This window comes from Danio aesculapii, chromosome 1, assembly GCF_903798145.1.
Source record: "Danio aesculapii chromosome 1, fDanAes4.1, whole genome shotgun sequence".
NCBI classification, from domain to species: Eukaryota; Metazoa; Chordata; class Actinopteri; order Cypriniformes; family Danionidae; genus Danio; species Danio aesculapii.
In genome coordinates, this window is record NC_079435.1 from 16,531,667 (window position 1) to 16,675,845 (window position 144,179).

At 35.7% G+C, this 144,179-nt stretch overlaps 5 protein-coding genes across 7 annotated transcripts; 1 reads left to right on the forward strand and 4 right to left on the reverse strand.

Annotated features, from left to right (window-relative positions):
- Positions 1 to 26,153: 26,153 nt before the first annotated feature.
- On the reverse strand, positions 26,154 to 46,520 carry crybb1l2 (crystallin, beta B1, like 2). Its single transcript, XM_056469647.1, has 6 exons — positions 46,277 to 46,520; positions 30,454 to 30,557; positions 30,186 to 30,304; positions 29,976 to 30,108; positions 28,749 to 28,891; positions 26,154 to 26,333 (listed from the first exon to the last, which is right to left on the reverse strand). Exons 2-6 carry the CDS (start codon positions 30,550 to 30,552, stop codon positions 26,162 to 26,164), a joined length of 666 nt encoding a protein of 221 aa, XP_056325622.1. The 5' UTR covers positions 30,553 to 30,557; positions 46,277 to 46,520; the 3' UTR covers positions 26,154 to 26,161.
- On the forward strand, positions 40,270 to 48,902 carry cryba1l2 (crystallin, beta A1, like 2). The gene is made up of 5 exons (XM_056469763.1): positions 40,270 to 40,387; positions 40,718 to 40,836; positions 43,029 to 43,170; positions 46,328 to 46,470; positions 48,502 to 48,902. Exons 1-5 carry the CDS (start codon positions 40,319 to 40,321, stop codon positions 48,647 to 48,649), a joined length of 621 nt encoding a protein of 206 aa, XP_056325738.1. The 5' UTR covers positions 40,270 to 40,318; the 3' UTR covers positions 48,650 to 48,902.
- A 3,053-nt stretch (positions 48,903 to 51,955) lies between these two features.
- On the reverse strand, positions 51,956 to 78,154 carry unc93b1 (unc-93 homolog B1, TLR signaling regulator). Its single transcript, XM_056456740.1, has 13 exons — positions 77,945 to 78,154; positions 77,544 to 77,711; positions 73,859 to 74,000; positions 72,151 to 72,304; positions 71,728 to 71,889; positions 68,827 to 68,956; positions 68,506 to 68,599; positions 65,182 to 65,306; positions 63,265 to 63,447; positions 61,553 to 61,826; positions 60,470 to 60,588; positions 57,127 to 57,249; positions 51,956 to 53,760 (listed from the first exon to the last, which is right to left on the reverse strand). Exons 2-13 carry the CDS (start codon positions 77,661 to 77,663, stop codon positions 53,515 to 53,517), a joined length of 1,872 nt encoding a protein of 623 aa, XP_056312715.1. The 5' UTR covers positions 77,664 to 77,711; positions 77,945 to 78,154; the 3' UTR covers positions 51,956 to 53,514.
- A 1,236-nt stretch (positions 78,155 to 79,390) lies between these two features.
- On the reverse strand, positions 79,391 to 83,469 carry timm10 (translocase of inner mitochondrial membrane 10 homolog (yeast)). The gene is made up of 2 exons (XM_056469874.1): positions 83,231 to 83,469; positions 79,391 to 79,981 (listed from the first exon to the last, which is right to left on the reverse strand). Exons 1-2 carry the CDS (start codon positions 83,299 to 83,301, stop codon positions 79,786 to 79,788), a joined length of 267 nt encoding a protein of 88 aa, XP_056325849.1. The 5' UTR covers positions 83,302 to 83,469; the 3' UTR covers positions 79,391 to 79,785.
- Positions 83,470 to 104,149: 20,680 nt separating this feature from the next.
- ctnnd1 (catenin (cadherin-associated protein), delta 1) lies at positions 104,150 to 135,308 on the reverse strand. Of its 3 annotated transcripts, XM_056456741.1 has the most exons (20): positions 135,148 to 135,308; positions 131,438 to 131,509; positions 129,400 to 129,525; positions 129,030 to 129,313; positions 126,815 to 127,090; positions 123,787 to 124,042; positions 122,467 to 122,689; positions 121,188 to 121,380; positions 118,973 to 119,090; positions 115,947 to 116,100; positions 115,510 to 115,527; positions 114,550 to 114,615; positions 114,316 to 114,443; positions 112,582 to 112,732; positions 111,088 to 111,283; positions 110,026 to 110,216; positions 109,847 to 109,900; positions 109,131 to 109,213; positions 108,084 to 108,178; positions 104,150 to 106,130 (listed from the first exon to the last, which is right to left on the reverse strand). In XM_056456741.1, the coding sequence occupies exons 1-19, from the start codon at positions 135,292 to 135,294 to the stop codon at positions 108,119 to 108,121; spliced, it is 2,796 nt and encodes a 931-aa protein (XP_056312716.1). In that variant the 5' UTR covers positions 135,295 to 135,308; the 3' UTR covers positions 104,150 to 106,130; positions 108,084 to 108,118. The 3 variants fall into 3 exon arrangements, with proteins under 3 accessions (XP_056312716.1, XP_056312717.1, XP_056312718.1); XM_056456742.1 differs by lacking the exon at positions 115,510 to 115,527; XM_056456743.1 differs by lacking the exon at positions 108,084 to 108,178.
- Positions 135,309 to 144,179: the final 8,871 nt, after the last annotated feature.

Sequence of the window (144,179 nt, forward strand, 5' to 3'; positions counted from 1 at the left end):
GTACTGTCATCATGGCAAAGACAAAAGAAATGAGTTATTAGAAATTAATAACTATTACAATTAAAATAGTTAACAGCTACAGTTTGCACAACAGCAAAGTGCAGTCGTACAATAAGCTGACTGTAAAAATAATGCACAGTCAGTCACAATGCTCAAAACACAAGACAGGCGTATGTGATGACATCAATGAAGAAGAGAAAAAACAGAGAGAGAGAGAGAGAGAGAGAGAAAAGGCTGCCTAGTGGTGCGCTCAGCCCCTTTGTGTTCAAATGCCTGATGTGACTTTGATTCATTTGAAAAGCATTTTTTTCTCTCTCTCCACACAGCATACTGTGGCTTGTGTCACCGTCGAACGCTACGCTGAGAATAATGCGAGCATGAAAAGACCTCCATGAGATTCTCTGGGAATAAAAGAGGCTGTGATGTGTTCATCCAACTCTCTCAGATCTTTCGAGACGGTTTATTAATTATGTATTGCAAAGTGCAAAGTGTGTCTCTGGTACAAGTAAGCTGGACGTCACTAGAGTTTTAATAAAGCAAATCCAGTCAAAGGCTGCGTCACTGTGCTGTGCTTTTCCTCCAATTTCACCGTATAACATTATTTATTTATTAAGCCGTTCTCTCTGAAATGCAAAAATGCAGCTTTAAGTCATTACTGCACAGGGGCTTTTTAAGTTAAGTACACTGCAATTGAGTGTGAAAGAGAATTGTTGTATCTTATGATATAAAGATGTTCTGCATGTACATGAATCTATATCTATGCCTTTAGCCATATACTTACTGGCCATTTTATTAGGTACACCTTACTAGGAGCCCCTTTTGCCTTCAGAACTGCCTTAATCCTTCGTGGCACAGATTCAACAAGGTACTGGAAATATTCCTTAGAGATTTTAGTCCATATTGACATGATAGCCTTACGCAGTTGCTGCAGATTTATGGGCTGCACATCCATGATGCGAATCTCCTGTTCCACCACATCCCAAAGGTGCTCTGTTGGATTGAGAACTGGTGACTGTGGAGGTCATTTGAGTACAGTGAACTCATTGTCATGTTCAAGAAACCAGTCTGAGAGTATTCACGCTTCAGCCATCAGAAGATACACTGTGGTCATAAAGGGATGGACATGGTCAGCAACAATACTCAGGTGGGCTGTGGCATTGAGATGATGCTTAATAGGTACTAATGGGCCCAGAGATTGGCAAGAAAATATCCCCCACACCATTACACCACCACCACAGGCCTGAACCGTTAATACAAGGCAGAATGGTTCCATGCTTTCATGTTGCTGATGCCAAATTCTGACCCTACCATCCAAAGGCAGCAGAAACTGAGACTCATCAGACCAGGCAACGTATTTCCGATCTTTTATTTAGTGAGTCTGTGTAAATTGTAGCCTCAGTTTCCTGTTCTTAGCTGACAAGAGAGGCATCCGTTGTAGTCTTCTGCTGCTGTACCCTCAAGGTTGGATGTGTCGCGCATTCAGAGATGCTCTTCTGCATACCTCGGTTGGTTATTTGAGTTACTGTTGCCTTTCTATCAGCTTAAACCAGTCTGGCTATTCTCCTCTGACCTCTGGCATCAACAAGGCATTTGTTCCCACAGAACTGCCACTCACTAGATATTTTTTATTTTTCAGACCATTCTCTATAAACCCAGTAGAAAAGTAGTAAAGTAGTAAAATTCCAGTAGATTCTGAAATACTCAGATCAGCCCGTCTGGCACCAACAATCATGTCACTTAAATTACCCTTCTTCCCCATTCTGATGCACGGTTTAAACTGCAGCAGATCGTCTTTACCATGTCTACATGCCTAAATGCATGAGAGGGGTCTGGATGCAGACCTGTTGCAGTGCAATCTAACCTGCATCCAATGCTTTTTAATGCGCTCACCTAACCCCACTTCTACCCATCACAGTGACGTCACTCACTACATTGAGTGCATTGTTGAGTGATGCAATCTCAGCTTGCATCATAAAGGCTGCATCCAGATACTATTAAAATGCATTGAGCTGCTGCCATGTGATTGGCTGATTAGAAATTTGCATTAACAAGCAGTTGGACAGGTGTACCTAATAAAGTGGCCAGTGAGAGTATATGTGCAGATTTAAAATTATGACTTATCTTATCTCTATCTCTATAGGGTATGCACAGTGTATACTTATATGTAGCTATGGACACATATATAAGCTCATTTTTATATTATTCCTATATGTACCTGCTTAAGAATTAACAATTTGATCTCAAATAAATGCCTGTGAATTATATTCATTCATTTTCCTTCAGCTTAGTCTCTATTTCAGAGGTCGCCACAGTGGAATGAACCACCAACTATTTCAGCATATTTTACGCAGCGGATGCCCTTCCAGCTGCAATCCAGTACTTTGAAACACCCATACAGACTCATTCAAACACGCACTCAAACACTACGGACCATTTAGTTTATTCAATTCACCTGTAGCGCATGTCTTTGGACTGTGGGGGAAACCGGAGCGCCAACACGGGGAGAACATGCAAACTCCATACAGAAATGCCAACTGGTCCAGCCAGGACTCGAAACCAGCGACCTTCTTGCTGTGAGACGACAGTGCTAACCACTGAGCCATTGTGTCGTCATGTGCATTATATATGTATATTAAAATTTACAGTTGAAGTCAGAATTATTAACCTGTGGGTTATGCAAGGATTGTAGGCTAAATGTCAGTTTTGTTTGCCCCTTTGTGATGAGACGAGTGCCGCCTATAATGTCGAGTTCAGACTGCAAGATTTTGGCCCTGATTTTGACTCGCCGACAGGTTTTGAGAAATCAACGACAAATGCCTGAAATCACAGACAAATCGATGCTTGTTCATGTGAGTAACAATCACACAATGTGAACTATCAAGGACACGATATGAGAGAATCGCTGACACCCGTGAGATATTTGGCATGCTGGAGCTATCAAAATCATGCTTATGATATATATAAGATATATATGATATTATGATATGCTTAAGATATATTACGTTACCTCGCGTTGTTTCCATGTCACTTCTCGCATTTGTTTGGTTGTGAGACGTAGTTTGGACAAAGTTGTCTGCGATTCTTCCTATTTTAAAGTCATGCCGTGTGAACTCTCCTGTCGCCGATCCATTCACGTCCAGAAAGCACTGGTCGTGCGTTTACATGTGTAACAGCCGTGAGCACTGGCTGTAACGGTGCTTAATAAGAATAAGGTAATCACACATATGCTGTTCCAAAATAACATTGGGACTCAGGAACGCTATCTTGTTAGCCTGCCCACTCTCGTTCAAATAACACCAGAGTAACCAACCAACACCGTGTTTTTTCTGAAATGGATTCCCGCGCCGCAAGAAATCTAGTCGGGTCTTCAACTTGAAATGCTTGCCTTCTTCTGATTGGTCCACTGCTTTGAAACTGACATTGAGTGCCACTCATGAGTGGACCCACAAGGAATCTGCACACACACAAATCCACAGATTTCCAGCCCATCATTGAGTTTATTAATTTACTTGTGTAAATTTGTATTTATTCAGCTTTTAAATTAATTTCAGTAATATTATTGACTAATATGAATATGTTACTATGATTTATTTACAATACAATTCATTAATTAATATTGTCACTCTTTCAGTAGATTTATTATATCATACACTTGCTTTGTTTACCAAATAAGTGGATCTAATTGGATTTTCATTGTAAACATTAAATAAGTTTTTAGTTACGATACTCCCAAAATCATCCAACATAAAACTGCAGATTTTTTACAAAGTTCTGTGCAGAAATAGTAAAAATATCCGCAGATTCTGTCTGCCTCTACACATGAGTGGAAAGTCAGTCACAGATGTCTGGCAAGCACGTTTAAATAGAAAAGCAATTTAAAAGTAGCACATTGGAATGTAAAACCCCCCCTAAAGCCCGGATCACACTGCGATCTTTAATAATACGAAAAGATTGTATCAATATCAGACTACACGAACACAGCTCCCATGTCACTCTGTAAGGTCTCTGACACGACAATGTAGACGCGCCAAACACAGTTGAAAACTCTTTCTGACGTCATCCATCTGTGATACTTTCACCATCCCATGTTCTGAAATGATTCCAAACATAAACAATCTGTAGCCGCAATTTTACACACAGCATCCCTCAATAATAAAACCAGGAAGAAAAGAACAAATTTGACATTTCCCCGCGGTAGGTTAAAGGTGTTGCGCGGATTGCGGCATTAGGTTTGGTGCCCCTAATGGTTCTTGGTTTGACGTAGGTCGCAGCTGTTGTCAAACTACAGGAAAGTGACTGAAATCTTCTGACTCTGCCAGAACTTCATCGGAGGGAAAATCTGAACGCAACAGCCATTAAACGGTTGATGGTGAACATGTCAAATCAACGACCAGGATTTAAGGAGTCTTTTAGGATTTTACAAATTTATCTCAGATGACTAAATTGTGGCTAAAATCCCACAGTGTGAGCAGGGCTTTAGATCCTTATTTTCCTGTGGAGTTTTCTTTTGCTTTATGTATGGCCAGGTGTATGTTTAAAAAAAAGGTGGAAAGGCTATACCTGTACTTTTGAAAATCATGTCTCCTGTATTTACTGGAAAAAAATCCTGACATGCAGACAGAATTTGTCATCAGTGTATTCATGTACTCTGTGCAGACAGAGTGAGAATGGCAGGCAAATATCAACAACCTTCATTCACAACCACCAACATCAAGTTTGAATGATGCATGAAGTGTTGTAATAATGTTGTCTCTGGCTGTCTTGTCTTAGGGATATGTGGCTCTGTGTAGCAATTTGCAAGGGTGGTTGATTTGCAACACTTTCAGTGCTATCAGAATAACATTTTTCAAGATGTCCTAATGCACCTTTAGCTAACACATTTTTTTAATTCACAAATATCCATTGATATCATCAACTATATACAAAATAAAAATATTAGTCCTATAGTGATTTTTTTTTTAAATATATTTTTTCAAATTTTTCCCAAGTGCTGTTTAATGGAGAGCAATTCCATTTTTAAATGTAATAGTTTTAATAACTAATGTCTAATTTCTTTTGTCTGTCAAATTATTTTGCAACATATTAGTATTCAGCTTACAAGTATTCAACTTGGTTTAATCAGGTTTATCAGTTAATCAGAGCCATTGTCGTTGGACAGATTTTTTCAAGAAACTTTCTCGAGAAGGAAAAATAAAATAGAAAATACTGTGAAAGATTTCCCTGCTTTAATGAAAATCGCTTGAAAAAAACAGTATAAGTTGTATAGTAGCCTATATACACTTTATTAGGTACACCTGTCCAACTGCTCGTTAATGCAAATTTCTAATCAGCCAATCACATGGCAGCAACTCAATGCTGCAGTTCAAACCGAGCATCAGAATGAGGAAGAAAGGTGATTTAAATGACTTTAAACATGGCATGGATGTTGGTGCCAGACGGGCTGGTCTGAGTATTTTAGAAACTGCTGATCTACTGGCATTTTCACGCACAACCATCTCTAGGGTTTACAGAGAATGGTCTGATAAAGAGAAAATATCCAGTGAGCAGCAGTTCTGTGGGAACAAATGCCTTGTTGATGCCAGAGGTCAGAGGAGAATGGCCAGACTGAATCGAGCTGATAGAAAGGCAACAGTAACTCAAATAACCACTCGCTATAACTGAGGTATGCAGAAGAGCAACACATCCAACCTTGAGGCAGATGGGCTACAGCAGCAGAAGACCACACCGGGTGCCACTCCTGTCAGCTAAGAACAGGATGCTGAGTCTATAATTCACACAGGCTCACCAAAATTGGACAATAAAGATTGGAAAAACGTTGCCTGGTCTCGATTTCTGCTGTGACATTCGGATGGTAGGGTCAGAATTTGGCATCAACATGAAAGCATGGATCCATCCTGCCTTGTATCAACGGTTCAGGCTGGTAATGGGGATGTAATGGTGTGAGGGATATTTTCTTGGCACACTTTGGGCCCATTAATACCAATTGAGCATCGTGTCAATGTCACAGCCTACCTGAGTATTGTTGCTACCATGTCCATCCCTTTACAACCACAGTGTATCCATCTTCTGGCTACTTCCAGCAGGATAACGGGACATGTCGTAAATCGCAAATCATCTCAGACTTGTTTCTCGAACATGACAATAAGTTTACTGTACTCAAATGGCCTCCACAGTCACCAGTTCTCAATCCAATAGAGCACTCTGCACTCTTGCAATCTGCAGCAACTGCGTGATGCTGTCATGTCAATATGGACCAAAATTTCTGAGGAATATTTCCAGTATCTTGTTGAATCTACACCACGAAGGATTAAGGCAGTCCTGAAGCCAAAAGGGGGTCCAACCCGGTACTACTAAGGTGTACCAAGTAAAGTGGCCACTGAGTGTATAAGTAGGGCAATATGTTTGTCTTCAACTGCACATGGCTTTTTAAACCACATCTACAGTATCTCTCAGTATCTACTGTAAGTGTTTTCTCAGGTCTTTTTTTTGTTGCAGTTGTTACATAACCATGACCCACATCTTTCACTTTTATTTTCTCACTCATCTCTTTCTTCTGTCATTGATGATCCACAGTGACTGCTGAGTGTCTGCCTTCACTTTCCTCTTAATAAAACTCTCAATGCACAGCGGACTCTCACTCTCTGCCATTGCCTCTTTCTGCTTTTCTGCTCTCTTTTTCACATATCCTTTCCGTGATTGCAGTTCTTCCCAACTCCCTCGTCCTCTCTCTTGTTCTGTTTTTTCGGTGACATATTCAGTCTCCATGCTGTTTTCCACTTCTTTTCTTCCTCAGCCTCTCTTCTGCACTGACTTTTTGTCAGACTCAAAGAGAGATACAAGTGTTAGTTTGCTCACTGCCTTCTGTGTGTGTGTGATCGGTGTGTGGGCAAGTGTTCTGAGGGCAAAGTGTGTGATGTTTGTGTGTTTGTGTACAGTCACAGCTAGAACTCCACGACCCTGTGTGTGTGTGTGTGTGTGTGTGTGTGTAGGAACAGCTAGTATTGTGGGATTGTGCTTGTGTGTCACTCAGCTTGAACCGTTACACTGTGTTTATGTGTCTCTGTGAATGTGACAATGTGATCATAGCACTGTCAAAATGAGGTGTCATTTCCTGTTTTTTATACATCAGTCATTTTCTGTCCTTGAATTCAGTGGTTTCCAACCTTTTTTTAAACTCGAGGCCCACTAAAACAAGCGTGTATGTTCCCACAGCCCACTGCAATGTTTTAATTAACCTGGTATTTGTGGCAGGTTGGTAACTTAGACAAATTACTGTTGACTGTCTCTACTGAATGAACTGCCAATGATTTGAATAAACATAAAATATATATAACAGGTCTCCAAGCTAGGCATTGGCCGGTATAAGATTCTGATGGCATGATAACCTTGGATAAAAATATCACGGTTTCTCTGTATCATGGTATTGCGATTACTACTAAATTAAGTTCCTTTTAAATGTCTGGGTAAAAAAACAACATTTTTCCCCTTTGAACACAAAATATTTTATTTTGTGAAAGATTTATGATATTTTGAAACAGTAAACATGTCAGGCTGAATAATTCAAATGAATCACTGACTTCTGCTGTCCTAATTAGTTTCAAAAACACAGGTTTCTTTACAGTTTAAAAACAGCATCTTTGGAGATCTTTTCTGCTGGAAATTCTGTTGTCCTAAAAAATTAAATAAATGTAAAAAAATCGTACACATATCTTAGCAACGGTATTACAGAAAATTTTGGTGGTTTTAAAACCTTGACTTTTCCAAACTGCGGTTTACCTTGAAAACGGTTATTGTCCCATGCTTACTCCAAGCGCAGAGAGACACTTTTTAAATAAAACTGGAAAACTAATTTCAATAAGTTTCTTATCAAATCTTGTACTGGGATCTGCGAGTACATTTTTCAGGTCAGACAAGCAGTCAAAACTGGAGCACTGTTGGTGCCAGACGGGCCGGTCTGAGTATTTCAGAAACTGCTGATCTAATGGCATTTCCACGCACAACCATCTCTAGGTTTTACAGAGAATGGTCTGAAAAAGAGAAAATATCCAGTGAGCGGCAGTTCTGTGGGCGCAAGTGCCTTGTTGATGCCAGAGGTGACAAGAGAATGGCCAAACCAAACAGATTCGAGCTGATAGACAGGCAATAGTAACTCAAATAACCACTCGTTACAACCGAGGTATGCAGAAGAGCATCTCTGAATCCACAACATGTCCAACCTTGTGGATGAGCTACAGCAGCAAGAAGAACACACCGGGTGCCACTCCTGTCAGCTAAGAACAGGATGCTGAGTCTATAATTCACACAGGCTCATCAAAATTGGACAATAGAAGATTGGAAAAACGTTGCCTGGTCTGATGAGTCTGAATTTCTGCTGCAACATTCAAATGGTAGGGTCAGAATTTGGTGTCAACAACATGAAAGCATGGATCCATCCTGCATTGTATCAATAGTTCACGCTGGTGGTGGTGGTATAATGGTGTGGGGGATATTTTTTTTTGGCAAACTTTGCGCACATTAGTACCAATTGAGCATCGTGTCAATGCCACACCCCACCTGAGGATTGTTGCTGATCATGTCCATCCCTTTATAACCACAGAGTACCCTTCTTCTGGTGGCTACTTCCAGCAGGATAACGCACCATGTCATAAAGTGTGAATATTCTCAGACTGGTTTCTTGAACATGACAATAAGATCACTGTACTCAAATGACCTCCACAGTCACCAGTTCTAAATCCAATACAGCACCTTTGGGATGTGGTGGAACGGGCGATTCGCTTCATGGATGCACAGCCAACAAATTTGCAGCAACTACGTGATGCTTTCATGTCAATATGGACTAAAATCTCTGAGGAATATTTCCAGTACCTTGTTGAATCTATTGAAGCAGTTCTGAAGGCAAAATGGGGTCCAACCTGGTACTAGTAAGGTGCACCTAATAAAGTGGCCACTGAGTGTATATTACCAATGTTATTTCTATTATTACACTGAATGGGGGTGTTGCCCACAGGCTGAAAACCACTGCTCTAATTCAATTGGCTGAGCGATGTTCTAATAGTGATATGAGAGACCTATAACCTATAACCATTTTTGCAGCAATGCTGGTTCCGGATGTATTTTTCTCATTCATTTCACCTATTGAGAGAAGTCTGCATTAGGTAAAAGAATATGAAGCACGTTGTTAAAAGAATAAAGCCTGACAGGATTTTTTGCATAACACTTTAAGTTGTATAAGACTGGAGGACATTATTGTGCAAAAAAGGCAGATCTGAGATGTAATAATTTGCTAGCTCTTTATTTAAACATAAAGATTGCAGAAAGAAAAGTTGTGACCCTGTACCACAAAACCAGACATAAAGGTCAATTTTCTGAAATTGAGATCCAGTCAAATATTATTATATTAATTTTTATTTATTCAAATTGTAATTTTTTACATTTATATTATTATTAAACATTGATGGCTTTGTTTTAGAACTATAAAAATGGACTAATTATTTCATTTCAGTCTGGTTTTTGACTATTGTGCAATACACAATTCATTTTTTCACCTTGCTAAACTCCATAGTGAGTAGAAAAAAAATTAAGAATCTATAAAAATGTGAAAATCTAAAGTACCAATGGAACGCAAAAACACATTCTTAATAAACAGCTGTTATGCAGCTGTTAACCAACAACAGAAAGCTTTGAACATGCAAATGTGCTTTTACATTGAATATTTAATTCAAGGAGGTTGAAAAACAGGTTTGGGAATTCTTCTGTATTTATCCCTCATGCACATTGAAAAAGATTCTAAAGCGTTTCTGGGATTTTAAAAGAAGATTAATTTGGCTGAAATATTTGCAGGTTGACTGGTTCATAATCCCCCAGGCTTTACTTGGGGGATTACAAAAATCGAATATTAATCAAAATATTAAATTTAGTTACACATACCACAATATTTCACTGTTTGTAGCACATTTTGCAGTCACAATTTATAAAAATGTCAAACTAGAAGCTAAGAACCTACTAGCTCCTTTTTAATTGTGTATTAAGGTCATTTTTATGCAGACGACACTCAGATTTACATTAATTCTAGGCTTGGTCCCAATGTTAAGGCCAGGATCATGAAATAGAAAAGAGCTAATAAAGAAATGGATAAAAATAATGTTCTCTATCTAAAAATGAAAACAAGAGTAGGTGTCAATATTATCATACAGATATTCAACATTTTCATTTAAAGGTCTGTCAGCTAAAGCCAGAGCTTTCTGATGCAATACAGTCATTCTGTTATTTTATTCCAAGTGCTACCCTTGGTCAGAGGCTTATAAATATTTAGCAAGCTATGAGTGCTGTACTATGCCCCAGGACTGTAATGAAACAGAAAACCACAGAGTAGAGTTACTCGTTCATCACTTTGTGGCATGCAAACTTTAACGCACTGGCTTATTTTGAAACTATTTGTTTTTTAAAAGAAAGAAAAGATGTTATCTGGCCAACAAAAGATAATCAATATTAATTTTGTTCTTTTGGACTGTTGTATAGTGAAAAAAGAAAAGAAAAGCAGCTGCCTCCACAGCGAGCTGGAAAGGCAACAAGACATGTCTGAGTTTAGAGATCGTGTCACATTCTGTCTACTGAGATACCTTCATCTGATGATTTTTGAAGATAGCATATATATGTTGTTCACAGTGTGACATCTGCTGTCCTGTGAGTGTGCGATGCCATGATGTGCAAATAAAACAACAGTTAAACTTGTGGATTCGCAACTTCAGTTTAGTTCAGCATTTGGGTCTCTTTTTTTTCAACCTTTGACATTTTTTGACTAGTGAGCAATTGCTGGTTATTAAATACTTGCTTCACCAAAGCTCTCTCTACTCATTTTTATAATTAGGTTGTTATGGTGCCTCAGAAACCTGCCTAAAATCTCTAACACAATAAGCTAGCTAGCATTTTTGCACAAAGGTATGCATATTTCAGTTCACATTGATGATCGGGGTATTTGGTAATACATGCTTCAGTGTATCAAATTATGAATGTATTTAAATTACTTCTAATTTATTAATAAAATGTATGTTTTCAGTGATTTGAGGGATATTTAGTGACTATTTTAGAGGTTACTGAAGGCCAAACTATAGACTATTTTGAAGGATGTAAACAAAAACAACGGTCATTGTAAATACATTGGAATGTAGACATGGTCAAACATATTTCCTGTTTTACATTTTTAATTTTTATAGCTTCGGAGAATCCAAAGAGAGCCACATATTGAGAAATAATGTTCTGAAAGCTGTTTTCACTATAAGTTATGATTGAATTGCCTCTTATGAAATAGTTTGAAAACAAGCAGGAAATGTTCATGGGCCAATGACATGACCACACTGAAATGGTCTATACAAATTTACAAATTACGTGTCTAATTTTTCTTTGTTTAGGCTACATGCAGATATAAACACCGATTTTACAAATTACATATTTTGTGAATACATAAAATGTCTATCAGTGCTCTTGAACTGCCAGTTTGAGATTGTTGAATGATACTTTTCCTTTTATTGATTTGCGCCATTGAACGCATCACAGTGGTATGAACCATTATGTGGGCAGGGGTGGGGGTGGGGAGGATAAATGTATATTTACGTAAATTATACATTTTTAATTATTAATATTTAAGAAAGCTAATATTGAAGAAGGCTATGTCTTACTATTAAGGAGTACATCTTGTTTTGATGTGCTTCAGGGGGAATCAAGCGTTAATTAAGGGGGGTTAACCCCTTTCAAACCCCCCTGTAATTCGCACCCTGCATATTTCTACAACTTTGGTGCATCAGTTGGTTCAATTAGCATTATTACTTTTATTTAGTTACCTTCTTTATTTTATTTTTGTATATAGTTTAATATACTTTATTTCTTTTTGTATATAAGTCCTCTGCAGATTTATATATCTCTTTGAACAAAAGCATCTGCTAAATGAGTAAATGTAAAACCAACATAACACTCGCAACCATGCTATATTACACTAAACAAAATCCACTTTTTTGTAAGTCGCTTTTATCCAAAGCGACTTACAAATAAGGACAAGGAAGCAATTTACACAACTATAAGAGCAGCAGTGAACAAGTGCTATAGACAAGTTTCAGGTGTGTAAAGTCTAAGAAGCTAAGCATTAGTAATTTTATTTTATTTATTTTTTTGTTTTTTGAGAGAGAGAGTACAGTTAGTGGTATAGCCAGAGAGGCAGTTAAGATTAGGAAGGAAAGTTGAGACTAAACAGTTGAGGGTTAGGGTTAGGGTTAGGGTTAAAGCTAAAACCATAAAAACGACTTGAAATAAAACTAATATAAGCGTTATATGAATTAAAACATACAATAAATTATTCCAAAGACCACATTTCTCACTTTAAAATAGCTTAACTAGAGATTAAACAATTATCACATTTAAATATGATTAAATGGTTGATTATTTATGATTAAAGTGAAACTAAATAGTCTAATTCAAAATACTGAAGTTATCAAAATGAGCAATTGTTTATTATAAATTGTGTATGTGTGCACTAGATGGATGGATGGATGGATGGATGGATGGATGGATGGATGGATGGATGGATGGATGGATGGATGGATGGATGGATGGATGGATGGATGGATGGATGGATAGATAGATAGATAGATAGATAGATAGATAGATAGATAGATAGATAGATGTGTTCCACTAATCTTTACATTACACTTATAAATTCATAAAGAGCTTCAATTTCATGCTGACTTTAATGGAAACTATAACAGCATACTCAAATACTAATATAAGCACATCTGCCGTCTGTGCTTATATTCAATACCTTTCAGAATCTTTTATCCTCTTGATATAGAAGTTGTTTCCTACATAGATATCAGGAATAACATCTATCTTCCTGTTTCCACTTTTACACTCATACAACACCAAGTCATTTTCTCCTGCTAAAAATACCCTGTATGGTTCTTCCCTCAGATTCCTCAGACTTGCCCCAGCATCCCAATGCGGTTTGTAGCCTCTCAGCCTCATGAACACACACACACACACACACACACACACACACACGCACACACACACACACACACACACACACACACACACGCGCACACACACACACACACACACACACACACACACACACACACACACACACACACACACACACACACACACACGCACACACACACACCCCTCTCTGCTCTTTATTTTTAACCCAGTCAATCAGACAGTGCTCACCGATGACGCAGATCCACATGCAGCACTGACACCATCAGCCACACACACAGAGGGGGGGGGGGGGGGGGGGGTAGAGGGAGGAGAGAGAGGCTGGCAAAACAGAGACAAGCTGTGGCAAAGAAAAAAGCAGATCAAAGATGGTGACTGATGATGAAAATCCTCAAAAGTTACTTTTGAACACATCAGATTTGTGACTGACATCTTGGTAAAGAGTGCACAGTTGAACTATTTTGTCAGATAAACTGCAAAAAATGCTTTTCTTACTTTGATTTTTTTTGCTTCTAGTCCTTAAATCAAGAAGCAGTTTCTAAACACGCAAATAAATATTGTCTTTAAGAAATAATAAGCTAAAATGAAGTCAGTTTTTCCTTAAAACAAGCTAAATATTCTACCAATGGCGTAAGCATAATAATCTAGTTTTTCCTTTTGACGTAAGATTATGTTTCTGACCTTATTGGCAGTATATTTAGGTTGTTTTAAAGAAAAACTCACTTCATTTAGGTCTAGAAAATGCTTTTCTTGATTTAAAGATTTTTAGATATTTGGAGTAGAAACAAAAAAATCAAAAACAATTTTGTAGTGTAGAATCCATCCGACTTCATGCATTTTCAAATTGAGTCAAATCGAGTAGAAATGGCTTTCAGGCAAGACTTGAAACTTTATAAGACTCGAAAATTAATATTAACTGAAATAAAAAAATTCGAAGTAAAATTTGGTTTAAAGTAAAACTATTATCACATTTAAAATGACAAAATTATCGATCATTGATTAAAGTGTAGCTAAATAGTCTATTTGGAAATAGTGAAGTCACCATGACATCATAGTAAACTATTCCTTATTTTATATGGACTTCTTGCTGTGTTTATTATAAATAATGGATGTGTGCACAATATAATTTAATATTATAATTCTATAATATATATATATATATATATATATATATATGTAATATTATAAGTCTATAATCTACACTGTAAAAAAAACTGCTGGAAAATTTACAGTATTACTGGTAATTTTGGTAGACGGTATTACTGTAAAACTTACAAGCACATTGTAAATTAAGAACTACCATTGTGCTGTAGTTTTACAGCACAATTGTAATTAATAATTTACTGTGTTCTCGTAAATTTTACAGCATTACTTGCAATTTTTAAAGTATTCCTGGCAAAATTTACAAGCGCACTGTAAATTAACAATTATAACTATGCTGTAGTTGCACTTGTAAATTGTACTAGAGTGGCTGAGAGAGGTTCACGTGCTGCAACTTAAGAAAACACATGCAATTACAAAAAAACGCCAGCAAATTGAGAAAAGATCTTCATTCGTTTGACATCATATGTGCTGCATATCTTCACAATGCAAACAAATGAATAAAATGCACTGCATTTTCTCACAACACAAACAATTTACATAAACCCACTGCATTTTTACACAGCACGAACAATTTACAAAAATGCCTGAATTTTCTCACAACACAATTTACATAAATGTGCTGCAATTTCACACAACGCAAACAATTTACGAACATGCGCTGCATATTCTCACAATCCAAACACTTTACGAAAACATGCTGCATTTTCTCACAATACATTTACAAAACACACTACATTCTCACACAACGCAAACAATTTGCGAAAACATGGTACATTTTCACACAATGCAAACAATTTGCGAAAACACGCTACATTTTCACGCTATGTAAACAATTTACCAAAACATCTGCATTATCTCACAACACAAACAATTTTGAAAACACGCTGCATTTTCACACAACACAAACAATTTATGAACACACGTTGCATTTTCTCACAGCACAAACAATTTTAAAAAACACACTGCATTTTCTCACAGTGCAAACAATTTACGAAAATGTGTTGCATTTTCTCACAACACAAACAATTTACGAAAATGGCCTCATTTTCACACAATGCAAACAATTTAAAAAACCATGCTGCATTTTCTCACAACACTCTCAAATGGCACTGAACACAACGAAAATGTTTCAAGGGGACCCTAAAACGTGAAAAAAAACATTTGTTCGTAAATTGTTTGCATTGTGTGAAAATGCAGAGCGTTTTCCTAAATTGTTTGCATTGTGAGAAAACGAGAGTGTTTTTGTAAATTGTTTGCGCTGTGAAAAAATTAGGGTGTTTTCGGAAATTGTTTGTGTTGTGAGAAAATGCAGCAGGTTTTCTTAAATTGTTCGCACTGTGAGAAATTGCAGTGTGTTTTTGTAAATTGTTTGTGTTGTGAGAAAATACAGGCGTTTTCGTAAATTGTTTGCATTGTGTGAAAATAAGGGGTGTTTTTGTAAATTGTTTTTGCTGTGTGAAAATGCAGCACGTGTTCATAAATTGTTTGCGTTGTGTGAAAATGTAGGTGTTTTCGTAAATTGTTTGTGCTGTAAGAAAATGCAGCGCGTTTTCGTAAATTGTTTGTGCTGTGAGAAAATGCAGCGCGTTTTCGTAAATTGTGCTGTGAGAAAATGCAGCGCGTTTTCGTAACTTTGCACTGTGAGAAAATGCAGTGTGTGTTTGTAAATTGTTTGTGCTGTGTGTAAATGTAGCGCGTTTTTAAATGTGTTTGCGTTGTGAGGATGCTAGTGTTTTTTGTAATTGCATGTGTTTTCTTAAATTACAGCACGTTAAGCTCTCTTGGCCACCGTATTTTACAGTATTACTAGCAACCAAAATTTCCAGTAATACTATAAATTTTACAGTGTATTACAATCTGAACACATCAGATTTGTGGTTGACAACTTGGTAAAAAAGTGCACCGTTGACCTATTTTGTCAGATAGAATCTAAATGTACTGTAAATGTGACTCACTACATGTGTGTTCGAAGAGTTAAATGGAGAAGAAACATCTCTTTCAGGCAACACCTGCACATTTTCACCTTTCTTCACGGCGTATGTCTGATAAATATGCTGCTTTGTAGGTGTCTTCACTCTTTTGCCTGCTCTCCACTATCTCTCTCTCTCTCTCTGTCACTTTCTCTCTAACTCTCTCTATCTGGCTGATAGGTTGACGCCCACTCGTTTGTTAAACACTGAGACAAATAGCTTACATCACTCTCGGCGGAAAGACTTTTTAGGAAGTTCCAGAAAAAGATGCGCTTCTCCCCCGGCTAACTCACAACACAGCCGTGACGCAAGAAAGAGACCCACTGCGCACATACACATACACACAATCGTTTGCAGGCTTTCTGTATGCTTGTGGTTAAGGAGAGAGATGAAACAGAAAAGGACGTGTCTATAGATTTTCTGTGTGTGTGTGTGTGTGTGTTTGAATTGAATAATCCATTGGTTAGAGAGGCTGTGCTAGCCTGATCATACAGTAAATATCAGTTTAATAAATTACTGAATCAACCTAAGATTATGCTTATTTAAATATTTTAAACAGGCATATGAGGTAGAAATACTTTTCATACATGTATTCATTTTCTTTTCTGCTTAGTCCCTTTATTAATGAGGGGTCTCCCCAGCGGAATGAACCGCCAACTAATCCAGCATATGTTTTACACAGCGGATGCCCTTCCAGGAGCAACCCAACACTGGGAAACACCCATACACTCTTGCACTCACACACAAACACTACAGACAATTTAGTTTATTCACCTACAGTGCATGCCATTGGACTGTGGGGGAAACCGGAGCACCCAGAGGAAACCCACGCGAACTTGGGGGGAACATTCAAACTCCACACAGAAATGCCAACTGGCACAGCCGGGGCTTGAACCAGCGACCTTCATGCTGTGTGGCGATCGTGCTACCCACTGCGCCACCATGACACCCTAGAAATCATCTCTTAGATAAATAGTATAATGATAAAGAAGCAAGGAAGAATCAATAAGAGTTTTTCACAGTGGTGCTATAAAATAATCTTTATCTCGTCTTGTCTTAAACCGCTATGAGTTTCTTTTCTCCGTTGAATACAAAAGAAAATATTTTGAAGAATGCTGGTTGATAAAAAATACTACTATGGATATCAATGGGTCCCAGCGAACAATCATTTTTCGAAATATCTTCTTTTTTCTTCAACAAAAGAAAGGGTTTGAAGCAATTTATGGCAGAAGTTAATTTTTTGGGTGAACTATCCCTTTATAGAACCTTTTAGTGAAAGTTTATTCAAAGAACTTTCATTTTTATATTGTAAACAAACTAAAGATTTTTCATGGTATCATCAATGCCAATCAGTAAAGTTACTTCACATGGTAAAAATGTATGTGATGTTTGTGAAGCATGCTGCGTCCCAATTCGCATAATATCCGTCCTAAATAGTATTTGAAAATAGAATTAGAATGTCCCAAATCGTAGTATGTTGAAACGACTATGGCAAAGGTTCCCGAATGGTTTAGTGTAGAACCATCCATAATCTAACCGCTGATATCGTCCACAGTACATTATTATCGCTTATCGAGTTATTGATTAGAACTACAAACGCTGGTAAAGTGTAAATAAACTACAAACATGATGGACACGCGAGACCAACCATCAAGTAGAGAGGCTTTGGTAAAGATGTTTGTATGACTGTTAATTAAAATCTAGCCAACTAGAAAATATTTAAATCGTGTTTTCTGTGTTATATTTCATCTACAACAATAATACTAAACGTATAACTCGTGTTTGGATATTAACGTCTGAATTACCTGAGATTTCTCTGCATGAAAGACTCGTGAATGGGAGAATGCTGCTGCTTCTCCAGGAAGGTAGGAAATTAAATATGCTAGAAATGTGGATGATGTGTTGATGTCAGGGCTCAGCAGCACAGCGATCTGTTAATAAGGAAGTAGTATGTCCCAAAGCTTGCATACTCTTCTGTTACACACTCGAAAGTATATACTTTTCACTTCACAAAAAGTACATACTTTTAGAGCGTACGTATAAGTATGCGAATTGGGACGCAGCAGCAGTGTTTTGTTGTCGTCATCTTGACGTATTATCTACTAAGCAGTGGAAAAGGTCAGAAATACGTGAAAACTGAGCAAAAGAATAAGTAAAAAGGTGAACTGTCACAATGCGTCCCTCTTTGTTGTTTTAGTACCTTCTAGTGGTGTTTGTGTGGTACTACAAGAGAGCGATTCAATTACCTCAGAATCCCACTGAGCTATCTGATAACTATCTTCCCTCTAAATCATCCTGCCTTGGTCCCAAACCATCCTCCATCTTCTCCTCATTACCTCTCTCGGAGCGTGAGGATCAAAAAAAGTGTGAGAGAAAGGCTGGTCTCACACTTAGGGTGTTGACTTACTAGATTTCCCCAGGTGCCGAGTATGTGTGTGTGTGTATGTGTTTACGTCGTAGGGCTGTGGGGCCTCTGACGTCAATGAAAGGGCTGGATTTTGTGCGGAGCTGAGGTGAATCTTAATTGAGCTTGTGTATTTGTTTTCGGCCTTGTGTGGGAAGCATGACATCAATTATTAATTCATTCAGGAAGGTTTTAGGGATTCTTCATGTATGATGATATGAACTGGTTAAATGAACCCACAAGCATTCTGTTCATGATGACAGAAGCCTATATCAGTCTTAATTTGTATTTACATGCCGGCAGCAGACAAAATAACACAGATTTTTATTCAGCGCACACACAGCGCTGCATTAAAAATGCTAATAATCAGCCTGTGTGTAATTATAGCGCAATCGTGGATTATTTAGGCCTGACGGCTGACCGAGAATCCTCATTTTAAAGGATTAATACTGCTGAAATTAAACTGTTCAAAAGGGATCATTGGATAACTGTATAATTTAGTTATCGGTTAAGATCACATTTTCCATTTAGAGGTGTCATTAATTCAATATATTAAATTGTTCTCTGATATCTAAGCCTACATAGTAGGTGTGTTCAATTCAATTCACCTTAATTTGTATGGCGTTTTTACAATGTAGATTGTGTCAAAGCAGCTTCACATAGAAGATCATAGTAAATTGAAACAGTGTAGTTCAGTTTTAAGTGTTTAAGTTCAGTTCAGTTTAGCTCAGTTCAGTGTGGTTTAATAATCACTACTGAGAGTCCAAACACTGAAGAGCAAATCCATCGATGCGCAGCTCTACAGATCCTGAACCATGCAAGCCAGTGGTGACAGCGGCGAGGTAAAAACTTCACCAATTGGCAAAAGTGAAGAATTAAAAAACCTCGAGAAAAAACAGGCTCAGTTTGGCACAACCATTTCTCCTATGGCCAAACGTCTTGTGCAGAGCTGCAGTCTACGCACTGAAGGCTGGAGAATGCTGGTCTTCAGCAAAGACTCGTCTGTCCCTGAAGCATCACAGGAATCAGTCTCATGTTCTCCACTCCTCCAAGACCACCACAGCAGCTGCTCAGGATATGGCCTGGTCCAGGATTATGGAAACCTTGGGATCATCTCTTCGCTGGTCTTGGATCGAATCAGAGGCACTGCATTATCTGAGGGCCTCAGGACGAGTATCCCCAGGTGGAAATGGAGAATAAAGAGCATAGTTAGCATAGCTGCGGTTCATAGTGTATATAAATGAGATGAAGAAACCAGTGTGGAGCACATTCATGTATCATACCGCTAAGTGATGCATTGAGTGTATGCTTTACTAAAAAGATAGGTTTTTAATCTAGTTTTGAACTGCGAGAGTGTGTCTGAGCCTTGGACATTATCAGGAAGGCTATTCCAGAGTTTAGGAGCCATAAATGAGAAGGCTCGACCTCCTTTACTCGACTTTGCTATTCTAGGTACTACCAGAAAGAATTGGATTGTAGCGAGACAGGAGGTTGGTTAGATATACAGGAGCTAGATTATTTAAAGCTTTATAGGTAAGAAGCAATATTTTAAGATAAATACGAAACTTAACAGGCAGCCAGTGTAAGGAGGATAAAATTGGGGTGATATGATCATATTTTCGAGACCTGCTAAGAACTCTGGCAGCTGCGTTTCGTATTAGCTGAAGTTTATTTATAGAGGATGCTGGGCAGCCAGCAAACAGAGCATTGCAGTAATCCAGGCTAGAAGTCATAAAAGCATGGACTAGCTTTTCTGCATCTGAGATGGCTAGCATACTTTGTAACTTAACGATATTTCTCAGATAAAAGAAGACGGTTTTTGTGACATGGGATATATGATTTTCAAAAGTTAAGTTGCTGTCTAGTATGACACCCAGATCTTTTATAGTAGAGCTAACGCTAACTTTGTATCCCTCTAATTGTAGGTCGAGTTGTGAGATCTGCTGTGTACAGGATTTAGGCCCAATGAGTAATAATTCTGTTTTGTCTGAGTTTAAGAGAAGAAAACCGTCAGTCATCCAGTCATTAACATCTTTAATACACTCAGTTAGCTTGGACAGTTTAGACGTTTCGTCAGGTTTAGTTGAAATATATAATTGAGTATCATCTGCATAGCAGTGAAAGCTGATCTCATGTCTTCTAATAATGTCTCCCAGGGGTAGCATGTATATTGTAAACAGCAAAGGGCCTAAAACTGATCCTTGAGGCACCTCATACTTTACTGGGCTAACTTTTGAAAGCTGCCCATTAATATTCACAAACTGGTAACGGTCAGTATGACTTAAACCAATGGAGAGCGTGTCCCTGGGCACCTGTAGATATTTAAGCGATTTATGAGAATATTGTGGTCGATAGTGTCAAATGCGTCACTAAGATCGAGTAAAACTAATGCACCCTTGGTCAGCAGCTAAGAGTAAATCGTTGGTTATTTTTATCGTTGGTTATTTTCGTTATTTGGTTAAAATGTCCAAAATGCGCATAAAAATAGGTGAATGGAAACATAGCTAGTGCCTGCTCTCACACACAGCATGGTGTACTCTGAAATACACACATGCAAAATAAAACTACTTCATTTGACAAAAAATATATTAATAAATTGAGAAGGTGTGTTTGTTGCCTCATTACAAACATACACAGCAAATTTCACAATATACACATGAATCTGAAACCTGATACGGTCAACAGACCTTATTATGACTCTTGGCTGGTGCTGAATACATTTATTATCCACTTATCCCACATTTTGCATTCTGACGTGTTGTAAACGTGTTTATGAAGGGTTGCCTGCAAAACTGATTACTCTCTTTAAAGCCTGTCCTGTTTTCAAAATGAGATTCCCACATACATAGTATGTTAAACACAATCTTCGATCAACTTAAAAATAAGGAAATAAATATCGTTTTAATTTCACTGGGAAAAATTGTGGCAAACATAGTCTGGGACATGCAAATTACTGATACAGTATGGATTGTAAGAGTCTGTGTTTTGTTTTGATTGGCCTTTTGTTCACTGTGATTTTATGGGATTCATGGGATTTACATGAGAATGGAGATATAATAGGTGTCACGGTGGCTCAGTGGTTAGCACTCACAGGAAGAAGGTTGTTGGTTCGAGCCCCGGCTGGGTCTGTTGGTATTTCTGTGTGGAGTTTGCATGTTCCCCCCATTTTTCGCATGGGTTTTCTCTGGGTGCTCCGGTTTCCCCCACAAGTCCAAAGACATGCACTATTGGTGAATTGGGTAAACTAAATTGTCAGTAGTGTATGTATGTGAATGAGTGTGTATGGATGTTTTCCAGTAATAGGTTGCAGCTGGAAGGGCATTCGCTATGTAAAACATATGCTGGATAAGTTGGCGGTTCATTCCGCTGTGGCCATCACAGATTAATAAAGGGACTAAGCCGAAAATAATTGTTGTTGTCCATTTCAATGATATTAAAAAACTTTGTGGCCAATCAAGCGTAGTCTGGAGCGTGCATGTTAATGATTTGGTATGGATCGTCAGAATCTGTGTTTTGTTCTGATTCGCCTTTTGTTCACCGTGATTTTATATGATTCATGGGATTTACATGAGAATGAGGATATAATGATGCTTGAGACTCATTTTTAGGTCATTTCCATTCACCAATGATTAATTATATCAAGATGTTCATTTTATGGCACATTTAAGTTATGTTTTGTGTGTGTGTGTGTTCACGTGTAATCAAATGTAATTAACCGTTGTAGTCTATTTATTATCATCAGGCATACAATTTTAAAAGTGTTAATATGAATAGAGTTTTGTTCTTAAACCATATCAATAATCAATCAATAATATTCTGTCAAATTTTCATTTTTCCATTACATCGAGTAACACAATGCTTGATAAAATGAACTATTGTCTGATAATATATTATTATCTTGAGTTTGCACAATGGCAGAATCCTGAACATAATTAGGCATCATTGTTATATCAGTGTGCTCAGATCAGCGCTCAGAATGTGCTTGCATCTTTTCCATATTTGACCCAAAATTGGGTTAAAACAGACCTACATTTTTATAATAATAATAATAATAATAATAATAATAATGTTAGTTTTCCTGCATATTTTATTGTACAATTGAGGCTATTAATAAACTATTAACTAAGACTATTAACTCAATAAACTACTAATTAGCTTCTTATTAACTGTTAGACAACTAGTGGGTATATTTATTTAATTCAAATTTTAACCCAATAATTGTCTTTGCCCATTTTGACCCAAAATTGGGTTAAAACTACCTCACGTTTTAATAATTTTAATTTTGTTAATTTCCCTAATTATTTTAATGTACAATTCAGGATTTTAACAAACCACTAAGACTAATATGTCAATAAACTACTACTTAGCTGCTTATTGATAGTTATACAACTGGTTGGAGTTAATTATATATTTTATCTGTATTTTATCTTATCAGAAATCAATCAACAATGCTGGGTTGTATTGTTTTTATTCATTGTTTTGTCATATATGGACAAAACCAATGTGGGTTTATTTATTCAACTAAATTTATAAACAAAATAATTGTTTTTGTCCATATTTGACCCAAAATTGGGTTAAAACTCCCCACATTTTTATCATTATAATACTATTGGTTTTCCTGCATATTTTAAGGAACAATTTATGCAATTAACAAACCATTAACTAAGACTATTACTCAATAAACTACTAATTAGCTGCTTATTAATAGTTGCAGTCTATTTATTATCAGCAGGCATACAATTTCAAAAGTGTTAATATGAATAGAGTTTTGTTCTTACATCATATCAATAATCAATCAATAACATTCTGTCTAATTTTCATTTTTCCATTACATTGAGTAACACAATGCTTGATAAAATGAACTATTGTCTGATAATATATTATTATCTTTAGTTTGCACAATGGCAGTATCCTGAACATAATTAGGCATCATTGTTATATCAGTGTGCTCAGATCAGCGCTCAGAATGTGCTTGTATCTTTTCCATATTTGACCCAAAATTGGGTTAAAACAGACCTACATTTTTATAATAATAATAATAATAATAATAATGTTAGTTTTCCTGCATATTTTATTGTACAATTGAGGCTATTAATAAACCATTAACTAAGACTATTAACTCAACAAACTACTAATTAGCTTCTTATTAACTGTTAGACAACTAGTGGGTATATTTATTTAATTCAAATTTTAACCCAATAATTGTCTTTGCCCATTTTGACCCAAAATTGGGTTAAAACTACCTCACGTTTTAATAATTTTAATTTTGTTAATTTCCCTAATTATTTTAATGTACAATTCAGGATTTTAACAAACCACTAAGACTAATATGTCAATAAACTACTACTTAGCTGCTTATTGATAGTTATACAACTGGTTGGAGTTAATTATATATTTTATCTGTATTTTATCTTATCAGAAATCAATCAATAATGCTGGGTTGTATTGTTTTTATTCATTATTTTGTCATATATGGACAAAACCAATGTGGGTTTATTTATTCAACTAAATTTATAAACAAAATAATTGTTTTTGTCCATATTTGACCCAAAATTGGGTTAAAACTCCCCACATTTTTATCATTATAATACTATTGGTTTTCCTGCATATTTTAAGGAACAATTTATGCAATTAACAAACCATTAACTAAGACTATTACTCAATAAACTACTAATTAGCTGCTTTTTAATAGTTGCAGTCTATTTATTATCATCAGGCATACAATTTTAAAAGTGTTAATATGAATAGAGTTTTGTTCTTACATCATATCAATAATCAATCAATAACATTCTGTCTAATTTTCATTTTTCCATTACATCGAGTAACACAATGCTTGATAAAATGAACTTTTGTCTGATAATATATTATTATCTTTAGTTTGCACAATGGCAGTATCCTGAACATAATTAGGCATCATTGTTATATCAGTGTGCTCAGATCAGCGCTCAGAATGTGCTTGCATCTTTTCCATATTTGACCCAAAATTGGGTTAAAACAGACCTACATTTTTATAATAATAATAATAATAATAATAATAATAATAATAATAATAATAATAATAAAAAAAAAAAATAATAATAATAATAATAATAATGTTAGTTTTCCTGCATATTTTATTGTACAATTGAGGCTATTAATAAACTATTAACTAAGACTATTAACTCAATAAACTACTAATTAGCTTCTTATTAACTGTTATAGAACTAGTGGGTATATTTATTTAATTCAAATTTTAACCCAATAATTGTCTTTGTCCATTTTGACCCAAAATTGGGTTAAAACTACCTCACGTTTTAATAATTTTAATTTTGTTAATTTCCCTAATTATTTTAATGTACAATTCAGGATTTTAACAAACCACTAAGACTAATATGTCAATAAACTACTACTTAGCTGCTTATTAATAGTTATACAACTGGTTGGAGTTAATTATATATTTTATCTGTATTTTATCTTATCAGAAATCAATCAACAATGCTGGGTTGTATTGTTTTTATTCATTATTTTGTCATATATGGACAAAACCAATGTGGGTTTATTTATTCAACTAAATTTATAAACAAAATAATTGTTTTTGTCCATATTTGACCCAAAATTGGGTTAAAACTCCCCACATTTTTATCATTATAATACTATTGGTTTTCCTGCATATTTTAAGGAACAATTCATGCAATTAACAAACCATTAACTAAGACTATTACTCAATAAACTACTAATTAGCTGCTTATTAATAGTTGTAGTCTATTTATAATCATCAGGCATACAATTTCAAAAGTGTTAATATGAATAGAGTTTTGTTCTTACATCATATCAATAATCAATCAATAACATTCTGTCTAATTTTCATTTTTCCATTACATTGAGTAACACAATGCTTGATAAAATGAACTATTGTCTGATAATATATTATTATCTTTAGTTTGCACAATGGCAGTATCCTGAACATAATTAGGCATCATTGTTATATCAGTGCGCTCAGATCAGCGCTCAGAAGGTGCTTGCATCTATTTAGGATGTATATTTAGGATCTTGGTTTCATTAAGTTGTAGTATAACAAATGATTAATGTTTGTTTTTGACATTGTGCTTTTGCCTTCATTGAAAGAAATTCTAGCTTTAAAATGTGTTGATTTGAGAAACTTGATATATTCACAGTGTATGGTGAATGCATGAATGGACACAGAGGGACAGCGGGGATAACAGTAGTCACAAGAGTCGCTTTTATTACCGTTCAAAAAGGATGTGGAGGTTTTACACGGCCTATTGGCCAAAACCACCCATTCCTCTGCCACCCACAGCCCTGTCCCCAACCCACCCCTGTCAATCAATCAATCATCCCTGACCCAGACGAGTCAGCCATCAGTTAAGGCTCATTGTGATGGACTGATTTCCTCAGGGGAAAAGTGCATGGAGGATGAGGAAGAGGAGGAAGAGGGAAGAAAGAAGAAGATGGGAGAAAAGGTGAAGTGTTAGAGAGAGAGAAAAAAAAGAGGTGGGAAAGAAAAAGCCATACAGTCATCTGATATACACGCTGCCCGCGCCAGACTGACCTCCATCCGTTTCTCGTCCAGGATGACTCATACGGGCGGTGCGCTCCTCCTCTCCTTCTTGGCCCTCCCCCCTCCCCCTGCTTCATCTTCTCCCCCTCCTCTTTTTCTCTCTCCCCTGTTCCCTCTCTTTCTCGTCCTCCCCAGCCCTCACTTGGTGGCCATGGTGTAGCAGCCGTCTGGGTGCCACTGCATGTCTCGGATGCGCCTGACGGACTGGAACTGGGGATGACGAGCGCCGTACTCGTTAAAGTGACGGTAGTCGCCCTTCTCCAGCAGGTACTGGCTACCACGGTAACCAGGATATTGGTAGCCCACCCAACTGTGGCAAAAGGTGAGAGAAACAAAAGACAAGAGCTTCTTCACTTATTTACCACAATAGAATTAATGATAGATTTTATCTTATGTATCTTCAACTATATATTTAACCCAATAATGGTCTTTTCCATATTTGACCCAAAATTGGGTTAAAACAGACCTACATTTTTATAATAATAATAATAATAATAATATAATAATAATAATAATAATAATAATAATAATAATGTTAGTTTTCCTGAATATTTTATTGTACAATTGAGGCTATTAACAAACCATTAACTAAGACTATTAACTCAATAAACTACTAATTAGCTTCTTATTAACTGTTATACAACTGGTAGGTATATTTATTCAATTAAAATTTTAACCCAATAATTCTCTTTGTTCATTTTGACCCAAAATTGGGTTAAAACTGCCTCATTTTAATAATTTAAATTTTCCTAATTGTTGTATTGTACAATTCAGGATTTTAACAAACCATTAACTAAGACTAATATCTCAATAAACTGCTTTATTAACATAAACTTTATTAATAAATTAGCTGCTTATTAATAGTTATACAACTGGTTGGAGTTAATTATATATTTTATCTGTATTCTATCTTATCAGAAATCAATCAATAATGCTGGGTTGTATTGTTTTTATTTATTATTTTGTCATATATGGACAAAGCCAATGTGGGTTTATTTATTCAACAATTTTTTTTTTTTTACAAAATTATTGTCTTTGTTCATATTTGAGCCAAAATTGGGTTAAAACTGACCCACATTTTATCATTTTAATACTATTGGTTTTCCTGCATATTGTAATGTACATTTCTTGCTATTAATAAACCATTAACTAAGAGTATTAACTCAATAAACTACTGATTAGCTGCTTATTAATAGTTGTACAATTAGTAGGTTTATTTATTCAACTACATTTATAATCCAATAACTGTCTTTGTCCATATTTGACCCAAAATTGGGTTAAAGCTACCCCACATTTTTATCATTATAATATTGTTAGTTTTCCTGCATTTTCTAACGTACAACTGAAGCTATTAATAAACCAATAACTAAGACTAATATCTCAATCAACTACTAATTAGCTGCTTATTAATAGTTATACAACTGGTGGGTTTATTTATTAAACAAAATAATAGAATAATAATCAATTTTATTGTGTAGATCAAATTAGAAATCAATCAATAATGCTGGGTTGTATTGTTCTTATTTTTTATTTTGTTATATATGGACAAAACCAATGTGGGTTTATTTATTCAACTAATTTTTTTTTACAAAATGAATGTCTTTGTTCATATTTGAGCCAAAATTGGGTTAAAACTGACCCACATTTTTATCATTATAATACTATTAGTTTTCCTGCATATTGTATACAATTCACGCTATTAATAAACCATTAACTAAGAGTATTAACTCAATAAACTACTAATTAGCTGCTTATTAATAGTTTTAAAGGTAGTAGTTGGATTTAAGTATTGAGTAAGATTAGGATCATACTTTATAAGTAATAATAAATAGTTAATATTTTAATAATAGGCAGGTAATAAGCCAGTGGTAATAGTGGGAATTGTTACTTAAACTAAATAGTTACCATTAAATTTAATGTGAATAAAAGATGAATGTGTAATGCAAGGTATCGCTGTGTGTCCACCAACGGATGTTCAAATTTAGATAAAACGCAACACTCATTACATCTTATGAGGCAGATGTCCAATCACAGTGGAGGAGGGATGGGACAAAATATGAAACTGACTATTAATTGGCGTATTTGAGCTGACATTTTTAAGCATGGGCAAATTATTTGTGAAATCAGTTACTAGTACAAGGTTACTGTGAATATTGCTTGTCAAAGCAATCAAATCATCTCACTCTCAACTTAGCTAATAAGGATTTGGTGAATTAGCTTGGAGTGACTGTAATGGGAATTAAATCAAATGTAATGACTGTTTTCAAACAGGTTTCTCAAACAGGCTGCTATAAGGTGGACAAACAGATTAATCACAATATCAGGAAAACTATTTTACATTTCGTAAATTCGTATCAGTTTTAAATGTCGCCAGATTGCTGGCTAATTTCTCACCAATCCGTGCATTTTCATTTGTATGTTTTTGATCTGTTTGTGGTCCAATAACTGCTATGTTAAATTAATTTGTACAAAATCACAACCTCATAAAATAATGACATTTTCCTGTGAGGTCAAGTTTGTCTGACCAAAAACAAGCTAATTTTTCATACTTTAAAACCGCATAGAAGTAAGTGTTTAAGTGCACACTTCTGCATTCAGCTCAGTGGGTCAGAGTGTATGACTAATAGATCACACACTTCAAATCCCTCTCTTGTCGAATCTATTTTTTATGCTCAGATATCACAGTCTACTTGCACTCTGATTTCTTGGGTGTGATATTACTTACGTGCCACAGCTGACCATGATGCTGCCAACACGGTCGGTGAAGCCGAAGGTGTACATGCTGGGCACATCATCATCGATGATCTCCATCTTGCGGCCCTTGAAATCACCAACTTCGTACAGACAGATCTTATGCTTTTCTGGGTCCTGTGAGAAGCGAAACAAGAGGGAATTGAGGTATAGTAAAAAAAATAATGATTTTCTCAGTTTTTATTCATCATTTAGCCACTTTTATGAATATAGTAAGTGATACAGGGCAGGAAATGATGGAAGGAGAGTTCATAGATATTGGGAGACTTGCATTACTTGTCATTGACATTTTAGTTTTTAGTTTATCTTTTCGACTTTTTTATGAATTTAGTAAGCATGAGATACACTGTAAAAATTTCTGGGTTTCACTCAATCGATTTGTGTTGAGAAAACATGAAGAAATTATATTATCTTATTATTTTTTACAAATTTTAGTAGATTGAAAATAAAACACTTAAGTTGTCTCTATAAAACCTCAAGAATTGTGTTGTTTCAGCTCATTATCAATAAGTAGTTTGAACAAACATCAAACATCATTTTTTGAATGTAGGAAAGGAACTTAGGAAATCTTAGGAACCAGATTTATCGCACTGAATTCATCCATGCAAATGTTTTTACTATTATTTTTGACACTTCTATGGATAGGGGAGAGGCTGGGTTTCAAATTGACCCAATGATCCAACCTGAAGTATTACTCTTGTTTTATTTTATAGTGTTTTCTATAAGTCTACTTAAAATGTTATCAAAATTTGACATCAAAAAACATCATAATATAGAAGTTATTGACTATTTGTGTGTTGTTTTTGACTCCTTCATTAGAATGCACTCTGTGAATGGGCATGGCCAATTGTAGACTGATAAGTAAACACCCACTGCTCTGATTGGCTAACAGTTTTGCATAGAAATACAACAAAACAGGTAGTGAGTTAGAAATAAGCATAGATCTTCTTCAGAGGCGGAGCTTATCCAAGCTATTACATCATAAATTAGAACATTCCAGAACCTGTTGTTTCATTAGACTGCATCAGTATAAGCTGATTTTAGAGGAACCATAAAGTGTTGAGATCTGAAACTTACAGGAAGTTTTTATAATATTATAAGCTCAAATATATCTAATGATCAAGGGAATTTTGGTTTCTCACATTATGACCCCTTTAAAACAATACCAGAACTGTGTATTCTGAATATATGAAATGAATACCATTCTGATAGGTCTGAAGGACAGCAGGTAGTCATTTCTGTGGCAGTTGCTCCAGCAGTCCCAGCGGGGATATTCACCCTTCTCCAGGATGTACATCTCTCCACAGAAGTTCATCTGCTCCCAGCCAACCCAACTAAATAAGAGAAGAGCGTGTTGAAATGCAGAGCAATTGGTACGTCGCTTATTGGTAAGTACGATCTGAACACTCACGGGCCGCACTCCACGCGGAGGGAACGCACTCTATCCATGCCCATTTCACACACGTTCATGCACTCGTTGGAGATCTCGATCATGCGGCCCTGGAAGTTCTCCTGATCAAACACGTACATCTGAAAAAACAGAGAAGCTACTATTAATTAAAGTGGTCAGTTTATAGTTTAGCTTAGTTTAGAAATACTGCACAAACACAACACCCACATCTATTTCTATGGTTACTGACATGCTTATCTGTAACTTTATGCATCTGTAAATACTCTACCTTGTAGTTTCCCATGCCCATCTCGGTTTTCTTCTGGGTCTGAGCAGCCTTCCCATCAGGCTGGGAGGCAGGCTTGGACTTCTCTCCACCAGTGGACATGATGACTACAAAAAAAAAAAAAAAGAGCACACGCATGAGTTGGAGAAACGTGAATAATTAGCAGCCTCCTTGCTGGAAATATCTATTGTTGCACATGAAGTGATGTCAAGAGCTAAATATTGCTCAAAGCAGTTATTGAGTCCCATTCTCACAAATCATTGAGTATATTTATAGCCCTTGGATGAATTCTTCACCCACATTACTTGGCGAAACACTCATACATAAGCGTTTAGATGTGAAATGGCCATAATGCAATGACTAATTTACACATAAATGACAATGTAGTCCATTAGGGGGAAACATGTGGGACCTTTAAAGTATCTGAGGAAAATTGGCATAATTGCTTGATATAATTATGATGTCTTCTACCAAAAATATTTGGTTATATACAGTTGAAGTCGATATTTTCAGCCCCCCTTTGAATGTTTTCTTTTATAAATATTTCCTAAATGATGTTTAACAGAGCAAGGCAATTTTTACAGTATGTCTGATAATATTTTTTCTTCTGGAGAAAGTTTTTGTTTTATTTCGGCTAGAATAAAAGCAGTTATGGTCAATATTATTAGCCCCTTTAAGCTTTATTTCTTTTTATATCGTCAGAACAAGCCATCATACAATAACTTGCCTAATTACTCTAACCTGCCTAGTTAAGCCTTAAAATGTCACTTTAAACTGAATACTAGTATCTTGAAAAATATCTAGTCAAATATTGTTTACTGTCATCATGGCAAAGATAAAATAAATCCGTTATTAGAGATGAGTTATTAAAACTATTATGTTTAGAAATGTGTTGAAAAAATAAACAGGGAGGCTAATAATTCAGGGAAGCTAATAATTCGGACTTCAACTGTGTATTGGGGCTCAAAATGAAGAGTTCAGACGCAAAAGCCTCTATGCGCCATATAAAATATTCTTCTAAAATGAGCATTTTTCTCCGCCTCCTATGTTTTTGTTCAGTTATTTCAATTTAAAGGCAATTAAATTCCATATTCATCACCATAAAAGTGAAATAACAGATCATAAACACAGCATCCTGAAAAAAATTGTCATTTTCAAAGAATATTTCAGATGGCACTTAGAGGCTTTTGCATCTAGACTCTTCAAATATTCTTCCTTATGAGTTTTTTTTTCTTGTTCTTGTCCAAATATATAAAAAAACACTTAATAAAAAATTAAAAAGCATTTTCTAGACGAGTAAAAAATGCTTCCATAAAATGAGCTGAATAATCAGCCAGTGAGGTAAGTAAAATAATCCCGTTTCAAACCTAAAGCAAGATTATTTTACTACCAAAGCCATTGGAAGATTATTAAAAAAAGTGAGAGGGAAGAGAACTTTACTTCAACCTATAAGGTTAGAAACCTACACTGTAAAACCCAACAGTTACTTTATCAAATGAAATGAGTGTAGTTAACTCAAAATTGACTGAAAGTTAATTCTACTCATTTGAAAAGAGTTTTGAACTCAGTGTTGAAGGTAATGAGTTAATTAAATACCTCATTACTTCAACTTAAGCTGAGTAAGTTCACAGTACTCATATGGATTTTTTTTAACTTAAATGGTTTGTAGCAATCGGTTTCCTCAAGCGGTTTGAGTTGCATTAACTTATTGGGTTTTACAGAACTCAGTTGGTTTGAGTTCTCTTCATTTATCGTGTTTTATTGTGCTCAAATTGCTTCGTTTACTCAAATAGATAAGTTTACAGTACTAATTAGGATTCATTTTTTAACTTAAAATGGTTTGTTGCAATCGGTTTCCTCAAATGGTTTGAGTTACCTTAACTTTTTGGGTTTTACAGTGTACTTAATTTCTTAAAACAAAACAATATTTTTTACTTATCTATAAAATGCTTCTTGATTTAAGAATTTTAGACTAAAAACTTGACCAAGAAAATCATTTTTGCAGTAGAAGATATTAAATGAGCCCAAAATGTAATTTTCTTTCCAATAATGCATACATGGCTTCTGTGTTTTTATATTTAATAAACTCATATCTTTTCATTCTCTCGCTCTTTATATTAACATCAGTTTCTTACTCTGGATTTTTTTTTTACTGTTATGACTAAAAGGTTACAGTACATCTTGATCATAAATAAAAGGATTACATTTTAATTGCTTTCTACTTGATGACTAATGTCAAAGCTGTTAAGAGATTTTCTTACACAACCCATGTTGTTTTTTTCCCATCTATAGCCTATGCAACTAGATCGATGAAATGTGGATTAGTTTTTGCTCACAGACCCCCAGTCTCTTACCTGTGTGTTAGTCAGTAGCCGCTGTCTGTCTCAATCAGCGTGTCAGCGTGTGTATTGAAAGCAAACATGTGTCCCTTTTATAGGCTGGCGCCCAGCATGGGGGGATTAGGCCCACAGAAACAAACTCGCTGAGCTCACCAACCCACACACAGAAAAGAAATCACCCCATCATCAAACACACAGACACAGAGAAAGACACACAGGACACTATACTTGGTTCTAAAACCTAAAAAGTCTTTTTTTAGATGTATAAACGTCCGGTTTTGAAACTTTACAACATTATAAAATGACAAACTGCAAACCTAACATGATTATGAGATGTTTATTAAAGTCAAACTCTTAAACCGAAGGCTGGAATATATGCCACTCTCATATTAGGCGTTTTTGGTAAGAGCCTAATGCATTTGTTGCCAGCAGCTCATTATGAGTTTGTATCATGTTCAAACTACATTATCCTGTTTCCCTGGCACTTACTGTAAAACTGACATTTGACATTTGTCAGTGTAATGGAGCATCAAAGCCAAACCCTAGTCAACTAAATTGAAAACGTGGCAAATTTCCAAACTAATTCTGAATTTATATGTTTCATAAAATGAAAGCTGCCAATAAAAGTTTGTATTTGTTTATTTTACAAAGTACACTAACCTGCTTATGCAGCCCATATGTTGTGTTAAAACTCTGGCAACTCTTGCTAACTGCGGGAGTTGATGGCAGCAAAAGCACACCAATTAAAACTTCATCTTCATGGGTGAGCGTTACTGTTGGCTTTATAAATGTCGATTTAAAATAGGTTATAGAAGCATATCCCCTGTGTGAAATGCACATTTTTACACCCAGCCACAAAATATGTAGATAGAAGGTGAATTTGTTGTTGCACGTTCAAAACGGCAATGCAAACCTCATCTCACATGAGGATATTAAAATTTAGTCATTATTTTCTTCCAAGAATAAGGTTGAAGATTTAGAAAAAAAGTTCCTTTTAAAATGTTTTCTCTATTTAACAACAATACAGTAGCAAACGTTGACTTCACTTTCATCACATTCAGCTTTTGATGGGTTATTTTCCCAATTTATGATGTGTTAGCAGTCAAAATAGGACAAAAGAGCTTAAGTTTGGGACAAATTCTGGTCTTTTGTTGGTGGGATCTAGTCTTCCGAACCCCATTTACTTAATTTTTTACTCCCTTCGTCAGCATGGCTGCTCCTCACTTTATTTGACTCTAGATGATAGTTAGTGTTAGTGTACTATTTACTGCATAATCTTATAAGACATAATAAAATTAAGGAATTCACCATGTTGCATAGTTCATACAGATTTGTTGAAAATGAGTTAATCTACAGTTGAATTATTAGCCCCCGTTTAAGTAGAGACGATTTTTTTCAACACATTATAGCTTAAAGCGGCTAATAATTTTGACCTCAAAATGTTTTTAAAAAAATGAAAAACTGCTTTTATTCTAGCCGAAATAAAACAAATAAGACTTTCTCCAGAAGAAAAAATATTATAAGACATATTGTGAAAATTTCCTTGCTCTGTTACACATCATTTGGGAAATATTTAAAAAGTAAAAAAAAAATGCAAAGGGGGTTTAATAATTCTGATTTTAACTATACATATACTGTGTCAATTTCAACAGGAAAAGTACACACAGAGCTGTCCTTAAAGCTTAACCATCATTAGTGCTGATTCCATAAAAACATTTCGAAGTTTCCGAATTTTAAAACCAAAAGAGTAAAAAGTAATCTAAAAGTATACAAAAGTCAGAATATATTACCTAAAACAAGTATTAAGATTGTTATTGACTACAATAAAAAATATATAAATATAAACTTTATATAGATTAACTCATTTTCAACACATCTGTATGAATTATGCAACATGGTGAAGTCCTTAATTTTATTATGTCTTATATTATAAGATTATGCAGAAAATCGTACACTAACACTCTCACTAACATCATCTTGGCTCAAATAAAGTGAGAAGCAGCCATGGTAATGATGGCAGTATATAAAAAATTAAATAGGTGTCCTTAATTATAACAAAATAGATATGTGCTATTACAGAAAAATATAATTCCTGTCATAAAGATTTAAAAATATGTCCTATTTATGTCAGATTTTAATGGTTTCATAGTAAACACACTATAAAAATGCTGGGTTATCTATTACACCCAAAACTGGGTTGAATTAACCCATCATTTTTTAGAATGCAGATACAGACAAGCACTCACTGAAGGCATGTGTGATTTAAACATAAGCCTAGGCAAACCTAACCGTAAATTATTCCCAAAATCAGGGCAATATTAGTTGGATAAAAATGATTTAGAAGCACATAACCCTGACTGTAAGCCTATAAACTTAACATAAACTCTAAACTCATCCCTTAAATGTGACTGGCTGATAGAAAAGCTGCTCCAGAATCAACATGGATGTTGAAACAGGCCCTTAGCCAGGGGAGGTTTGAGTGGTTCGAAAGACTCATTCCCAATTTGTCCCAAACTTGAGCTTATTTGTCTTATTTTGACGGCTGAGACATCATAAATAGGGAAAATAACCCATCAAAAGCTGAACATGATGAAGTGAAGTGAAGTCACATTTGGCTGCTGTATTGTTGTTAAATAGAGAAAAATCTTATATTATTGAAAGAAAAAAAGACCAAATTTGAATACTAATTAGGCTATTTGTTATAATCCACGAATTTTCAAATGTACTTTTTACAAGAGAGGCTAGAAAAATCGTCAAGCTCTACATTATTATTATTATGTTTTAATTGTTCAATATTCATATGGACAAATTCTGACTGAGGAAAGTTGAATGTGCTGCTCAGTTTGTTATTTGCCTAATACCTGACAAGAGGTTACAGTTTTTAATTTTATTTAAAATTTCATCAAATTTATAATATATTTTGATATTATATTCTATTGTAGAATCTGCAGTAACTTACAGGAAGCAGTTTTCCAGTAACTTCCTGTAAATCAATTACAGCAAAAATACTGTATTTACATTTACAGCACCATTTATCTTGCTGTATATGTATTTACAGTATTTTATATCTTTACTGTAGAATATACAGTAATTTTCACAGTGCAGCTTTAAAATACAGTAAAATATCGCATCACTGTCCCACAGTAAATTTCAGTTCATATTACAGTTAAATTACGTGTAAATTACAAAAATGTTTACAGTGTAAACCCAACTTGTGCATTACTAACTATTAATAAACAGCTAATTAGTAGTTTATTAAGCTAGTAATGTTAGTTAATGGTTTGCTAAAACCATGAATTGTGACTCAAACTAAAGTGTTACTAATAATTTGGGAACACTTTACAATAACAATACTTGAATAATGATTTGTTAATATGTAAACTAAACATTACTTTATTATGAATTAATGATGAGTTAATGCATGCGCTAATCATGATCTAACTTTACTACAGCGTGACTCACATGAATTCATGTGTGAATAACTACTTGTTAGTACATGATTGTTTGTCAATTAATGTATTAATTACCACATTGTATGCTTATGTATATTAATTAAGCATATGTAGTGTATGCTTAATTTAACCATCATGATCTCATGAGCTGTTAATGTACATTGTAAAAAAAATCTGCTATTAAAATTTTTTTAATAACAGCCGGTACATTACAGACATTTACTGTAAAATAACAGAAGGTAAATTACAGAAATTGATCAGAAATTTATGTAATTTAAAGTCTGTTATTTTACAGTAAATGTCTGTAATTTAACAGCCATTATTTTACTTTTTTTTAATCCTACACCTTAGCTGCCAGAAAAAAAACTTAAAATAATGGATTTTTTTACAGTGTAAAATTATGCCATGACTTTACTTGAGGGGGCACATCATCATTAACCCATTTTTTACTACTTATGAACTCCTTATGCACGACCAACTAGTGTGTTTACACTGAATAACAATAGAAAAGTGTTCCGTCAACATCAACAATAACAGTCTAAACACAGGAGTTCATGAATAGTTAAGGATGAGTTAATGGTGATCTGCCCCTCCAAGTAAAGTCATGACATAATTATACACTAACATCTCATGAGTTCATGTTGGTTACATTTAGCTGACACTTAAATGTTAATTAATATATTCAATAATAACATGTACTAACAAATAATTAGGGTAGCCATTATTCACAGCATGAATTCGCGTCAGTCATGTTGTAGTTATTAGCGCACGCATTTACTCATCATTAATTTATTATAAAGTAATGTTTAGTTTACATATTAACACATCATGACTCATGTACTGTTATTGTAAAGTGTTAACAATAATTTTAGTACATAAAGTGTGGTTACGATGACCATCCGACATGCTAATCCAGCTAAAAATAATGCTTAAAATTTCACTAATGTAGTAACCTCAGAATTATAGTAGTAGTAGTAACCTCAGGAATTAAACAGAAACTGAAGTGAATAACTGCATAAAGGTTTACTTTTTGAGAAAAAAGAACCACCCCTTACATGTCCTACTTGTAAAAAAAAATCACACTAACCATTCCTAAAGTGCGAGGCCAACAAACATATTCTTTTAAAACATTGTTTCCTCACACACATTGTGTTACATCTGTCATGGCTGCCGTCCAAACCTTAAAACAGCAGACAAACCACAGACATGTTTCTGGGATGTTGAAAGAGAGGACGTCCACTGTATGCAGTGGGTCAAATCCCTGTATTCTCCACCTATAGGCCGCTCATTGTGTACCATACGATGCACAGTGCTGACCGATAGGAATACAGCCATTCATTGTGCAGCTCAACGGGTCTGCATTCACACGCACACACGCGGCCGCGGCTCCATCAAATCCAACGCGCTGACTGGGCAAAATGCTCAGCTACTCTGGACACACAATGAAGAGAATGATCTCACAAACATGCCCAAACACACACACACACCCTCACAAGGCCTTTCCATCAATTTCAGCTCCGCGACGCGCAACCAGCTGTGATTGTCGCTATAAAATAGAAGCGCCAAATAAACATAAAACTTCTGGACAAACGGGACTGACCGAGGGCATCACTGTAAAGTAGGACAAGATTCAGGTAAGATCACGAAAGACTGATTCATCTAATCAATTCATTTTTTTATCCATTTTTAGGATTATTTAGATTAATTTCGATTAATTATTACAATTTATTTAAAACGATAATTTGACCAATAAACTGTCAGATGCACTCTTAAATGAATAAATTGAAAGTTATTCATTGGCTTGCATGGTTGAAAATTAATTGCACTCCGCAAAAAGTTCATTATGTTGGAAAAAAACTTTAGATTTCTTCGAATGTCATTCACACTAAATTACATTACATTTCATTACAATAAACAAAACTATTTATATACTAAGACCTAACATCACTAAAATCACTAAATGAAATAAGTTAGTTTAACTTATAGTTGTTTTGTAAAAGTTACTTTGACTCGACAATAGAGTTATGGTAACTCATAAACTTATTAAATTAAGCCGAACTCAAATTGAATGAGATATTATGAATTAAATTCTTTGTGTTAACTTAACTCTAATGCTAGAAGCAATACTAAACCATTTGAGTCGCTGCATAGTTGTTTGGACTTAATGCGTTTAAGTAAACTGAACTCAAAGGGATTTAATATCCTGAACTCAAAATGTTTCAGTTAGTAATACTCTAAATGTTTGACGATATATATGTTTTGACAAATAATATATGTGTATATGACTTAATGTATATATATATATATATATATATATATATATATATATATATATATATATATATATATATATATATATATATCTACAGTGCTCAGCATAATTGAGTACAGCACATTTTTTAAAATGAATCGTTTTATCCATGTCTCAGTGAATATAGGCAACGTATTTTGGTGCTTTTAAACTACACAGATTTTATAGATATATTTAGAAATTGAAAGAGAAAACAATTAAATTCAAGCAAAATACTGCAAAAACAAATTACAACCTACAAAATTTCAACTAAATTTTTCAATGTTTTTAGCTTCTCTTGAATTTTCCTCTTTTTTAAAATTGTATTTAATATTTTTCTATTACATAAAAATTTGGCTGTACTAGTTTTTGGATCGTTATCGTAAGTTATTTTAGATTAGCTTAGATAAGCTCCAAATTTGGCTCCAGTACTGACTAATCTAATGTATATGTACAAATATAATATTGTAGAGCTTCCTATTAAAAATATGAATTTAAAAGAGAGATTTGTAAGGGGTGTACTTATATATGCTGAGTACTATATATATATATATATATATATATATATATATATATATATATATATATATATATATATATATATATATATATAAACACACATATATATACACACACACACTGTGTTGGGGTAACTCATTACAAATAACACGAGTTACGTAATAATATTACTTTTCTAAGTAACGAGTAAAGTTACTTTAAAAAAGTAAGTAATAATGTTTGAGTTACTTTTTAGATTAATTTATTTATTTTTAATTCAGCGATTTTTTTTTTACAAGTGGTGTAATTAGGTTGAATCACACTCAATTAGAGAACGCAGAAACAGACAGAAACCAAGATGACAGAGCCTTACATTTCTGTAATGGAAGTATTCTCATTATTTTGAACACATGGAAGAAAAGGGGATAGTCTCAATGGATAGGGATTTTACTAAACTAATAAGACAAAAATACAAATGTAGCAAACACTTTCAACTTTCATTCATCTGTATACAATATATGACGTGTGGCATCAGGAAGTTCTCAGAAGGTAACATTACTCTAAATTAGTTTGTTTATAAAGGTAAATAAATGTGAAGATTATACAGTGTCAATAAATGCAGAGCTCCTCTATTTAAAAAAAAAAGTAAAAGAAACCCGGCAAGTTTTGAAAGAGATCAAGCCTCAGGCAGGTGTGAAAAAGTAACTCAGACAGACAGACAGACAGACAGACAGACAGACAGACAGACAGACAGACAGACAGACAGACAGACAGACAGACAGACAGATAGATAGATAGATAGATAGATAGATAGATAGATAGATAGATAGATAGATAGATAGATAGATAGATAGATAGATAGATAGATAGATAGATAGATAGACTTTTGCAACTCCCCTCTCATATAATTCAAAATGACTCTTGTGTTTTTCCAATTTATTCCAAATCACGTTTCAACATCTAGCACTGCAGACTAAAGTACTTCCGGCATTTGAAACACACCACCGAAGGCCAACAAACACCACTTTTGTCAGTTGTTAAATGAATCACTGCAAATTCTTGTATGAAAAACCACAGAGCGAAGGCCTACCAAAGCATTGAAAGCATTGCCGTAGCAGTATACATTACAGAAACGATAAATACTTTAGTTCAGCTGTGCTTTAGGACTGTCCATCTGCCCAAACGTACGTCATACAACACGCCAGCACTCAACTTAACTATAGTTCGACAGATAGTAAATTGCATTTGAAGAAGTTTTCAAGTTTTTCCTTCTGTGCAGGAAAAAAAAGATGAACCGAGTTACTGCGATCCAAACAAACCCATCAGCATCCGGCATTGACATGGCTCCTTGCTTTAAGGTAAGAAACTCTGACCTCTCTCTCTTTCTCTCTCTCTTTTGAGACACAAAAATAAAAAAGTAAGAAACAAGCTATTGATTCTTTGTCTGAGAGTAAGAAACAAGGCACCGAGCTATCAATAATTGAACAAAGGCTTCTGCTGCAGTAGATTTTGAGACAGTTGTGTGTAGATGAATGCTCTGGATAGTTTCTGCTGCTCATTTACCAAAGAATTGTGTATTATTTAACAGACAGAGGACAGCAGAGGAGTGTGTAGGAGAGAGATTTCAGATTTCAACTTTCTCCAAATTAGAGAATGAAACCGTGGCATGTGCATGTGTGTGTTTTCAGGTGACCGTGTTCGAGCAGGAGCATTTCCAAGGCAAGTGTCAGGAGCTCACCTCTGAGTGCCGCAACATCCAGGAGCGTGGGTTTGACAACATCCGCTCTATCCGTGTGGAGAGCGGCGCGTGAGTCGCCCACTCTGTGTTAATGATTGCAAAATCTTGACAGTTAGTACGGAAATTACACTTTCAGATGTTTTTGAAAGCTTTTTAAGTGTTTCGACTTGAGACGATTTGTTAAAATGTGTTTTGAGGAGTAATAAATTATAACCGAGCTGCTATAACTCAAAGTACTGTCATGGTGCTTTTATAGATTATTAGGAAGATTAAATATTACAGTCTTAAATGTTAATTAAAATAAGTTATTGGCTTCCCAAATAATCATAATCATTTTAAGAACAATTTAATAATCTAAAGAACATTTATCACTGTAACTTTAAGTAACTACAAGGTTCCACCAATGTTAAAGGGATAGTTCACCTGAAATGTGTTTAAATCTTTATGAGTTTGTTTTGTCTGTTGAACACAAAGAAGATATTTTGAAGAATGCTGGTAGTCATTGACTTTCATAGTAGAAAAAAATTATATGGAAGCCATGGGTGTCATTTACCAGCATTTTTCAAAATACCTTCTTTCAAGAGTTCACACTTAGCTATTGCTTGAAACTAGTTGCAGGTTTGGCATGTTGGCCCAGGAGAGAACCCTGAGCTCAGAGATCATGTAGTATAGAACAGTGGTGCTCAACCCTGTTCCTGGTGATCGACCTTCCTGCAAAGTTCAGCTCCAACCCTGATCAAACACACCTGAACCAATTAATTAGGACCTGAACAGCACTATATATTTACAGGCAGGTGTGTTTGATCTGGAAGGCCAACAAACAAATGTAAATATGCATTTAATAAATAATAATACTACTAATAATAACTGAAAAAAGGCCCTGAGATGAAGAAGGCATGAAAGCAGTGGTTTTTATATTTATGTGGAAAATAATCAATTTTGTAATATTTTAATCCTTTAATTGTTTTTCATTTCATAGCAGTAGTTTGTGGACATTAAATCAGGTTTATTTTGTACATTACCCTAGGGAATATCCATACAGCGGTGTATATTAATGTGTATCCTGTCACATTTGCCGTGCAAACAGGGGAAAGTTAAATGTGTGTGTGCGCACGCACGTGCACACGAGCGATCTTTATAACGACATTGTGTAACTCATCATTGCAGAAAGGCTTGAATTAACTCCACAACAAATATAACAAATAACAATTGGGAAAGTTCTTACTATAGTAAGGGAAATCTGCTTCATTCTTGAATGTCAGTGTGCTGTTTATCTATGTGAAGGCTATGGCTCTGACATGCACATGGGAACGGTGGGCGAGGACAACCAGCTCATTCACATTAAAGGCACAGGCAACAAAAACAGCTACCATGTCCTAACAGCTCAAATTTCCCAGATTTAAAAAGGTATAATAAATAGTCTGATGGGTGTTGTGAGCTGAAACTTTACAGACACATTTCTGGAGACACAAAATACTTAGATTAAATCTTGGAAAAGGGTTAAAATAGGTGCCCTTTAACCAAATAAATGAAGCCTCGAAGGACATATAAATCTCAATTTAAAAAATGAATGAAATAATTTAATGCTAAACTCTTAAAAATAAAGCTTTAAAAGTGTTGGCATTTATGCGCACTAAAAGAAAACTATTCTTGGTCAGTTCACGGTCACTTCTTAACAAAATAATTATTTTTCTTAGAGTGAAGAACATCAAGAAGTAACTTTTTAAAAATCAAAGAGAAATAAATAAAGAAGACCTCTATGGCGCAGTGGGTAGCACGTTCGCCTCACAGCAAGAAGGTTGCTGGTTTGAGCCTCGGCTGTGTCAGTTGGCATTTCTGTGTGGAGTTTGCATGTTCTCACCATGTTCGCGTGAGTTTCCTTCGGGTGCTCCAGTTTCCCTCATAGTCCAAAGACATGCAATATAGGTGAATTGGGTATGCTAAAATTGACTGTAGTGTATGAGTGTGTGTGAATGAGTGTGTGTGGATGTTTTCCCAGTGATGGGTTGCGGCTGGAAGGGCATCCGCTGCGTAAAAAAATATATGCTGGATAAGTTGGCGGTTCATTCCACTGTGGGGACCCCAGATTAATAAAGGGACTAAGCCGACAGGAAAATGAATGACTGAACGAACGAATGAATGAATGAATGAATGAATGAATGAATGGTATGCCATTAGAAATAAACAGGTTTTCTAACGTTTTACTTATTTCAAACCTTTGAGCAGGTGAAAAGGTTTTGATTCTCTTTGTTTGTGTGCAGCTGGGTGGGATATGAGCACCACGACTTCCAGGGGCAGCAGTTTGTCCTGGAGAAAGGAGAATACCCGCAGTGGGATGCCTACAGTGGCAATCTGGGCTACCATGTGGAGAGGATGATGTCCCTGCGCCCCATCTGCAGCGCTGTGAGTGTGTGAACACATGCAGAACACTTACTCCCAGCGCTCACACACTCCTCCTATGCAATGAATGAATTTGACTGAAATAGAAAAAGAGCCAATTCCAGGAACCAGAATATGATAGACAATTTTGGCTTAGCATCAAGATTGCAGCAAGAAATAAAAAAAAAGACACATAGCAACTGCATACTAATGTGCCAAAACCAACTGACCCTCCACAATATATTCAGTAAGTAAAAATGACTTGAAATGAAGTAAATGCAATGCCACATCATCTGACAAATGAGACTGAGGATAACAACAGGTGATTTCACAGCAGGGTTGCCAGGTCAAATAAGATTTTCAAGCCCAATGACAACTCAATACCTGCTCAGAAGGAATAAAAAGTAGCACATTTCAGTTAGTTGCTGGATTCCCACAAAGGGATAGGTTTAGCATATCTGATATTTTCAGATACACAAACTTGTAGATACAAAATACTTGATAAAGTACTGACTTTACCCACACCAAACAATACTTCTAAGTACCTCTCTCTCTCAGATGTGGCCCTAAATTATGTCACACTCGTTTAATGCATGATGTGCTATCAGATGAATTTACTCAATTTCTGTGATCCTTGGGTTGCCAGGTATGCATTCCAGAATCAGTATCCACTAAGAAACAGTTATGCTTTTATTTTGTATTTGTGATGATGAAACATTTTGGTGGTTGCGTTATGAAAGTAGCCAAAAAAAAAAAAAACCCACAATCCGCAATATCATTTTTTTTTCATGCAACTGCATTTCTAAAAGAACTGTGCGGAAAAACAATGAACCTGGAAAAACTGTTCACCAGATTTCATCAAGGATAGCCATTTAGACTTTTTCTAGAATAAAGCGAGAGCTGGTTCCAGTTTGTTTCAAACATTTATGAGTTTCTTTTTCTATTGATTACAAAAGAAGATATTTTGAAGAATGTTAGAAACCAATAGCCACTATAGACATCCATAGTAGAAAAAATACTACAAATGAACTAACGCATTTACTTAAGTCAACTAGAGTTAAATAGTTGAGTTTTGCCATTTTTGAATCTATTTAGCCATTTTCTAGCGGGAACACTTTTAGCTTAGTAACTTTGCTGCTTTAGCCAGTGTTGCCAACTATTTTCAATGAAAAGGCGCTAAGTAGGGATGGGCGATACCACAATTTTTGAATGCGATACGATAGCGATACTTTTTGAGAGAGAGAGAAAATACACATTTAACATTAATAGGTTAACGAATTAATCAGCTCGTTGTAGCTGGATAAGATTTGCCTCCTTTAAAACTCTTCTATGTCTTTTGTCAGACAGAGCCAGCTGCTGTGTACAACTTTCTTATCACAAATATTGCGTGTTGAGTAGCTACATAAGTTAGCTAAAAGGCACATGATCACTCACGTCACGTTCCGCCCAGATGGATTGGTGTAACGTCTTATATACAAAGCATCACTGACAATCCTGTACACAGCGCTAAAACATTTAGTTATGCAGAATTTATTAAAATATAGTTAAAATATCAATACTTTTTATGAATATCAATACTAAATTAAAAGCTTCTGTGTATCAATATATCGATACTTCAGCAATGATGTGCACATCCCTAGCGCTAAGCTCTGCTCGAAAATTCGCTAAATGGTTAAATTTAAAACAAAGGAGAAGCAGATCAGTTTGACTGTACAAGGCAAATACCTCACACTCGCGATACTAAATCATTTGCCGTCAATATGCAGAGGGGTGATCTGCTCTCAGGCTGTAGGTGGGACAGACTGCTGTACTAGGATTGGACCGCCTGTGAGTGCTCTGAGGTGAGGGAGGGGCTGACAGCATCACCCACAGCTCGTTGAGAAGAGCAGGAACGGTACAGTATGGACACATGAGAGTCTATAAAAATCTCCAGTAACACCAAAAAAGTCACTAGATTTGTCGCTAGACGCTTTTTCGAAAATTTGTCACTAAGGGGGTCTGGAAAGTTGCTAAATATAGCGACAATTAGGGGTGTCAAAATTAACTGTTTCTTCTGTGCACCGCGATCATAACCTGTTATTATGAACTGACGTCATTTATCTCATATGCGCTATGTCGCCGTAGCTTACTATGGCGAGCGCGAGTATTTACAACGCTCCAACTACTTAAAAATGCAGAAACTCTGCACAATTTCACTGCGATTGTGTTTGGGGGGGGATGTGATGGGGGGGGGGGATGTGATGGGGGGGGGGGGGGGGGGGGGCGCTCAAACAGTGATAGGGGTGAAGGTGCTCGCGAACTGGGGAGCATGGATGAAGGGGGGTTGGGGGGTGAAATTCCTGGAATTTTGCGGGAGACAGAACAATACGGGAGTGGGCGGGAGATAGGTCTGAAATACGGGAGACTCCTGGGAAAAACGGGAGTGTTGGCAGGTATGAGCGACAATGTTGCTTAGTTGGCTTACTTGCCTTACCATGGCTGCAACAGGCACAGTTTTTTTTCCTCAAAGCTCCTTGATAATTAAATCAGAATGGGAGTTCCTAGCCACACCAACCTAGCAAATAGCAACTTTTCATTTTCTGTCAGCCTTAGTACACAGTATGACTACAGAAGAGTCAAGCTTAAAACAGTAAATTATTTTCTGTTCTGAGTGACATGCTAATGGTCCAATCAGATTTAATTATTTATGCTAAGCTAAGCTAAAGGTGGTCCCGTCAGACCTGGAAATAGGCTGAATGGATTCAAAAACATAAAACTTGTCTGTTTAACTTCAGGGGAGTTGTAAACTGAGTCTATTTCCAAAACAAGTGGAGTGTTCAAGTAAAGTCAAGTGAAAGGCAACAGGTTTACTCACTCTTTAAGTAATGAATCACGTTTTACAGTGTAGATGACATGTTTAGTGTCTTCTAAATTCACTGTAAATATTTGTATTAAAAAAACATCATTAAACCTACACTGAAAAAAATAGTCTGCAAAATTGTTACAATTTAAATATGCTGAATTTAAACAAATTAAGTTTAGTAATGTTCAACTTAAATCAGCCCAAATAAGTTGTTTACAACCGCTTAACTTAAAGTAAATTCAAGGAATCATCTTTGAATCATTCTTATCAGTGTAGATATTTTCTTACCCCCATTTCGTTCCTCCGCTTCTCCTTCAATCCCTCTCTCTCTATTTGTAGGTCCACCAGGACAGTCGGATGACCATCTTTGAGAAGGAGAACTTCATGGGCCGCAGTGTGGAGCTGTGTGATGACTACCCATCTCTGCAGGCCATGGGCTGGTGCGACAAGCAAGTGGGCTCCATGCATGTGCAGTGCGGCGCGTGAGTAACGCTGCACAAAAACACCATTACTGCCAAACTACTGTTCTCCTCAACTGCAAACTGCTCATGCTTAACAGCTGTGCTGACAACACACACACAAACGACAGCATCACTAGCTCACAATTCTCAGTATCCAGTCCGTGTGTTTGTAAGTGTTAATGATAGTGCTTTCACTAAACAATCTAGTGCAACATACTGTCAGAAATAAAATATCTCTGACCGCACATTCCTCACGTGTAACACCAGATACACTCAGATCATTACACAACAGCATTACTTACAAGACCTGCGACCGCCACATCTGTTAGCATTTCAGCGCACGTCATCACAGGAACCTGATAATTTAACACAGCGATAATTTATAAGCAGATGATATAAAATTGCATACATCACATGGACGAAGCTATCGCCTAGTAATAAAATCTTAATACCAATGAAATCTCTTAGCAATTGGAAGCAACTCCTGCACAGACATAACCAGCTCCCATTTCCTTTTGAAAAATGTAAGTCATGTTAAGTCTGTTATTATGAGAAGCCAGAATATGCGAGTTGTATTTTTCAAAAAAAGAACGTCTTATTTGTGCAAGTACGTAGTTAAAAACTATTGAAACTATTAACCATCTAGAATGAATTAGCAACTTGTATGTAGTAAACATCTGATATCGCCTACTACTCAGTAGGTACTGCATTTGAATTTAAATGTACTACTCGACCATTAGAAAAGTACGTTCTATACAGTATGAACGAAACTCGGACGTACTACATTCACAAGAAACACTTCCATTCATAAATTCTCTCGTGGTGCATCATGGGATAGCGTAGCATCCATCGGTTGTGCACTTCAGTATCTTACCAGAAGTAGTAAGTTCTACAAATTCGGACATACTACCAAAATCTCTTTAAGGCAAGTGGTTTCACTCAGCGGCCATCTTTAAAACACCTCCTGGGCATTCTGTCTGAATGGGGAAACATCAAATTCTCCAAAACTGTTTGCCAAGCTTATGATTACATTACATATTTGGAATCATTAAAGGTCACGTAAGGTGAAAAATCTACTTTTCAAGCTGTTTGGACAGACATATGTGTAGGTATAGTGTATAGACCGTCATATTGGGGTGATTTAAACACACCCAGTCCTTTTTTTCAAATTTAACAACATAAAAGCAGTGGACCAATTGGAGCGGTTTTCAGACCGACCGCAACTTGACGTAGGAGTGCGGTCCCCCCGCCCACCGAATTGATTGACAGCTGCGTATTAACATGTCCCGGTAGTCACATGTATAATCATATCAACAAGACAGGACGTGCGCAAAGCTACCAGGAATAAAAGATCTGTTCAGTTTGCTAGGATCATCAATCATCATCAAATGTGATCAAGAGTGAGTTTAACTAGTTTAAAATGTTTTAAAACAGAGCATGTGTGTAATTAATTATAGCGATTTACTTCAGCTTTACTTCATCAGCACAGCCGCGTGTCAGAACAATTATAAAAGTAGACGCTTCAATCCCGGTTTGTGGTCGTTATAGGTTTATTTTGTACATTAACATAACAGATGTCCATACAGCAGTGGATATCAACCTGTATCCTGTCATATTTGCGGTGTGTGACTCATCGTTGCAACTCCTCAACAAATGCATCAAATACTCATTGCTAAAGTTCTTACTGTAGTATTTCTTACAAACGTTACGTGAGATCTGCTTCCTTTAAGTCTGTCTGTTGTCTGAGGCAGTCGAGGGAGGAGATTAAGGCACGCTGAAAGGCACGTAAAAACGGTGGGTGGGAGGACTAGCCTTAAGGGGGGCGCAGTACAACAAAACCGCTTCCTGTTGCAATATATAATATACTCTAGGTAGTCATTTAACTAATGAAGTTAATAGCTAAATCTGTTACTTATCAAAAATTATTATGAAAAATCACCTTTTTTTTACTCTTTTGCAGACAGCTTGTCATATTGCATTGAGTCGCTAAATCCTCATTTCCAAGTTGTTGTTTTTCTTCCGTCTCACACTTCTGCCGTCCATCCTCCGCAGCTTTGTGTGTTACGAGTACCCCGGCTATCGAGGACAGCAGTACATTATGGAGTGTGACAAGCACAGCGGAGACTACCAGCACTGGAAAGATTGGGGCTCCCACTGCCAGACCCCTCAGATCCAATCCATCCGCCGGATCCAGCATTAATGCCTGAAGGGGAAAGAGGGGAAAGAGGAAGGAAGTGTGGGAGCACAGTCGTGGCTTCAATCATTCTAGCAGCAGACACTTTATGAGGTGCAGTGTGGTAAATTGTAGAACGTTCACTGGTTGCACGTATGGTTTCCATTTATGGGGCTCCAGTACGAAACAAACCTAATTAATGAATAACAATTAAGCACATATACAGATGCATATCAGGAAAAGGCACACTCATAAGTGCTCATGAAATCCGGGATAAAGTAGGAGCTGTCAATATACAGTTGAAGTCAATATTATTGGCCCTCCTGTGAATTTTGGTTTTCATTTTCAGATATTTCCCAAATGATGTTTAACAGAGAAAGGAAATTTTCACAGTATTTGCTATAATATTTTTTTCTTCTGGAGAAAGTCTTATTTGTTTTATTTCGGCTAGAATGAAAGCAGTTTTAAATTGTTTTAAACCATTTGAAGGTCAATATTATTAGTCCCCCTTATTAATGTTTTTTCAATTGTCCACAGAACAAACCATTGTTATACAATGACTTGCCTAATTACCCTAACTTGCCTAATTAACATAGTTAAGCCTATAAATGTCACTTTAAGTTGAATACTAGTATCTTGAAAAATATATTATGTACTGTCATCATGACAAGATAAATAAAATCAGTTATTAGAAATGAGTTATTAAAACTATTGTGTTTAGAAATGTTGAACAAAATCTTTCCATTAAACAAAAATTGGGGAATAAATATAAAGAAGGGCTAATAATTTTGACTTCAACTTTATATACAATATTCATATGAAGCTAATACTCTATATAACAGACCCCCAGAGGGGGATGTGTATTTGTATATGCTAAAATATCATGCTCTGTGACGTATGAGTGCCATATGCGGACAGATGGGATCGTGTGTTTGACCATTCGGAGGAGAGGAGGACGAAGGTTGACTAATAAAATGCATACTCACCTCAAACGAGCATCTCTTCATCTGTTTGTGTGCTAATTGATGGCATTGACCAACTTTAAATGATTGTAACAGTCCAGCATTTTAAAAAACAAAACTGAACACAGGCTACATTATGAAGTTTTATTATAAAATGGATGCAAAATAGGCAATATCATGATAGCTAACATGAAACGCCTGCAAATCACTGCAGTCATTTCCATATTTCAATGTCTTATGTTGCACCAGTATATTCATATATATATATATCCATTCAACAGCAAACAAATAAAAACAGTGTATGATTGAAAGTATCGTATTAGAATATATTAAGTTTCCTATATAAATATATAAGGTCCCACTTTATATTAAGTGTCCTTAACTACTATGTATTTACACTAAAATATAAATACAGTGTACTTAATGTGTACATAATGTGTATTGTGGGTAGGGTTAGGGACAGGTTTGGTGGTATGGCTAGGTTTAAGCGAGGGTTAAGATGTAAGGGATGGTCAAAAGTGTCATTATATATGTAATTACTGCAATTAACTACAGATATAACTACATGCAGGTATTTAATCAAGCATAAGTACAATGTAAAACATGTATTTACATGATAAATACATTGTAATTAATTATTAATTTCAGTTTAACTACATATTAAGTTAAGGCCACTTACTATAAAGCGGGACCTATAGGTAATGTGCATGGCTGAGAACATAATTTGGACAATTTTATAGGCGATTTTCCTCAGTATTTTAAGTTCAAAACCATTTAAGTTCAAAAACTACCCCTAATGAGTATGTGAACTTAATTCATTTGAGTAAACGAAGAAATGTGAGCACAGTAAAACCCAATAAATGAAGAGAACTCAAACCAACTGAGTACTGTAAACCCAATAAGTTAAGGCAACTTAAACTGTTTGAGGAAACCGATTGCTACAAACCATTTGAGTTAAAAAACTAATCTATACGAGTACTGTGAACTTACTCTATTTAAGTTGAATTAATGAGGTATTTAATGAACTCATTACCTTCAACACTGAGTTCAAAACTCTTTTCAAATGAGTAGAATTAACTTTCAGTCAATTTTGAGTTACTGTAACTACACTCCTTTCATTTGAAAAAGCTGACTGTTGGGATTTACAGTGTGTGCATGCATCGTGCAACAGGAATACTGTCATGAACACACTCAGTACCGTTTGCAGAAGCTGTGAATTAAAGGTAATGTTCTTTTTCTGTTGTTTTTTGCATAGGCCAAAGTTTTCTGGTCAAAAGACCTTTTTTCATTCTCCAAGTCTTTTATTTGCATTTTATTGAGCGATAGGCCACAATTTCAGCTAAAAATTATTCAAATTACAACAAAGTAAACAGTGACCAACATTAAATGACCTAAGGGTGAGTAAAAATTTAAAACAAAAATTAAGTAATACTGTGAGTGAATGCAAAAGGAAAAATATTTTCTTGTAAAACAAGTGCTACATGTTTAAAAGGCCAGAATCAACAGGTCTACCTAGCCCATCTTTACATAGAAAAAACTATGTAAACGCAGAAAAGTGGAAAGCAAAACGCATTTTGTGAATGGCACTGAAAATGAAGAAGAAACTGGTAAAGAATGCAAATCAACTGTGCACTAAAAATAATTACACTATTATGAATCATGTTCAAATTACAGCATTTAAAATCATTGCCTTGTCGTCTTTATTATAATAATATTCAAAACATTTACATCCCACATAGAAATCTGATATATGACAATATATGCAAATGACATATATGACATACAAGTTCATAAATGAATTTCTTCACATATATACACACACACGCACACACACATATAGAGTTGAAGTCAGGAAAATTTTCCCCCAATTTCTGTTTAACAGAGAGAAGATTTTTTTTTCAACATATTTCTGAACATAATAGTTTTAATAACTCATTTCTAATAAGTGATTTATTTTATCTTTGCCATGATGAGAGTAAGTAATATTTGACTAAATATTTTTCAAGACACTCCTATACAGCTTAAAGTTACTGTATGATGATGGTTTGTTCTGCAGACTATGGAAAAAATATAGCTTAAATGGGCTAATAATTTAACCGTAAAATGTTTTTTAAAAAATTAAAAACTGCTTTTTTTTCTAGCTAAAATAAAAAAAAATTCTCCAGAAAGAAAAAATATTATCAGATATACTGTGAAAATTTCCTTGCTCTGTTAAACATCATTTGAAAAATATTTAAAAAATAAAAGAAAATTCAAAGGGGGGCTAATAATTCTGACTTCAATTGTGTGTATATATATATATATATATATATATATATATATGTATAAATACGCAACACATATTTCGAAATACTGCACAAACTTTTCACTTTTATATATTTTTTTCATTAGATTTACAAATGTGTACATATTTGTGATTAAAATAGTTGGAAAAAAATATGTAAGCGGCCTTTTTTGCAATATTTTGAAATATGTTACAATTAATATACAGTTGAGGTCAATATGATTTGCCCTCCTCTGAATTTGTTTTTCTTCTTCAAATATTTCCCAAATGATATTAAACAGAGCAAGGAATTTTTCACAATATTTCCTATATTATTTAAGCTTTATAATATATTCAATACATATTACCCTCTTTAACAATATTAAATGTAGGCTACTTGCTGAATCAACATGTGTTTAGTTCTAAAGTTCAATTTCAAACGATTTATTTTATTTCCAAGATCTGAGGTGAACTATCTACTGCTGCTTTCAGTTTAGCAATAAATCTCAAGTAAAATGGCATTCAAACTCACATTATTAGCATTTAGCACTGAATAAATCACATGAGGTGTACCTGAGGTGATTATCACCATAGTTTTCTGTTGTTCAGCTGTGAGAAACAGAAGCCGTTTCTAATATATTAATTAAAGGTGTTGGTACGAACAAAAACTCCTTTTAATATGGAAAATGTTCTTTCTATCGGGTGCCGTTGCTTTTATTTAGAACACGGTTTAACTTACTCGCTCCTGTCCTCAATCTGGCAACCTGCGCTTGCGTTTGTTTTGATCCAGGAGTGCAATACCTAGTTCAACCACTGGGTGTCAAACGTACTCCACCTTAAAGTAATTTATTATTTCGATAGTCTACAGAACAAACCATCCTTATACAATGAGTTGCCTAATTACCTTGCCCAATCAACCTAATTAAGGATTTAAATTGCACTTTAAGCTGAATACTACTATCTTAAAAAAAACCTCTAGTCAAATATTATGTACTGTCATCATGGCAAAGAAATCAGTTTTTAAAACTATTATGTTTAGAAATGTGTTGAAAAATTCTTCTTAACGTTAAACAGAAATGAAGGGAAAACATATTCAGGAGTGCTAATAATTCTGACTTCAACTGTATATATTTTATACGTAAACTACAAATATGAATTTATGTCATCAGATTTCTGTATGGGATTATATATGAAAATAAAATCTAACACTTTCTAATGGAGAGACATTTAGTTCTTCATTTACGAGGAAAACGACTATAAAGAATATAAAACACACACACACACACACACTGAAAGGTATTGGAATGAAATATACAACTTGAGTTCATCACGTTAACCATGTTCGAAAACAGAGAATATCTATTTCTATGGCAACAAACCACCTGAACTTATCCACCGTTTCCTCCTTTCACTTCCCCTTTCAATGAAACGAAAATGGCTCGTGTCACTTCCACTTTTTTTTTGGTATGTTTGTTTAACTGTACACTACTTTCTGACCTTAACGTTTTTCATCAGCGACCCTCACTTTTCCTTTCTAAAGAAAAAACAGATTTAATGAAAAAAAAAGTGAGGAAACGTTTCCCTTAGCATAGCTTCTCTTTCAATCTTGCTATTCAGAATTTTACAGCACAGACTCATCTTTCACCTCTTCTTTTTTCAGTTTTTGTTCAGTGTCGGACGTAGTCGTCTCTCTCTCCGGCCTGCTCGTAGGCAGTGTTGTCGTGTTTCCTCCTGCGGTCTCGAACCCGCTTCCTCTCTGGTCCCGGTGATCCCTGGGAATCGGCGTCTGTATTTCTGTCCTCCTCCACGAACATCCTCTCGTCCTCCTCTTTATCGTCATCATCATCTGCATCACTCAGGTCTGTGTCGGATTCATCGGAATTTTCTTCCTCGAGGTATCGATAACCTTTGACCTTTGAGGAGAAGTTTATTGGAATTATAACAGATTTGGAATTACAGTGGGGGAAATAAGTATTGAACACGTCATGTATTTTCCTGCAAATAATATTTCTAAAGGAGCTGTTGACATGGAATTGAACCAGATTTTGGTAAAACCCAAACAATACAAACATCAAAATAAAACTAAACTAAAAATCTGTGAATGTGTGTAATAATGTGTGAGTGTGTAATAACAATGAAATGACACAAGAAGAAAGTACTGAACTACTGAAACGTATTTAACACTTTATATAAAGACTTATTTGGTGATGGCAGCTTCAAGATGACTCTTATATGGAGAATGAAGTCACATGAATTGCTCCAGTTTTTCACAGACATAGTGTAAAAATCTTGATGATTGTGAGGGTCTCGTCTATCAAATCTGAGCTTTACTTTGTATTTTCTATTGGATTCAGGTCAGGTGATTGGCTGGGCCATTCTACAGCTTGATTTTCGTTCTCTGAAACCATTTGAGAGTTTCCTTGACTGTGTTTTGGATTATTGTCTTGATGAAATGTCCACTCTGGTTTCATCTTCATCATCCTGCTAATGTAGATGTGGACTGAAGAAGCTAATATTCATTTACATTGACGAAGGGCAGAGAGCTGAAGAACTACTGAGAGATTTTAGCTGCTGTCTGAGCTTTCACTGCCTTTCTACACCTCCCTTTCTTCATGTGTTCAATACTTTTTCCCTGCGTCATTTCATTTTATCATGCATAACTTAATTAGTAAACTAATTAGATTGGTTTTCTTTGCATATGTGTATTTCTTTGGTTGTTGCCAAAATCTGGGAAAATTTCAAGTCAACAAAACCTTTAGAAATATGTTTTCTGAGAAAAATGGTGACGTGTTGAATACTTATTTTTCCCGCTATATGACATGACAAAAGTAGTGATCCATCCACCTGGAGCAGTAGTTATGCTACTAAAATTGCAGTTTAGATTTTTTTTTAGATTAATGACATCCATTAAAAGTTTGTTTTGACTCAATATACTGTACGTGTGGTTGTTTGTGTCATATATAATTATGTCTAAGTGATACACACACATACATAACTACACTCAAAAAATGACTGTTGTTGCTTATTCAAGCCAGGCAACTTGATGAGCTGAACAACACAATTCTTACGTTTATTTGAGCGACAACTGTTTTATGTTCAATCCACTTCAATTTGTAAAAATTAATAAGCAATTTTTTTATTTAGCCATTTGTGTTGGGGCAACATGTAGGAATTGTGTGGAACTTAGCATTTTTTACAGTGTATAAAAACAATTTTGTTATATGTGTGGTTTACTTATAAACTAATTCTGAGAGGATCATGTGCTTATGATTGATCACAGCTGGTCCCGCATCAGCTCCGCATAATTAACCAGATAACCAGAGTTTTCCACTTCAGTCATCTTCGTCTTGAAGAATCCCCCCCTTCCCCCCTTTGATTCTCCGCTTCTTCCAATAGGGCGCCATGGTGGCCAAGTGGTTAGCACTGTCGCCTCAGCGTTTCTGTGCTGAGTTTGCACGTTCTCCCCATTCTCGCATGGATTTTCCCCGGGTTCCCTGGTTTCCTCCCACCGTCCAAAGACATACACCATAAGTAAATTGACTAATCCAAAGTTGCATCTTAAGACAACTCTTAGCCAGATATATCTAGCTATTCCTAACATGTTCACTAGCAGGGAAGTTCTCGAGACCTACCTATTCAAACGAGAGGAAGCCCCAGGCTTGAGGATATTCTGAGCTCAGGGCTCTCTTCCGGGACAGCATGCCAAACGCTTTATTATCAATCATCAGCTAAGTGTGAACTCTTGAAAGATATTTTAATGGAAATATACTTTGTGTCATATACCTATATAGTTTATATTGAAATATAAATAAGCATTTCCTCAAATATATGCATGCATGTGTGTATTTATACACATAGTTAATATACACATATTCTGTCCAAAAAATCTTTTCCCAGCACTCATTTTTGCATGACAGAATTATTGCAAATGCTTCAGCAAAAATACAACTGATGGACCATGTTTATTTGTAATATTAGAATGTATTTTTGTCAGATCACAAGCTTGCAATGGTAAATACAATTCATTTACAATTGTTTTTACCATTGCTAACTTGTAATCCGGAATGGCACGGGGGCTGAGTGGTTAGCACTGTCGCATCTCAGCTAGAACATTGCTTGTTTAAGTCCTGGCTGGGCCAGTTGGCGTTTCTGTGTGGAGTTTGCATGTTCTCCCCGTGTTCAGCTGTTTTCCTCCGGGTGCTTCGGTTTCCCCCACAGTCCAAAGACGTGCTATAGGTGAATTGGATGAACTAAATTGGCCGTAGTGTATGAGTGTGTGTGAATGTGAGCGTGTATGGGTATTTCCCATTACTGGGTTGCAGTTGGAAAGGCATTTGAGGCAGTTGAAAACATATGTTAGAATAGTTGGTGGTTCATTCCGCTGTGGCGACCCCTTATAAATGAACTTGTGATTTGAAAAAATTACATTTAATTTATAAATAATCAAAAATATTTTAAGCTTGTCCCTTTTTTGACCACTTGTTTGTCCAGATTGTAGTCGATAAAGCATTTGATCGGATTGCATTGGAACAGTTCGCTGACTGACTGCAAACATAATTATAACATGACATAAGAACACACACCATAACAAGACATTACACATGCAATCCAATTCATAGCTGGCATCCTTTTCATCTGCTTGTTTTCTGGCTTTCTCGTAAACTGTGTAGGCTAGTCAGTGGTACTCAAAAGAACATAAAAGTAATGTCCAGCATGACGAAATAAGAGGAAAGAGTCTTGACGAAATTGAACACAAGTGGTCAAAAGAGAAAAAAAAGCTTGTGTCTCGACTGACCACTTGTAATGTACTGTATACAGGGCCTTAGTCAGTACATTTGTTTGATTTTACAGATTGAGAATGAGCCAATGGTCACAGCAGAATAAACTGCCAGCTATTCCAGCATATGTTTTACGCAGCAGATGCCTTCCAGCCGCAACCCAACACTTGGAAACACCCATTCACTCTTGCATTCACACACATACACTACGGCCAATTCAGTTTATTGAATTCACCTATAGCGCATGTCTTTGAACTGTGAGGGAAACTGGAGTACTCGGAGGAAACCCACGTGAACACAGGGGGAACATGCAAACTCCACACAGAAATGCTAACTGACCCAGCCGGGGCTCGAACCAGCAACCTTCTTGCTGTGAGGCAATCGTGCTACCCAGTACACCACCATGACGCACTACTCCCCACAAAAACGGCCATTATTATGATAGTTTCTTATAAATGTGTAAAGCTCCTATTAGAAGGAAGACCTTAATAGCTGAATTACCTTGTGTCGAGGACGGGGGATTCGTGGCAACCTGAAGGGAATTTTCTTGGCCAGACGTCGCTCCATCTGCACGTAACAGAGAGACGCCACTAGGAGAGTCAACAATAACAGCCCCAGCTTAGCCTTAGAAGGAAGAGAGCACAGAGAAACACTCATTTACCATACTGTGATCCTGTGGAAAACACATCTCGGCGTATTAAAGTCACGTTTACCATTGCATTGTGAAATTATGAAGTTATTTTGACCATGAGAAGTTTTCATGTGAAAGCAAAAATGTCAGTTTGAGGGTGATTTGAAAGTGACTGCACTATTTACAATGGATTTTTCTGCCTGCAAATATTTAACCGTTGTTTGCTGTTGGGGATGTTTTCATCCAGGGACGTCGCTAGATCCAATTTACTGGGGCACCTGGCCCAGTAAAAATCGCCAGTGCCCCAGTAAATGCTTTGAGATATGATTTACTATATAAGCAAAGTGTATATTAAGACTGGTAATCCTGGAATAAAGACATTATTATCTATGTGCAACCGAACCAACGCTGGTGAAAGCAATATGTTAAATCAAAAAGCAAACTGACGAAATCTCTGCATGTGCGTAGAGAACCATACCCGCGCTCCTCACACACCGCTCCTGCTGGACACTGACGCGATGCTCTTCTCACGGTGCGACTGTGCAAGTCCCGGTTGTTAACATGCACGCGGAAAAAAGTACCTGCTGCTCACGAGCCACTCATGCGTTGTAAAACCTGTGTAACAGCCTTTTATGCAGAGGCGACGGCACGAAGTGAGTTTTGCAAGTCGACAAAACTAAAGTTTTTAATAATAGGGTGATCTTACAAAGCATGCCTCCTGATAGATGTATGAAGTAAACAGGAGGGATGATAGCAGTCTTAAAGCGGCCACTTCTATTTACCCTCTTCTGCAACATGAGTCGGGGAGAAGACTTAATACACCTAATTCTCTGCCATGTGTCCAAGTCTAAGACAACAGCTAATTCTATAAAACATAATTTTTTGTATTCTATAAAATTGTCTATAGAATTTCATTCAAATGAAATTATTATTAATCCAAAAGATTTCTTAAATGATCTGAGCATCACTCCAGTTGTGTCTTTATGTTGTTTTCCAGTTACGTTTAGGACTAATTTCTGTTATTTATTTAGAATAATAACAATAATACTGTTATTATTTATAATAAAAAAATTTGGTTTTATATATATATATATATATATATATATATATATATATATATATATATATATATATATATATATTTATATATATATATTTTTTTTTTTTTTTGAGGGTGTGGAGGGGGCGTGCCCCAGTAGAGCTTTATGTCTTGCAACGCCCCTGTTTTCATCCACTCTGACATATCATCAGTCAGCCATATTGAAGGCACAGAACATAAACAATTGCATTGAAGTGAATGAAACTAGCATATATTCACTATAAAAAACTCTGGGTTCCACACAATCCCTTCATCTCGTCTGAACATAAATTAAGTTACTTAACGGTTCTTACAATTTCAAGATGATTGAACAAAAAGAATTAAGTTGGCTCCAAAAAAATTGTGTTAATTCAGCTGATTTTAAATAAGTAGCCTGAACAAGCAGCAAAAAGTGTTTGTTTTTGAGTGTATTACTGCTGATCAAAATGATTAACTATTGTCAGGTTTTGGGCTGTACCAATCAGTAGGACTGGAAAAAAAAACATTTAGAGTATTATATAGACTGCCAAAACAAAAAAAGGGGAAAGGGTGTTTGGGATTGGTCAAACAGGACAAAAATATTGACAAACATTGTCATTTCCAGTCCAGTAGATGAAATATTATGCTAATATCAAACTATATAAAACTATAAATACAATGTACTTAATGTGTTCAAAATGTATTGCAGAACAATGCTGGAGCTGGGATATGGATCAGGTTTAGTGGTATGGATAGGTTTAAGGGTGGGTTAAGGTGTAAGGGATGGTCAACAATGTAATTACAAATGCACTTAATTACATGCAGATATTTTATCAAACATAAGTGCAATGTAAAAACATGCATTTACACAATAAGTACATTGTAACAAATTATTAATTTCACTTTTAGTACACATTAGTTAAGGCCTCTTAATATAAAGTGGGACCTATTTCATTTATATGGCCCAAATACAACCAGGATCGCTAAAGCGATGGCATTAAATTGGAACTATTTAAGTCTAAGTCAGCTTTATTGTCAATTCAACCACATGTACAGGACATATAGAGAATCGATATTACGTTACTCTCAGACCTTAGGTGCCTAACATATAATATTAATACAAAAAGTAGAGTTTTATGAAAGAATTGACAATAAATACAATTATACATAAATGTAATATAAAAATATACATAAAGTGTAGTCTAAAGTTTAAAAAATAAATAAATAAATTTGTAAACAAAACAATACACTGACATTAAGGGCATATGGCGATGAGTGCAAACCAGAGTTGTGCAGATATAGAACAGTATATAGTGCAAAAATTAATTGATCAATTGGTTCATGTGTATAATTTTGTTTTTGTATGGCATTCTGTCACTGAAGAATCTAACTAAGGATCTGAGAATCCTTGTAGCAAACTTATGTGTGTGTTGTTTCAAGACAGCATCCATTCATTTGTGTTGTGTTTTATTTTCATTTGTATTTATTCATTTATTCTTCATTAAATTAATTTAGTTAATCATATGATCATTAGTCATTAATATAATTATCATTATATCATTTAGTTCATGATTTGATTATTATTGATTATTATTTGTCATTTTATTACGTTGTTATGTTTTATTAATATTTTCATATAATTATTGCTTCATTATTATTTCCATTTTTCCATATTGTCATAATCCTGTGTTGATTCAAGCGATACTTGTTTTCATGAGTAAGAGATAAGAGAATTTCTCCATATTAAGGTCTGTATTGTCTCCGGACAATGTTGTGAAGCAGTAATTTTCCATTGCTGTAACTTGTGGTATAATATTACCACCAATAATGCACACTCAGTTTATTCTTCAATTAACTCTGCTCTTTCTTTATCATCATTACTTCGTCTCCTGCTTCAGCTCTTCTCTGGCTTTCTCAGTCTACTCCTATATTGATAAAAGACTGTTAATTCAGTTGAATACTGGTTAACAGGTTTGGGTATTGGAAACTGCTGGCTTGTTGTTCAGATACCTGGAGAAACTGATATTTCCTGTCAGGATCTGGCGTCCAGGGCCAGATGTTATTTATCTGGCATGGATATTGTGATTTAACATTTGTGTGTGATCTAACATTCACAGTAAATGCAATAATATGCATTGTGGAAAAGAATGTTTTACCCGCATAGGTAATGCAGACCAGAGGTAGACGATGAAGATGGCAATGGCCTGCCACCAATGATAGATGGTGTAAACAAAGTCCAGTCGCTCCTTGTCCTCATACAGCATCCCCAGCAGAGCTGCACACAACAATGTTATTTTATTTATCATCACTCATGAACGTACACTACCTGACAAAAGTCTTGTCACCTATCCAAGTTTTAGGAACAACAAATCATATTTTGACTTCTAGTTGATCATTTGGTATCAGACGTGGCTTATATGAAAGACAAAGGACTCTAGATTACGCTTACTTTACCAAAATAAAATATGATCAGGTCACTTTGCTTAGACAAAAGTCTTGTCACTTAACAGAAATAATGTACAGTATAGAATATAAAGTCATGGTGCAGTGGAAAAAGAATTAATATTGTTTATGACTCCCATGAGTTTGGAGCTTGGAAGACTGCATCCATACATCTCTGCAATGACTCAAATCACTTATTAATAAAGTCATCTGGAATTGCAAAGAGTCTCAGAGTTCATCAAGATTCTTTGGCATCATCTTCAATGCCTCCTCCATTGTACCCCAGACATGCTCAATAATGTTCATATCTGGTAACTGGGCTGGCCATTACTGGAGCACCTTGACCTTCTTTGCTTGCGGGAACTTTGATGTGGAGGCTGAAGTATGAGAAGACTCGCTATCCTGCTGAGGAATTTGCCCTCTCCTGTGGTTTGTAATGTAATGGGCAGCACAAATGTCTTGATACCTCAGGCTGTTGATGTTGCCATTCACTCTGCAGATCTCTCGCACACCCGCATGCTGAATGTAACTCCAAACCATGATTTTTTTCTTCACCAAACTTGACTAATTTCTGTGAGAATCTCAAGTCCATGTGGGTTCCAGTAGGTCTACTGCAGTATTTGTGATGATTGGGATGCAGATCAACAGATGATTCATCTGAAAAATCTACCCTCTGCCACTTTTTCAAATGATCAGCTAGAAGTCAAGTTATTATTTGTTGCTCTTACGACTGGGATCGGCTACTAGACTTTTGTCAGGTAGTGTACACTTAATGTATAAATGGCGTATGTACTCACTGCTCAGTCCGGTTTTGTTAAGGGCAGTGCCCAGGCCCCAAAGTGCAGAGACCACCAGCAGATAAGGAAGACGTGTGATGTCCCGAGGAGTGGGCGACCAGCACATAAGAGCTATGATCAACACGAAGTGCACAAACGCTCCTGCTAGGAGAATAACGGGCCTGGGCAATCGCAACAATGCCATAGCAAGAGCCGAACAGAAGGAGGATGACAAACCGTACACCATAACCAACAGCCACAGATTCTCCATGCCCACTGCACACACTCCATATGACTGAGAAACACAGTGGATAAAAAAGGAGACAATCTGTGAGTGACTGTGCGGTTACTTTAATAGATTAATTAACCTGAATGCCAAAAATGGGAAATTCTGTCATCATTTATTGGCAAACCTGTATGACGGTTTCATTCTCAGAGCACAAACTGAGATATTCTAAATGAGGTTTCTGTCTGAAATGTAGAATATTCAATAAAAGGTCATGAAGGCATATTAAAACACTTTTATAATAACTGATGAGTTTAACCTTTGCTACCTTCGGCTGTTATAAACTACCAAAAAATTAATTCATTATAAAGGTGTAAAAATAAAAAAATGACACTTTATGAAAAAAAAAATGATTTAAAAAGCCGAGCATTTTTATTACTAGCCTTTCTAGTAAATGATTAAAAAACATATTTCATGTTTTACGATTTTATAATTTTTGATGAATCATTTATTACAGTGTCAAAAACAGCACAGAAAAGAGTCAATTAGTACTTTTATTAATGTATATTATGATGCTTTTTTGCTGAAATATCAATAACGTGACCAAAAAAAGAACAGTTTAAATAAAAAAACAGCTAGTTTGTTTGTGTGTCTGCTGCTAAAACATATCACACTGGTTCTTCTTGAATCTCAAACACAAGCTCCCATGCTAACCATTTGTGATCTACTCTATTTTTGAGTTTTTAAATTAAATTGGGTCATCATTTAAAGGGGCCATTAACTGAGAAACTGTAAATCCTTTGATTTTTGGACATATAGGAGCTCATGATACTATAAAAACATCCTGCAAGTTTTAGAACTCAACATTTTGTGGTTCCTCTAAAATCAGCTTAAATTGAAGGTAGTCTGACAAAACAACAGGTTCTGGAATGTTCAACTTTATGATGTATTAGGTTGGATAAGCCCCGCCTCCACAGAATATCAACCCTCCACTACTTCACCTTCTGTTTAGCTTTGTTATTATGAAAAACTGTCAGCCAATCACAACAGTGGGTGTTTACTTCTGAGTCTACAGTTGGCCACGCCCATTCAAACAGCACATTCTGATAATGAGGGTCAAAAACAGCACGGAAAATAGTCAATTGCTTCTATATTATGATGTTTTTGTGCTAAAATATTAATAACATGACCCCAAAGAACATTTTAAAATTAAAAACTCTTTAAAGCTCCACATCTCTCAGGTTAAACCTCTCACTTCAAATTTATTAGCTTTGGTTATCTGCACATACAATAGAGGAACAGAAACCTCTTAAAATAACATGTGTTTTAAAGCTTATACACAGTGTTAAGTGCTTGGCGCTACACAAGGGTCAGTAAATGATGACAGATTTTTCATATTCAGATGAACTATTTTGCAAAATGCCAAACTTAAATGAAAAAATCCTGAGAGCTGGCATTGTGGTGTTGGGATTGTACCTGTGTACATTTAGTGTATTTTCTCTCTTACCAGTGTGAGTCCCTGGATGGCGAAGAGCACTTCAAAGCCGGAGTAGATGAAGAACGGGCAGAGCAGGCGGATGCGGTAATCTCGTAAGTGCTTGAAGGGCAGCTGGAAGATGTTCCCCCAGCCGATGCTGCGCAGGTCAATTTCCTCTGTGGGCCGATATGCAGCTCCACACAGCAGCAAGAACTATTAGGGGAACATTGATAGCACGCTCTTAAAAAGAGAAGTTCTCCTAAAAAATGAAAACCCTTTTTAGCATGTAGCACGAAAGGTGAAATTACGAGTACGTAACAGCACTCATGCACTATATTTAAATTCCCAATATAGATAAAAATATAAGTAGTGGATATCCGAGGTGTGAAACTGACCAGTGTGTGCTTTCATAGCCTTCAATGAAAATAATCTTTACTAACAAACTGTCACTCATATCATGTCAACCAATAGTAAACAACAATGATCCAACAATATTTTTTGTACACATGCATCACAATATGTAAGAAAATAGTATCGCATTAACATTTTTCATTCAAAACAAAGCATAATTAACATTACGTGTGACACGATGATCTGTTGCTACAGGTATTAAATTGAGGCAGTGTTATTAGTTTTTCCCATCACATAAATCTACTTTACGTATTTGATTATAGTGCATAATATATATTATATTTATAATATAATATAATATAATATAATATAATATAATATAATATAATATAATATAATATAATATAATATAATATAATTGGTGCATAAATAATACAGTTGCATCATTTATTTCATTTGCTCCGCATTGCTCAAAAGCTGATAAATGATCAAGTGCTCCACTGACCAAACTAAATAATAATAATAATAATAATAATAATAATAATAATAATAATAATAATAATAATAATAAATTGTTTAATTGTGAAGCCTTGACAATAAAATATCTATATAATGTAATATATATATAATCTATAATAATCTATATACAATTGTAGTCGGAATTATTAGCCCCCCTGAATTATTAGCCCCCCTGTTCATTTTATTCCCCAATTTCTGTTTAATGAAGAGAAGATTTTTTTTTATATAGTTTTAATAACTCATTTCTAATAACTGATTTATTTTATCTTTGCCATGATGACAGTAAATAATATTTTACTAGATATTTTTCAGAACACTTCTATACAGCTTAAAGAGACATTTAAAGGCTTAACTATGTTAATTAGGTTAACTAGGCAGGGTAAATAAAGTCAGTCGTTTATGTTAATATGTTCTTATTACAATTATAAATGCCCTGTAATATTAACAACACATTTGGAGTGTTACTTAAAGGGATAGTTCACCCAAAAATGAAACCCTTCCCGCTATTTACTCACCCTCAAGTGGTTCCATTGAACACAAATGAAGATATTTTGAAGAATGTAGAAACCTGTACCCATTGACTTCATTCATTTTCCTTCGCTTTAGACCGTTTATTTATCAGGGGACTTAATTCAACTTATCCAGGATATGTTTTAGGCAGCGGATGCCTTCCAGCCACAACCTAGGACTGGGAAACCCATTGGCTTCTGTAGTTAAAAATTAAAATTACTACAGAAGTCAATGGTTACAGGTTTCCAATATTTTCCAAAATAACTTCGATATGTTCAGGGCATGTTAAGAACAAGAAGGGTACAGATTTGGAAGCTTGAGGCTTGAGGCTAATTATTTTATCTCTTTGCAAAACATTTCGTTTGAACATCATCCCTTGAGTTACTAAACTAAAAAGCGTAGTCCTGAACCACCTTAGGCTCATCAATGGTCTACGTGAAGAGACTATAAAGAAATGCTCCACTCTCTTTCACTCATTGATTAGTGCTATAGTTGTGGGTATTTAAGGTGATGTGAAGGATAAATACGTCAGCAAAGCAACGACGATGGTTATGATGAAGGTCTTACGATGAGCATGGCCAGAAACGCTGCTCCCATGAGCGCACTCTCCACCTCGATAAGCAGCAGAGAGCGAGGCAGACTCTTCAAAACTGTCTTATTGAAATTCTCAATCACTCCTTTGCCGTCGGCTCCTGAGAAAGAGAGAGAGGAAACAGAGCAGGAGTTATCTAACCAGACTGCATCCGATTTAAATTTAGGTCACTTTAGGTCTGGAAGCAAAAACTTTTTGATCCAAACTGCGTCTTTCACATGTTTGTCACTCTACAATATGGCAAGTGGGTGACTTTTTTCCACATTAAACAGCGCTGCTGGTGATGTGGCGTGATTGACTGGCTATTTTCAAAGTCAAATAGTGGTTTAAATAAAAACTGTGATCGTCATGGCTGCGGAGAGAGCCAGACACAGCAGAAGAGCGAGGAGCAGATGTGCTGACGCTCTGCGTTGCAGAAAGTCAGAAGTGTGAAGTTTCTAATTGCCAAATGACGGATTTTTTCTTTCCCCCACACAAGAGAAAGGAATTCAAATATTCTTGACACTTTTCATTTGATTTTGGGAGATATGTTTTTTTTTTTTTAACACATGGAGCTATTTTGCATTCAGGATGGTTTTGATGAGCTTTTCTTTGGTGTTAATTGGGGTTGGATATCTATTCAGCATAGTAAATCCATAAAGTTCGCTGCTCCACTGTACTTTAAAAATAAGGCTTTTAAATAAACATGAACTGGAAGGTGCTGCAGATTTTTATGTCATTATGATGACGCATTCCCAAATGAAATGGAATATTGAGTAGGGGCGGGTTTTATTTTTGGGCTCCTCCTCTCGTCTTTCACACCAAAGTCCCTTTAAGGAAAGTCATTTCACTTGGCGGTCATCTTTAAAACGCCTCTCTGGCATTCTGTCTGAATGGGGAAACATCAAATTCTACAAAACTGTTTGTCAAGCATAGGATTACATTACAAAATTGGAATCACCAATAAAATTAAACATCAACCGTCTCAAAAGTTTCATTTCTAAACGTTCGAATCAAACAAAATCTGCATTTTTTCAGGTTGCCCAAGCTAATGCATATACGCACTCGAAATGACGAGATCACGGCACCAACCTCATTTATGGCCATGTTCCACATTATCATTGTCTGGATAATACTTTGTCAGATCGTGCTGGCCTTCTGAAGTAATTCACAACTTGGTCTAAATGGCAAATCTCCTCCAGAAATGACAGCTACTTTTTGTTTACAAGTTTGTGGGTGTTTGAGTAGTTGCTGTCATGTGATGTGTGTTTGATAGGATGGACTGTACCTCGCGTTTGATTCATACATACTTTAAAATCAAAAAAACTAGTTGCTTCATTTAAAAGTACCGAATTCAAGCTTTATGTGGATATATTTGTATATTTTGTCTGTAAAGTAAGTATTCGCTGATATTCTAGTGCATTTGTTATCCACAAAAACTGTCATAAAAGCACATGTCTGGTCTGAGCTTTTCCCCTGGAGAAACGGCAGTCTATATCGATTGATGATTGGCTCCTGTACTAGTAAGTGGGGTTTTATTCGCCATATTGACCGTTACACTTTTGCCCATTCAAAAATATTCGAGTGACTTGCGTATTGCGTCTTGTATTACGTCTTGCGTATTCTATAGTCTTTGTTCACACACAGCAAAGGGGTGCGGCTAAGCATATTTCACATAAGCAATTAAACTGACATCATCCGAAAAAAACTGCCATAATAACCCTTAGTAAATGTGCACCATGATCTTACATTAAAGTCATATAGTGATTTTAAGTTTTTTGGTGTACAAAATTGTTCTTGGAGCTTCGTTTGATTACAATTGAATCACCACATGGAATGTTTTGACAATGTTTTTGCTTCCTTTTCTGGAATTTGTTTGGGTGAACTAGCCGTTTAAGACTAACGATGTCCACTAGCAAAATAAATACTGTACATTTTAATTTTATGCTGACTTTAAAGCTTAAATTTTAATTCTGTTCTACATGTCGAGCCTAAAAAGTAAAAACTCAAAAGCATAAATTCACAGAGAAAGTATATGTAAACATTATATTGAAACATCTGTTTATTTTTTCCAAAACTACTAACCACAGAGTAATAAGATCAGAAAAATATCAATCTGTAAACATATTTTATATTTTAAAATAAACAGTATGGATGTGACCAAAAAAGTATGCCAGTTTACAGTATAAAACATACTTTGTAGAAATTCTGTGTATTAAACTGCACAACCCAAAAGAAATAATGCTAATCAACAGGATAACAGTTGGCTCACTATAAAACAAAGATTTTATTTTTTTTATCAGATTTTTGCATTTATGAGGAAAAAAGCTTCGTTATGGATGTGACTAGAAGATCGGAGCAGTACTATAAAATACAGGTCTGCACAAAAAAATCAGAAGGGCTTCACTATTTTGGTGAAAACTCAATTTTTTTCATGGCAAGGCTGACATTTGCATGGAATTGCTGAAATATTTGTCAACAAAAGCAAACTTGGAGAGAATGTGGTGATCATTTAGGGAACCACTCTCATATCTTTTGGTCTTGCCCAAAACTGCAGCAGCTTTGGGATGATATTTATAAGGTACTCGGAGATATATTCTGTATTGATATTCCCTTTTATCCAACCGTGGCAGTCCTAGGTATGGTAAGTTAAAAAAATAAATAAATGCAAACTTCAAGTTTTTTAATCAAAATGTGAATTTTGAATTACAATATGGTATAATTTATGGCACACTGTATTTAATTATTTTAGAAGAATCACATGACATTATTACAATGTTTATGATATTGTGATCAAGTAAATACACCCTTGAAAATATGAACTGCAAATTATTTTTGACAAACTTTTGAATGTTAGTAATAAAATATTACTTTGATATTGTGTTATTTTTAATGCAGTTGCATTCACAAGTTTAAAAGAGTACCAGAAGTGTCAACTATTCTTCCTGGTGTCACTGCATTCAGGTAATATACTTGGTTGTCTATTGTTTTTCTAGGTTTGTTTGTATGTCTTATTGATCTCTTACGATATATATACCTATATATACCTTGTGTTTACCATTGTAGTTTCATAGATATTTTTATAGTTGTTTAAACTTCTAGAAATACCCCAAAAACTCTTTTCCCTTTTTAAAAAAAAGTCTCTCCAGTGAAACTGCAGCGCTTCAGTTTTGAAAGTGTTTTTATAAAGTTTGCCTGTTTGCTAGCTTTACAAGAAACACATGAGCACTAATAATACTGTAAGTAATATAATATTTGATGATAATATCAGCATGTGAAGCTAAAAAGAGAACAAGATAAAGAAAAAGAGGGTATTTTACCACACTGTGAGACTTTGAAGAGAGTATGTCTGTAATCATTCAAATAGTTATTGAGGAACAGCACCGTGGGGAACTCAGCAAACACGAAACTCAGCTGCAGAGAAAGACACACACAGAGAGAGAGAAAGCTATTAATAGCAGCATATTAATGTAAAAAACCCACATATGCAGCCGGCATCTGACACGTACACACACACACACAGCTGTGAATGCATATAAATACTTTGATTCTGATGGCAAACAGAACAACACAACTAATCAAGGGTTAACTATTAGTGGATTTTCATGGCTTCAATTCACACATCGCTCATCTTTACTCACATGGAAAATGATGTAGAAGACAGACTGGAAGATGATGATGTAGGAATGGAAAGCTCCTTTGGGAGGTTTTTTCTGCTCCTGGACAGTTTCATCCTTGTAGTTCACAAACTCGTAGTACTGCTGGGCCATTCTGACATAGAGGAGCAAGCGAGCGCTTGGGTCGTTAGTTAGTGAATCTGACTGGAAGCGTTTAAATGAGCTTGTTGTCACACTGAGACAATCTAAACACGTTAAAAAAATTCTTACTCATATTCTTTGTGTTGTTACTAATCCAAATATCTAAATTCTAAAAATCAAGAAGCATTTTCAAGACAAACAAAAAAGGCTTGTTTTAAAAAATAATATGCCAAAATTAAATGAGTTTTTCTTAAAACAAAATATCGGAACTAAATCTTAATAAATCCTATGCAACATTTTAGATGTATTTACAGCCACATCGTTGCTCGATTTAAATCATCCCTGTTGAATAAAAGAATTTCTGTCATCACAACTCTCTGATAGATTTTTAGTATGGTAATGAATATCTATATAGCAATATTGATGTGTTTGGTCTTGGTGTTGTAAATCTCCTATGCTGATTTTATTATTGTTTCAAAGCAAGTACAAAGACTTGCTACTGCCAGAACATTCACAGACATGCTGTATGAGAACATAACAAACTATTGCTGAAAACATAACATTTATGAACATTCATAGCAGATCTAAACACAGGTGGACCTGGGGTGGAGGAGGGTCTTTATAAACCCCCTGCAGATTTCTATCGCAAACAACACTGTGGTATTTAAATGTTAACAAGCAAGCTGATTTGCTCGTTAAGTCAACAGCAACCAATCATCTGCGCCATTTGGTTGGATATTTCAGCCTGCATGGCACACTATAGGGATATTCTGATACTCTTTTTCCCTTCCGTGAGCTCAGGGTATCTGCAATACCGAGTATTTTTATTAACAGACATTTTATTATCAGACATTCAACAGTAATAATATTTACCAAAACAAGTTCAGCCTGGTACATTTCTGATATGATCTAATCTAATTCAGGCTAAACAAAAAAGGAAAAAAAACAAGGTATCGAGGTGCAAACATTTAGGCTATTCAATTGTGACTTGGATTAACTGTATAAAATCAGAGCAAAAAAAACACATAAAAATACAATGTGAATAATATAGAAAAATAACCTCTTTGAAATGTACAATTTAAAAACTTTTTAAACTAAAATAGTGCATCGCCCTCTTCTTTTTAGCTGCTCTTACAGTCATTGTTGTGGCAACACAGCACAACTTCCTGTGTTTGCATTCTGAGCAGCAAAGACAAACTAGTGGGCATATGTCTCAGTTAAAATGATGGTATCGGATCGGTTTATGGTTTCAAATACTCGCCGATACTGCAAAAATTCTGATATCCATATCGGCGAGCTTTTCCAAAACTAGTATTGGTATCGTAACAACCCTATGGCACACCCAATAGACTTCCATCATGACAAAACATTGTATTAATACAAAAAAAACTACCGATGCCAGAATTTTCGCAGTATCAGCGAGTATTTCCAATACTAGTATCGAAACAACCCTATGGCACATCCAACAGACTCCATGACAGAACATTGTAATAGTAAAAACAAAAACCTTTATCAATGCCAGAATTTTTGCAGCATCTGCGAGTATTTTCGATACTAGTATCGGTATCGGAACAACCCTTTGGCATACTCAATAGACTTCCATCATAACAGAACATTGTATTAGTTAAAAAAAAAAAAACTCTACCAATGCCAGAATTTTTGCAGTACTGCAGAGTATTTCTGATACTTGTATTGTATTGGAACAACCCTATGGCACACCCAATAGACTTTCATAATAACAGAATATTGTACTAGTACAAAAAACTCTACCGAGGCCAGAATGTTTGCAGTATCGCAGAGTATTTCGGATACTAGTATCAGTATTGAAACAAAGCTATGGCACACCCAATAGACTTCTATCATGACAGAACATTGTATTAGTAAAAAAAAACTCTACTGATGCCAGAATTTTTGCAGTATCGGCGAGCATTTCCGATACCAGTATCGGTATCGGAACAAGCCTATAGTACACCCAATAGACTTCCATCATGACAGAACATTGTATTAGTAAAAACGAAAAATTAATTTACCGATGCCAGAATTTTTGCAGTATCAGCGAGTATTTCTGATACTAGTATCGGAACAACCCTATGGCACACCCAATAGACTTCCATCATGACAGAACATTGTATTAGTAAAAAAAAACTCTACTGATGCCAGAATTTTTGCAGTATCGGCGAGCATTTCCGATACCAGTCTCGGTATCGGAACAAGCCTATGGTACACCCAATAGACTTCCAGCATGACAGAACATTGTATTAGTAAAAAAAAACTTTTACCGATGCCAGAGTTTTTGCAGCCTCTGCGAGTATTTTCGATACTAGTATCGGAACAACCCTATGGCACACCCAATAGACTTCCATCATGACAGAACATTGTATTAGTAAACAAAACTGTCTCGATGTCAGAATGTTTGCAGTATCGGTAAGTATTTCCGATACTAGTATCGGAACAATCCTATGGCACACCCAATATACTTCCATCATGACAGAACATTGTAGTAATACAAAAAAACCTCTACCAAATCATAGAAAAACTCTACCAATGCCAGAATTTTTGCAGTATTGGCGAGTATTTCTGATACTAGCATCTGTGTTGGTACAACCCTGTGGCACAGCCAACAGACTTCAATCATTACAGAACGTTATATTAGTAAATAAAACTCTACCAATGCCAGAATTTTTGCAGTATCAGAGAGTATATTGGCACACCCAATAGACTTCCATCATGGCAGAACATTGTATTATAAAAAAAACCTCTACCAGCTGATATTGAGCCCCTCACCTAGTAATGTAGTTTCCCATTGATGCCCACAGTGGAACGATGACGACACCGATGGCCACCGCTGACGGCACAAGGGTGTAATATCGCTCCCAGTAATTGGTTGAAACAAACAGAGCATAGATGCCTGACGCCAGAAACATCATCCATTTAGTGCCCAGAAACCTGAAGAAGAAATTGAGAAACATTTTTTAATTAGAAAAAGCAAGGAGGAACGAGTGGGCAAACTGGACCGCAGTTATCATTATCAAGTCGTTTCTGGTTTACAGAAAGGCTGTGAAAAGACCTTTGATGCCCATTACCGCTCAAGCATTAGATGAGAAAGTGCTGCTAATAACTGTGGCGGTGGGTGACGAACAAACCAAACAACTAAATGAGCAAAGTGATATAACGTAAGCATAAATACATAAATGGTCTGGTTTCTACCTAATGAGCACCGGTGTGTAGAGCAGGCCGACGATAGGTGTAACGTTGATCCCCATTAGCATTTTATTGTCGATGTCCTCCAGCCCCAAGGTGCCGTACTTGACCTCCCGGTACGTTTCATCATAGTGTAGAATTAACTGCATCTGTAACAAACCTGCAGGACAATAAAAGATTCAGAAACACTTTCACAAAAACGTCTTTTGTTTTTGGCATGCGATGAGATGTCCTAGATTCATCAGCTGTTCCTCAGATTCACAGTCTCTGACCAAATGAGACATCTTTGTGAGTCTGTGTGTACCTGTGTGTGTGTGTGTGAGAGAGAGAGATAAGTGTCTGTATGTATGTTTCTGTATGTATATGTGTATTGGTGTGTATGTGAGTGTTTTTGTGCATGTGTGCGTGTGTTTGTGTATGTATTTTGTATGTGTGCAAGTTTGTGTATGTATTTGCATGTGTTTCTGTATGGATATGTGTGTGTGTTCGTGTAAGTATGTGCATGTCTGTGTGTGTGTTTGTGTATGCATGTGTATCTATATGTGTATGTGTTTGTTTGTGTATGCATATGTGTGTGTCTATCTACTGTATGTGTGAGTTTGTGTATGTATGTGTATGCGTGCGTGCGTGCGTATGTATATGTGTGCGTGTTCATGTATGTATGTGTATGCGTGTGTGTTTATGTGTATGTCTTTGAGTATCTATGTGTGTTTGTGTAAATGTGTGTGTGTGTTTGTGTATCTGTGTGTATGTTTGTGCATATGTGTGTATATGTGTTTGTCGATCTACTGTATGTGTGAGTTTGTGTATGAATGTTTATGCGTGTGTGTTTGTATATGTATTTTGTATACGTGTGCATGTTTGTGTATGCATATGTGTGTGTATTTGTGTATGTCTTTGTATATCTAAATGTGTATGTGTGTGTATGTGTGTGCGTGCTTGTGTATGTATGTGTTTGTGTATGTATATATGTGTGTGTGTATGTGCGTCTTCGTTTATGTATACGTGTATGTATGTGTTTGTGTATGTATATGTGTATGTATGTATGTGTATGTATGTGTGCATGTTTGTGAATATATATATATATATATATATATATATATATATATATATATATATATATATATATATATATATATATGTGTGTGTGTGTGTGTGTACGTGTATGTATATGTATGCATGTGTGTGGGTGAGTGTTTGAGCATGTATATGTACTATGCATGTGGGTGTATACATGTGTGCGTTTGTGTATGTATATGTGTGTGTATGTGTGTGTGTTTGCGTATATGTATATGTGTGTCTAAGTGTGTGTGAGTGTATGTATATGTGTGTGTTTGTGTATGAGTGTGGGTGTGTATGTGTGCGTGTGTATGCATGTGGGTGTGTATGTATAAGTGTATGTGAGTGTATGCATATGTATGTGTGTATGTATCTGTGTGTTTGCATGTCAATGAAGTTGCTAAAAATGCCCAGAGGAGTGCAGAGTGAGTGTAGTTCACCATCCGTCATCTTCATTGGCAGCGTGCGGGAGCAGACAGCGCATAATGAACTCACACTGATACAACGGCATGACATAAGAAGAGTCCTACTCAATGTCGTATTTACAGTAGGATCTTTTTATAAAGCTGCGCGCAGACTTTGAGGAGTATGAAGTCATCTGGCCTGAATCATATCATGCGCCTGTGGTGTGTGCGTGTGATGCGCAAAGGCTGACCCATGTAGACGCTGTAGATGATCATTCCTCCGCAACTGGCCCCCACCACGTTCTTCACTACACCCAGCCGCTTTCGCCTGTAGTACTTGCGCTCCTCCTCCTCCTCATCGTAGTCTGGATGTGGGCCGAGAAACTCCTCCACCTGCCAGAGGAAGAAAGTTCTGAAAGTCTGAGGCCACCGTAATAACACAAGGTGTACTGTTGTGATAAAAAACGAGTGAAGCTGTGAGCTGAAGTTAATATTTTTGCTGCTAGTTCAAACTTCTTATGTTAAGTAAGCTGAAACAACACAGCTCTTGAATTTTTGGGGGACAACCTTAGTGTTTTACATTCAATCCATTTAAATTTGTAAAAAACTATTAGGTTAACTTAACTGATTTGTGTTGGGACGACATGAAAGAATTGTGTAGACTCAGCATTTTTAGTGTACGAGTTTTTTTTTTTACATATAATTTGAATAATTTTGAATAACTCACACAGAAATTAAGATTTACTCACTTTTATTCAACCTCAATTGATTTCAAACCTTTCAAACCTAAAAAAATAATAATTTGAACACAAAATAAGACGTTTTGAAACATGTTTGAAACCTGTAACCATTGACTTCTGTAGTAGAAAAAAGAAATACTATGGAAGTCAGTGGTTACCTGTTTACATCATTTTTCAAAGTATCTTCTTTTGTGTTCAACAGTAAAAAGAAACTCAAACAGGTCTGTGGACAAGTGAATGATGAGTAAATGATGACAGAGTTTTCAGGTTTTGGTGAACTACAGTCCGGAAAGTGTTCATAGCTCTTCACTTTTTCCAATTTTTTTTTATGTTACAGCCTTTATCCAAAATTGATTAAATTCATTTATTTCCTCAAATTTCTACACACAATACCCCGTGATGAAAATGTGATAAAAGATTTTTTTGAAATTGTTGCTAATTTATTACAAATAAAAAACCTGAAAAAAAATAAATAAATCACATGTACACGCCCGGCATTCACTCCTAAGAGTTCAATTTTAGTCTTATCAGACCAGAGAATTTTGTTTCTTATGGTCTGTGGTCTGAGAGTCCTTCAGACGCTTTTTGGCAAATTCCAGGTGGGGAGTGGCTTCTGTTTGGCCACTCCCAATCAGCCAGAGCCAGAAATCAACTCGGATCGCCGTAAGCACCTTGGTGCAATATGTCAGGGCACTTAACCACTAGGCTATTGCCGCCGCCTTCCTCTGCAGGTTATGGATAAAATATAGTAATTCTAAAAGTTTAAAAAAACAAATTTGATTTTTGGAAATCACCAAGCGACCCCCCTTTCATTGTCTCACGACATCCACCTTGGGAACCACTGGTCTACTGTACACTACTATTCAAATGTTTGGGGTCAGTAAGGTTGTTTTTCCAATAAAAAAAAAAATTGATACTGGAAAAAAACACAAATGTTAAAATACTATGCTATATACTATAATTATATTCTTTTGAGCTTTATAGCCATTGAAGATTTCTAAAATATTATATTTATTATGTATTTTAGTTTACACAAAAACAACTGTGATGATGATGATGATAATGACGATAATAATAAATTGCTTATAAAAATATAATAAAACAAAATAGTTTGTGTGGTAAATTACATATATCTATATGTATACATACATGATCACATTATATAAGAAGCTATTAAAGTATTCTGTAGCATAGTATAGTATAGTATAGTATAGTATAGTATAGTATAGTATAGTATAGTATAGTATAGTATAGTATAGTCTCAGACTCAATTTTATTATCCCGTTTAGGGAAACAAAAATTGCAGCAAGGTGCCACAACACAGGCAAAGTTCTATGTACACATTACCAAATAATTACCACAAAACATACAATAAATCAATTTTTCATGCGTCTCCCTCCTTGCTGGACTCATTTAATGACCCAATGGTCATCATGACAAAAGAATTTCTAATTCTGTTTGTCCTGCATATAAGAACTCTAAAATGACGTCCTGTGCAACAGCTGAAACACAGAGTACAATGGGTGATCCGGGGTGCGTAAGATACCCTGATCTCTCTTTAAGACATCTTTCCTGCGACCTTTAAATGCAACTCAACCTGTTCTTAATTGATTAACGTACAAACCTACAATGCAAAAATATAAAACAGATTCAATAAATTGTTAAAAAAAACAGTGTCGTCATAGAGGTACAAACCCGGAACGATCCAAGTTCCTTCAAAAAAACAGTCTCTGTTAAACTTTTTTAAAGACAGCCTGGGTGTTAGGTTAAAATGTCAACATTTTGTCAATAACCCCTAGATCAGGGATGTCAAACTCAATTCCTGGAGGGCCGCAGCCCTGCACAGTTTAGTTCCAGCCCTGCTTCAACACACTTACCTGTATAGGTTTCAAACAAGACTGAAAGACTTAATTAGTTTGATCAGCTGTGTTTAATTGGGGTTGGAACTAAACTGTGCAGAGCTGCGGGCCTCCAAAAATTGAGTTTGGCATCCCTGCCCTAGATATTTGTGTCAACAATTTCATATTATAGTATAGTATTCAAAGGAACAGTTCTAATGACATGTTTGCTCCAAGCAACATTCAATTAGTGTAATTTACTCACATCTTAAATGTGTCATCTTTCATCTTAAATTTAGATTTAGTTTAATGTCATGCATTGGTGACTCATTAAGCATTTATCTACTTTAAATGTAAATTTAATGATTTATGTTTATCGTTAATTATTACTACCTATTTAGCAAGATAAATTATTATGAAAGCGACACAACTACAATTTCAAGCACGTGATCCAAAATCTAAGCATTTTTCCAACCTTGAAAACACTACATTAAAATTCAATCATGTGCAAGGAGTTCCAGCACTCGTACAAGCTTTAGCTGCAGATATGCTTGTCATATTAATTTAACATTAAGCGTGACATGACTTTCATGGCATACAAAAAAATAAGGCACAAGGCAAAAAGTACCACTCTCTCTGTTTTCACTACATACAGTATAAGGATTTTTTTGAAGCGCAGCCTCATTATTTGTGCTGTATTTTGGTTATTTTGAGTAGAAGTTGACCCATCTGGAAGTGCAACTCATAATTTGAAACGCAGGTGTGGACTAAAAGGTGGACGAGGCTTTCATGTCATCTCTGTGTTTGACTGAAAACTGTGTTCCTGAACAACTGGAGGAGAGGGCATTTTTAGGACAGCATTTCTAGGACCCCTTATTATACAGCCCTAAACCCATTTGTTTATGGCTTTATTTTAACAATTGTACTCAATTGACGAAAACAGATTGAAAAAAAAGTGAGAAATTCTTCAATTAAAAATGTTAAATATTAATCTCGTACAACAACACTAACAAATAATGCACATTTAACATTTTTTTCAGTAATAGCATGTGAATATCACCGGTATTGAACTTCAACAAATTTTATTAAAGTTCTTTGAACATGACTGTTTTAAATGGTCAATTTTTGAAAATTACTAAAGTAAATATTAAGTTAAAGTTAAAAGTACAGTAGGGACTTTCATGGCGCTAAATGTGCCGGGGTATGAATTACAAAGGTGCTTGATTTAAAATTAATGGAGCTTTAAAAAGTCCTTGAATCTGGTGTTTATGAAAGTGTGGGAACCCTGCCTCCCCTAAACCCAACCCATACTTTACTAGACGGATCAGTAACAACGGCTAGAAATGGGTTTGACTAACCTGTCCCTGTATGTTTCCCTCAGGTCCTGGCAGCTGCGGTGCATTCTCTCTTTCAGCAGGGGGCGCGCCGTCGAGCTCCGCCTCGCGGTACACGTTATCGTCAGCGATCAGTGCTGCCATCTCGCGGCCGAGAAAATCCCTGACAACTACAGTACTGCAGGTAGATCACTGTCAATGGGAAAAACGAGTCAAAAATCTAAATAAACATGAGCGAATGCTATAAAAAGGAAATAATAATAAAAAAGGAGTATAAAAAGTGAATGTGGTTGGTTATGTTTACATATATATACGAGAACAACACTTTAACACATTTATAAGTAATGTTTTATATGCCGTGAAGCTTGACGACGGCACGGTGCCCAGTAAACATTAAGCATTAACTAAAAGCAAACACGACTCACCAAGTGGAAAACGATGAACGTCGCTGTACCAACAAAGGCTGCAAAGTCTTTTAAAAGATTAAAAGTTAAAACCAAAGAACTTAAATCGAGCTTCTAGCGAAACGTTGATCTTATACAAAGTCGCGTGTAGCTATTATAAAGAAAACAGAGAAGGAAATGAAAGTTTTCTCACTAGTTCCCCATTTTCTTAAAGGGACAGTGCTTGAAATCCGGGCTATCCACAAATGACCCAATCCGATAGGAAGACAACCTGTTCAGCTTTTCTTGCGCAATGTTTGTGAACAAACTTAAAAATGAAATGCTAACATTGCTATTAACATAACACAGTAACTAGCATCTTTTTCCTACACATGGTTATTTTAACATTAATACACGATGGACCTTGAAATGTGAGTCTTTTAACCAGAAAAAACGAAAACCATATGTTCTTCCAATATGCAAAGCTTTAATTTTTAACATGATGAATCTTCAGTTTACAGTGAGGTCTGTCAAACTCGTCAAAAAACCAACAGGAAATGTTTTGTTGAAATTGAGATGTTAAATATGTGGTGCTTAAAGATGACAAATGACGCATGTCCTCTAAAAGACCCTAGGAAGCTGATATACTTTAAATAACTAAAAATAGATTGATTAACCATCCTGACACCATTTTATAAATCACATTCAGAGTATAATTTCAAAACATTGCTTTAAATAATCAGAAAATGACAAAATGTTATCTGCTTACCCATGTTCTATCAATTCTAGACAGCCTAATCCAGTACAAAGTATTACTCAGACTTCACCATTCTAAATTCAAAGCTCAGTAAATTCTATCCCTCGGTTTCCCCCACATGTGACAAGTGTTAAGCTGCTGAGCACATCTTTTTTGGTCCTGTGTTCAAATTCAGATTTTTTTGGATAGAAATATTTCAGCTTCTTGCTAAGGTTTACGGTTGTGTTTTACTCCCTGACTCAATGATAGCAATTTTTGGCTGGTCAGATTTTCTGGAGACTCTCAACTGAAATGTACGATTACCTGTTCAGTATGGCATGATCATAGCTAAAAAAATAAAATTATCCTTGGTTTCTGGAAGAAAAATGTTAGGCCTTTTCTCTGACTGGCTTCTTGAACTCGCCTTCACTTTGCATTTGGAAAGAATCAGATATACAACTTCTGGAATTTCTGCGAAATTTGATAAAACGTGGGATCCTGTCTTTTTATTTGCTTTCTAAAACACCATAGACTAATAGCGTTGTTTAATTTCTGAATACTTTGTACGTTTTTTCCTCTTTCTCTCTCTTTGCATCCATTGCTATGTCTTTTTGTAGGTTACATATGTCTTGTATGTCACCTTTTTCCCTTGTTTCATGCACAGATTATTTTTACATGATGGGTTTGTCTTTCTGTTCCTTGCTTTTCCACGTCTGCAAAAACTATTAAAAATAATATTCAAGAACATGACAAAATGGTAAACATTTTTATTTTGTTGACCAATAAAGAAACATTTTGTAAAATGACAGAAATAACAATGATCAGTGTCAACATAAAAAAAGTCACCAACAATTTCACAAGGACATCGATTCACAAATCTCTCCAACAAGACAAAGATCAATAACTGCTAAGGCCAACACACTCAGCCTCTCTCGAGGTAAAACATCCCATCATCTCCTCCAAAATGCCTGAACCCTCACATATCTAACAGAAAGTCAATATGTGTTCATATTCACTTCATAAGGTATTTATCCATGGGCAATCCTGCCAGATTTCCTTGTTTGAATGTGTCCAAATTGTGCCCATTTCTCCCACAAACCCCCATCATCCAAGGACTTCATCCCCCACCCTTGGAGTTCATATAAGATTATCCAGTTCCAGCAGCAGCTTTCCTCATCACCTCCTCATCCTGAACGGAGAGCTCTGTGAGTTTTCGGCCGAGTCTCTCATGCAAGTCCAAGTATTTGGCCACACAGCGGTCCAGACAGACAGCTTCGCCCTTCGAGAGCTCCGCTTCCTTATAATGAGGGGGAACACATTTCCTGTGACACGCATTGGTCATCCTGCATAATGACAAAGCAGAGTAGAAATGAGAATAAATATATAAAAACCCATTATTTTACAGAGACTACAACAGTTGGACTAAACTAATTGACAATCATTCATTTTCTTTTCCGCTTAGTCCCTTTATTAATCTTGGGTCGCCACAGCGGAATGAACCGCCAACTTATCCAGCATATGTTTTACGCAGCGGATGCCCTTTCAGTTGCAACCCATCACTGGGAAACATTCATACACACTCATTCATACACTACAGACAATTTAGCCTATTGACCTATACCACATGTTTTTAGACTTGTGGTGGAAAGAGGAGCACCCGGAGGAACCCCACGCCAACACGGAGAGAACATACAAACTCCACACAGAAATCTTGCTGTAAGGCGAACGTGCTACTCGCTGCGCCACCGTGCAGCCCCTAATTGACAATCAATGAGTACAAGTTAATATAATTAAGCATTAATACTATCTGAGGAAACTTCCAGAAAACACCTGGCAGCAGGGTTGCCATATCTGTGGTTTTCCCTCTGGTTTACAGTTTGACATATTGGATCAATTGTATTGGTAGGGTTGTGTTAAAGTATTTTCTCTCCCAAATTTATAATGATAAAAAATGTGCTATGATGATGAAATGGAGTAAGCACACTTTTGTAGAGAATTTTGTGTGACTATTTTCATTTCCATAATAGAGTTGTGGGACTCCTCAAGATTGTTACTAAATAATAACTGCAAAAATATATGTGATCTGGAGAAGAAAAACAGTCTAAGATAACAGAATCTATATAATTACTAATCTATAAACAAGTTGATATTACTTTGATATTATTGATAAGAACTATGGGTACATGTACATACATGAACATTATATAGAGCATAGATCTCAAACTCGATTCCTGGAGGGCCGCAGCTCTGCACAGTTTAGCTCCAACCCTAATCAAACACAGCTGATAAAACTGTTCTAGACTACTAGAGACTATTAAGCAGGTGTGAGTTGGAAGTGGTTGGAGCTAAACTATGCAGAGCTGCTGCCCTCCAGGAATAGAGTTTGAAACCATTGATGTAGAGGTTGTATTAACTATGAACTAGAGCTGCACAATTAATCGAAAAAAGATTGTAATCTCTATTCGACCCCCTAGACGATCATAATCCAGCATTTCTACGATTCTGCCAATCATATTTTGAAGTTCAGGAGAGAAGCAGAGGCGGCTGCATCAGTCTTTTCATCATTTCACATACATTGCTCAGCGACATGGCGACACAGCGACATGACATAGGCTGTGAGTAACAGGTAATAAAGTTGTAAATAATCTTCAGTTTGTGGCACAGAGTGATCGTTTGAGTGCTGCGCGCGAAGTATGAACAGCACTTAGCAGTGAAAATGAAACAAAGCGTGCACATCATTTAAATAATCATATCGCATTTTAGAGTTATGATTACGACAAGCATTTAATGTTTTTTCTTTCATAGCGAACACCGAACACACAGTTGTGCATGAAAATGAATGTTTACAGTATCAGTATAACTACTCTAGCCTATCTAATGTTAATTTTACGAGTGAATTAAATGGTCTAATAATGTTACCAATGACAGATTGCAAGCATAGGCCTATATCTCAAACATAATTCAATATCAGAATTATTATAAGTAGAATAGAATTATTTATAGAAACCAGTAGACCTACACATATTATTATTGTTGTTTTACCATATATTTGAGAAAGAACAATAATAATTGCAGACTCATATTAAGCTTTATTTTAAGCAAAAAAATAAATAAAAAATTAGCGATTCTCATTTTAGCCAGAATCGTACAGCTCTACTATGAACAGTGATTTACAAAAGATAAATATATATACAGGTTGCTTTTAACAATCAGAGGTATTAGCAATTTCATGCAAAAGCTAACCTTGCCATGAAATTTTATTTTTTTACCAAAATACAGAAACTGTTTCTAAGTTTTGGGCAAGAAGTATTTTACAGCACTTTAGAAATACTCACAAATGTCCCTGTCAATGTTTTCAAACAATTATTTTTGATTTAGCAAAGTCACACAGATGCCAATTTCCCATCTGTCGCATCCATAATGGAGAGATATCACATCCATAATGAAGCTTTTTCCTCATAAATGCCAAAATCTTAAATAAAATCAATCATTTTTGATCTATAGTGAGCCAACTCATATCCTTTTGATGATCATTGTTTCTTCTGGGTGTTGCAGTTTAATTCACAGAAGTATGTTGTATATTGTAAACTTGCAGACTTTTTTGGTCACATCCATAACGCATGTTTATTTCGCTTATTTAAAGTCAAAGCATGTTTACAGGTTGATATTTTTCTGATCCCATAACTCTGTGGTTAGTTGTTTTGGAAAATATTAACAGATGTCTCAGTATAATGTTAACATATTCTTTCTCTTGTGAATTTATATGTCGGGTTATTACTGAAAATGTCACATCCATAACGCTGGAATTGCTTGTATGCAGATTAGTACTAACTATACCATAGTCTTATATTTGGTAGAAACATCTACAGCACAACACATTTTGTAACTTTAGTATTTTTCAACAAATAATCAGGGAAATATCCATCATAATTAATGAAATTAGAAATTTTACTTAGCAGTAATAAATGCATAAGCTTGACAGATATTTTAACTTCATAAAAACCGAACGTTACATAAAACACTCAATTAGTCTTTTTACAAAAAAAAAAAAAAAAACACCAATGTTTGTCAATGTCACAGGCATTTTTATATAACATTAGCCTTTAATACACTAATATAATTTAAAACATTCTAATAATTAATAACTGCACATTTATACACAAATGTTTACTTGTACATTGAATCAGCGCATACATTTAAAGCCCATACTCAAATGTAACCTTCCTTAAGTGACAGGGGACGAAAAAACTGAACCTGACAGTTCGAGATGTGCAGGACGTGAATACATTAACCTGACACTGTAATAGCAATGCTCGAACACGTATGATATGGGTTATTGCCTCAGACACCACGTGTTATATAGGTTTATTGAAATAAATGTCAAAAACTGTCAAATTATGCGGTCTTGATCAAGGCCTGGTGTCTAAATAAGGTCCAACATTAAAATTATTAACGTTATACCTTAATGAATTGTAAAAAACAAAAAGCTGCACAAACTACTACACAATAGCATATATACCTGATCTCGGATATCTATAATGAAAGTAATGTGACACAAATTATTTAATTACACATAACTAAAATCTGCATACCGGTTGTACATGTCAGCCATCATCTCCACCTCCAGCTCCGCGGCGAGCTGCTGCGCTTTCATCGGGTCCATTTCTGCAAACGCGCTTTCTGTTCCCCTTCAACCAAAATCCACCGGTCTGCGCGCGGATCCCGTTCAACAAAGAGCCCCGACAGCCTGCTTTAACCTTCAGTGCCTGTGTGCTTGACCGGGGAAAGAACCCACGTGGATCCTCCTTTCCATCCAGCGTTGTAATTGCTACATCCGCTGACAATAAAGTTTTCTATTGGAAAAACGTAGATAGTGAGACGCCTCGTGGTCGGTCCGTTGTACCGATACGTCAACGCAGCCGCCATCTTAAACCGGTCATCAGTGAGCTATAAACAGACGCAATTGAACGGAGGAGCTGCTGTTTTCTCGCATATAAAATACAATAACGCATATTATTATTAACTGACTATATTTTTATGGTGTGAAAAACTCCAGTTACCAATAAGTAAGAAAGCTCAAAAGTGTAATGTATATTGTATGGTTTAAATGTTTTATAACATTTAACAAAAACAGTTTATAAGAAGTAATGAATCCCAGATTATTATAATAGATTATAATATTATAATTATTATAATATTATAACAGATCGGATATGGCCCATGTACGTGCAAGCAGGAAAAAAAATCACATGGATTCCGACTTACTCATGTCAGATTCAGGCCTTGTTCATATGTGGAAATTTATCCGATATGAATCGGATCCGTGCCCTCGTGTCTGCAGTGTAAGCAGGTAGAACAGATTTTCACCTAAGTCGGGCGTCATTAAAAACCATAGCGAATGACAGCAACTTCTATGCTTTAATTTCAGAACAGACTTCAGCAGAACCTCAATCCTTGAATCTCATACACAGGACTAAAACAGCTTTGATATCGTCATGTAGCACAAGTATTTAAGCATGTTAACAAGAGAGAGCATGCAATATCCACCACATAACCAATATAAACTATTTTACAACTATTGCATACATCACAAATGAGCATTACATTAAGATGCCTACTGGTTTAAAAAGGCCTAGACTAAAATAAGACGGCCAAATGAGAACTTTTCCATCATAAACGATATTAAAACAACTTGTCCAAAATTAAATATAAAAAAAAAAACGAAACCCTGCAAACTGATTAAATACAGGAATGGAGAAAAGTGCACTCTTATTATCAGCTGTCAGGCAGTGCCCGCTCTTTTTTTTCCTGGTCATTGCGCCTTTGCCGTGTAAATGCAGACAATCGGATCCGACTGACTTTTAAAGATGATGTAAGCCGGTAATAAAAAAAAAATCAGATACAGTCACAAAATCAGAATTGACCATCAAGATCTGCAGTGTAAACGCAGCCTAGCGCAGCGTGCACGGGATGCGCACTTCAGAATCTCGACTGAGGAAGTAGGTCATCTGGGTACTTCTCGCAAACTGACTTTCGAATTCTATGAATTCGGACATACTACTCGGCTCACATATTGATTTTAGTGTACTATATAGTATGGAAGTATGCGGTTTCGGATGCAGCCTTTGTCTTGTTTTTGGATCTGCCACTATGCTGACACACAGGCATTTGTAGCTCCACCCTCTTTTTGAAAGACCACAACCTTACTTGAATTTAAAGCCAGTCACAAAAACGCACAATTAGAGTCAAAGTCTAAAAGTAGCAGTTTCAAAGAGTTATAAAACATTATTTGTGGAGTATTTTGACATCAGCAACTTATGTTACATCTTGTAAACAAGGGGTATAACAGGTTCCCTTTAAGAGAGAAGTCAGACCAACATAATGATAACTTTTGTTAACGTATTATACAGTTAATGTATTAACTAAAATTGACAGAATTTTTAGACTACTAATCTTTATTAGTTAACACACACACACACACACGTACAGCTATTTATTAATTTATATTAACTCTATGGTACTCTATGGTAGAACATCTATGGTAGTATCCCAAATAATTAACACACATTCAAGTGAATATGAACTTATAATATAAATTTATTTTAATTACATACTTTTAATATGTAACTTTATACATGTACGAGACAACGGAAAAAAATTTATAGGCTAAATCTCTTGACAACAAACTGACAAAAATTATTCTTCTCACCATTTGATATATTAAACTCTGGGCTTTGAGAACTTCTCAAACATCTGCTATTGACAACAATTAGTTATTAAGGTTAATAAATCTTAACATGAACATAAAAATTTCAATCGGTCTCCTCTCCAGTGACATCCACCTCCTCCTCCTCTTCCTCATCCTCCAACTCATCCTCTTGGTCCAGTGGACTCTCAATGGTCAATTTGAGGATTTGTCTAGCTGCCAAAAGCCCTAAAGGAGAGCCAACAGACCCTTCTACATCTACTTCAATGTCTTCCTCATCAAGCTGAGTGTCCTCTTTTGATTCAGAGTTGGGCAGCAACGTTGAGACCTCTTCAGTGGACACATGTGGCTTCTCAATGCTTGATGCTTCAGTTTGGACACAAGCAGCATCTGTGCTTATTATTTCCTGTGTGTTTTTCACTGGCAGCACTACAAGGACAAAACAGAAATCGAGTATATTGATTATTATTTACAGAGGGTGATATCCACACTTGAAATAGTAAACCTCGGGTCATTCTATAAGCCCTAGTTTTCTTGTTAAAAGTCACTATGAAATCAAAATTGACAATGTTTTGCTAGTGAATAAAATTTTTTGGTGAACAATTAATCTGTGCAAGTTAATACACTGAAAAAAAGATAGTTTTGGTAATCTTCAAAGTCTGATAATTTACTTGTGCGTTTGGAGTGGTATGATGACATAAGTTTGATGGCTTTAGCCACAATATGCTTAACCACACCCCTCTTACTGTTAGTTACTGTTAGAGAATGATGTGCAAACAAAAACCCCACCTACTACTTAATATTCAGTTTCAGTTGGAAGTACATCAACATACTATAATAAAAGTCTCAGCAAATTCTGATTCACGCATACTTTTACACATTCAAACATCAACATATAAATACTTCGGTATAATATTTAATCCTGGGTATTCTGACGTGTCACACTGTAATCTCCTGGGCTATTTTAAGTATTTGCAGTGCTAGCTGTCGCGATTGGATGCATGTGACTTGTCTACATACTTTATCGAGCACTGTTGTTTTTTATGTTATACATTGTAGACCTGGGGTTCCCAAACTTTTTAGCCCGCGACCGCCAAAATAACAACGCCAGTGACTCACGACCCCAATATCCTATGAGGTTGTTATAAATACAGACACCTTGCATGCAATGGCGCGCACACACACACACACACCAATAGGCCCAAGTCTATTCTTCGATTAATGTTTTTAATGTATGTGAATGCTGTAAATGTGCCAGAAAGTTTAACCTGGTGTCATGAAATCAATCTGCAGCATTTGACGCTATTGAGTCTTTAATATAAATGTAACCACGCTAGGGGTCGCAATTCAATAGAACGAGTTAGCTGAGCTACTATAGTAACTATACAGTATATAGTAAATATAAACTATTTTTATCCTCAGTAGGTTATGGATAAAATATGTTAATCCTAATGGTTTATTTAAATTAATTATATTTTTGGAAATGACCAAGCAACCTCTTTCATTGTCCCACAACCCACTGAATTATACTATGAAGTTGACAGTGAAAATGCAACTGTCCTTAATCCAAACAGAGGAAACATGAATAACATGAGGCACATGATTGGCTGTTATCTGCGAAGCATCTAGCCATAATATTATAACACTGCATCTCTCCATACCTCCACCAGTGTGCAGCATCCACAGGACAACAGCGCCAGTGCGTTCACCACACACCAGCTATTGGTGAAGTGGAGAGACAGTGATAGAGCCAATTCAGTGGATGGGGACGATTGGGAAGCCATAATGGGTAAGGGCCGATGGAGAAAATTTGGCCAGGACTTCTTTATGAGAAGTGCCATGTGATTTTTAATGACCACAGAGAGTCAGGACCTCAGTTTAATGTCTCATCCTAAAGACACTGAGCAGTATAGTGTCCCCTTCACTATACTGGGGCATTAGGACTCACACAGACTGCAGGTTGAGGCCCTGCTGGCCTTGTTAACGCCACTTCGAACAGCAACCAAGTTTTCCCATGTGGTCTCCCATCCAGGTACTGACCAGGCCCTTTTGAGCTTCAGTGAGTAACACTGGGAGTCTTGGGCTGCAGGGTTACATGGCTGTGGTAGGAAAAGGTCCTGTGTGCCCTTTTCTTATATAATAACTTAGTTGTGCCTCAGAATCCGAAACACAATGAACGAGGGGTGGCTTTTGGATCTGAGAAATCCGCTCAAAACATGTCTGAAAGGTAACAATACCACACCACACTGATGGTTGACTTTGGCTAAGGATTTCAGAATGACCAAAACAACATTTTAGATGTTTTATAATTTGATCTGTCCACTAGTTTTTCCATTAATGCTGTACAGTCACGCTCATTTTTGTTATCACATGATAAGTCAAAACAAAAATCACAAAACTTTTTAAATGAGCATGCTGGAATTTGTTCTGTAAATGTTTTTTTTTTTATCGGATGAAAAAAGTTTATCCTACTCAGTTTTGCAAATATTGCAAATGTTTTCAAATATTTGAGCATCTTCTATTTCCATTAAGCATCTTTTTAAGCGTTATTCAAAATGGGTAAATGAAAACATAGCTAATAACAATAATGTGGGTAAATCTTACTGTGTAAATATAGAAGTCTGAATTTATCAATATTACCTCTACTTGAAGAACCACCTGCAATCATAGGGATTGCAATGCGTCCTTCGTTCAGTTCCTTGTCCTCCACAGGGGTCTGTCCATTAGCGGCCTCCACACTGTACTGGTCCTCTTCCACATTAATCTCATCATTGTCATCATCCCAGCCATTAGTGTTTTCCCAGCACACATCACCCGAAGCAAGCAAAGCCTTCTCCTTTACAAATTTATGAGCCCTCAGAATGTCGGTTTCTTCTGACACTTCTTCAGTCATCTCAATGTCTTTGTTCGTGCCTAAATCCTCCTCTATATCTTCCAAACAATCAGTCACCCACTTAACGCCATGGTCCACGTCTTTTTCGTTGTCCGTCACCTCAGATGAAGGCTCATTAGGAGCTAAGTTTGGCTGAGAATTTACACACAAATTGACTTCGATCTCTGTCGTTTCATTGGTAGTAATGACACAATCCGTCTTCATGTGCAACATCTCATCCTGATCATCACCAGGCATCATAATATCCTTCACGATGTCCTCCTCAGATGTTAATGGCACAGAAATCTCAATCATTTGGTCTTGTACATTTGGAATTGAAGGTACATTATTTATTTCAGTGGTAATGTCTTCTTCTGTACAAGGCAATAGTGATATTGTTTGGTTTGCAGATACTTCTTCGTGTACTACATCATTTATCATGGTCTTTTCTGTTGCACAAATGCCATCACCGATCTGTTCACTGTGATTAGCTGCTAATTTACTGCTTTCATTTTCAATTTTGCCTCCTCTGGACTCCTGAAGCCAGAAAGACGAATCTTGCAGATTTGATGTTTGTTGCGGACCGATAATCTGAGAACTTCTACTTGTAAGGCTTGGAAGAGTCTGATGGAAAATCTGGTCGAGGATACTTGGTCCTTTCGCTTGATCTGCATGTTTTACCTGAGAATTTACCATTGTAGAATTGGCGTTAACATCAGCCATTTCCATTTCTGTCAAGTCCTGGAGAACTGAAATTTCTCCGTATTCAATTTCACTGTTTGTCTTAGTTTTTTCCACCTTACAATCACCTTGTCCTAAAGACAAACTTTCATTGTTACACAAGGAAGCATCTGAGATTTTGGATTTTCGAGGTCTGCCACGACGACTTTTTGCAACACGAGTGACTTTTCCTTTTGGTACATCTAAATGTTTGTGTTGTTTACTAGCGTTTATTATCTTTGGCCTTTTCCTCCTGATGGGTGAAGAAATGTCTGGTTTCCTTTTCCCATCTACAACCATTTTTCTATTCGCATTGATTATTCGGGCGCTGACTCTCCTAGCATTATTGGTTGGCATGTCATCACTTTTACAATCCATTGGCTGAACCTTAGCCTCATTTTCATGATTTTGACACTCATTTGCTGTTGACCTTTGAGTCTGACCTCCGGCCTCTCTCTGTTTGGTCTGCTGAGTAGCATTGAGTCTTGAGCTGCTCCCACGTGTTAAATTATTGTGTGAACAGGAAGTCTTTAATTCTTGCATTTCTGCGAGGTCAGGGCTTGATCGATTTTGGCAGGCGATGTGGTCACGCTGTGAACGTGGGCAGGAGGAATCAATCATTGAGCTTATAGGGAATTCCAGTTTCAGCGGTGATTTAGAAAGCCACAAGGGGTAGTTTTGCATTTCTGGGTCTTGACTATGTAATAGGTTTTGTTTAGGAGTGTCACTGTCTCCATTTTCGGATTCAAGGGGGGAAAGGCATCGCAGTAGTTTGAATTCTGGCCAGTCAGCAGGTATGCAGGCCATAAGATCTGCTCCAGAAGAGGACTGGTTTGGGACAACTGTGGTTTTGGGGGTTAAAAACAAGCCTTCAACCAGTGAAGGATCAGAGTTTCTTACCACAGTTTCCAAATTGTTAACTTTGTTCAAGCTGTCCTGTCCAGGTGACAACAGAAGCTCCACTGCATTAGTGCTTGACTGATTTTGAAAGTCTAAGCTGTCTGAAAAATAATGAGTAAAGTCAGGGCAAAGAGCTTATTGACATTCTTTCTTTCTTTCTTTCCAAAAGTGTCCCCTTAAGTGTCTGCATCAAATTAAATAGAACCATAAAAAGTTAAGTGTCTGCTTTAATATTACAAATATTTTTTTAAAAATTGGGTGAAATAATGTTCCACTATCATTCAGCATAACATATACAGCCATGTGGAAAAGTTAAGACACCTTTTTTATTCAAATAGGTTTATCATTAATGTCAAAATATCAAGGAGATACAGAAAAAATAATGATATTTTAATAAACGATATTATATCGTACCGCAATAAAATTGATGTCTATAACAATGATAAGCTCTGGACTTTTTTTATTCTATGTTGATTCAAGCACACAGCAGAAATGTGCAACAATGGGAATCTAGTAGGGTTGTCACGATACCGGAATTCGGTACCAATCGATACTGGAATTTTAAAAATGTCCATTTCCCGTGGTTGAGCACGTTCTTAAACAGTGCTGATTTGCTATTGTGTTCAAGTGCTCAACAGATATGACTGTTATTGGCCAAGGTCATCAGTTCCCCAAACTCACCGCTGTTTACTGAGTGTAATCACATTTCTGGGACTTTTCTGTTAAATACAATTGCAAATCAGTGCCGTTTAAGAATGTGCTCAACAGCGGGAAATGGACATTTAAAAAATTTCATTATTGATTTGTACCAGTATCGAAATTCCAGTATCGTGCAACCTTAGAATCTGTTCTTCTAACCCAAGGAGAAGTGTGTTGCTATTAGGGATGCATAAAATTTTCGGCCACAGAAAATAGGTAATGCTATTTAATGGATCCTCTCATTTTTGGGGCTTAAATCATTGTTGGGATACACTTTTAAATCTGGAAGCAATAACAACTGATATCGAAATGAATATCTTGTTATTGTTTAATATGGAAAATAATTATTGAGACTGCATTTTTGCCATATCGCCTAGCCCTAGATTAACATACCTTTTTCAACAGTTTTAAATCTACTTAAAAAACAGAAGGTACATCACATACTTGCAGGCCCTGGGCAGAACACCTGACTGTGTCAAGGTAAGCATAAGACATAACATATAATGTAGTGCAACTTTTCAAAGAATGAATTATAAATTATTATACATCTATTAACATAAGTACCACATTAAAAAAAATAATAATAAAATATATATATATATATATATATATATATATATATATATATATATATATATATATATATATATATATATATATATATACAAACCATCGTTATACAATAACATGCCTAATTACCCTAACCTGCCTAGTTAACCTAATTAACCTAGTTAAGCCTTTAAATGTCACTTTAAGTGTCTTGAAAAATATCTAGTAAAATATTATTTACTGTCATCATAGCAAAGATCAAATAAATCTGTTATTAGAAATGTGTGTATGTATATATGTGTGTATATATATATATATATATATATATATATATATATAAGAAATCAATATGAAATCCAAAAAGAGCTTTTGACCAAATTATTTTCTTTTTTGTGGACATTTATTTTTCATTGACCCAAGATAAAGTTATTACAAATTTGGATGTATGTAAAGAGTAGTGTTGTCACAATACTGGAAATCGATACCAATCGGTACAGAAATTTTTAAACTTTAATTTCCCTCTAACATTTGAACGCTGTTGAGCACTCAACAGAAATGACTGTGATTAACCGTGAAGGTCATCAGTTCACCGAACTCAACAATGTTTACTGAATGTAACCACACATACAGGCACACTCGAGCATTCATTGTTGTAGGGCTGCAACAATAATTCAATCGATTAAAATCGATTACTAAAAGCTTTGGCAATGAATTTCATAATCGATTCTTCATGTCGTGTGACACAGAGACGTTTGAGTATTAAAAAAAACTTTAGTTGAGTGCAGAGCGGAGTGAACGCACCTCATAGATCGGACGGCGAAAAAAAAATGAGTGGAGGTAGTTAGGGGAAAGATACATGGTGTAGGCAAAGAAATCTGTGCGACCCTAGTCATCCAAGGTGTGGGAGCATTTTACACTAAATAAACAAAAACAGGGTGTTAACAGCCAAATACGCAAAAGTAATGACAAGAGCACCACAGCAATGATCCCGCACCTGAAACACAAACATGTTGGAGTCTTTAATGAGGGGGAAGGGAGCAACAGCAGGGTAAATGACTACAGAATCCTACTTTTGTTCCGTTTTGAAGTGAGGAACGTAAAGTCCCTGGTGCTGGTGTTTACTTGTTTTCCAGCTTGACAAGCATGATGTGAAAAATTCAATCTGAGCTTTGGCACGTTGGATGGGGCTGAACCAGAGAAATACGTGTCAATATCATAATTATGTAGTGTTTTTAACCACCCAAAGCTTATTTTATGTTTTTGACATGTACACTCAACAACAGTAATAGTAAAACAATACATTTAGAGTTTGTAAATCACACAAGAAAGTCTATGAGAGATTTCCTAACAATCTATTCAAATATATTTTGCAGATGTGTTTTATTTATAACAGATGCAGGTAGTGAAAGTAACAATAAAGTTCAATCTATTCTTCTCCCAGCTGGCCAGTCACTTGTTTGTATGCCTTTTGGGAGTAACTGATGAATTTACGTGCTGGAAACAATGCACGGAAGAAAAACGGCACGAGAAAATGAAATGATGCCTAAACTTTTGTTTGAGATTATATTTCATTAAGATAATTTTTTTTACCCCATTGGCAAATAATTTAGCTTGTTTTAAACACACAATCACTTAATTTTGAGGTGGGTTTTTTCAGAAAACAAGACAATTTCCATGTGTCTAGTATGTATCTTGATTTAATAACTTTTTAGATATTTGGATGGAAAACAGGACAAAACTATTAAGTTCGTTTTTTTATTTTATTATTATTATTATTATTATTATTATTATTATTATTATAACAGCTTAGGCATGTTCAAGGACAACATGTTTGTGCAGTTTTTAAAGAATTTAATGAATGAGTGCTTTTTTCTTTTTTTATCCGGTCCATCGATTAATTGGAATAATAATTGAATCGATTATTAAAATAATCGTTAGCAGCAGCCCTATTTTAAAGCAGTAATTAGCGGCAAATGGACGTCTTTAAAACTTCAGTACTGATTGGTATGGAGTTCTAGTATTGTGACAACACTAAAAAGTAATATATGTTCGACAGTGAAATAAATCATATCAGAAAGAGATTAAATTTGGATCAAGAATGTTGAACATTTGACACTGGTACTGTACTGAACTAATACTGAACTGACTCAAGATGAATAAAGACATTGCATCAAATGATGAACTACCTGAAAAATTGCTTCAACTTGTGCTTTGACACAATCTACTGTAGGTGCTACAGGAATTAATGTGACTTGACTTCATGATTTCAGGGAGTGCCAAAAATAATATAATCACACAACACAAACCAAAGACATTGCAAAATGATGCTTTACCTTCATTTCTTTCTCCAGGAGCCCCAACCGGTGCAGTTGTTTTGCTAACATCTGATTTCCTCATCTCCGATTCATTGCCTTGCACAAAAAGACAAGTACTTTGAGAAGAGCCCCTTTGCCCACCTTTCAGGTCCTGAAGAGGATCTAGCTGGACTTGTTCATCCAGAGTTCTTTCCAGTGGCATCAATGGCAGGATGTTTAAGCCCATCATAAACATGTCCTCCAAGAGCATGGCAATTTGTTCATCAGATTCCTCTGTTTGAGGAGAACTCGAAGGTAAAGCTGGTATATCCAAAGGTGAAGAGACCGACATGTGATGAGGAGTAGGAAGACATTTATCTGAAGACGCATGCGTGGAAGAATTGGAGGGTGAAATAGTGAGATCTGTTGGTGGTGTGAGAGTATCAAGACTTTGACCAGGAAGTGTACCAAACGGGCAGCTCTAAAACGTTAGGGAAAAAAAAGGTTATCATTTTGAAAGGAGCATAATGGCCCATTTCCACTGAGTGGTATGGTAAGTTATGGTACGCTTTTATGGCCATTTCCACTGTCAAAAGGTACCTAAAAGCAAACCGTATCAAACCACTTTTAGCTACCCTTTTCAAAGGGCAGCTTTTTTTCCCTAAGCTTTGGAGACGTAACATAAATTCTGATTTTAAATAATAGGTCACCTATAGCTGTCATCATGAGCCACGGCTGCATTCAAAATAGCATAAATGTTTTCAAAGTGCACTACGAAGGGTACGCAATTGTCAATATGACGATCACTCAAACTGAACTGTAAAAAATACTTTGACAGCAAATTACACCTAAGAGTGATAACTTTAATGCTTTTTTAAAATCATTTCAAGTTTAAATGTTGGAACGTTCGAAAGGAATAGGGCATAGTGGGGATAACTGGGAATAGAACACAGAATAGAACTCTAGAGGTGTAGTTGCAAGCTTACAAGTTTGCGACGCAGTTTGCGAATGTTCGTTGGAACGATGGATTTGGGAAACGACAAATCAAAGAACTATGGTTGTAATGATGGAACTTGTGACCTTAGTTGGTTAACGATGGTTTTGGGAAATGCAACCCAGGTTGATCTCATGAACCAATCACAATTGCTTGTTTACGAGTTTACAAGCAGAGGAAACTGAAATTTTTTTACATCTCAGAACTGAATGTTCTGTATTTTCAACAATATTGCAAGTTCATTAAATCCTGGCAGAAAATATTACAGAAATAAAAAAAAAATATTTATTTACTTATATATTTAATAATCTAACTCTAATAAGCAGTAGATTATGGACCTATTTCCTTTTTTTAAAGAAGTAATGGATTCATAGGTGTTCAATTTAACTCCTTACGCATTAAATGTGCACTCCAAACTTCATTGAGACATGTTGAATTCTTCTTTCATGATTTGCAATATTTCCAAATTGTTTTATTAATGATTTTTCTTGCCATTTTTTTAAATGGCAAAAAATAACATATTTTGAATAATAATTGGTGGTTCATTCAGCTGTGGCGACCCCTGATTAATAAAGAGACTAAGCTGGAAATAAAATAAATGAATAAATGAATGAATGAATGAATAATGATTCTTACCTGGGTTTGAGGTGCACATTCTTTCACTTCTTCTGCTTTCTCACTTTCACCTTGGACAGCAACAAGGAGGTTGCTTTCCCAGCAAGCCCCTCTCCTTCTACTCAGTTTGATCTTGACTCTAAGCTGGTCTATTTTGGCCTCTTTTGGTTCGGAAATACCTCTTTTTTTCTCTAAAAGTTTCTGGAAGTCCTTGCCTGATACTTTTCTACTCCTTCCCACCACTCCAATTTGTTTCGTTTTTGTCCCTTCGAGGTTAAAAACCTTGATCTGAGTTTGTTGCCGAGTTATTCTCCTAATCTGGCTTTCCCTCTTTGCCGTTTTCCAACTCCGTTTAGTCTTTGTGTTTCGACGGTCCGATACCGACGCTTCCGTATGGTCAGTGAGGGAAAAACCAGTGACTTTATTGACCAAATTAAAACCTTCAGTTCCGTCAGCTTCATCATGTAATGAAGATGGCAGCAATTCATGATCCAACAAGCCACAAGGTTGCACTGAAGTTGCGGTACTGCTCTGCAGTTTCATTGGTTCATGCGTAATTTCACTCTCCTGGCTCCTCGGGCAATCTTCAGTCTGTACGCCAGTCTCCAAAAAGCCCTCTTTCACCAACACTCGCTTTTTATCCAAAAGACTTTTAAGTCCAAGTCTGAGGGCAGCAGCCATTATTCCCTCATGTTCACTCCAGCTCTCGATCTCCATTTCTCCAGTGTACAGAAACCCCACCAGCTTCAGCAAAGCATGAGATCCCACAGCCTCCAGGTTCAGCAGCCGGTTCTGTCCCGCGTGTGGAGCAGGAGAACAGGACAGGATTCGTGATAAGACGGGGCTTAGAGCTGCTAACACACAACTGTGAGCTGGAACACACACACCTGAGGAGTAGAAAAGATATTTCAAGAACAGGTAACATAGAGCATCAGAGAACATAAAGCATTGGGCTTAATAACTATACCTAAACCTAATTATTCTTTCCTTCTCATGAATTGTCAAAAGGTGGAACAACCTGTCAATCATATGACATTATCTCAACAATTGCAAACCACAATGATTCAATTCCCATTGAACTAAATCTGTACATTTATTACCGTAGCTTATTGTTTTCCATAAGTGTGAAGGGGAATATTTTAACTGCAACAAAACTTAGTTTCAGTCACTTCTATTAACTTTTAGCTGCACAAAACATCTCAATATGCTGTCTGTCTGATATTGCAAACTAGTACACTGCCTGCCAAGTCTTGTCGTTGATCCCAGTTGTAAGAGCAACAAATAATAACATGACTTCTAGTTGATTTAGTTGGAAAAGTGGCAGAAGGTAGATTTTACAGATGAATCATCTGTTGAACTGCATCCCAATCATTATGAATACAGCAGAAGACCTAATGGAACCCGCATGGACTCAAGATTCTCATAGAAATCAGTCAAGTTTGGTGAAGGATAAATCATGGTTTGGGTTTACATTCAGTATGGGGGCGTGCGAGAAATCTGCTGGATGGCAACATCAACAGCCTGAGGTATCAAGACATTTGTGCTGCCATACTTCTCATACTTCAGCCTCTACATCAAATTTCCTGAAAGCAAAGAAGGTCAAGGTGCTCCAGGATTGGCCAGCCCAGTCATCAGATATGAATATTATTAAGCATGTCTGGGGAAAGATGAAAGAGGAGGCGTTGAAGATGAATCCAAAGAATCTTGATGAACTCTGGGAGTCCTGCAAGAACGCTTTCTTCGCCATTCCAGATGACTTTATTAATAAGTTATTTGAGTCATTGCAGAGATGTATGGATGCAGTCCTCCAAGCTCATGGGAGTCATACACAATATTAATTCTTTTTCCACTGCACCATGACTTTATATTCTATACTGTAAATTATTTCTGTTAAGTGACAAGACTTTTATCTAAGCAAAGTCAGACCTTACTGTCCTAATTAAATAATTAAAAATCAAGGCATGATCATATTTTATTTTGGTAAAATAAGCGTAATCTAGAGTCCTTTGCCTGTCATACAAGCCACTTCTGATACCAAATGATCAACTAGAAGTCAAGTCATTATTTGTTGTTCCTAAAACTTGGACAGGCAACAAGACTTTTGTCAGGTAGTGTAATTCTCATTGTGTTATTTTGTTTCAGAAATCTAAATACATTGGTTAGTAGCACAAACTGCTTTATTGTTTACAGACATTTGTTATTTTGAAATACTGACCTGTAGTGGAGTCAAAAGGCTCGCACATTTACAAAAAGAATTGCGAAATAAGATGGATAATTTAATTCGCAAAAAGGTCTCAGCAAGCACATTAACTTTTGAATGAGAAAAGCACAAATCAGCTTTTTCCTTCAGCTGAGTCTCTATTTCAGAGGTCACCATATTCCAACGATTCAAGCTAAGGCTGCACGATATTGAAAAAATCTGATATTGCGATCTTTTATTTTTCTGCGATAAATATTGCGATGTAAATACAGTTTCACAAGATAGCTGAATAGGAGTAACAGTATTCAGGTACAGAAATTGAATGATCACAATGCAATAAATGCTTTAATTACTTTGTCTCATTTCTAGTTCAAATATCTAAATAAAAAGTTCTTAGGTCAAGTCAAAACACTGTTTTGTTTTAAAATTCAGAAGAAATAAGGCAAAATTTGAGTTTTTTTTCCTTTAAACAAGCAAAATGATCTGCTAGTGGGGTACATTAAATAACCGTATTTTCATTTGGAGATGTAGATATTTGTAATAGAAACAAAGACAAAAATTCTAAGAAAACTTTTTTTTTATAAATCGGATAAATTCTGAATAAAAACAGTGATTAAATACAATTCTGTAGCTCTTGGTCGACTATAATCGAGACTTAACATTGCATATCTTTGCGATGACTATTGCGGATGCGCACATTGTGGCATCGGCGCTGAAATGATATGCTGTACAGCCAGCATATGTTTTACGCAGCGGATGCCCTTCCAGCTGCAACCCAGTATTGGGAAACACCCATACACACTCATTCTCTCCCACACACACACACACACTACTAATAATTAATTTTATTCAATTCACCTACACTGCATGTCTTTGGACTATGGGGGAAACTGGAGCACCCAGAGAAAACCCACACCAACACGGGGAGAACATGCAAACTCCACACAGAAATGCCAACTGGTCTAGGGACTCGAACCAGCGACCTTCTTGCTGTGAGGCGACAGTGGTAACCACTGAGCCACTGACCGCCCCTAACACAAACTGAACAAAATATTGGAGCCATATTTAACTGTTTTGTTACTGAAATCTTTAGACTTGAATCAAAAATCGATTCTTTTTAGGAATGATGCCAGAAAACAGAAAGACAAAATTATTATTGGATTATTGAGGATTTACAATTGATGAGAAAATGTCAGAGATGAATATAACTTGACAATACTTTAATGTTTGGCTCTACAACGTAATTTAGACACAACTATTATCAAAAAATCTAATTTTAAACAACTTTGTGTATTTTATTTAAAATATGCTTTGAAAAACTAGATAAAGTGTAGTGTGGAAAGCCTGTGCTATTTACATTGTTGAGGGAAATTCTCCTGAGGGAACTATTCTTTCAGATTGTGACAATTCCTGCACTACTCTTATATGATGTGTAAAAATAGTGTAGATTTAGGAAATTCACTGGTAGTCTCTGTCATCAATATTAGGCTACTATCATTGCAATGACACCAGGGGTCTTCAAGTTATCTGTTTACAAAGTGATAAAGCTGACACAGAGCCCGTGAGTCTGCTCTTACCCTCGGTCTGCAGAAGTGTGTCACAGAAGACACTTCCCTGCTGCTGTTTCTGAAGTTCACCAAGAAGGAATAAAGCAAAGTCAGGATGCTGGTACTTCCACATGCTGGCAGCAACTTCAGACTGAGCTACATTTGGAGACCGCAAAACAAAAACACCGTTAACGATGCAGGAATACAAGCTTTCCTCAGTTTTCCAAGATGTATTTTACTTACTTCGCGTTATCAGTTCAGATGCAACATCTGTAGCCCACACATTCCAGGACCAATTTGGTGCAAACTTTTGGATAGGTTTTTAAACGGCTTCGAAGATCTTTTAGAGATGTCAGAGCAAGAATGCCTAACGTTAATCAGGTAATTATAAACTAAAATCAACACACTATCTTGATGATTTTAGTATTAAATGGCGAGTATATGTAATAGTTCACCCATAATCCAGATGTCGAAGGCCACGACATTAGTAAGTCCACGTGCTTAACCAATAACGTTACTAGCAACGAACCCCATATTATGGTCCAAATAAACACGATAAACGTTTAGAAAGGCAAACACAGGTGATCTGTTGGCCACGTGAACAGCCGCATCACAAACCACCTCATGTCAACCGAGTCTTGCAGTAGCTTATCCAGCGTTAGAGGTGATGTTTTGATTTCAGTGACTCGGAATTTATGAATCAGTTCATCAAAAAGAGTCGTTGACCAATTCGTCTTGTGTGCAGGTTAACAAAACAGTTTCACCAACAGGTGTCGCGACGTGTGGTTGTGTTGAATTATAGATATTTACTATGATAATATTGTTTATAGATATTTATTGTGTATAGCTATGGTGTTGAATGAGTTTGTGGAATAAAACAGCGTCCGTTGGACCTTTTTAATGGGTATACACAGCTAGTATTTTTCAGCCAACTTCTAGTGAAAGCTTTATAATGTGACTATTTTCAATTTTATAAAGTTCCTTTTACAGCATCGATGTTGTAATGTAATTACAATACATTCAGTTAAATAGACTTAAGCATTCATCAGTTGTACAGGCGTACAACTGAAAGACGTCCATGTAAGCGCCGTCAGGATAAGCAGGCTAGTACAGAAACTCCATTGAAAATACTGAGGTAAAATAACTCCTATTTTAAAGCATGGCTGTGGATTTGCTCTTGACATTGGTGGGGACATACATCCCTAGAGCGCATGCATTGAACAGCAATTCTAACAGCACAAATTCTATTTCACGCTTTTAAAAACATGAATAAAGTACTTAATTCAATAAAATAAACACTTAATAATACAAATAACATTCACGTCCCATGCTGCAAAAGTCAATTTGCATGATTTTTTGCTGCCGGGCTTTGAGGAGGTATGACTGTAGAAAAATTTAGAGAGGTGTGTGACGCAATTATTGTTTGTCATTTTCATGGAGGCCAAAATCAAAACCGAATTTTGATTAATTGCAGTCTTGGTTAATATGGTGAACTCGTAGTGAACTTGACTTGAAGGGTTGACGGTGCATAATTTATTTTGAAGTCGATTAAATTATTGCTAGGGACACTTCAGTAGTTGGTGGATTTTGGTGGGGACACAACCCCTCCATCCATGCCAATTCTACGCTATTGTTTTAAAGATATGTCGGGGGTAAATGGAGTGCTTCTTGTCCAGTCTGAGACTTTAAACAATATCTAAGTGAAGCCAGTAGGGCTGCACGGTTCATCTGTACTTTGGTAGCACTGCGATACTATGGCAGCAAAATACTGGCGGTGCCTCTGTAGTTTGTAAATGGTAGTATCTTCATTAACTGTCCTTCAATAGTTCATATTGCATGTGGAAAAGTCTGCTCACACATTTGTGCCTGCAAATAATCAATAGACCATATTTTTTCATTTGTAACAGTCTGCATTAAGGCTGTAAAACTGTGTAGAATTTTTATGGTATTGCACATTTTCTGATGCTTCAAACACACATCTGAATCAGTTAATTTTTGTTCCTGTGAATATGATTTAGCTACAATGACCACCACAAAAAATGGAAATGTATAGATACGAAATATCTGTACAAATGATCTGATCTGATTAATGATTTTAAATTGATGTATTATAACATATAAAATATAGTATTTGTGACAATTTTCTTCATTTCATAGATTTGAGTTATGAATTAATACAGTTCTACTTGGTATCGTGATACTGCAGCTGCTATAGTATCATGGCCTATAATTTTTAAATAAATCAGACCATAAATATAGCAATTTTATACAGTTGAAATACAGTTAACCGAAAGCACCGAGGCTGGCTGACATAAAAAGCCTGTGTGCATATACCCTCTTGGGCATAAACTCGAATTTTAAACCCTTGTGTTGTCTTCTGTATGTTGTTTGTCCAAAATGACCCGTTTTCACTAATACATGTAATTTCAACTCTTAAATCTCCGTGAAGAAACTACCTCACCTTTACCACAGAATGTCTGTTTACCCTTGTCAGTGTGCAGGATTTCATCAATATTTCACAAAAAATGGCATTTTACTTTTTACTAAAGGTGTATATTTTCTAATGCTAAAGGTACCTGCTTAGTACATTTTAGCAACACAGTATTCATAAAAGTTAAAGCAGCAGATTGTTATTTTGTGTTGAGAATATGGTGTCGGAGTGTGCGTTTGTCTGTAGCTTTTGTGGTGAAAACATGTTTAATATTTTATATTAATATTATATATATAGATAGATAGATAGATAGATAGATAGATAGATAGATAGATGACCTGCAGTATTCAGGAAAACAGCACTGTGCTGAAAATAATATATATATGCTGGTAAGGTATGTTTTGATACTTCTTAAGTGGTTTATGCCTGTGTTCCGTCGATTTGTCCTCCCTTGTCAGATTGTCCTACCTCCCATTCAAAAAGTAGGCAGCACATTTTGATGACGCAATATGCTACCCATCAGATTTTGCTACCAGTGTCAATTTTAATGTGAAGTAGTGTGATATGAAGCTGCCCCGTTTTCCTCTACAGTCTAAAGACATGTGGTATAGGTGAATTTTGTAAACTAAATTGTCCGTAGTGTATGTGTGTGAATGAGTGTGTATGGATGTTTCCCAGTGATGGGTTGCAGCTGGGAGGGCATACGCTGCATAAAACATATGCTGAATAAATTGGCAGTTCATTCCGCTGTGGCGACCCCAGATTAATAAAGGGACTAAGCCGAAAAGAAAATGAATAAATGACTGAATTAGTAGTTTGATTATTATTATTCAGATCTTACTGGCCCGCGTAGTTTGCCATTTTATTTTAAAACATTGCTCCCAAAACAAAATGTGTGTTCACTATACTTCCATAAGCAGCTGAGCTTTAAAATGTGCTGAAAGTATTAATCGAACAAATCAATTCTACTTGACATACAATGCAAAAAAATGGTGGGTTCCACACAATTCCTTCTTGTTGTCCCAACACAATTGTAAACTCAAAGGTGCATTAGGTGATTGTCTTCAGAAATATTTTTTGTTGTGCTGGTTGAAAGTCTCTTCACAGTCCAATAGTAATGATTAAAGTAAATTATCTAAATGTGTTTATATGTATTTTAATATTCTGGGTAAAGCATACGACTAAAAAATGTTTGTCCAATTAAAAATTTGTTGGGTCGACAATTCCCCTAATTCTAATAAGTAGCCCAAACTGTCAACAAAAGTAGATTTGTACATCTGCACAGCCATTCACGCAGATCCGCCATTTGCACGTGCACATGAAAGAGAAAACGCATGCTGAATCGAAACTTTTTCAAAACCTGAATCAATATTGGAGATGCCCGCTGGAGGAAGGACGACACCATGGCTGAAGTATTTCTTTTAGACAGGTAATGTTCTGTTTTAAAACTATTTTAGTCATGCAAAGCTGATGTAGATTTTGTTGTTTTATGAATGGGCTATATGCACAGAAGTCAAAGTCCCTTTAAGGCAAGACATTTTACTCGGCGGCTATCTTTGAAACACCTCTCGGGCAATATTCTCGAGCATTCTGTCTAAATGGGGAAACTTCAAATTCTCCAAAACTGCTTGCAATGCTTATGATCGAATTTCAAATTAGAAATCATCAATAAACTAAAACAACAACAGTCACTTTAGTTTCATTTCTAAACATCCAAATCACAAAAAATCTGCAGAAACTCACGTCTGGTCCAAGCGCCTCCCTCTGGGTATTATCTTCAGTCTATAGCGATCGATGATTGGCTCCTGTACTAGAAGGTGGTCTTTATTCGCCATATACGATCGATGATTGGCTCCTGTACTAGAAGGTGTTCTTTATTCACCATTTACGATCGATGATTGGCTCCTGTACTAGTAGGCGGAGCTTTATTCACCATATTGACCGTTACAATTTTCCCCATTCAAAAAGATATGAGTGACATGCCTTGTGTATCCCATAGTCTTTGCAGAAGTGTTGTTCAGCCACTGAAAACTCCTGGCGAACGATTGTGACTATTTTCAGTTTCATAAGGTCATTTTACAGCATCGATAATGTAGATTTTTATTTAGTTTAACAACAAAACATCAGTAAATACCGCTATTCTACCTAGCCTGCTTTACTGAGATGAAGTTGGCTTTATATTCACATTGGTTCATTTTTAAACAATGACAGCCTGTGACGCGCTCCCCATATTGTTTACCATACCGCTCTGAAAATTCGGTCTGTAATAACAAGTATGGCTCAGTAATAAGTGTAATTCCTGCGCCCTGCCGGCCAACAACTAAGCATGCAGTAGTGGCTTTAGGACAAAGCATGTGAGAGAGCGATACCAGCGATCCTGTATTAAATAATGCACAATTTGACAAGTTTTGCTTGCAACACAACTGAAAATGTGCTGATATAATACAGTTTTTCATTGGGAATTATAGTATTTTAAAAGTACTGTAAAGTTTTCTAACTGCCGAATAATCTAACTTGGTAGTTTTTTTTTTACTATCATCTTTGAGGCGTTCATGATATCAGGAGGCCTGGCTTTAGACGGCAGGGGTGAGACTGTGGTGATTTTGGCAGATCACTTTCTGCACCTTTAATGGTTTTTAAAAATTTAAGTTGATTAAACAGAATAAGTTGTGGACCAGGGGTGGCCAAGTCGGAGCACTCGCTCTGGTCCCCCGGGCTCTGCGATTGGTTGGGGAAATTCCGAATTTTAACCAAAACAAACGTGTCCAATTGGCTTAAGATTGGCATTGAAAATTTGGGACATTGCAACCTTCAGAACCTGGGAATAAAAAAAACCTCAAGAACTGTGTTGATTCACCCAAGTAGACTGAACAAGCAGCAAAAACATTGAGTGTAATTTGCACACAAGTTCTGCAACTAAAGAATTCTAAATAAATGGGTGTATTGAATGTATTTCAGTACAAATACACTGTATCACACAAAAATTCTGTCAGAACCTTGAAAAAAAAATCATCCTTTTATTAAAAAAAAACAAAACAGTATTGCTAAGTTACAGTTCAATCCATGAGAGAAAGGTGCAATGTTTAAGACCAAAGGTAAAGTGTTGAAATATGGGAAATATGAATCAATACCCACTTGTTAGTGTTGCAGAGAAACAGCATGTCAACTGACAGCACGACACAGATTTTTTTTTTCCTTTCGTCTTTAATTAAAAGATATAAACCGTAAATGCATTTATTTAAAAAATAAAACTGATTGCATATGCATTCACCCACAACACCCGAAGGAAAACAAAAAAACAAACAAAATCAGCCCCAAAATCATAAAATATAGAAACGAAAGAGCCATAAAAAAACAGAAAAGGAAAAAATTAATTAAAATAACAAATATTCTCTTGTATATATAGTTTAAATGTGCTTTTATCTATCATTTTCTCATCAAGGTAGAATCAAAATGTGAGCTCTCGCTAAATCCCGCCTGAAAGAGACGCTGTGAGTGTGTGTTTTTCCAGTAATTAAAAGATTCGTTTATCTGCCTCGCTCAACACTGAACAATTAACTCAATCCTCAAGATGCTCATATTTATTTATCCAACCTAACATTTTAAAAGGCTTGGATTTCAGATTGGCAGACTGGAATTAAAAAGCCATGAGAAGTGGAAAAATCCTGCTAAAAAAAAAAAATAAAAATAAAATCATCCATTGACCCCCTAGTGCTAAAGTTTCTATTCAGTAAATATCTACAGCAGACTTACTGTGCATTCGAATATGCAGTCTAAGAAACGAGCACTGTACTTGCGGATCTCAGAAACGAACAAAACAAAAAGGAAACAATGCATATACATCCTCAAATGTACACTCGTTCACTCTCTACACAGACAGGCACTGGAACCGAGAGGCAGAAGGTGGCCGAACGTCCCTCATCACGAACACGCTGAGCAAACGAGGCACTGCATTTATGCAGAGTGGGATTTGTGAGACGCGCTCATATTTACACATTCATTTATATTCAGACAAAAACAAAACACCGGGTCCAACTGTAAGGTCGATTTACAAAGTATCGAAAGTGGGACTGCGCTTTTAAACCTCCTCGGTTGCTGCGTTTATTAAAACGAAAGGGGCAGAACTCCTTTTTTTGTACACAGAAATAAACAAATGGCCAATTTTGAAGTGAAAAAGCAATGTATTTAATAAAAAAATAGCTCTCCCACTCTGGAATGCTTTGCAAATTTGCCACTAGATTTGAGAGACAAGACTTCCAAAGAACAGAACTGCCAAAAGATCTTGAATGCTACCTTTTTGAAGTAAATATCCCTCTGCCTCTTTTTTAATGCTTTCACAACCCCTTCTAATAAGACTGAACACTCCATAAGACCACCCACACAAAAATTAAAATTATGCATAACTTAAGGGGAATTGGTGGTCTTTTAGTGCTCTTACCAAAAAAAATAGGCCCGTTGCAATGCATCAAGACATAAAACTTACCGAGATATCCTATATACATTATTTTCTTCAGGCCACATGTATGAATGATGCGATTTGGCATTAACATTTTAGTTTATACATCAAATGTGAACCACGAAGCAGAAAGAAGCTAAAGAAATCAACGGCGTATTATACTAGTGTTCTAATAGACGACGAAAATAAAAAAAGATTTGATAAGTTGGGGATGCGACTGAACAGACTTTTCTGTCAATAGTGTTTGTGTTATTTGACCAAAACAAACTCAAAATCTAAAAATAAAAGTGGTATATGAACCAAAAACCAAAGTTTGATTGTAGTGTCCATTAGAAGTAGTGGCTGTTTATGTTTCTCAAGAATCACATTGATCTCATGGAGAGTGGCTACTGAAGGGCGGGCTGTAATTTTAGTGGCGATGGTCCCGTAAGTGATGAGATCAGAGGCTCAGCAGGGACAGTAAGCAGGAGGAGGAAACTCACGGCGGGTGATGCACACGATCAGATTTTCTGTGGAGATAAAACAGAGGAGATTGTAAACTTTGTGCGTGGTGCTTGACTATTAAATTCACTAGTTATAATAATAATAAAAAAAAGGGGAAATTGATTCAGTAATGTGTCATCGTAGAGCTGCGGTGAGCGTTTGGGCACATTACACAATCACATTACCCATTATGAGGTAAAGTGATGACAGAAAAACAAAACCACTGGGACAATCAGTCATGTGACCACAGCGGACACATGAGCGGGAGAGAGAGAGACAGATATATATCAGTGTTGGGGAGTAATATTTAGGTCATTTTTAATTGATCAACTAATTAAAAACATTTTTGAAAAAAAAAAAAAAAAAAAAAAAAAAAAAAAAAAAAAAATATATATATATATATATATATATATATATATATATATATATATATATATATATATATATATATATATATATATATATATATATATATATATATATATATATATATATATATATATATATATATATATATATATATATCAATCAACTAATTAAAAAAAAAATCATCATCAACTAATAAATTATATATAAAAAATTAACTAATTAAATTTTTTTTTAAACTAATAAATTAATATATCAAAATTTGATTAACTAATTAAAAAAAATTAAATAAAATCAATCAACTAATAAAAACAAATTAAAAAAACTTAAACTAATAAAAAAGTTTTATTTATCAACTAATAAAAAAACTAAAAACTGATCAACTAATAATTTAATTGATCAACTAATAAAAAAATTAGAAAAAAATATTAATTGAACTAATAAAAAAATCAGATCAACTAATAAAAATATCAAAAATTGATCAACAAATTAAAAAAAAAATCAACTAGTAAAAAAGACCAACTAATAAAAAAATATACATTAAAACTGTTCAACTAATTAAGATTAAAAATTGATCAACTAATAATAAATTAAAAAAAGATCAACAAATTAGAATATAAAAAAATTGATCAACTAATATATATATATATATATATATATATATATATATATATATATATATATATATATATATATATATATATATATAAATTGGTCCAACTAATGCAAGTATTAAAAAAATTGATCAACTAACAAAAAAAATTGACCTAAAAAAATTGATCAATTAACGAAATTAAACCAACTAAAAAAGATATAAAATATTTACCAACTAATTTAAAAAGTTAAGTCAATCAAGTAACAACATTTTTTTTAATTAATAGTAAAAAAAATTAATTGCTCAAATAATAAGTAAAAAAAAAAAAAAAAAAAAAAAAAAAAAAAAAAAAAAATATCAATAATTTTTTTTTCATTGATCTAAATAAATAAATAAATATAAATATTTATTTTTTTGTATATTAATTTTCCATACATTACATATTTCTCCCAATAACTAATTTGCAAGTATCGTCATTTATATTGCCCTACAAAAGGATTGTAGACGGAGACAATTTTTAAATCTTTGAAGCAAAACTTTGGGGGATAAATCTAGATCTAACTGTAAATAAATAAATAAATAAATAAATAAATAAATAAATAAATAAATAAATAAATAAATAAATAAAACAAACAAACAAACAAACAAACAAACAAAGTAGCTTTTTTAGAGACTTATAAACCCAAATACTCTCCAGTAGCTGTAGCTGGACTAATTTACGTAACTTTTAACAAAACAAATGAATCAGAAATAAATTCAACTTAAAAATAAATCCATAAACTACTAACTAAAATCACTTCTTTTTGTCACAGCTTGTTAACTCATCTACTTGATCTGTAGCTCGACTGAATTGAACTACACCTTCCCCAACACTGCATGAGGAGACTTACAACAATTAGTGAAGCTGAGCTCTGCTGAATAAGGAGAGAGCATTAATGCGGGTTAGAACCACCAGTGGAGCAGCACACAAACACTTGAATAACCACATGAAGGCCATGCAGAAGGTGGACACACATACCATGCCTGCTCATGCACTGAGTGAAGGGGAGGAGCCTAACCATCATAAGAGTCCAACAGAGGCAAAGAGCCCCGCCTCTCCCCATACATTCCTCCCTGAGAGAGAGAGACAGAGAGCGAGAAAGAGAGAGCGAGAAAGAGAATAGGGGAGAGCAGAGGAAAATAAAAAATGAGAAAGAGAGAGAATGAGAGAGAGAGCGTGAATGAAAATAGAGGAGAGCAGAAGAAAATAAGATAAGAGAGAGAGAAGAAAGAAAAAAAGGAGAAGAGGAAAGAGGAGAAGAGAAGAGAAAGAAAATAGAAAAAGAAAAGAAGAGGAAAAGAATAGGAAAAAGGAGAGGAGCAAAGGAATGGGAAAAAGAGAAGCAGAGGGAAGAGAAAAAAGGAGAAGAGGAAAAGGAGGGAGAAGAGGGAGAGAAAGAGGAGAAAAAAAGTAAAGAAAAAAGGAGAGGATAAGAGAAAGAGAAGAGGAAAAAAGGAGAGGAAAAAGAGAAAGATGAGAGGAAAACAGGAAAGAGAAGAGGAAAAGAGGAGAGAAGGAAAAGAGAAGAGGACAGGAAAAGGAGAGGAGGAAAAGAGAAAGAGGAGAGGAAAAGAGGAAAGAGAAGATGAAAAAGGAGAGGAGGAAGAGAAGAGAAAAAAATGAGAGGAAAAGAGAGAGAGGAAAAGGAGTACAGAAAAGAAAGTAAATGAGAAAGAGAAGTTGACGGGGGAGGAAAAAGGAGAAGAGGAAAAGAAGGAGAGGAGGAAAATAGAAAATGGGGAGGAAAAGGAGAGATGAAGAGCAGAGGAAGGGAGAAAAAGAAGAGGAGAAAGTAGAAGAAAAAAGGAGAGGAAAAGAGATAAAGGAGAAAGGAAAAAAAATGAGAAAATGGAGAGAAGAGAAAGAGAAAGAGTGAAAGAAGAAAGGAGCAGAGGGAGAGAGAGTGAGTGAGTGAGTTAGTGTCATTAGTGAAGGTACAGTGGGTTATCTCCAGTGTGAGCTTGTGTTGAGTCTGCAGTGTGGAAGTGTTTGTGAAGGAGAACAGCAGTTGTGTGTTTGTGTTACCTGAGGTGCGTCTCTGTCTGAGCGGTCCAGAGTGTCATCTAAAGTGTTTCTCCGCCCTCGCTGGTCTATTGTAGAGTAAGCGTCTGCCACCGCACACAAACATTAGAATTAGCACTATCATTGCATTAAATATTCAAAAACCGAGCAGAAGATGCAAAGTAAAAATATTTTCAAAACTGGTATTAATATAAAAATTAAAATTAAAATAAGTATCATTAGTAGAAAATTGATTTCTGATGGATCGCATGAGCCAGAAGACAGGAGGAACACCGCTGAAAATTCAGCTGACCCATGAATACATTTAATAAATTAGACAAACTGCCATTTTAAATTTAAATAGTATTAATTAATTAAATAATATTTATTTTAATTCACATTTTTGCTTTATTTTATGATCAAATAATGGCAGCTGTGTTTATAGTTTTAATAAAAAGCTATTCATCTGTATGTGTGTGATGAAATTAATTCTAAATTTAAAAGACAATCAAAAATAATTATTAAATTGAAATGTACCATATATTCAGATTCATTTACTTCCATTTTAGACAACACAATGCCCATGTTTCGCTTAAAAAGTTTAAGAAATCAATATTTGGTTGCTATAAAGATTTGAAATTTGAAAGAAAATGTTGCCTCAATTACACACACCACTAGTAAATGTGTCTAAAAGTTAATGATAGCTGTTACACAAAGTACAAGAACATATTTTTTATTACCTGGTCCAATGTCATTAAGAGGAATCATGTCTTTGTCTCTGTCTTGTTTGCCCCCTATCAAAAAAAAACAACCCCAAACAAAGTGAGAAACAGAGCAGCATTCTGCATGTCCACAGGGCTGATAAACATCCGTATGTCCTGTAAACACATTTCAGAGAATTCAGCAGAAATGCCTTTACCCCTGTCTATTAGCGGCAGGGTGCTCTCCTCGTAGCCCCCGTTGCTGCGGGTGTTGTTTGGCGGGTTCAGGTTCACCATGAAGTCGGTTTTCTTCCAGCCGTCCTTTTCCAGTGTGCGGCGGAGCTCCTTGAAGCTCCACACGATCTGCAGCACCAGGCCTGCACCCCGCACCTCACGATCCGAACGGTTGCTGGATGACCAAACACAAACTACTGAGTGAGAAAACTATTATGGCTCTTACTACAGAACATTCAAATATAGTCTCTTAAAGGGACAGTTCACTCACATTGAGATTTTACTCACACTCAAGTGTAACCATTAACTAATGTAATAAACCTATAACTACTGACTTCCACAGTAGGAAAAGCAAATAAAACAATTACAGTTCACTGAAGAACAATCAAAAATGGTCTCTTAAAGGGATAGCTTACCCAAAAATTGAAATTCACTCACCAAGTGTGATCATTAACCATTGTAATAAACCTGTAACCATTGACTTCAATAGTAGAAAAAACTAATTCAATGGTTACAGGGTTTCAGCATTCTTCAAAATATCTTCTTTTGGGTTAAACAGAAGAAACTTAAAGGTCTGAAGTAAAGGGAGGGTAAATGACAGTTTTTGGGGGTGAATCATCCCTATAAGAGGTGTGCAATATTGACAAAACATATTCATGTTAAGGCTTTTGGGTGATGACAATTAGAGAATATGTATATAGAGAGAGAATAAGTGTTTCTGTGATAACAGTTTTGCTGGTTTAGGTCAGTCGCAGATAAAATGACACTAAAACCCTCACAGCAAGTGGAAGAAACTCCTTGACTGCTCAAAATCGCCCAAATCCCTTAAATAGACCACCAATTAAAATGGAAGACAACCATTTCACTGACAAATTGATAAAAATATTATTTTTCCAAATGGGGTGTGCTTATTTACGCCCAGCACTATATGCAGTTTTGCAAATAATTACTGTATCATAAATTAGATCATACTGCCATATTAACTCAGTTGTCTTTATTTTTTTATTTCCTCTTCAAATGTGATGAAACTGTTACTGAAACCGCACCTGTCTTTGTTGATGAGCACCAGCCTTTCGATGCCCTGGGAGCTGCGCAGGGTTTTGGCAGCGTCCACACTGGACCCGACCACCTCCGCCATGGTGCTGAGAACAGACACCACCGTCTCCTCTGAGAGTGCACGCACAGGTTGACTCTGACCTCCGCCTGGCAGATTCGCTACCAAGTTAGGCACCGTATGCTTCCCTACACAGAAAAAGAGGAAGACAATAAAATTGAGACTATACATATGACCAGTGGCGTAAAGCAGCAGATTACAAATACACAAATTACTGTAATAGAGTAGTTTTTCTCAAGAATTGTACTTTAGTAAGTGGTTTTAAAATGTGTACTTTACCTTGAGTGCACTTTTAGTGCTGTATCAGTACTTTTACTGCACTATTTCCCTTCAAACTGCAGTCACTACTTTAATATTTACTTATATTTTTTAATATTTGATTGGCAGAGTAGAATAATCAATCCTGTGAATCCCAATCAAATCGCATCATACAGAACAATCTCAAGACACGAGCGCTTTACAAATGCAGCAAACATGTACAGCGTGGAAGCATTTAAAGGCTGTTTCTCAATATGCGTTCCTGCATCCTCGTGTAACATCATCATCAACTGCCAAAGTTTAGTTCCAAAACTCAAGACCGCAAGAACAGAGGACGCGTGAAAGTTCCCGGATGAGTTCTTGATAGAGGATGCAGCCTTGAGCGCAAAACTTGCTCGAGAAGTCCCAGAAGTCATTACAGCTGAATAAAGGAGGTGGGAAGCGCAGCATTTTAAATAGATTTATTATTAAATTCAGAGATAAAACTTACTTATCTCAGGAGTTTCCCTAAATAAGACTGTGAAAGTAAACATTAACATGAAAATCTTTATAGGTATAAGGTATAAATGCATTAAGAAATTCCTATTAAAAGTTTAGTTATATTTGTATTGTGCAACGTATATTTGTAAAGTCTTTATGCATAGTTTATATTGTGAAAAGGGGAAAAATAAATCGTTGTATGAATGCTGTAATGTTTAAATTTTCCAATAAAAACGCACGAAGGTCATGTGACCATCAGGAAGAACGCATCTCATTTCTCACAGAAAGCATTCTCTCAGAACAGTCTCCACAAGAACGAGAGTCTGTTCTCTGCGTTCAGCCACAGCCATCGTGTCCAAGAAGGCACTAAATCATTACGGGCAATGACAGAGAATGTTTGGACGATGATGAAAACGAAGATGTCGACTGTATGAGGACTGAATTCACCAAATAGGCTTAATTATTAAATTCACTACAGAATGTTACGTTTTCACATGCACAAAATCTCATCCAAACGCATCAGCCTTTTACATCGTAATACTTACCACTCTTGAGTACTTTGAGTAATAATTACAACAGACACTTTTACTCAAAATTTTTGGTCAAGTAATGGTACTTGAATATGATTTTCAGTACTTTTTCTACCACTGCAAACAGCTATTGTAACTGCATAATTCCGCTTGCATACCTAGTAGCTCACGGTTGCGAGCATCGATGGCCAGGTTCCTCAGCGCTCCAGACATGGCTCGGACAACACGGTCGTTCCCGTGAGACAGCAGCTCAGTCATCATTGGCAGGCCGTGCTCCTGTCTCATCGTTGCTCTGATGTAGCGCCCATACTGAAAACAAAATGGACACGGTGCATGAGGGAAAAGTCCCACAGTTACGTCATAATTATTAGCCAAATAAAAAGTGAAACATTTTTAAACAGTTTTATTAACTAATTTCTAATAACTGATTTCTTTTATATTTGCCATGACGACAGTACATAATATTTGACTAGATATTTTTCAAGACACTTCTATACAGCTTAAAATGTGACATTTAAAGGCTCAACTAGGTTAATTAGGCAAGTTGGAGTAATTGGGCAAATCATTGTATAACGATGGTTTCTTCTGCACACAATTGAAAAAATATATATTGCTCAAGGGGGATAATAATATTGTGGTTTACTATAAAATCACTTAAAATTTGAAACTTTTTATTCTAGCCGAAATAAAATAAGACTTACTTCAGTAAAAAAAATTAAAGGAAATGCTGTGAAAAATTCCTTGCTCTGTTAAACACTAATAATTTTGACTTCAACTGTAAATGGTGATAGAAGGGCAATTTTGATTTGATTTATTTATTTTCGAACAAAATATCATACATAAAATATCATTAACAAAAAATACATTTCGACATGGTCGAAAATGGAGTGGGATGAAGCACAAGCTTATTATTCCCCCCCCCCCCATTACCACATACATCATTCGTCTATTCCTTAAACTTATTTCTTCTTTTACTTATCTCTTCTTTTTACATGAACATATTTTATCCTTTTGGCATATTTGACAAATTATATGTTTGGTTCCATTTGTACCTTTATATTTTGTAACATAAACCCAGAGAAAAAAACAAACAAACAAAAAAAACAGTACTGCAAATAGCCATTAATTAAAATGTCATCATACCTTTCTCTTTTTATACCTTTTCAATCACCTTCATCATTATATTTCTTTAATAATATATATTTATACAAAATATATTTATAAATTGATTATTATCCTGACATTGTTTGAGAGTCAGATCTAGACTGTTCCATAGTTTTACACCACAGACATACAAACTTTTTAAAGTTGTTCTTGTTTTCAACCTCCTAATATTTAGTTAATCTCTCTTCTCTCTTTACACATTTAAAACCAACTGAACTCTGTTCTAGACTCCTAGATTGCATTTTTATGCAAAATAGTTTTCACACAGCTAGTGTCAGAATATTGTGTTTGCTTTTATTCTAGAAACTATACAGTCTGCTTAAATAAAAAAACACACCTACATGCATATTTACAGTATATATTTGATTTTACATTGTTTTGGTTTTACATTGATATATTTGATTTACATGCGTCGTCAAATGTAAATAATCTGAAAGTTACAGTATCTTTATAAATAAATCAAACTTCTTTAAGTGTGATATTTTACTGTAATTGATCAAAATTATAGTATTTTTCACAGTATATCAAGCTTCTTTAAATAACAAAAGTGCCATTTTAATGTCATTGAAAATACTGTAACTTTAATCATAGTAACTCAAGCTTCATTAAATTAAAAAAGAAAGTCCCATTCTAATGTAATCTAAAAGCTACAGTATTTTTCATAAATCAAGCTTCTTTAGCGGTAGTTCAATTCTCAGAAACCCCTTAGGATGCTAGCATGTACTCACAGACCAGCGGCCTGCACACAGATTCTGCACGGCCCCTGCGGCGGCTTCTAGAACCGATGGGTTCTTACTCTCTTTCAGGAGAGACGTGTACACGCGCACTACCTCTGGCTGGAACAGCAATTCATATCCTATAAAAACAACAATCATCATTTCATTCATTTTCATCCATCACAAAAGATAAAAGCAAAACCCCTAGCTAAAATATACTCTGAGTTAAAGAGACTGAGGATGTACCTTTGGCTGGTGTGGTTCTCTTTGGAATGTCAATCGTATCTGAAGTCCCATCATCCTCTCGTTTTCCTGAACAAAGCAGACGGCATGAGCAACAAGTGAAGATGAAGTGATAGTGATGCAACAAATCTGAAGAAAACCTCTTTGAAGATTCAAAAAGGGGATTTTTTTGTTAAGACAAAGAGAGTTTTCTTCAGACAGAGGTTACTTTTATTCTCTGAGGAAAACCCCATGCGCTGTGATGATTAATTGACTGATGACTTGATGTAGACGGATTCAAAGGAGCATGTGACATTATATAGTGATGAGAAAGTGCACGTTTAAAAGAATCTAACAATCGGTTTAAATATTTGTAAGGTTAATATAAAAAGTGAACGTGTAAAAAGAGAAGTGGATTTGCAGGAAATGCTGTGTTCCTGCACCCTCTGGTGGTTACTAGTGACATGTTTTAAATGACAAAAGCACAATTAAAGGGCTAGTCACACAATAAATAACAAAAAAGTAAATCCTTTTTATAGTGAAATCTCTCGTTTCCCAATTCAACATATATTTTTGAGAGTTGTTGTGATAACTGCTTTGTTGCTTATGTAGGCACCAGGTTTTAAAATGCAGCAACAGAGTTTAGTGGCATAATGTGATGCCTGTTAATGATTTCATGTCTACTTCCTTGCGATCAATAAAAACCTTGTTTGTGTGACTGGTTCCCTTAATAGGCCTTCTAACTTGACCGAAGTAGTGCAGCTCATAAAACAAATGTGAAATGGGATGAGAAATGCATCTCTTTACTCTAAAACACTGGAGTTTCACCCATTTCAGATCCATTTACTGAGCTTTGACCTCTAACAAGGTTAATAATGGGTTACAGTGAGGTGAAATGTGAGTGATTTCTATGAAAGCAAAAAGCAAAGCATTTACTTTAATATATATAAAAAAGGTAAGAAATAAAGAGAAAGAAAAGCTTACCTTTGGAAAACCACTCGTCTGTTACAGGATAAAAAGATGTATGGAATGAGATGAAGCAGAGGAGACAGATACAGAAGAAAATGAGGAAAGTATTGATTTTTTTTTTTACTGCAATAGTGCCCCAGCCACCCTACAATTATTCAGCAACAAACCCACAAACAGAGCACACACACTCGTGCGAAAATCATGCAAGTTTCCTCCAAGTCTTGTGTAAACAAACATGATCTGGCACATTTCAAACTCGGAAGCTTAAAAAAAAAAAAAAAGGACTTCAAAGTGTATACTGTGGTTTAAAGACAAGCAACACACAGAGTCTCTCTTAGCATTGTTTACACAACACCGAGATTGTGCACTGGAATGCAAAGATGGCAAGTTAACTTATTCTAATTGGCACAGCCGGTGTCCGTGTTCTGCTTTAAAATGAATCAGAAGCGCACCTTTGCCCTTTCGGGAGCTGAAGCAGCCGCCCTTTTGGGAAGGGAGGGGGCCTTGATTGACAGGAGTGGACTCCAGATATCGCTCGCAGCCGGGGATCTCCCGATGCACCTGATAGGACAGATTCCTCAGCAGACACACGCTGTTCTCGATCAGCTGCACACAGATATTAACATCAGTAATTATTTATGGCTTTGCAGGAGAATGAAGCAGTTCTTCTCCAAATGCACAGAACACTTCAATAACTGGATTTATTTTTGATTATCAGAGAGCAAAGACAGATCCTGTTAACTAAACTGCAATATTTTGAATTGAGTTACACTTAATGACTCGGAATTAAAGATGCAGCATCGGTTTAGAAGCAAAATTCTCAAAAATTTCTTCATACAGTGTGTAACAAAATCTATATAGTTATCATTTAACTTGTATATTGATGATTTTTTTTTATTTTAACCACTTCACACATTTGATCACACTGGTGTGATTAGAACATTGAGCGCATATCAAATGCTAAAATTCAAATCTGATGGCACAAAGAGTTGCGCAGTTCTGTCATGAATCACAATTTATATGTGCTTTTAAACAGTTTTAGGTTTCAGACATTCAAATACACAACTACACAAAGCAAAACAAACCATATAAGGTCTGTAAGACACACGTGGATGTCTATGGAGACAGCAATAATAATTATTTTTCAATAACTGGACGATGTGCTTCGTTCATGCAAGATACACACAGTTTATATTACTACTAATATAGTGTAATCTAATAAAATATTATTTAATAGATTATGCTACATTGACGCCAGTATCCTCAGCTGTGTCTCATCTAGCTAATAAAATACAATTAATGCATAATTGAATAATATAAATACTTGATAACATTCCAATGCAGCTTTATCCCTTCTAGTAACAACGACAGAGGCTATTACCCATCATATAACAAATAATAGGATCATTATTAAAGCTGTTTAAAAGACAAAATATATATGTTCCATCACATGTTCTAATCATTTTGTGAAGTCTCAAATATTTGTCAATATTTATGGAAAATGGTTAAAAGAAACAAATACGACATGTACATAGATCATTGGGGCTGGTGGGTCACGTGATAAACTTGATGTGTCACCATCAACACAATGTATTCCAAGTAACAGTCACAAAAATATAAAATTAATAAATAAATAATTTCAGGCAGGAGGATGAGCTGGAGTCTTCGAAACTCACGCGTGAAAGGGTTAAATTACAAATTTGATCTCTTTCCAACAGGGAAAACCACCAACAATCAAGAATGCATAATATGGTGTCATAGCTTTGCAATCCAAAAATGTCATTATAATGGGCAAAAACAGTCACTAACAAAATGAAAGGGTAGTAAATTTGGCAAGAGATTGTTCTCTCAGAGAACTCTCAAGTATTCTCTCAAAATGTGTCAAAATAAGATTTCTCACCAAACATCATTCCATTTGCTGAAATGCAGAGAAAGTTGTGGCCAAAAATTAAGACTCAAAATCACCACAGAGTAGATAAACACCCCTAACAGCACACCAGAGTTAATAATACAGTGATGTAGTAGTATTTAGTAACATAGCTACATAATAAAATAAATTATATCTAAACTAGGAAAATACAAGCATCACATCACAACTCCGTACTTTCAGATTTTTATTAGATGAAAGGAAAAAAGGGATACAGTGGTCCCGTGGTATAAGGCGGTTCACCTTTCGTGACCTTGCAGTTATGCAGATTTATTTAGTGCAGTTTGACATGCTTTTTTTACAGCACATTGTGATCTGAGTCCTGGTTGGGCCTGAAGGCAGGTTTTGATCTTTGGTTTCACTCTATAAAACTGAACTTAATTTTCTATTAATGTTTGAACTTTGAGAGTGTTTAAATAAGAGAGAAGTGTGAAATGTTCATGACTGTATGAGAGAGAGAAAAAACTGTATGACTGTATAAAATGTGTACTGAGGGGTTTTACAGCCATCTATAACAACTGCAAAAAAATTCAGCCCGTCCAGCGTGTCCTGGGTCTTCCCGGTGGGACATGCCTGGAACACCTCCCTAGGTAGGTGTCCCGGAAGCATCCAAAACAGATGCCTGAGCCACCGCAGCTGACTTCTCTCGATGTGGAGGAGCAGTGGCTCTACTCCGAGCTCCTCCCGGGTGACAGAGCTCCTTACCCTCTCTATAAGGGTGTGCCCTGCCACCCTGCGAAGAAAACTAATTTTGGCCGCTTGCATAAGAGATCTTATCCTTTCAGTCATGACCCAAAGCTCATGACCATATGAACCGGTAATTCAAAAGCTTTGCCTTCCATCTCAGCTCCTCCTTTACCACAACAGATCAGAACATCGACCGCATTACTGCTGCCGCTGCACCAATCTGCCTGTCAATCTCATACTTCATCATCCCCTCACTCGTGAACGAAACCCAAGTTACGTGAACTGCAAACCACCTTTTTCCGGTGGAGCACCATGGCCTCGGATTTGGAGGTGCTAAGTCTCCTCCCAGCCACGTCAGTCGCACTCGGCAGCACAGTGCATGCTAAAGGTTCATGTTCGATGAAGCCAACAGAACAACATCGTCTGCGGATAACAGCGATGAAATTGTGGTCCCCGAACCGGACCCCCTCCAGCTTGACCTCCATGCGATATTTATTAGTCATGTGTGGCTGTATTTATGTGTGTATGTACATTAATAGTTTATTACATGAACATTTTTGAACGTAGTCTCTTATGTTTTTAATCAATTAATGTACAGTTTAAAGTATTTTCAGTGGAAAACTCAAAAGTCAGGTTTCTTTATTGATACTAATAGTTAAAGATAATAGCATTACATATTCTCAAAAGAGAGAACTGGTTTTAAAACCCCAACTATTTCCCAGCCCTAATTAGACTGCAAATATTCAATATGAACTAACATAAAAGACCAACAATGCTTTCTTCCTCCTGTGCTCTTCCCCAAACCTGCTTCCCCTGCATTTAATGAGTATGAAAGTGCCCCAAATGTTAAAGCTCAACAGTTACCTTGTTGTCCACATCTTTGCAGTTGATCTGCGACTGGACGATGTACATGAGAGAGTCCACCAGTCCGGAGCACTCCCTCAGCTTCCTCCTGGCCTCGCTCCTCTCCGAGCTCACATTCCTGAGAGCAAAACAAGTCACGTCAACTAATTAGCATGCTGCCTGTTTAATGTTTAGCAGTGTTTGGCAGGCACGGAAACGTCCAGCTCCGGGTCATCACCCGAAACATTAACCGAGTGTACACAGATGGCGCCTGGAAAGCTCAGCGCTGGATGAGAAAACTGAGGGTTAAAAGGCGAGAGACACTGTTAGCTCTACTTAAAAGTAATCACGGTGTTAAATCGTTCCTCAGACTGAATGGAGAGCTTTTCTGAAAGCCTAATAGGCGAGTGGGAGAAGTGAGGGACACTTTCAAAGAGAAGCACTCAAGGGAAATAAGTGAATTCAAAGATCACATTTCTTGCTTTTGTCCAAACTTTGTCTTGCTTCTTTCATGGCCTTCTTGCTCTCTCTCTTACACACACACGATTCAGGAGCATTTCCTCTGCACTTCCCTCCTTTCTTCCACATGAAAATCCAGCTTCCTCACACACACTTTTTTTTTGACAGGAATTCTTTTGCAGTAAGACACACCCCTGCTCCCTTTAACGCCTTTCATTAATCTGAATCATGATACTGTCCCTTCCCAACACATCCTAATCCTTCCCTCCTCCCGCCTCTCGGTGTTCCTGAAACACCCAAACCAAGCATTTGACTCCCAGGCTGATAAAATATATCTGGAATTAACCGAAGATGGCTGACCGATTTGGAATTGCAAAGGCTTGACTATGTTTATGTGCAACGACTAAACACTTTTTCCACATATATAACATTTATCCAATATAGCCACTTACATTCTCCTAAAAAACACCCAAGTTTGTTTAGTTCCTGTTTTGATAAAGCCCTGCCCTCAGAAATGCATAGTGGGTTCTGATTGGCCAACAGACCCAGTGTGTTCGGATTCATTAACCGCTTTGTGAATGTTGCAGGTAACATTACACCAGGGCAAAGACTATAGAATACACAAGACATGTCACGCGTATAGTTTTAAATGGGGGGAAAAAAGTGTAACAGTCAATATGGCGAATGAAGCACCGCCTACTAGAACAGGAGACAATCATCAGTGGCTATAGGCTGATGATTCTCCCGGGAGAAGCTCATAACAGACCCGTCTTTTTAACGACAGGTCTTGTGGTAAACAAATTAGACAGAATGCCTGAACACACTGCCCGAGAGGCGTTTCAAAGATGGCCGCCGAGTGAAATGGCTTGTGTTAAAGGGACTTTGACCCAGTGCAGGGTTATGTAAATTTTTGTGTTTGTCACCTAGTAAGAAGCTTGTTGTAGTCTCTACGAGACATTTGTAGACTTTTAAACTTGAATTCTGTACTACATCTCACTTTGCATTGAAATTTGAGCAACAAATTCTGAAGTTATTTCTTTTTTATTATTATTATTATTATTATTATTATTATTATTAATAATTATTATCATACCATACAGGCTGAAACAACAATATAATGACATATCAATTCAACTACTCTGTCCCCTGCAGTCGGTTTAAACTAGGGTAAAAGTACAGAAGTAGTACATTAAGACGCCCTTTCAAGTCTGCATAAACCAGAAATTGCCAAGACCTTTATTCTTTAGAAGTTATTTTCTTCCAACTGAAATGGAATATCGAATAGTGATTTTTTTTTGCATATACACATCATTCCCTCATAGCAAACTAACAGTAAGAGGGCATGGCTAAGAATATTGTGGCTGCAGTCGTCAACCTGACATCAGAAAAGGGCCGCCACACAAAACAAGTAAATGGTCAAACTTTGATTAAAGATTACAAAAACAAAGATTTTTTACAAGTGGATTATCTTGCATAGATGAATTGCAGTGTTTCTCAACCACGTTCCTGCAGGAGCACCAGCTCTGCATGTTTTCCATGTCTCCTTAAGCCAAACACACATGACTCACATCATCAGCTCATTAGCAGAGACTGAAGGACCTGTAATAGGTGTGACCGAAAAAGGAGACATCCAAAACATGCAGGTGTTGGTGGTCCTCCAGGAAGGTGGTTGAGAAACACCGACCTAATGCATAGTGCGCTAGCAAAATAAACAGTATACATTTTATTTTCACGTGGACATTAAATGGTTGCATCCACCAGTTGCATTGTGACGTACCTTAAGCAGCCGGTGGTGTTGGTGAGCGCTGTCTCCCACTCCAGGTGTCTGGGTTTGCAGCTCTCCTCTCCGCCTTGGTTCCCCCTCTCCCAGCCCGAGTGTGGGACCATCACCTCATCAGACAGGGCGTGCAGTGCATGGTCCACGATCTCCATCTTTACCGAGTCATGAGATGACAGGTTCCACAGCGTGCCTGAAAGAGCACAAGCCATCAGTTACTATCAGATGGAAATAATCTTGTCTGAATCACTTGAAAGCAAATGTTAAAGGTCCTGTGAAGTGCTTTGAAATGTGCTTTTTTTTTTTCTCGAAATTTGACGTAATCTCAACTGCCACACGAAGAGAGGGTGGAGCATAGAGTAGCTCCTCTCCTTTAAAAAAAACAGCCAATAGTGTTGTGTTTGACCACTGCTCTGCCAGTGAGAGCGGTTGAGCGCATCAAGTGAAAAGCATATTAAAAGGGGTTTAAAAAGGGGGGGCTGCAAGTTAACATGTTTAAATCTGTTTTACATCTTCTAAACTACTAATTTTGTCAGTTTCTTAGCACACTAGATTATAGATATCCTTTATATCCTTAATCCTTAATCTAAAAAAAGGTTTTTAATATCACGGGACCTTTAAGGGTTTTTTGTGTGACAAAGTCTGTGAAATATTATTACCCTTTAAAAACATTTCAAAACAGAAAAGAACCCTTTTAAAATAATTTCTCCAAGTCATGGCAAAACAATTTTTAACAGCCATTACCAGAAACCCCTCTGATCAAATATAACAGGAATTTAATTTTAAACATGTCAAAATAATGAAAGAGTCATGTTTTCAGACGCGTTTCTATTCTGCAAGTTATGACAAACAAATTTTAAACCCATCAACCATAAGAAATTAACATTTAGAAAAAAAAAAGATTTTTATCTACAGCAACTGAAAAAACAAAAATAAACAAAACACCTTAACAATTCTAAGAAATTGAAAATCCGGGCTTGTTTTTTATAGTAATAAGTACTAATTTCCTCCCTAAATGGACAACTTTCAGACGATTTGTATTGTGCAAGTTATGCGTTACCAAAAAAAAAAAAAAAAAAAAACATACATGTAAGAAATCAATATTTAAAGAATTTTCCCCCCTCAACCACAGCAAATGAAATACCACTTTAACAATTAAGAAACTGAACAATCTCAGTCTCTCTGATTTACTAAAGAACGCGTGTTTGTTTTTCATAGTCGCAAGTACTTATTAACGCTTCCCAAATGAAGATAAACACATCTAAACTTTTGTGTGTACCAGTTATAGTGTCTGTAAGGTCCTGATCTCTGGTCTTCCTCAGTAGCCGCACCAGCGCAGGAATGCCGTCACAGTTCTTGATGGCTATCTTGTTATCTGGATCCCGGCCATACGAGATGTTCTTGAGGGCTCCGCATGCAGCATAATGCACCTCCTTCTTTGGGTTATCCAACATGGACACCAAGGCAGGGATACCCTTCAGTCGTCTAACTTCTGACTTCACCTACACAGACAGAGATGAGGCATTAAGTGCATTGATCTGTCATGTTAAACTATGCTGACATCTGTATTCTAACCAAAAGCCAAAAAAAGGAAAATTATGAAATTATAAACAAAGGAGACAGTATAATGACATATGAATGTGACAGTTTCTATTTAAAAAAAAAAGAAAAACCTGAAGGAAAAAATAAATAAATAAAAATTAGATAATGTTCTCTTTATAGATTTTGATAGTATGTGCAAAATATCAAAGCTTAAAAACAAAACATACAAGTAAATAAATAAAATAAATGTAAAATAAATAAAGTAAATAAATAAAAGTAAATAAATAAAATGTCAATAAAAGTAAATAAAGTAAATTAATAAATAAAATCACTAAACAAATAAAGAAAATAAAACTAAATGTAAAGTAAATAAATAAACAAATCACTAAGTAAACATAGTAAATAAGTAAAGTAAACAAAAAGTAAATAAATAATATAAGTAAATAAATAAATAAATAAATAAAGTAAATAAATACAAATAAATAAATAAATGTAAAAGTAAATAAACCAAAAGTAAATGAGTAAATGTAAATAACTAAGTAAACAAATAAAGTAAATAAATTTAAATAAAGTAAACAAATAAAATAGTAAAGTAAAAGTAAATAAATAAATGAATAAGTAAACTTGAAAATTAAACAAGTCAATAAAAGTAAATAAATAATTAAATATTACAAAAAAAAACTCAAGTAAATAAATATACAAGCAAGAAAAATGCATTAAAATTATTAAAATAATTCAATAAAATTCTATAAATTTTTAAACAAAAAATAGTCAAGTCAGATTTTTAAAATTGATGCGTTGCGAAACGTACATCAAATGAAATCTAAGGATCATGCAACACTGAAGAGTAATTATGCTGGAAAAAAAGTAGCTTTCCCATATAACACCTATTAAATATATTACATATTAAAAAAAATGAAAGTGTAATCATTTAAATAGCAATAATTTTACAATCACATTTCAAAATCATTCAAATCATTTGACTACCTCAAAGCTTTTGAACAGTAGTATATATGATATTTAACCCATTTTCATTTTAACACTAGTGCACACTAACCTTATCATTCTTGAAAGTGAGATGTTGCAAATAAGCTGCGGCGTTGCTTTTAACAGGGTCCAGGCGGTAGTTAAGCATAGCAATGACTTCAGGCAGCTCGGGTTGCCTCCATGCTGTGGGTGCAGGGCCTTTACGAAGGGTGCTGTCCAACGATGCCATGCTGCCTCTCTCTCCCTGTGCCAGCGGAGCTCCTCCACCCCAATAATACATGTCACCCGCACCACTCATGTCACCATCCAGCGTGCCCTCATATGAGCTGCGCGAAACAAACAACAATGCAAACTGAATGAGTTTCATTCCCACCCTAAAATAGAAAGTGTTTAGTTGTAGGGTTGGGCCATGTCAACCAATTTGGCATCGTACGATGTCTAATGTGAAATATCGCGATGGACGATGGCATCGTCGTCTTAGGCGGTGAATGAATTATTTATGAATAATTAATTAATTCATAAGGAATTAATTATTTGTAGCCTACTGTTTCAACAACCTGACTGCATGGTCTTTGTTTCACCCATAAGTTACACACAAATGACCACCTGTCAATCCCTTTTTCCGCGGGATTCTGGCCTGAACAGGCAGAGTGATGTGTCGTTAAAATAGCGTCGACAAACTTGGTTGGTAAAAAAGGTGCACAACCAACCAACAGTATCTGAGGTTTTCAAGCACAAGTGTGAAAGCGAAAGATTGAAGCAGTGTACTGACGCTGTGACACGATACCTGTTAGATTCAAAAGACAGAAGAGTCAAGATGAATTAAATATCATGTTTATTAACTATAGTGAGACGTGATCCAGCGGCACATTCTTGTGCATGTCAGAGTTTGTGTGTGTGAGTGTTTGTGTGGTCACGTGATGTGCATTTTCAGCGGTGTAGTGTGGATGGAGAGATCTTTTTAGAAATGCTAGGTGAGACGCCAGTGTGGATCATTTTTGTTCCAAAATGCCATTTTAAAGCTAAGCCGAATTAGTGTTAACAGAGCAGTGTTTATTTTTCGCAAGGGGGAGGGCGGAGGATCGCGATGCCCGCCCAGCATCGTGATCTCTATCGGCCATGGCATCACTAATCGACCCAACCCTATTTAGTTGCCAACATTTCTAAATTTGTCTTAGACTGTTTTTAGGGTTTCTGCACATTTCACCAAGTAAAAATAAGACAATAAGACTATTATGAATGACATTTTAGCATTAGTGATTATTAAACCACACTGAACTGAGCTAAACTGAACTGAACTTAAACACTACAAACTGAACTACACTGTTCCTATTTACTATTTACTATGACCTTTTATGTGAAGCTGCTTTGACACAATCTACATTGTATAAGCGCTACACAAATAAAGGTGAATTGAATTTGAACTTGCCCAATCAAAAAATTCACAATTTAATACACCAATACATTATTTTTATTCATAATGTCAGATTTAGTTTTTCATTCATTTTCAAATATATTAATTTCACAAACCTTATAACCCTTACCAAGAATAGAACAAAACATAGCTGTCAAACTTCAGTCTACTACTACAACAACAAGAACAAAATAATAAAAATATATAGGTCAGGTCAGTATCCTCAACAGTAAATAAATTAAGAACTTACGCAAATGTTACTGTAAGTAATTAAACACTATTTTTAAAACAAACGTTTTATTGAGATGGATTGTTGGTGATTGTATGGGTGTTAATGGCCAGATTGGCTAGCTATACAAGAGCAAGGGAAAATTAAGACCTGTTATAAGAAGATTTAAGATCTACAACACAACATTTCAGTAGATTTAAGACTTTAAGGCCTAAAATTTAGCTTTTGAGATTTAAGACATTAAGACTTTAAGACTCCGTGGATATCCAGATTCTTCAAAGGCATTAATTGCAAGGATGAAAAAAGGCAAAAGGTAACCAAGTTTATTAAAGAATTTGAATTTTAAATTAGTCATTTGAAAATGTTACAATTTGATATGAATAATATTTTTATAATATAAAAACATAATTTAGCTTTATGATGTGAACTACTCAATGTTAAGAGAACAATTCCAGTTGAGACAAAAAAAAATAAAAATTTCATATTTTCAGTTTACATCAACTCATCTGCAAATCTTTCTGAACCTCTTAATAAAATTTTTAAAATTCTTTGAAACCAAAACCATACAAATGCAACTTTAATCTATTCATAATAAAGATCATTTGCCAGAAATAACATTTCAAATCATCAGATGTGTTTTACTGTAAGTGCCATCTACTGGTATTTCCCTATATAGCCACAGGTCAGATTTTCCCACCACAGGACGAGTGCTTACTAATTGCGATAACGATCTTTTATTTTTGCTAATTATTATATCAGTAATGGTTGCTAGCTTCATTTAGTCTAATCTTATGTCAGTATACAAATGTGTTTACTGTTTAAAACTTTAGTTTATGGAAAATATCCTTGATGGTAACAAACTGTGAAATGGCTAAAGACATTCTTCAGGGTTTCTGCTGGTTTCACAAAGTCAAATTTAGGACCTTGAAGAATTAAATTCCAAACTTGTCAAACATTTTTTATTTTATTTTATTTTTTTATGTACTTGCCCTATTAAAAATTAATTCTTATTAGTTATTTCTAAGCCACATTTTTTAAATAATGTGTCAAAACAAGCACACCCTAGTTATATCCATATATTGTTTGCAACAAGTATTAAACATGATTAACAACATAAAAAAAAACTATTTAAAAACTAAATCTATGCACAACAGACTGTTCATAAATGTTACTCAGACGTATTTGTTGGTGATTGGATGCGTGTTGGATTGATTGGGTAGCTTTACATAAACTTTAAATTAAAATTAAGACCTGTTTAAAATGATTTTAGACCTACAAGACAATATTTCAGTAAAATTAAAACTTAACGTCTTAAAACATCTTAAATTTAAAAAGCCTTAAAGAACCTGCGGACACCCTGTTCTTTAAAATAAGTCCAGTCGATCAAGCGTGGTAAGAGAGTGAATAAAACTCAAGATTTCTATCAAAAATAAAAGCATAAATGAAGACTCTTACCCTGTCCGGCGTGGAGGTGGGCCATGGTGTGCATGTGCCAACCGGGGCATTGTGCTGTAATGCATGGCTGGCCCCATGCCATAATCAGGCTCGTCGTATCCCAGGCTCCTCTGATCATCCTCCAGGCCGTAGGGCTCCGGGACAAAGCGCTGCAGGCCAGAGATCTCCACTGCACTGCCCATACGCCCTACCTGCGGCTGGGCTGAATACGGGTCCAACTGTGGGCGGCTGTGTGTGCGGTAGGCAGAGTCCAGCGTGCGGTAGCCATCCACAGGTCTAAACACACACAAATAGGACCACCACATGAACAAAATATAACAGTACAAGACATCATACTGTTATCGCATCTAGGCTGCATCCGAAATCGCAACTACTCAGTAGGTCCTGCGTTTGAATTTACCACTTGACCTTTAGATACGCATGTTCTATATAGTATGAATGAGAGCAGTATGAATGAATCACCAATGTAATACACCATTTTGTCATGATTACGTGACCCACCCGCATCAGTTGTGCTGATTCACTCCCATTGATGAATTCTCTCACGGTGCATCATGGGACAGCATTGCGTCCATCAGATGTGCACTTCAGAATCTCGCCAGAAGTAGTAGGTCACTCGGGTAATTCTCGCATACTGTTTTTCGAATTCTATAAATTCGGACATACTACTCTGTTTGCATTCCGTTTTTAGCATACTATATAGTATGGAAATATGCGATTTCGGACACAACCCTAGTATTAGGTAGTAACACTAACTATTGTTACTGCTAAATAATGTTCCCTCAATAAAAATAACATATTTGATCTAGTGTATGCTTTAAATGGGAACTGAAGTCCTGTTTGTCCCACACAGACTGTTTATTCAATCATAAAAGCACAAGTTTAGACTTAATTGTGCATATAAACATCAAATCAATTATGAGACCAGCTCTAAAGACCAAGAAACACTGTGCCATAATCCAGTTAGAAGGCTATATTATGGTTTTACTGTAGTACCGTATTAAATGTATTCAAGTAGTAATGGAATATAATTATTATATAATTAGTAAAATGTGACTGCTTATAAAACTACAGCTTTTTGTTATTCATACTTAATCTACTCAGGCCAGTACACGATTTAAAAATAAAAGTGACATTTTTATATGGTCTTGAGATGATATAGGAGTGACTTTATCAGCGATTAAGATCTTATTTTATGTTGTTATTTATACTGAATAAAATGCTAAACAATAATAAAATTACTTTACAGATGTTATTTTTACGAAATCAAAAACATCTTTCATTAGATCAAGATCAAAATCTTCAAATAATATATTTTTTCCCTTTTTCTGTGCTTTTCTGATGCGTTTTACTGTTGCACCCCACAAATCAACTGTTAGATTCAAACTAAACTTAGAAATATATTTCACTGTTAAGATATTTTAGGGAACAAGACCTCAGAAATTATCATTTGGTTGTCAGGAACTAGTGGTTTTTCCAAAAAATAAAAATAAAATAAAAAAAGTGACCAGTTAACAATTAACCATCTAGATTTTACAACTTGCACTTAGCAGCAAAAATCTGCCTTGAAAGTCTATGAAAGAAAAATGACATCCACTGAGGAAATTCATCAATATTGACTATTTTTTGGCCATAACACCTAATTATTTTTAACAACAAAGACATCATAATGCTGACTCTCAAAACTACACAATTCTTTATCCCTCCAAAAGGGCTGTAGTAGTCACGTTGCAGGATCTGCAATGTTGAGTTTGCATTATATCATTTGCATGCTTTTTTTTTTTAGGTCCATGAATGTATAATGAATTTAAAAGCATTCAGGCATAATAAATTGTATCATTTGTAACTTTAATAATGATTCATTTTATTGAATTGATTTTATTTTTATAATTCAATTACTGTACCTAAATACTGTCAATACTGACTCGGAAAATGATAAAATACTGTTCATTTGAATTGTATGTTTTTCTTTATCGTATTGATCTGTGCTCGTAGATTGTTTATTAGATTATATGCAGATTCCCCTACAGAATAATCCCAAACAATCTGGTGAAATTTTATTCATGTTTAAGAATAACAAAATACCGAAAGGTTATATTTTTCAACATCGTGTAGCCCTACTCCAAAGTGTCAACAACTACTACTATGAGGCTATATTTAGTTTAAGCAACACCACCAAGCCCTAGTTAATGTCTAATAAAATAGTAATACAGACCTGTAGCGGTCATCCATGCGGGTCCCTCGGCTGAGGCTGGTGTAGGCTTCAGATGGAGGGACGCTTCGGTAATCATCATACCCGCCTGGTGGTCCATAGTGGTAGTTACGTGGGACAGTAGAGGTGGGGTAATCCATTGGTCCAGGCGGAGGCCTGTACACACGGTCCATTGGGCTATTATAACTGGGCATCCCAGTGACTGAACCGGTGCCATCCAGGGAAAGTGTGTCAGAGACTGAGGGAATGACTGTTCGTGTGGTGGTTGTCTTTGTGACCTTCTTTACCTAAAAGAAAAAAAATAAATAAATCATCATAATTCCAACTCAAAATATACGAGATAAATTACTTAGCATGTCTCGATCAAACTTACTGTGGTCTCGGTGCGACGTGTGGTGCCATCGTCACCAGTTTCGACTGAAATAATAGGCAGCGCCTCATGAGGGTCCTCCTCAACTGTGACAGACTCAACAATATGACCAGGGTCCAACATCCTGTACTGTAGCACAAACAAAGAACAATAGTGAGCTTTAGCCAAGAACAGGAAGTGTGTTAAGTCCACACAAACACACCAGCTGGAGCATTTGCAGGTGTACAGCACAGAAACATTAAGTGGTCAAACAAATGCACAGTAGCATCTTTAACGTATTTAGACAACTAGGGTTCAATGATATGGAAAACCCTAAAGCATGTTCATCTATTGTTATGGCCTGAAAAGGTAAAAATGGGAATTTAAGCACTGTATTAAACATTAAAAATAAATTTAAGCAATGTATTAAACACTGCTGCTGTGCAGATTTGAAAAGTACAGCAATATTTGGCATTTTGGATGGACATTCCCCTGCATGGGGAATATTTTTTTTCAAAGTGTTAAAAACTATTACCAGAATTTATTTTACTAGTAGCTGCTTCATACTTACTCAGTGCTTCCCACACATAGACTTTACTTGGGCGGGCCGCTAAGGTATATTAACGGCCAACCAAATATTTTTGGTGACATTTATTTATCATTATTATCATCATCCTTTTACATTTTTTTGTATCTGCCCAATAGCCAAACATCCGTGATCGATTAAATGGTGGAAAATGTCTCCTCTTGCCCAACACGTTTCCTACTGCTCGTTGTGCTCTGCAGATACCCACAGGACAGAGACTTTTTTGGTTCTTAAAAATGTGCCCATCCAGGGTTTCTAAAATCTTTTTTGGTTTCGCTTTCTAAGCCGTCATCATTTTTATTTTAAGCTTGATTTATTTTTACTTTGCTTCACATCTGACAGCACGTGCACAGCGCAAGAACAGAATTAATTTTGTGATCTTAACGACTCAGATAAACTTTTCTATTTACTCAGAGAGGACGAAATAACATCTAAACTGGCAGCAAAATTAACTCATTTGCCTAATTATTTAAAAATAAAAAAATCTCTTTAATTAATTTTTATTTTTTATTTATTAAATGATGCTGATATATGAAATTTTATACATTTCAAACATGCTTTGGCAATACTGCATAAAATGTCAGCAGCAGATTTTACCTGTTCAGGAGCACATGGCTCGGGAATAAAATAAAAGTAAAACAAATAGTGGATTTCTTTTTTTATTTCAACAGTTTATTAAAAAACACTATCAATCCATTGAAAATAAAGAGTGCATTATAAATAAAAACATTGCTTATTAAAAATAAATTAATTAATATTTGCTTTCTGCTGCATGTAGATAACCATGTGCCGTAGGTAAAAGGCATGTTTCAATTTGGCATACACCGCAAGTATACTTCAAACCTGTGTGAAGCACTGCTTACTATAAGTAATGACAAAAAAAGGAAAACCGTTTAAAAATATTTTAAAGATTTTTTTAAAAGACCATTTTCATTCAGAAACTGTTTCACTGAAAGAAACTGAACTCACCAATAAATGTCAATCTACAGAGTATTTGAACAGCTATAGATTATTAGTTTTTTCTTTGATGCAACCTAATTTAAATAAAATAGTTGCAGCGATTAAAAAATGTTATTTACTCTATTATTTTTTTTTAGTCTGTCACTATTACTGTTATTAAGTCTACAACTATTAATCTAGTAGCACAATGAAATAGAATCATATTAATGGCTGTTATTAAGCTTCAGCATTTGTATTTACAATTGATGTATTTAGGCCATGAATTTTCAAACAGCTGAAGAAATCACTTACATTTCAATAAAGTTAATGAGGTGATATAAGAGCGAATTTATCTATAATTATTATGATCTAAATACAAAATTAACATATAATTTAATTCAAAATAAAATCCGAATACTTTATCAGATGCTTTTCCTAAAGATAAAGTTGGTTTATAAAATGGCAATACACAATAAATGCAGCATAGAAACGTGCATTACTAATAATTCTGCCTGCACAATGGCACACAATACTAACCTGGGTCCCGTTTATGTATCCCTCACTCAATTTGAGCCGTTCTAACTCCGCATCACCAGTAATCCGGCCGTTCTGCAGAAAACAGACACAAAGAAAAACAATTGTAGACAAAAACATGCCCAGTGCAGAAAATCAGAAAGGCGACAAGAGGTCCGTCATCATGGCAACGAACGATGCTAAATATTCAGAGAAACCACAAGTTACAACAAGGCCTCAAGTAAATGCATGAAAAAAAGCACAATCTCACAAACATGCACGCGTATGAGGGTAAACAACAGCAAGAACACAAACAAACAACTTCAGTTAATGAGACCATTGCTCAAGAGTAGCAGAAGTTGACAGTGCTGTGGAAATGAATGATAAATGGTTGAATGAACGCCAGGAATGCAAGAAGGGGGTTGACCACTATCGGATATTATTACTCATGCTTTTACACAACAATGGCATGCAGCACTATTCACACTTAAAAAGTACAAATGCACTACGTGCACAAAGATAAATCAGGGGGAGTGGGCTGCCGTACTTCTGCTGCTCCACAGAGGGTGTTTGTGAAAGTAAGATGGTAATCTCCGCTGACAGGCAGGCTTGTGGGAACCTGTCAGCAGGTAGGAACGGAGCCTGCTCAGCATGTTAATATCTACACAACTATGTCAACACTGCAAACGCCGCTAACTGGCTTCTTATCTTCACATGCATGTCTGTTGTGTGTGAAAGTATGCTGGAGAATGTATGGGAGATTTCTTTTTTTTAAAGGTGTATTCCTCCTAGATAAAAAAATCCTATTATTTAATGACATCTTCTAAAGTCATGTGGTAGATTTGTTTGATGATAAACAGATTGTAAATGCAATGCTTCAGGCGCAGCTCTCAATTATCATTTGCATTAAGTGTGCTGTATTCAAATGAGGTGTAACAAGATGCGCTGCACCACGTTTGACGCCAGGGATGTCCAATCATTACATCTGTGTGTCGTGCTCCATGTCTGAACTGTACAAAACTGCAAATGACACTTGCACACTTTGACTGAAATTAAGGCTTGGCTGATTTTATGCTGATTTATTTAGGTTTATGTATTTGATTAAGTGTTTGAGTGAAGCCATAAGGGAGGGGAGGTATGGGTGTACATGAAAATGTAACCTATCAAATTAGTGTACATAGAATTAAAAATACATTCAACAAAAAATTAAAATACTGATACGTAACAAAATAACTACTGATACTTTCAGCTTAACAGAAATCAAAATGAACTCAAAAGTACATTAAAATCACTAATTAGGCAACAAATGTAATTTAAAATGTTGGAAAACAAATGAAACTCGTTTGAACACTAATAGTAAATAAGTACTAAAATTAATACACCTTTTTTTTTTAGACAAAAAAAAAGGTGTAGCTGAAATAATTGATATGCAGTTAAGTTAACAAGTTTACATAAAATTTCAGACAGTTGCATACATTTTTTTAAATGTATTAAATACTAGACAAGTATGAAATAATAATTTACATAAAATTTAAATAGTGACCATTACTACTGACAAGTTAAGGTTATTTGGAAAAAATAAATTAATAATAATAAAAAATAAAAATAATAAACAAAAAATAAATTAATTAAATGATAAATTAATAATAATAATAATAATAATAACAATAATAATAATAATAATAATAATAATAATAATAATATTTTAAATAAATAATAGACAAAATTATATTAATAAAATGATAAAAAAAACTAATTAAAATATATAATAATAATAATAATAATATTATAAATAGAAAAAAATAATAAAATAAATAATAACAAATTAAATAATAATAAAAAATATATAAATAGAAAAAACAATGAATAAACAAATAAAAAATTTATAACTAACAACAACAACAACAACAATAATAATAGAAAATAAATAAATAATAATAATAATAATAATAGAAAATAAATAATAATAAATAAATAACAAAACAAAAAATAAATTAATTAAATGATAAATAAAATTAACAACAACAACAACAACAACAACAATAGAAAAAAACAAAAACAAACAAAAAAAATCATAATAATAAAAAGGATACTATAAATGCATGCATATTTAAATACATCTAAATTATTAAGCTACAAAACTTTATTTAAAACATTGCAATCTAATTGAAATACGCTAAAATACTTAGTACTAAAATGACAATTGAAAAAAATACAATTATTACCATCACTTTGTGAAAAATGAAGATATCAAAGCAGCTTTAGAAGGTTTTATTTTATTTTATTGAGGTTGTGTTTTATGACTATTTATTATTTTAATGTTATTTTCTTCTTAAACCTGTCTGAGTTAAGTTTTGGGTAATGGGGTTGGATTTATTAAACTACATAAAGACTACAACAAATGACTCCAATAGTACATAAACCGCATTTTTCTCTTCAATTATTTATTCTTCCAATTATGCAAGATTGTGTTAATCTTATCTATCTGAAAGAGAGACAAAGGCTGAATATGCAACTATCTAGCCAAGAATAAAACCATACTCTCACAGTCGACGCCCTTGAAAGAAGGGGCGTGTCTAAGTGGCTCACGCAACCAATCAGAGTTCTGCTCTAGTCTAAACATTAAAGTAAACTGAGAAAGCTGAAATTAAGACGATACTTCATGCGCTCCCGTTGAGCAACTTCCACCGAAAGACACTCAAATCCTCACACAAGTGAGACTCGTCTGACTAAACCGGTTTGTTATCTCTCTCTCTCCCTCTCCCAGACATGAGCGGAAGGGGGTTTTGAGTGTTGAGAAAGTTTCAGTGATAAGTGAGACATTCACTATGAGGACAGAGCAAACAAATGAAAAATAAAAAAACTAACAAATTCCTCTTCACTGAAGAACATGGGTCAAACAGACAGGTTAATTACACGTATAATGCACAGACATGCATTTTGTGAAAACTAACATGGGTTACCATTGGGGGAAAAAAAAAAAAAAAAAAAAAAACCAAACAAAACGTAGTATTAGTCTACCCAAAAATTAAAACTGTGATAACTAAAAATCACCCTGGTGTCATTCCGAACTCTTGAAATCTTGGTTCATATGAAATTATTTTAGAGTAAATCTGAGAGCTCCCTCATCCTCCATAGACAGCAAGGTTGCCGACAGGTTTAGGGTCCAGAAAGGTACAAAAAAAAAAAAAAAAAAAAAAAGAATATATATGCTAATATATGCCTCCAAATCTAAAGAGTTATCAGTTTTTTTGGTATTTTTCTAGACTTTGAATGCATTGGGCATTGCCATCTATGGAAGATGAGAGAGCTCTCCGATTTGATCTTTAATAAGAACACAAATGAAGATAGGATAAATGAAGGTCTCAGGGCTTTGAAATGACATGAGGTCGAGTAATTAATAACACAATTTTCATTTATGGGTGAACCAACCTTTTAAATAACTAAGCAGAAACATGCAAAGAAATGTGGCTTTAACAAAAACAAAGGTTGCAGTATGGTTTAAGCTTTTTTTTGTGATGCCACAGGCCATCAACATGTGATGACAAAGGATGAACGGGTGAATGATGACGAGAGGGAAAGGATGCAAACGGTGGGTTTTGGTGACAATGGTGAAGGGATGGGTTAATCTCATGCTCCTCGAGGTGCCAACTAGGACGAAGTGGTGCAGAGTGATGCGGCATGGGTGATGGTGCGGGGAGCCCATGCTGCGTGATTGGCTGGGAGGGCGTTACCTGCAGGGTGGGGAGGGGGCGGGGTAGGGTACCGGACGGCCCCACGCTCCTCCTCTCCTCCTCCAGAGCTCGAGTCAGACGCTCAAACTGCATCTCTTGCTCTCGCACGGAGGCCAGGAGAGATGCGGCATTCTCACACTGCTCCATACACACTGAGAGAAAAAGGACAGGGGTTACACACTCGCACAAATCAGGAGATTCAGGAGATCCGCACCCGCCCTGAAAAACACCAAAGCATTCCAGCATGCTTATAGAAAAAAAAAACATGTATATAAAATCAGAAACAAACAGACCAGCGGACAAATGTTTGGAATAATTAGGACCATTTCTGATTTTGAAAGTCTCTTCTGCTCACAAAACGCATGCGTTTTATTTTAAAGTGAAATATTATAACAATTTAAAACACATTTAGAATTTTTATATTTTATATCCAACATATTCCTGTTATTAAAGATGGTTTTTAGCATCATTAAATTAGTATTAGTATCACATGAGGACTCATTATTAGAAGCTGATATGGTGGTTAATTATTATTAAATATTCATATAACTGGAGTTCCAGTTACGCATCCAAGACGATGACAGCCTAATTCGAGCTACCCGAAGGTTTACGAAAAACCTAAAAATTTGATTTAGTGAAAGCAACGATGGAGACAGGGGTCACTATGTGGAGTAAGACACTGACGAATGCGGTAGAACATGATCCTGAAACAACTCAAGATAACAGAAGCTACTCTCTGAAATCATCACCTCATGGCGAAGATGGCCCTGAAGTCAGTCTGCAGTGTATTCTTAAATATTCTTTTAATTAGCATTTGTGGTTACATACAGTTTGTGGTAACATTTTTAATAGTACATAAATATAAATTAAAACATCCTGAATACTGAAGTAACAATCATTAAAACTGAGATTTTAATATCTACAGGGTTTCTGCATGTTTCACAATGTTAAATTTAAGACTTTAAAATTACATTGATAATGGTCTTAAATATGTCTCAAGTAAAATTCACACCGGGACGCTTTTTGCTCGCGTTTTCAGTCAACGTTGAATGCCTTGTGACTAAATAAAGGGTGCCAATGTGATAGTGCACACCAACACGCAAAACGTCAGGTGTAAAAGCGTCATTTTTTTAAAAAAGAAACGCCTCATGCTCGTTGTTTTTTTTTTTTTTTGACGTGCAGTGTCAAAACCTTCTCCACCAATCAGATTGGCAGTTTTGTTCACATGCATGGAGCTGCTGAAGTTACAGTAAACAGCACTTGGAGGCGCTCAAGCGCAAAACTGTCAATGCATGTTGAAGATGCCCAGAGGCGATATGAATGTGGAGCTGCTTATTGCATTGATGAACAATTTCTTCATCGCTAGAGCTGAACCATCCATGCTTGTTTGAAACGCCAGTAACTTTAACAACAAGCCTGTCAACTTTGTCTTCTTCTGTGATTCAAGCGGGAGTCAGAAGCTTAAAGTTGTGTAGCGTTATCTATCGTCAGAGTGATTTTGCATACTCTTCTGCTCGACGTCATTGAGGGAAAAAAAAAAATAATAATAATAATAATTTAAAAGAAAATCGCTAGGGTTTGAATCTGGAAAAATGTCTCAAAATGCTGACAATAAATGCAAAAGAAAAGCATCCTGGTGTGTACGAGCCTTAAGACTTATGCAGAGCTAAATGCTAAGGATTTTTTTTAAATATCCCAAATTTTACTTGCTCTATCAAAAATGAATAAAAATGTAATACATTTAATAATAAAATAATTGTTTCAATATTTTTTTATTAATTTTCAAATATATATTCATTCACAAACCCTAAACCCTTACCAAGAATAAAACAAAACATGGCTGTCAATTACTTCAGTCTAGAATAATAGTTATTTAATAATAAAACACATAGGTCTGTATAGTCAGCAGTAAATAAATGGAGAACTTAAGCAAATGTTACTGTAAGGACAGTAATTAAATGCTATTTTAATTAATAAATTAATTTATTTTATTATTATTATTTTTTTTTTTTTAAGTCAAACGTTTTATTGAGATTGGGATTGTATGGGTGTTAACGGCCAGATAGGGTAGCTATAGATGAGCAAGAGAAAATTAAGACCTGTTAAAAAAAAGATTTAAGATCTACAACGCAACATTTCAGTAGATTTCAAACTTTAAGGTCTAAAAACGTAACTTTTGAGATTTAAGACAATAAGACCCTGCAGATACCCTGTATCTAATATTAGTTTTTTAAAATGCATATTTTAAGTTGCCATATCACTTTTCATCCATAATATTAATATTTCTTACTGTATTTTTAAATGAAACAAAAAAAAAAAAAAAAAACCTGGCTTGGTGCACATAACAGATTTCTTTCTGAAAAAAATACATATAATTATTCCTAACATTTAACCACTGGCGTACCCACCATAAAAAAAAAAATAAAATAAAAAAGTGCACCATGTGATTTATGCGGCAAGCTAAATCAAGAAGCAGCAACAGGGAGAGACAGAAGAGAAATGTGCGAGAATGAGACAGACAGAAAATAAAAATCTGTGAAAGAGCGAGAGCAAGACTGGTGCTAACAAAGCAGTTCAGATGCAGGCGTGATCACGCCGCCGTCGCTGAGTGACAACACCAAGGAAACCAAACCGGTTTCAAGCCCGCAGATACAGGAGTGATTCAGACGCAGTGTCAGAAGAGATCGTGTAAAGGCAAGCACAACAAGTGCAGACACAACAAGGAATGAGCCAAGGTCTTTTCACATCCAAAGCGGCTCCACAGATCCATACAACTGCAAAGAGTCCTTTCTGTTCTGCTGTGCCAGCCTTTCAGGAGGACACTTCGCTGTCTGACAACTGAATACACACTTTTGTTTTTTCTTAAACGAAGAAAAAAAACAAGACAGCTCTTACTAAACAGTGCATGTGCGCGCGTGTATGTATTATTCTAGTTGGGTGTCTGAATAAAGGGCGACACGGTGGCTCAGTGGTTAGCACTGTCACCTCACAGCATGCATTAGCATTTCTGTGTGGAGTTTACAGGTTCTCCCTGTGTTGGCGTGGCTTTCCTCCAGGTGTTCCGGTTTCCCCCACAGTCCAAAGACTTGCAGTATAAGTGAATTGAACAAACTAAAATGGCCGTAGTGTATGAGTGTGTGTGTGTGCACACACATGTGAGAGTGTATGGGTGTTTCCCAGTACTGGGTTGCAGCTGGAAGGGCATTCGATGTGTAAAACTTATGCTGGATAAGTTGGTGGTTCATTCCGCTGTGGCAATCCCAAATGAAAAAGGGAGTAAGCCGAAGGAAAAAGAATGAATGAATCTGAATACTGTACAACTCTTCAGAAAACCAGAAAAGCATTGTTTATTTCATTTGTGCCTTTCATTGTATCTGCTCTATTCTATTTAGCTAGTCATTTGTTTATTACATGTTATGCAGATGCACTGCCCTACAGAATTTTCCTAAATTACCAAAATTATTAAAATTTATTCCAAATAGAGCTATTCAAGTCATCTGGTGAAATTATATTTATAAATCTCAAAATGTATTGCAGAAAAACTGAAAGAATGGCAATACTATCTATTTTCCAATATTGCAGTAAATGCACACACACGCACGCACGGACGTAAAAATTCTTTTACTTTACACTAGTGTTATCAAAAGTATCGACTTCGGTACAAATCTGTATTGAAATTTTAAAGTTCATGGCTGCGTCAGAAATCTTATACGGTTTTGAACGTACTATGTAGTATAGGAGCAGAATAATAGGTCCAAATTCATAGTATTCGAAACACTATGCGAGAAATACCCATATATAGTAGTACTTTCGGTAAGAATCTGAAGTGCGCATCAGATTGGACGCTACGTTATCCCATGACATGCCACGAGAGAATTTATGAATGGGAGTGAAGTGAGGCAACTGATGTGGGTAGGTCACGAGATCTTGACAAATGGTTGATGTAGTACATCTGAATTCCATTCATACTACTCACGTTCATACGAAACACACTTTTTAACAGTCGTGTAGTAAAAACAAATTCAAATGTAGTGCCTACTGGAGTAGTATGCGATTTTAAACGGAGCCCATTTCCTCCTAACATTTGAACACCATTGATCACGTTTTTAAACACTGAATGACCACTGTGTACGTATTCAACAGAAACGACTGTTTGGTTGCAAAGGTCATCAGTTCACCGCTGTGCAAACACAGATACAGGGACATAAAACATTTCAAAGCCACGTAGATCAGTCGATTCATCAATGAATCGTTCATATGTCAGCTCAAAGAAATATCAGCACATCGACGTCACTTTGAAACACTATTGTCTATGTATCTGTGTTTGCACTTGGTGAACAGTGTTGAAGAATGGTGATCCGATGACCTTTACAGCCAATCACAGTCATTTCTGTTGAGCATGTGAACATATTGGCAAATCAGCCGCATTTAGGAACATGCTTTGCGGGAAATTGACGTTTTTATAATTTCAGTGCCGATTGGTACCGAAATTCGATACTTCTGACTAGGGCTGTGAAGGTGACAATTTTTTACTACCGCGGTGGTAAGTCACCAACAACCACCAGAGTTGCAGTGGTGGTGTAATCATATTAATATAATCCGTGACAGAAGTTCACTCAAAAGTAAAAGTTTTTTCTGTCATAAATTACTAACACTCCTGTAATTCCTACTACTTTCAGAACACAAATTTAAATATTTCACAATATGAACACACAAATGAAATTATGAAAATTGTGAAATTAAAGCAATAGTGCAGAGATCTGGTCACGCCTGTAGCCTTTAAAACGCGCATGTGGCGGTGGAGACGCACTAAACTCACATGGGAAAGAACTGGACATTCATTTCATGTTTTGGTTAACTAATTATTTAAATACAACTCTTAATCTCTAAAAAGGAAAAAATAAATAAATGAAATTTGTCGTTAAATTAATTTTATCAGAGACGCAACTGCCTGTCATTTTCACATTCGTTTTTCAGTTAGGCATTCTGTCTAGTATTAGAGTAACCTAATAAAAATGTTTTCTTGGACACTGCACTATAATTAATATTATAATTTATTATATTCATTATTATTAATATTATTAAAACTAAGCTATACTATTGAGAAAACGCAAAACCCTTTTTAACGTTTGCTTTCATTTTGACATCGCTAACAGTTGTAATAAGAAACATCCCATTATGCAGCAGCACTCATGTTGGGACACTTAAAAACGCCTTTTGAGTTTAAAGATGATCAGCCTGTGAAGTCAAGTTTACAGTGTAATAAATGAAATGGGTATAGTGCATGAGTAAAGGGGATTTGCGCATCAACCTCTCAAATGCACTGCAGGTAGGCTGAATGACAATCGTTAAAAATATGCAATACAAAACTTTAAACATTTGTTTTTTTTAAATAAAACGGAAATAAATAAGGAGAGTAAAATATAATTTAAACCACTGGTCTGGCGCTGAAGCCATGATACTTCAGAGTTAAATGGTATTGTTGCATAACCTTCATTGATGAAATCAGCACCTAATAGCGAAACTGCATACTATTGTTACTATAAAAAAGTATATTTCTGCCTTAAATCAGTAACGTAAAGTAATAAATAAGTGAATAAATAGCCTAAATGAAATTAACAAGGGTGACCAAAATCACCAAGTCACCAAGAGCCCCCTATAAGGCATTAAGATGCCCCCTCAGTTACGCCAGGCCTGCTATAGCCATACTTGTTTGTAGCGAGAAGAGAAAAAAAAAATAATAATAAATAAAAAATAATTTAAAAAAAACAGATGAAACCCTGGCGGGGGAGACGGCGATAACATGGATTATCTGTTCTTCAGAAAAGATCATAGACACGACATTGTGAAGAAGTTTATCATACAAGGCAGTTCGTGTTTGATCATTAATATTAACTAATTTTAATTGCATATTAAGAACTCTTCTCTCTCTAGACTTTGTGTAGGGCTTGTTCTTGTCGCTTCAATATAGGTTTATTGCATGTACGAATCAGATTATGAAGAATGATTAAGAGCGTGCATTTTCTTTACTGCATCCTTTTAGCAAGTTATTTTATTTATCCATTTAGTTTAAGCGGTGAGAACATTCACTGGCAAAAATGTTCCTCCCGTACCACCAACAAATTACGGGTCTTAAAGTAGCCTACCTAAGTAAATTTACCTTAATTTTTACAAAAGGAATCTCCTAAATATTAATTAATAAAACATCCATATGATCGCGTTTATTTTTGAACTTTCTTTAATAAAAAACAATACAGCTTATAAATATTGTAGTTAAATATTAAATAACTTTCACTGTTTGAAACAGTATAATAATTAAACGTTACATTTTAAAGAACTTCATAAATAGTCTAAATGGCACTTTACTAATCTGTAATAATATAAATAGTAATAATTATAAGTACAAAAATATTAGTCTACTAACAATAGAAGTCAGATGTTTAAAAAAAAACAGTGTAAGCTCTGTTTTCTATTAATATTTTAAATTCTTTGCCAGAAAAACTAATATGTTGACTTTGTCCGGTTTAAGTGAAGACCTAATTGGGGTTATAATGTTTCCAGCAGCACTGAATACACGTTCAGACGGTGTGCTTGTAGCGCAAATGCACTGATATTTTTTCACAACCGTGCAAGAGAGGATTTCTTGGTTCATTGTTCCGCCGCCTGCATTTCTCGGAATGCAGGCGGATTATACGTGGCTTTTTTTCCCCTCGCCGGCATCGATCGCCACTAGCTTGCATGTTTCGCGACCCGTGGAGCTGCGCATTGATGGATTTGCTCTTCAGTGTCTGGACTCTCAGCAGCGAATATTAAACCACACTTTAACACTTTTTTTTTTGTTTGTTTTTTTTAAACAAACCCTACAAAAAGAATCTAAAATGTTCCCAGATGTAAGATTTGGTTTTCCAACAAGTTTCATGGTTGAACTTGCTGAATCGCGCCTAATGTTATATTCTAACAGAAATGTAATACTTTGTAACATAACAGTATATTGTGTTTTAGAGTGCGTGACGTCACATACTACCGCCGGTGGCAATGGACAACAGAGGTGGCAACTGACCACCGCGGCTACGCGGTTGTCACTGTGACCGCCACAGCCCTACTTCTGACAACGCATTTCCACAAAATGCGTACACAATCTACATAATTCTGTACGGAAATTTTTTTTTTTGAATTTCGAAACTTATTTCTAAGAGAGAGAGAGAGAGAGAGAGAGAGAGAGAGAGAGAGAGAGAGAGAGAGAGAGAGAGAGAGAGAGAGAGAGAGAGAGAGAGAGGGAGAGAGGGAGAGAGGGAGAGAGGGAGAGAGGGAGAGAGGAGAGGAGGAGAGAGGGAGAGAGAGAGAGAGAGAGAACAGAGAGAGAGAGACCAGAGAGAGAGACAGAGAGAGAGACAGAGAGAGGAGAGAAGAGATTTAATTTAATTGCCATTTCAGCTTCTATGGCTATGTCATGGCAAAAAAAAAAAAAATAGATCAAGTTTACCACGTTTTTTAAATACCAATTTTCTAGAATTCTAAAAATATTCTAACAATTAAAAGTAATCAACAGCAATAAATAATATACAAGGTAAAATACCTAATAATAAAGATAATATATAAGATAAAAGTCTAAAACAGTTTAAGGTTCCCTTTTGATTAAATAATTTTTAAATGTTTTTTTTTTAAGGTCTCTCCAGATAAACGTGCTCAAGAGAGATGACTGTGATTGGCTGTGAAGGTCATCAATTCACCAAACTCACGGTTCTTTACGGAGTTCAACTACAGATACAAGGACACTGGAGCCTTTCATAACCACAAAGATCAGCTGGTTTGTTTATAAGCTGACATACGAGCGATCTGCTGATGAATCTACTGATTTACGAATTGTTTCAAATTCCAGTATTGTGACAACACTAGTCTAACCCTAACCATTGCAAGTGAATAGAGTGACGTACCAAAACACTTAAAAAGCACAAATACAGGTCAATAGATATTATACAAAAATGTAATACTAAAAAATATTTAATAATTTTTTTTTTAAAAAGGACAAAGACAAAAGTACTACCATGATTACAATTGAAAGATGGTATCTGGTCATTGCAAATCATTTCTTGGTTCACTGGCTTTTAAACTAGGATTGACCATGCACAATTGACCAGCGTTTTGGAAAACAGCTGGAGATGCTACTCTGAAATCTCAGAGGACACGTTTGGTTTTTCACTTTTACATAAAAGGTCTATTGTAAGATCCTCTCACTGGATCCATCATGATATCAGTAGCATGGTGTATAAATAACTACTTCTGTGACTTCGCGCTGCATTTGCTCATTAACACTAGTTTTCTGGGAGGGGTGCAAATGCTGAGCGTGAACAGCAGGTGGGAAGAAGAAAAAAAAACTGAGCACTGATCTGAACATGACTGATGTTTTATACGGCAAGCAGAGTCAATTTGACTTACAGGCTGGAAAAGGATTAAAACATTCCTTCGAAAACGAGAGCATGATGGTTTACACAATGTATAATAGCTTAGGAATAAAAAAAGAGGAAGAAAGGGATAAAATGCTTCCGATCATGCACAGTTAAACTTCCCAGTTCTCTAGATTATTACAATTAGGTCAAAGCGAAAGAGAAACAGGTCCTCACCGGCCCATGAGTCATTACCATGCATCATTAAGAAAAGATAGCCAAAACATAACTAGCGCACCTTAGATTATTGGGCCTAAGGTAAAAACTAAAATTCCAAAACAGCAACAAAACAAAAGTGAAAAACGGGTGAAGGAAAATTTCCCCAGAATTCACACGCATGTAAAAACAAACTATAAATATTAAAAGGAACAGTTCATCCAAAGTTTAATTGTAAGCATTTACCTCACTACACCAGGACAAACTTGTAATCCATTACCTGTAATATTTGTATTTTGTAAAAGTCTTATACCCAACTTAAATGCACAGTTTAGTTCTAACCCTGCTTCAACACACTTACCTGTAGGTTTCAAATGAGCCTGAGGGACTCAATTAGTTTGATCAGCTGTGTTTAATTAGGGTTGGAACTAA

Excerpts from the sequence above, each read along its gene's own strand:
- ctnnd1 (XM_056456741.1), bottom strand. The coding sequence starts at position 135,294 with ATGGAGCAGTGTGAGAATGCCGCATCTCTCCTGGCCTCCGTGCGAGAG. Across the intron at positions 121,381-122,466 it reads CCTTACAGACACTATAACTG|GCACGCTGTGGAACCTGTCA; the intron begins GTACACACAAAA and ends GTGCTCTTTCAG. Across the intron at positions 109,214-109,846 it reads TCTTAATGACATTGGACCAG|ACGCTTACTCTACAATAGAC; the intron begins GTAATAAAAAAT and ends GTGCGGTGGCAG.
- cryba1l2 (XM_056469763.1), top strand. The coding sequence starts at position 40,319 with ATGAACCGAGTTACTGCGATCCAAACAAACCCATCAGCATCCGGCATT. Across the intron at positions 40,388-40,717 it reads ACATGGCTCCTTGCTTTAAG|GTGACCGTGTTCGAGCAGGA; the intron begins GTAAGAAACTCT and ends GTGTGTTTTCAG. Across the intron at positions 43,171-46,327 it reads TGCGCCCCATCTGCAGCGCT|GTCCACCAGGACAGTCGGAT; the intron begins GTGAGTGTGTGA and ends CTCTATTTGTAG.
- timm10 (XM_056469874.1), bottom strand. The coding sequence starts at position 83,301 with ATGGACCCGATGAAAGCGCAGCAGCTCGCCGCGGAGCTGGAGGTGGAG. Across the intron at positions 79,982-83,230 it reads ATGGCTGACATGTACAACCG|GATGACCAATGCGTGTCACA; the intron begins GTATGCAGATTT and ends GTCATTATGCAG.
- unc93b1 (XM_056456740.1), bottom strand. The coding sequence starts at position 77,663 with ATGGCAGCACTGATCGCTGACGATAACGTGTACCGCGAGGCGGAGCTC. Across the intron at positions 71,890-72,150 it reads TACACACCGGTGCTCATTAG|GTTTCTGGGCACTAAATGGA; the intron begins GTAGAAACCAGA and ends TTTCTTCTTCAG. Across the intron at positions 68,957-71,727 it reads ATGGGAAACTACATTACTAG|AATGGCCCAGCAGTACTACG; the intron begins GTGAGGGGCTCA and ends CCTCTATGTCAG.
- crybb1l2 (XM_056469647.1), bottom strand. The coding sequence starts at position 30,552 with ATGTCCACTGGTGGAGAGAAGTCCAAGCCTGCCTCCCAGCCTGATGGG. Across the intron at positions 30,109-30,185 it reads CTCCGCGTGGAGTGCGGCCC|TTGGGTTGGCTGGGAGCAGA; the intron begins GTGAGTGTTCAG and ends TCTCTTATTTAG. Across the intron at positions 28,892-29,975 it reads CCTTCAGACCTATCAGAATG|GACCCAGAAAAGCATAAGAT; the intron begins GTATTCATTTCA and ends CGCTTCTCACAG.